The 144179-nt window shown below is 35.7% G+C and overlaps 3 protein-coding genes and 2 long non-coding RNA genes across 14 annotated transcripts; 2 read left to right on the top strand and 3 right to left on the bottom strand.

Annotated features, from left to right (window-relative positions):
- Positions 1-24899: 24899 nt before the first annotated feature.
- CUNH3orf38 (chromosome unknown C3orf38 homolog) lies at positions 24900-41269 on the bottom strand. Of its 2 annotated transcripts, none has more exons than XM_045902694.3 (3): positions 40973-41269; positions 37864-38102; positions 24900-36373 (listed from the first exon to the last, which is right to left on the bottom strand). In XM_045902694.3, exons 1-3 carry the CDS (start codon positions 41097-41099, stop codon positions 35696-35698), a joined length of 1044 nt encoding a protein of 347 aa, XP_045758650.1. In that variant the 5' UTR covers positions 41100-41269; the 3' UTR covers positions 24900-35695. The 2 variants fall into 2 exon arrangements, with proteins under 2 accessions (XP_045758650.1, XP_045758651.1); XM_045902695.3 differs by having other exon boundaries at positions 24900-36370.
- A 15-nt stretch (positions 41270-41284) lies between these two features.
- LOC129045361 (uncharacterized) lies at positions 41285-125507 on the top strand. Of its 6 annotated transcripts, none has more exons than XR_010407999.1 (4): positions 41285-41469; positions 49329-49410; positions 60915-61044; positions 125133-125507. It is a non-coding gene; the product is annotated as an uncharacterized LOC129045361 (long non-coding RNA). The 6 variants fall into 6 exon arrangements; XR_010407997.1 differs by lacking the exon at positions 125133-125507 and adding an exon at positions 100446-101474; XR_010407993.1 differs by lacking the exon at positions 125133-125507 and adding an exon at positions 62452-63007.
- On the bottom strand, positions 46360-130856 carry ZNF654 (zinc finger protein 654). Of its 2 annotated transcripts, XM_045902691.3 has the most exons (9): positions 130570-130854; positions 105144-105289; positions 82577-82658; positions 68477-68612; positions 65664-65866; positions 64676-64815; positions 55123-55264; positions 49359-51705; positions 46360-48762 (listed from the first exon to the last, which is right to left on the bottom strand). In XM_045902691.3, the coding sequence occupies exons 1-9, from the start codon at positions 130756-130758 to the stop codon at positions 48755-48757; spliced, it is 3393 nt and encodes a 1130-aa protein (XP_045758647.1). In that variant the 5' UTR covers positions 130759-130854; the 3' UTR covers positions 46360-48754. The 2 variants fall into 2 exon arrangements, with proteins under 2 accessions (XP_045758647.1, XP_045758646.1); XM_045902690.3 differs by having other exon boundaries at positions 46360-51705; positions 130570-130856.
- Positions 82714-100449, bottom strand: LOC135362791 (uncharacterized). Its single transcript, XR_010408000.1, has 2 exons — positions 96388-100449; positions 82714-93414 (listed from the first exon to the last, which is right to left on the bottom strand). It is a non-coding gene; the product is annotated as an uncharacterized LOC135362791 (long non-coding RNA).
- A 187-nt stretch (positions 130857-131043) lies between the features above and the next one.
- Positions 131044-137753, top strand: CGGBP1 (CGG triplet repeat binding protein 1). 3 transcript variants are annotated; one of them, XM_064580366.1, is made up of 3 exons: positions 131044-131160; positions 131868-132071; positions 134125-137753. In XM_064580366.1, the coding sequence occupies exon 3, from the start codon at positions 134144-134146 to the stop codon at positions 134645-134647; it is 504 nt and encodes a 167-aa protein (XP_064436436.1). In that variant the 5' UTR covers positions 131044-131160; positions 131868-132071; positions 134125-134143; the 3' UTR covers positions 134648-137753. The 3 variants fall into 3 exon arrangements, with proteins under 3 accessions (XP_064436436.1, XP_045758644.1, XP_045758645.1); XM_045902688.3 differs by having other exon boundaries at positions 131055-131261; XM_045902689.3 differs by lacking the exon at positions 131044-131160 and adding an exon at positions 131282-131702.
- Positions 137754-144179: the final 6426 nt, after the last annotated feature.

The raw sequence follows: 144179 nt of genomic DNA, 5'->3' as shown, positions 1-144179 counted from the left end.
GTAAACTCAGGTGCACTCCCTACACTTGCATTCATGTAATTCTCACTTGTGCAGAAAGTTGAGTGACATTGCTATAAAATGTTCACAAGATCAGTGATATTCAATTGTTTAGAAGCTTCATTATTTTCACATTTGGTCAATCTAAGGCTATATTGTAGCAATGGTTCTCAACTGGGGGCAAAATTTCCACAATATATTCCACAATATTTTCACTATGTGAAATTGAATTTTATTTGATAAGGATTTCATGTAGCATTCTAACTGAATGTAATTTTTAGGTTTTGGGAGGCTGTGATTGGAACCATGGTATGATCTAATATATCTAGATTGACAAGATAGATAATATCCTACCTTCTAGATACATCGAGGCTATCTATCTATCTATTATCTATCTATCTATCTATCTATCTATCTATCTATCTATCTTTTAGATAAATCTAGAAAATAAGTCTGTTAATATTATCATTTATTTGTGAAAAAAATTAAGTAGTCACAAGTCTTTAATTTTATAAATGCAAAATAAAAGAACTTCTTATTCAGCCCATGAAGGAGTAACTGCTATGAGATGTGAATTCTTGCCAGAAACAAAGAAAACACTATAAAAATATATAACTCTTTTCAGACATTGGACAATGGGCAGAAGAGAATTGTAAACCCTGAGAGGAGAGGAACCAATGTGAGTCCTAGATCTATGCCAAGATCAATGCCAGCTTTCTGCCTGCAGGCAATCTCCAAGTGCAGCACAGAGAGGGGAACACAAAATGTGTTAGTCTCATTGAGGTGAGAAAATAAAGACTAGTGTTCAAGGATGCTAAGAAACCTAGGATTTATATAAAGAAGAGGATGAAACAGAAGAAAGAGCTCCATAAACCTCCATAAGGGTTTCCTAAAGTCTTTGAATAAAGAACAATATGAGCCTTGTAAAGTGAAACCCCACAAAGCTACCCCCACAAAAAAAGACCTGAAGGAAAAGAATAATTACTGGATACCATAAGACAAAGCAGTTTTGACAGCTCATATAGGTGAGTATTATTCACTGAGGTTCCCACTAGCCAGAGTGAAGAAACCTTATTGTATATGCTAGGTGTTATGGACTGAATTGTGTCCTCCTAGTATTCATATGTTGAAGCCCTAAACCCCAGTGTGACTATATGTGGAGATAGGACCTTTAAGGAAATGATTAAGGTTAAATAAGATCATAAGGGCAGTTAAGGTTAAATAAAATCATAATGTTAAATTAGATCATAAGATCTAATCCAATAGGCCTGGTATCCTTCCACGTAAGAAGAGGAAGACACCCCAGGTCGCCTAGGTGGCTCAGTCGGTTAAGTGTCTGCCTTCAGCTCAGGTCATGATCCCAGGGTCCTGGGATCGAGTCTTGTGTTGGGCTCCCTGTGCTCCCCCTGCTTGTGCTCTCTCTCTCTGTCAAATAAATAAATAAAATCTTAAAAAAAAAAAAAAGAAGAGGAAGATACACCAAAGAGTTTAATCTCTCTCAGCTCATGCATAGAGAAAAGGCCATATGAGGACACAGTGCAAAGGTGTTCATATGCAAGCAAAGAGAGGTTTACCAGAAACCAACTCTGCCAGCATGTTGATCTTGAACTTCTAGGCTCCAAAACTGTGAGAAAATATATATCTGTTATTTAAGAGCCACCTAGTTTATGGTATTCTGTAATGACAGTCTGTAGAGTTCCCAGGAAAGACTACCCTTTATACTGCAAATGAACTAGTCCTAGAGAATAGCTAAATTTACCTACCCAAACATAATTTAAAAGCAAGCCTTGAATGGATCACTCTCATTTGTAAGTAATGTAAATGCCTTCCAGAACAAAGTATAGAACTTATTAAAGGAATTCAACAAAATCCACTCAACAATGAGAAATTTACAATGTCTAGCATCCAATCCAAACTTACTAGATGTGCCAAGAACAGGAAAATATAAACCTTAAATGTGGCAAAAATTAATCAATATAAAGTGACCAAGGAATGACAGAGATAATGGAATTAGTGAACAAAGACTATAAAATAGTCAAGATAAATATTGAAAATATGCTCAGATTTTAAATTTAATGATAAATACAATGAGGAAGGCATAAAAAATAATCCAATGAAACTTCCAGAAATGAACAATTCATTATCTGTCATGAAAATTTCACTGGGTGGGGTTGAGAGCAAACTAAATACTTCAGAGGGAAGAAAAGAAGTAAGCTGGAAGACACATAAACAGAAATTATAAATTGTCCAAAATAAAGCACAGAAAAAAATAAAATAAATTATCATAGCCCCATTGTCCTGTGGGACAATATCAAAAGCCTAACAAATATGTCTTGTGGAGTCTTGAAAAAAAAGGTGGGAGTATAGGGCAGAATAGAAAAAATCTTTGAAGAAATGACAGAAGAAATATTTCTAGACTCAATAAAAACTGTAAACTCATAAACTCAGAAAGCTTAACCAATCCCAAGCAAGATAAAAAAAAAAAAAACTACACTGAGAATGTCATAATTAAATTACTGCAAAGAAGTGATAAAAAGAAAATCTTAAAATTAGCCAGAGAGGGGAGGGGGAGTGAAGATAGATTATGTATGGAGGGCAAAGATAAGAATGACTTCAAACTTTCCATTGTCAGAAATAAGGGAAAGGACCATATCTTTAAAATGCAGACACATAAAGTTGAGTGGAAGGGAGGTGGGTGGGGGGATGGGGTAACTGGGTGATGGGCATTAAGGAGGGTACTTGATGTAATGAGCACTGGGTGTTATATGCAACTGATGCATCACTAAACTCTCTCTCTGAAACTAATAATATACTATATGTTAATTAACCTAATTTAAATAAATAAATAAATAAATAAAATGCAGACACAAAGCAAAAAGTCAACCTAGAATTGTGTACCCAGAGTAAATAGGTTTTAAAGCTGCAAATGAAAGTGAATTGAAGAACTTCTCAAAAAAATCTGAGAAAATTCATAGCTAACAGACCTAGACTAGAAAAAAAAAGATAAAGGAAGTTCTACAGGCAGAAGAAAAATGATATCAGATGAAAACTTGAATCTACATAAGGGAAAGAGCATCAAAAATGGTATGTGGACAAATACAAAAGAACTTCATTTCCAATTTAAGTTCTTTGTTTGAAATGTCACTTTAGGGGCACCTGGGTGGCTCAGTCAGTTAAGCATCTGACTCTTGATTTCGGCTCAGGTCATGATCTCAGGGTTGGGAGATTAAGACCCAAGTCAGGCTCCATGCTGGGCATGGGGCCTGCTTAAGATTTTCTTTCTCCCTCTCCTTCTGCCCCATCCCCCCTAAAAAAAATGTCACTTTAAAAACATTAATCAGATGAATCCCACCAAACTTGTATATTCTTTTTTTTTTTTAAGATTTTATTTATTTGAGAGAGAGAGAGGCCAGAGAGAGAGTACATGTTGAGGGCATGGGAGGGGAAGGGGGGTGGGGAGGGGCCAAAGCAGAAGCAGACTCCCCACTAAACAGGGTGCCTGATGCGGGCCTCAATCCCAGGACCCTGAGATCATGGCAGATGCTGAAGGCAGATATTTAATTGACTGAGCCACCCAGGCACCCCCAAACTTGTATACTCTTGACATACATTTCCCATGCATCCATTTCTGTAAGTATTCCTTCTGTCCTGAGGGTGGGTTACAAGTGGAGTCAACCTGAGAAAACTCCGTATCTTAATTTCATCCCTATAATTATTATCCACTCCTCATCATTCTGTTTCTTTTTCCTTTATTGTGCAGCTTTTCAGCTGGTCTGTGTGGACAATATCTAACTTATTAAAATAACTTATAACCAATTCTGATACATCTTCAACCACTTCAGCATGTACCAATCACTCTCCAACACGTACTGTGTAGAAATTTAGGTGCTGGAATTCTCAGAGAGTGCAAAAGAATGGTAAATAGTTTGCAATAGAGTAACGGAGCAAATTCATTTAATAGGGAAGAAGTAGGCTTCCTTAACTGCCTGCCAAAATATACTCAGGTCAACTTAAAGGATCTACTTGCCTTCAAATGATGTATTGTACACAATCTTTGAGATTCGTTTCCCTTTCCCTTTCTTTTCTTCTCTTTTTCTTTTCTTTTCTTTTCTTTCTTTTCTTTCTTTCTTTCTTTCTTTCTTTCTTTCTTTCTTTCTTTCTTTCTTTCTTTCTTTCTTTCTTTCTTTCTTTCTTTCTTTTCTTTTCTTTTCTTTTCTTTTTGGCTTTTTTCTCCCTGAATAATAAATTCAATGAGCATTGCTAAAATATAGTTTAGTAGTTTAATGATCCAATTTTTTTCAAATAAAGATAAATTCCTTTCAGCTATCAAATTACACAAACCCATTGCTGCCTGGAGAATTATGTTGCAATGTAAAAGTATAATATTGTCAGCAAAATCAAGATAATTTCAAAGGGATATTTTTTCTTACCCAAAAAGCTTAAACCTTAAACTTCAATTATCTCCTGTCAAAAGTATTTTCTGGCAAAAGAAATGTAAAAGAACAGAAGAAAAAATGAAAGCTAGTAAAAAAAATCCTTAAAAAATCTTAATTTTTAGTGTTGGAATTTACACAGTATAGCAGAAAGCAAAAAGCAAATCTTCTTGCTCTCTTGCAAATCCTCCAAAGGCTTCCCACAGAACACAGAATATAATGCACAGTCCTTGTCATTTCACTCACCTGAATGTTCTGGCCCCTGACTTGGCAGATCACCTCCTTCCATTCTCATTCCATCCTCCTCAACAAGCTCAAGCCCTATTAACCTAGTAACGTTGCTTTAGTTTGTTGACCTTGCCAAACTATTCTCCACCTTGACCTCCCCAAATGCTGTTCCCTCTACCTGGGAACACTTCCCACCTGGCTAACTTATCACCTCCCTCCTTCCTTTCTTCCATCTGCATTAGCTTACTTCATCATATTTTTTATTTTCCCTTCAGTACATTTATCTTGCAAGATAATATGTATTCATATATCTTTTAAATGTCACTGTATCCCAGTAAGTAGGTGTCAGGTCATTTTGCCTCTCTCTGCTTGTCCAGGAGGAGTGCCTGGCATGGAGCATAGAGCAGGCACTTGGTGTTGGTGGCCTGAAGGAACAGCTACATTGGCTCATGAATTCATGAATGGTTTTTTTTTGTTTTTTTTTTAAAGATTTTATTTATTCATGAGAGAGAGAGAGAGGCAGAGGGAGAAGCAGGCTCCCAAGGATCAGGGAGCCTGATGTGGGACTCGATCCCAGGACCCTAGGATCATGACCTGAGCCGAAGGCAGACGCTTAACCATCTGAGCCACCCAGGTGCCCCATGAATGGTTTTTACAACAGATTTCATTCTTACATGGAACCCGCAAACTGTGGTGGTATTTGCTATTATTTTACATGCTCTAATGGGTCTTTCAAGAGCACTACCTATATTGAAATTGGTTCGTTTAGCATTACATGGATTCCTAGTTGTAGTAAGGAGGATCAGTTAAAAGCATCTTATTACGTGTGAATCTTTAAGGGTACCAGATACACAGAAATTCTAATGTTCCCACCAAAAAGGTGGGCCACCACGCTTACAAACTTAGACTGGAAAATGGAAGCACTTGTTTATGATAAGATGCTCTAAAATGAAAAGGAAAATTCATTCAGGCAGTGGAAAGCCATGTTCCTATATGAGAACTCAGCATTTCTCTGGTATGGCAAGGTGATTCTGTGTTGCAACACCTCCACACTGTGGCCAGATCAAGAATAGCTTACTACTATGTGGGAGTGCCCGCCTTTCAGGTCTTAAGGAAGGGTGATGTACCCAAGTGTGCATTCAACACTAAATGGAACTAACTTGAATAGTTTCCGGAAAGTTAATCTTAGTCCAGAATTTTATAAGTATCCCTTAATCAGCATGGTTTAATGTCACATTGACACAGTTAACTGTGATTGCTTTCTAATGGTTCACTCCTCTCTTTCATGCTACACATGTCCCAAAGCAATTAAAAAACAAAACAAAACAAAACCTCAAATATATGATTTAGGAGGAAAACTAGAAATTACGCTATACCTTTCTCTATGTTAGTAGAAGTTCCTTTATTAATCATTACCCTTTTCCCCAAAATTTATCTAATATACAACAACCTGAGCTGCTAACCTGAGTTAAGCTTAAATTTTATGTTTTTTTTTTAAATTCTGTGCCATTACATTATTTAAGATATACTGTTTTCATATCTACTCATTTCAAAGTGCCTTTGTGTACCAGCCTCTCTTTCTAGTATTGAATGACAGTAAAAAATATTTCCCAAAGGAAGGAAAAAGGGAGAAAAATCTAGCTAAATTTCCCAATCCTCTTTGGTCAAGCCTTTTTGACAACAAAAAAATTTTTTTTTTTTTTTGGTTGAGTAAACCCTCAAAGCAACTGGCCCTTGATAATGTGTTTGACTGCTCTGTTAAAAAAAATATATTAATCTATAAAATGCCTCGATTGGCTTATCTGTTAGTAATTTTACCATGGAATCGAGAAAAGGCATTTTGTCAACTGATATCATTCATTTTTTCTTCATCCAACACCGACAACTTTCTATTTTAGATTCTGTAGAAGGCACAGCAAAGATTTTCCCCAAGTAGGTACTTCCTAGAAGAAAGGAACAGTCTTATCACCTCCTTTTGTTTTTTTCATTAGCTCCTAATATAGCTTGATGTCCATAGTGGACATCTAGTAATATTTAGAATGACTAAAATATGCAAGTAATTTTTTATCATTTTATTATGTCTTGGTCCTTGTAACTGCATAATTCTGAATCGTGTGTGATCTGTTAACATGCCATGTGACTCTTACCTAGTCTCCTAATTTTTCTGGGCTTTTCATTACTCATGTGTCAAATGATGGAGGTTAATTTTATCTAAGGCCTTTTCCACGTTTAAAATTCTATGATGACTCTGCATTTGAAAATAGTAATTGAACAAATATAAATTTTTAAACCAGATGCCAAATATTTAGGATTTACTATGATTTTTTTAGAGAAATACTTTAAGGAGAAAGCAATTGTTGAGTCTGTAAAGATATGAATTAGGCCATACAAATATTCTAGATAAAAGGCTTGAGAACATGGAGTTTCAAAATTATATTTTTGTATCTGAGGGATGGGATATGTCATGTGTTGATAGATTGGTTTGTTAAAAAGAAAAACAAACTAATTCCCTTAATTCAATGGATGTAACTAAAATAAGTGAACATAATAAGCATTATCACTGAAATCACTAAGACAAGCCATTTTTAAAACTTTAGGGCTTTGGAAGATGCCTCTGTCATTGGGAAAAATGAACCTAGACTGTTTCACTACACTTCATTTGTCCTGTAACTATTTCTGAAAACTATTGTTGGTAAATGCCCTGAAGATGAGAAAATCCCTAGAAGAGTGATAAATAGGAAGGAAAGTAAGAAATAATCAAAGAATTGGAACCAAATGTCAAAATCAATTAAAATAGCATTAGAAATTTTATGTGTTTAAAATTAAGTTATAATCAGAACTTCATTAGAGTTTTTTTCCTATACATAAATTTCCTTTTTTATTGAAGTACAGTTGACATACAAGGTTATATTAGTTTCAGATGTATGACATGGTGATTTGACGATTCTATACATTACACAATGTTCACCATGGTAAGTATAATTACCATCTGTCACCATACAAAGTTATTACAATACTATTGACTACATTCTCTATGCTGTACTTTTCATCCCTGTGACTTGTTCATTTTATAACTGGAAATTTGTGCCTCTTAGCCTCTTCACCTATTCTGCCCATACCCTTACCCTCCTCCTCTCTGGAAACGACCAATTTGTCCTGTGCATTTATGTTCCTGTTTTTGTTTGTTTGTTTTGTTTTTTAGATTCTACATGTAAGTGAAATCATATAGTATTTCTCTGATTTATTTCACTTAGCATAATATGCAGTAGGTCTATTCATGTTGTGAATGGCAAGATTTTATTTTTTTTTTTATGGCTGAGTAATATTCCATTGTATATATATACCACATCTTTATTCATTCATCTATCGATAGACACTTAGGTCGATTTAGTGTCCTGGCTATTGTAAATAATGCTGTGATAAACATAGGGGTGCCTGTTATCTTTTTGAATTGATGTTTTCATTTTCTTTAGGTAAATACCCAGCAGTGGAATTACTGGATCATATAATATTTCTATTTTTATTTTTTTTATTTTTTATTTTTTTAAAAGATTTTATTTATTTATTTGACAGAGAGAGACACAGCGAGAGAGGGAACACAAGCAGGGGGAGTGGGAGAGGGAGAAGCAGGCTCCCCGCAGAGCAGGGAGCCCGATGCGGGACTCGATCCCAGGACCCTGGGATCATGACCTGAGCTGAAGGCAGTCGCTTAACCAACTGAGCCACCCAGGTGCCCAATATTTCTATTTTTAATCTTTTGAGGAACTTCCATGCTTTTTTGGCTGTACCAATTTACGTTCCCACCAACAGTGCATAGGGTTCCCTTTTCTCCACATTCTCACCAACACTTGTTATTTCTTATCTTTTTGATACAAGCCATTCTGACAGGTGTGAGGTGATATCTCATTGAGGTTTTGATTTGCATTGATGATTAGTGAAGTTGAACACATTTTCATGTGTCTGTTGGCCAACTCTATGTCTTCTTCGGACAAATGTCTATTCAGTTCCTCTGCCCATTTTTAAATCAGAGTATTTGGGGCTTTTCTGGTGTGGAGTTGTAGGAGTTCTTTATATATTTTGGATATTAACTGCTTATCAGATATTCACAAATATCATCTCCCATTCAGTAGGTCGCCTTTTCATTTTGTTGATGGTTTCCTTCACCATGCAAAAGCTTTATAGTTTGGGGGTGCCTGGGTGGCTCAGTCGGTTAAGCATCTGCCTTCAGCTCAGGTCATGATCCTGGGGGTCCTGGGATCAAGCCCCACATTGGGTTCCTTGCTCAGCGGGGAGTCTGCTTCTCCCTCTCCCTCTGCCCCTCCCCCCACTTATGCTCTCTCTCTCTCATGCTCTCTCTCTCTCAAATAAAATCTTTTTTAAAAAGAGTTTTATAGTTTGATGTGGTCCCAATAGTTTATTTTTGCTTTTGTGTTTCCTTTGCAGGAGCATACCTAGTAAAAAGGCAGATGTCCAAGAGATTACTGCCTATGTTTTAGGAGCTTTACGGTTTCAGGTCTTATATTTAGGTCTTTAATTCATCATACTTTTGTATATGGAGTGAGAAAATGGTCCAGTTTCATTTCACTTGTACATAGCTGTCCAGTTTTTCCAACACCATTCATGGAAGAGACTATCTTTTCCCCATTGTATATTCTGCCTCCTTTGTCACAGATTAATTGACCATATAATTTTGGGTTTATCTGAACTTTCTATTATGTTCTATTGATCTATGTGACTATTTTTGTGTCAGTACCATACTGTATTGATTATTATAGCTTTGTAGTATAGCTTGAAATCTGGGATTGTGAGACCTCCAGTTTTGTTCTTCTTTTCTCAAGATTGCTTTGACCATTTGGTATCTTATGTGGTTCTATACAAATTTGGGATTATTTGTTCTAGTTCTGTAAAATATACTATTGGTATTTATCTTGATAGAGATTGCATTGAATCTATAGATGCTTTGGGTGATATATGAACATTTTAACAACATTAATTCTTCCAATCCATGAACTTGGTGTATCTTTCCATTTGTTTTTGTTGTCTTCAATTTCCTTCTTCAATGTACAGGTCTTTCACCTTGCTTAAACTTACTCCAGATACTTTATTCTTTTTTTTTTTTTTTGGTACTTTTTTTTAATGAAATTGTAGATATTGTTTTCTTAATTTCTCCTTCTGCTACTTTTTTATTAGTGTATAAAAACAGAACAGATTACTGTATATTAATTTTGTATCCTACAACTTTGCCAAATTCATTTATTAGTTCTAAGTTTTTTGGTGGAGTCCGTAGGGTTTTCTATATATGTTATCACGTCATCTGCAAATAGTGACAGTTTATCTCTTCCTTACTGATTTGTATGCTTTTTATTTCTTTGTCTCATCTGATTGCTATGAGTAGGACTTCAGCAGTATATTGAATAAAGGTGATGAGAGTGGACATCCTTGTTTTGTTCCTGATCTTAGAGGAATAACTTTCAGTTTTTCACCATTTATTTTTAAACGATTTTTAAGCAAATTGTTTTTAAACAACACATTACATTTGTAGTCATTTTTTAAATGCATTTTCTCAATAGACACAAGTGACCTTTGAATCATCTAATTCAGTTCTAGTTCCCTCACCACACTTCAACATGATACTGTGACCATCTACTTCTTTTATTAGCACTCATTACACAACTCTTCCTAGTTCTCTTCTAGCTCCTAAACATAGTCATTCCAGAAGATTGTTTCCACCAATACTTTCTTTGTTTCCTTTGGATAGAATCATAACTGCATGTCTTCTAATGTCATCATGGAGCAGATACATGCTTAGGGTGCTTAGCTGCCTTCTCAGTATCTCTATAGGAAATATATAAAATTCAATGTATTTAAAACTGAACTTTATTTTCAAAACCAGTACATTCTTCTGATATTTCTATTTCTATTCATGCCATAACAATACTTCCATCTAGCATCAAAAGATTGCAGTTATCTGTGAATCTTCCATGGCATCTCCACACCCCATGCTCCATCTGACTCTGAATCTCTTAATTCTCGTCTCAATATTCTTTTTCATACCCATCTTTTCTTTTCCACTTCAAGTGCCACTGTCATAGCTACAGGTACATCTCCATCATGTCTTGCCTGGAATATTGCAGTGGTCTCTTAAATATGCCTCACCTATCAGATTCATCATTTTTACATTCTCAGTCTTGATTTATTATGGGCCATTTTAGTATTTCTAAAGCACACACCAAATTTACAGTTCCCTGCTTAAAAGCTATAAATATCTTCCCATTGTATATGAACAAAATAGAAACTCTAATGGTCAAAGATTTTTCCTGAAGCATCCTAAGTTACATTTCCTTCTGGTGTCTGTTTCCATGTTCAAGTGGAATCAAGCCATCCTCAGTTATCTGAGTTTGCTCCCACTTTTAGGACAGAAGCTCTCAGTGTTATCCTCCTCTGTGGTGCCCTCTTCACTTCCATCTCTGACTTTCATCCCTTTGCTTCTTTGGCTAGCTTGTTACCTTCCTTGATTGCCTCCCATCAAAATTTTTAGTCCTTCAAAAAACACATATTTTTAAAATATTTCAAAATATAAGAAGGTATAGAGAGGAATGTAACAAATAAAAAACTAAAAACATGCTTGAAGACCTCAATGTACCCTTCCCAATGGAATTCTCCCTCTTTCACAGAGGTAATAGAGGTAATCATGACCATAATTTTGTTACTTTTCATTCATGTGCATTTTTTTCGAGATTTTATTTATTTATTTGAGAGCGAGAGAGCAGAGTGAGAGAGCAAGAGAGAGAGAGCACGAGCAGGGGCAGGCAGAGGGAGAAGCAGACCCCCCCGCTGAGCACGGATCCCAATGTGGGGCTCGATCCCAGGACCAGGGATCATGACGTGAGCCAAAGGCAGACCCTTAAGTGACTGAGCCACCCAGGTACCCTATTCGTGTGCATTCTTTATAATTTTTCTATATATGTTTGTAATTCTAAACAATATATAATATAGATTTCATTTTTCAAAATGTACTGAAATGATGTCATGCTGAATATCTTATCCTTTGACTTAAGAGTATTTGGGTGGAACATTTGCAATAACATGGTTGGAGTTAGAGAGTATGACACTAAGTGAAATAAGTCAGTCAGAAAAAGACAAATACCATATGATTTCACTCATAATGGAATTTAAGAAACAAAACAAACGAGTAAAGGGAAAAGAGAAAGAGAGAAATCAAGAAACAGGCTCTTAATTATAGAGAACAAACTGATGGTTACCAGAAAGGAGGGGGGTGGGATATGTAAATAGATGATGGGGATTAAGGAGTGCGCTTGTGATGAACACCGGGTGAGTTACAGAATTGTTGAATCACTATACTGTACACCTGAAATTAATATTATATGGTATGTGAACTAATTGGAATTAAAATAAAAACTTTTAAAAAATTTTTTTAAAAAAGTATTTGGATGAGGGTGCTCAATATTTAGCCTTGCTGATACATATAATCCTAATTAATTTATTTTTACTGATTCGAATATTCCATGATAATATACAATTTTTAATCTATTCTACATGGTGATAGACATTTAAATTGCTTCCACTTCTTTATACTATTACAAGTGATGTCACTAAAACCACTTCCTTATACCTATATTTGAATCTTTTCTGAATTTATGTATCTAGAAGTTAAATTACAGAGTAGTAGAATTTGTTCCAATATTTACTCCCAGCATTGTACCCATTGCTCCACATTCTCACTGAAACTTGGTATTTTCAGGGCTTTTTAATTTTTGTTAAGCTGAGAGATATGACTTGTTTCTTATTGTAGTTTTAATTTGTACTCTCCAGATTATATATGAACTTAAGTTTACTAGTCACTTGTCTTTCTTCTCCTAAAAATTGCCTATTCATCTATTTTACCAATTTTTTAATTAAATTGTCTCTTCCTTACATATATTTTAATATACATTTTTAAATTCTGTATGCTAGATTTAATCACTCTTATACTTTCAAATATCTTTGCTCAATTTTGTCTTTAATTTCATTTTTCTCTTAACTTCATGTTTCCCCTTCATTTTACTGTCTAAAAATTGTAAAATTAATTGATTTTAGTGGTCACCTTTAAAATTGTAACATACATGACTGCATAAATTCTAAAGTTAATATCTCTACCCTGCTCCTAAGCAATTAAAGAATTTTAAATGTCTTGTTGGCCATATTTCCAGAAAAGAAACTCTAAATAGTATTTGCTACTTCTTTTGTAGTTTCTACCTTAAACTTCCTAATAGTATGGTTATTTGATTACATAGTATCCAATAGATTGTAAATTCTTTTAGAATATATATATATCTCCCTCATTTTTTCTCCCCCATAGTGCCTTTGAAGAATGCTTGCATAAAGAAAATGTCCATAACACATGGCTGTTGAAGACTTATGGCTGGCTGTCCTATTTTTTCCAGGAGGACGACAAATCTGTAAGGTATCAAGCTTTGGGTGATATGAAAATAAAAGGGATTAAACAGATTAGGTTGCTGTCATTAAGATATTATTTATTCTAGTTACCTAGAGTAAAAGAAGTAGGAGAGTAGGATGCCATAGACTTCAAGGGAATTAAAGGTTCATGGAAATTTGTGAAAAGATATAATAAGAGGAAAAAAAACTCAACTTTTTTTAAAAATTACAGTTAAAATGGCCACTGATGACCTTGTGAGAGGAATTTTTGGTGGAATAGTTTGAACAGAAGACAACTTGTAGATTGAGAAGTAAATAGAAGATAAGGGAGAAAAGGAAACAGATACAGAATGGTTTCTAGAAGTTTGGGTGTGACAGGAAAGAAATAAGGAGGTGGAATTGACAATATCTAATAGCTTTATTTTTGGATATTGAACACATCGAGTTTAGTAATCAGCATCTTTTATGGAATTCTCTGAGCAGAGAAGATAATTTGAAGTTACTTATATGAATATTATATCTGGCTTACTTGCTGTTACCATGAAAGTCATGTCTTTTCATCTTTGCAGACTCCATATATCTAACACTGATAATGTTCTATTATGTATTTGATGAGGGAACCTAGCTAGGAGGACAGTGACCTCCCTCTTACCAAATATATTCTGAGAAATGTGAATGACAACCTGTATGAAATGCTGTAGAAGTAATTTCTGCATTACTTTTTAGGGTGGAATACATAATCTTTAAGATCTCTCCAAACTCTAAACCATATAATTATATGATGAAATGCATTATTTATATTCAATGGAATTTTAATTAAAAATGTTTAAATTACCAAGATAAATTTCTCACTGAAGTCACAAGTAGTAGAAAAACATAAACAAATATCTATTCATATGTAAATGCTAGACATAAATAATGTCATTAACTAAAGTCTATTTATATACTACAATTATTATATTAGAAATACAGGTTTCAAATTATTAAACCAAATCTTATAATCACTATAGTCACCACAGAGGATTTACTGCAGAAATAATCATCTTTCAATATCAGAAGCACTATATACCTGCATTACATACTGTTGAAAAATATATCCCACATTCACGGAACACAATAAAATTCATAGTGAAAACATAAAATAAATGTTATTGAATAAATCGACAATATTTACAAATGCCCACTTTGTGGTTCAAGGACGTGACTCTCTTTAAAGAACATAACAAGGATATTGCATTTCCCATGAAGCACAGAAAACATCTAGACCCGAGATGATGGTTGGATTTTACCTGTTTTTCTAATGCCAATTGATTAGGAATGGTGCCTGGAAAAATGTATTCAAGAATGTGTGACCTCCTTTGAGCTCAGTGGGAAAGAATGAGAAGATTGATTGCTAGTGTCTGTGATGGTTTGGTGGTGAAGGACAGAGGAGGAGCTGGGAATCAAGTATTTGCCATTGCTTTTTAGACCTTTAAACATTTACATTCTGCAAACCTTTTCCCCCCACCTCCACCATCTTGACTAGCTAGAAAATCGCTACTAGTTCTTATTTAAATTGCTAGCCATTCTTCCAGAATACATCCTCTTCCAGCCAAGGAATGCTTATTTTTGGTGGGCAAAATCACTTCTGTTCAGATTTGCGTCAGACAGTGTGGCATTCCAGAACTTCCTTCCACAAAGAGCCATAATCCATCATCAGTAGAATATTAATGAAGAGGTAATGCAAGGTCAACCCAGAAAATATTTATTTGGAAAAGAGAAACCAGAATAATGTGAATAACAACAGTGCCAAAAAGGAAAAAAAAAAGACAGAAAGAAAAAGAAAGAAAGAAAAAAGAAATGCTGATTCAGTGTCCCTTCCCCGTCTGGATCTAATGCTGCCCTCCTGAGTGGTGGCTAAAACTCTCCTTGCTGCAGTCATCAGCACAGCTGTTAACTCCAGGTGCTGGCATCCACCCCTCTACCCCCCTAGTCCTTGAACACTACCCCCTGCTGGCAGTGATGATCCCCCCATCACAATCATAGTCATTCTTCATGGTGGATCTATCAGTCAAAAGAGAACATGGGAAATCTGGTTCAGAAAGACATGGCACTTTATGAAAAGATTTACCACTGTGCTTCTTTAAATAAATAGATTCCTCTAGTGCACTCAACATCTTATTTTAGGGGCGCCTGGGTGGTTCAGTCGGTTAAGCATCTGCCTTCAGCTCAGGTCATGATCCCAGGGTCCTGGGATCGAGCCCCGCATCGGGCTCCTTGCCCACCGGGAAGCCTGCTTCTCCCTTTCCCTCTGGCTGCCGCTCCTTCTGCTTGTGCTCTCTCTCTCTGTCAAATAAATTAATAAAATCTTTTTTAAAAAATCTTCTTTTATTTACTAATCATACAAAATTCCCAGGAACTCACATTGATAAATGAGAAATCAGGCAATAAGGCAATTCTTAGATAATTGTAAAAGCAAGGCCAAGGCTTTCCAAATTAAGGTTGACTGATCCCTCAAGGCTCGTGAAGCTCTTTGTATTTAGGTAAATAGAACATCCTCTTTTGTAATTGTCCCATTGGGCCTGTGCTATGAATGTTCTCTCTTCACTTTCTTGTTTGGAGTCTAATCTGAGGATTTTGCTTTCTCTGCAGCCTCCTCAAATAGAAACCATTTCCTCTCTCACACTTCTCTTACCAGTCGGCATGAAGGTGACCATTCTTCCTCACTCCTTCCTGAAAATACTCGGCTCTGAATCTCCTGTCATCGGATGATGCCAACCAACACCATCCTTGCTGCAAGTATCGATAGGTCCTAGGTCACTTGGTTTCTTTAGGGATTTTAAATCCTAGTTCACAGTTATTTCACTAACATCGCTCCTGTGATTTCATAGATGATCACTTTGATAACCAAGAGCCTTGTTCTCTACTCTGGGGACTGGATCCCACCCTCCCTCCTCATCTGCTATGGGCTGAGGTGTGTCCCCCACAAATTCATATGCTGAAGCACTATCCCTAAGGTGATGGTGGTATTTGGAGATGAGTCATTTAGGAGGTTATAAGGTTTAGATGAGGTCATGAAGGTGCCGCCCCATGATGGGATGGGTGCCTTTATAAGAAGACACCAGAAAGCTTGCTTCTTCTCTTTCTCCACCCACATGCATCAAGGAAAGGCTGTGTGAGGACACAGCAAGAAGGTGGCCATCTGCCCTGACCCTGCTGGTACTTTAGTCTTGGACTTCCAGTTTCCAGAACTATGAGAAACAAATTTCTGCTGTAGGGTGCCTGGGTGGCTCAGTCGGTTAAGCGACTGCCTTCGGCTCAGGTCATGATCCTGGAGTCCCGGGATCGAGTCCCGCATCGGGCTCCCTGCTCGGCGGGGAGCCTGCTTCTGCCTCTGACCCTCCCCCCTCTCATGTGCTCTCTCTCTCTCTCTCATTCTCTCTCTCAAATAAAATCTTAAAAAAAAACAAAAAAAACAAATTTCTGCTGTTGAAGCCCCCTGAGCTGCAGTATTTTGTTATGGTGGCCGGAGCTAAGACATCATCCGCTCCCATCAGCATACTTTATTACCTAGGACTACATCCACTGCTTAATAACAATTTCGGGTATCCCATTTTCCAACTACTGCCTCTTATATTTCTAACTCACTCCCTTCAATGCTGTGATTCCCCAAATCCTTAGGCCTATAGTCCATAAATCCTACAGCCTTTTCACTGTCACACAAAGTTTGGTTTTTAGTCCCTTATTTCCTTCCTTGAAACTAATCGAATGTCCATTGTCTGTCACGATATAATCACTCTCTTGTGTAAATCAAGTCTCTTACCTTTCCCTTCACTGTACAGTTCTAGCAAAACCACAACCCCAATTAAATTCAACTCTATGAGCATACTCTTCACCTGCACTCAAGAAGAGGAACATGGAAGGAGTAAAGTACCACCATCTCTCACTTTGAATTTCTCTTCATGAACCTCAAGTGGGCATAAAATGTTACCAAGAAATTCTACTGCATTTCCCTAACCCGGGTATATTTCTGCTCTTCCAGGCAACAATCCCACATCTCTTCTTCCCTCTTTTCAAAGACCTAACACTGACTTCCCTCCTCACTCCCAACTGACGACCTTGCTTCCTATTTTAATAAAAGATAAATAAATGAATAAAAGCAATCAGAAAAGAATATCTTCATTCTCCCACTACCATGACACCCTGCCCATCCTTCCACACCTACACACTCGTACCTTCCTTCCTCTTGCTAGGACGCCAATAACCGCCATCTACGTAGCCCTGACTGGTCACTAGAAATTATTGTAAGCACTTTACATAAACCAACCCATGTAATCTCCATGACAACCCTATAAGCCAGGGACCATCGTTACCCTCATTTCACAAATGAGAGAGCCAAGGCAGAGAGAGGTAAAGCAACTCGGCCCCTGGTCACAAAGCCAGTGACTGGGCAAGCTTGTTCTCTCATGGCCTTCACTGTGTTGCTTCCCACGCTGCTGCATTTGTACGAATGAGTGGTTTGTGCTCCCATCTAAGACCGAGCCTACTCCTGTGCTACAGATCCCATCCCCACTTGCCTATTCGGGGACATCACACCAGGAGTTAACCCCAATCTCCTGATGGCCCCTAGATCATTACCAGAAGGAGAGAAATTTTCTCTCATCTTTAAAAACCCTCCCATGACCCCACATCACTCTCAAACTACTACCTCATGTCTGTGCTCCCTTTTAGACCATAATTCTTGTAAAAGACTGTTCATTGCTCCAATATCTTGCATTCTCTTTTGAACTCATACAATCCTGGCTCCTACCCCGTCACTAAGACTAAAAGTGGCCCTAGTCGATGACTTACCATTTAAACATTCGCTCACTCCTTCCTCCTTGAAACATTTCTTTAAGGGGCTTTAGAACATCACCCTCCTTTGGTTTTCCTAGCATTTAACTGGCCACTGTTTCTCTATTTCTCTTACTGACTCCTCATTTCTCTAACCTCTTAACATTGGAGGGACCCAGAAGCCAGCCCTCAGACTTCCTCAGGACCTAAGTTCATGCCCTGATGGTCTCAGCCATTATCATGGTACTAGATAACATCTTTATGCCAATGATTTCCAAATGTATACCTTTGGTTGGAGTCTGTTCCCCAAACACAGACCTTAGGCCTTCTTGACAGATTTCAGATGCTACTTGAGAAACTCAAGGGATATCATTATTTCATTGTCAACTGCAAACTTGGTATCTCCACGTAGATCTGTAATAAACAGCTCAAATTAGCACATCCAAACACAAACTCATAGTCTTTCTCCACATCACTCCTACCCCAGTTGTGCTCCTTTTGCAATTTCTTGCATCTTAATTCATTGTAACTGCATCCTTCCAGGTGCTCAGGCCAGAAACTCAGGAGCCACCGTTCTCTCTTCTCTTTGCCTTGCCATCAGGAAATTCTGTCAGCTCTCCCTTCCCACAAGATCTTGAATCTGACTGGTTCTTACAAGCCCCACTGCTACCGCCCTGGTTTAAGCTTCCATCTTCTCTCACCTGGTTTCCTGCAAAGAGCTTCCTAACTGGTCTCACTGCCTCTACCCACCCTTGTATCCCCGCTCTTTCTCATGGCCAGGATCCTTTCAAAAATCAGATCATACTACTCTGTTCAGGATCCTCCAATGGCTTCATATTGTAATTAGTGTATAAACCGTGGTTCTTATAATGAACTAGAAGGCCCTGGCTTTGTGCCCCCTGCTACTCTATTTTCCACTGCTCTGCCTCTCGCTCACTGATTCATTCTGGCTCTGTTGGTCTCTCTGATGTTCCTCAAACCTGCTAATCACATTTCCACTCAAGACTTTTATACTTGGTGTTCTCTCTACCCAGATAGCCCCATGGGTCACTCCTGCACCGCTTCCTACTCTGCTTAAATGTTGCCTTCTTGGGGAAGTTTTCCCCCACCATTCTAGACAAAAAAATAATTTATTTTTTAATAAGCTCTCCCTTTTACAGCTTACCTTTCTTGCCTGTTTTCTTTTTCTTTTTTTTCCAATAGCACTTACTACCATCTAATCTTCTTATAGTTTACATGTTTCTTCCTTTACTTTCCCTACTAGAATGTAAGCTTCATGAGGACAGAAATGTTTTTGTCTCTTTTGTTCACTGCTCTTTCATTCACCAAGAATAGCGCTTAGAAAAAAGTAGGCACAGAATAAATTTTTAGTGAATAAAATGATTTAATAGATGAGTAAGTTAACAACATTGCATTCCAGAGGTGATTTTGTGGTTGGTTGATTAATTTCACATTTGGAGTAGCATCTTTTGGGGGGGGGTTATTTATTTATTTTTTGAGGGGGGAGCACGAGCAGGAGGAGCCCATAGAGAGGGAGAGAGTCTCAAGCAGACTCCCCGTGGAGTCTGACTCAGGGCTCAATCTCATGACCCTGAGATCACGACCCAAGCCAAAACCAAGAGTCGGACGCTTCACCAACTGAGCCATCCAGGCGCCCCTGGAGTAGCATCTTATTATGCACATAATTCTGTATAACATTCTGGCATCAAATCATGTTTACGGACCCTGGAATAAAGTTCAGATTAAAAGATCTTTTAAAGTCATATTGGTATTATTAATAAAAATCAGAGTTAATGTTTTTTGTTCCTTTCTTTTCATTCCTAAGTCACTGCTGAGCAGGAGATACATGCTGCCTTATATATTTACCGTTGCTATAATCTTCTAACTTGCTTCTCTCCCTGAGTTATTAATACTGCATTCTAATCTACTTTACATATGGCTGCCAAATTAATCTTTATCTAAAGAGCAACATAACGATCATTCCCTGGCTCAGAAAATTGCTGTGGCATCTCAATGTCTGATGTAAAATTTCTCAAGCTGGCCCTAACTCACTTCTACGGACTCTTCTACTACTTCTACTTCATCACCCTGCACTCCCACCACTGAGCCTTTGTGGGCATCACCAGTCCTGCCTGTAAAGTTGCTCTTTATCAGAGACAGGCAAACTTTTTGAGTTAAAGATCAGGTAACAAGGGGCAGCTGGGAGGCTCAGTTAGTTAAGCGTCTGCCTTCGGCTCAGGTCATGAACCCAGGGCCCTCCCAGGCAGGGAGCCTGCTTCTCCCTCTCCTCCCGACTTATGCTCTCTCTTCCTATCTCTGTTGCTTTCTCTTTTTCTCTCTCAAATAAATAAATAAATTCTTTAAAAGAAAAAAAAAGATCAGGTAACAAATATTTTAGGCTTTGCAAGCGTAGGGGAAGAAAACCTTTCTTTCTAGGTACTTTTCTTTCTAGGTACTTTTGGTAGATAAACAGGAGAAAAACAAATTTAATTGTGTATGTATGAGAGCTCCATAAGAGAAGGAGACCCACATGGGTGCCTGGGTGGCTCAGTTGGTTAGGCGACTGCCTTCGGCTCAGGTCATGATCCTGGAGTCCCGGGATCGAGTCCCGCATCGGGCTCCCTGCTCGGCAGGGAGTCTGCTTCTCCCTCTGACCCTCCTCCCTCTCCTGCTCTCTGTCTCTCATTCTCTCTCTCTCAAATAAATAAATAAAATCTTAAAAAAAAAAAAAAAAAGAGAGAAGGAGTCCCACAGGCACTAAAGCAATTGAGGTTTATGCGCCATCCTGGGCTCAGGAGCAGGGGGTAGAGGTCTGAGACTTCAAAGGGGAAGAGCAAATGTTTGGTAAACAACTGTGTGCCCTGCTGTGCAGAGACAGTGGGACACAGGAGAAGAAGTTGATCTCTAGGCCCTGCAGAGTTTTCCCCCAGCTTACCACACATAGCCCAAATTCTTTATAGTTATCTCTGGTGACAGTTCTCTTCCTGGACCAGGGCTTCTGAGGTAGGGAAACTGAAGGACTCCATACAAACCTGCTTTTTCTCCTTTTCCTGCTTCTGTTCTTGCTAGGACCTGCATCCCCACCTTACACATGCCTTGTAGTATGTCTTACTGGTATAAGTCAAGGAGTTAATGATTTCTTTAGAGTCTTCCAGCACAGCACACTAGATAACATCGAAGGAAGGACTGGGTGAGAATGACCTGTCGAGGCCTTCCTGTGGGTATTCCAAACTAGTGGTGTTAGACATCTTGACGCCAAGACCCCTGGATCCAAGGAATAAGTGACTTATGGAAGACACCTGGACATGTGTCCTCGTTCTGACTGGTTCCTGGATACCCGAGAGGACACATACACCAGCCCACCATCCCCAATAAAAACCCCAGACCACAGGCAAGGACAAGACTCTCCTTTCCTTTCTGAGGCTCCCAGACGCTCTGTACCTGCACTCTCTCTATATCTTAAATAAACTCTGCTCTCATTCCTGCTAGCTTGCATTTGATTTCTATCCTGCACAGAGCCAAGGACCCCCTGTTGGTCCTCTGACCTGGCATGCCTACATCACTTCCAAGTTCTTTCAGGCACTGAAGGGGGAGGTAAAAATCTCTTCCTGAGTCTTTTGAGCCTTGGTGCACTTCAGCTCAATGTATACATGCTAAAGTGGGACATTTTGGGGTGGCTTGTTCTGAACCCCTTCACAGCCCATATGGTTTCTGTCATAACTACTCAACTCAGCCCTGGAGAGCAAGATCAGCTCTCTGTTTTGCACGGACCTAAGTCCTGCTCTTCGTTTATAGCTCAGGCTGTTCTGGGATCTGTGAATGCTTCCACACTGATGGTACCAACTGTGCTGTCTTCTCATTATTAAATTTTCTTGCTTACCTTAAAAAAAAAAAAAATTGGTCATAGTCCATACTTCTGTGTAATGTCAGTGCCCAGCACAATGTCATGCAGTAACAGACACTCAGCTTTGTTGCCTGTGGTCACTAACAATAATAATATTGATGAATGTTAGGCACATCACATTAAACCTTGCCACATAAGAACAATTTAGAACAACCTGCTGTATGTATGTAGCTTATTTCTTCAATCTTAAAATACTTCCTCATTTCCCCCACCCCACATATTCTTTATTTTAACATTTCTGACATTGGCTTTGTTTTCTTTACCTTTATATATCCATTGAATATGATGCGAATTTTTAGCACCAAAAAGTAATTGAATCAGTGGTGCAGCCTATAACCAATGGAATAATTTTAGAAAATATTATCACTTATCTAAAGCACAAATAAAAGTGATTTTCCTCCCATTTATGTGGTTCATGGAACTGAAGGCCAAGTTAAATGATATAAAGTCCTGCTTTTCAAACTAGTTTTGCTTACATATTCCGTAAAAGAATGTTTACAAACTATATGCCTTCACAAATGTTGAGTCAACACATCTGAAATATTTCATTATGTTATTAAATAGTTGAAAAGAAGTAATCTCAGGTGGGGGCATGGGGTGACTGGGTGATGGGCACTAGGAGGGCACATGATGTAATGAGCACTGGATGTTATATATAACTGATGAATTACTGAACTCTACATCTGAAATTAATGATGTATTATGTTGGCTAATAGAATTTAAATAAAAACACACAGAAGTAATCTCCATTTTTTAAAATAAAAGCATTAAATAACTTTAAAATGTGAGCAACTTCACTGAATTCTATACCCACAGATATCTAATTAAATATTTACAAACAAGCTCCTGTTTATAGTTAGAAATTTTACTTGTACTTCTCTGATTTGTACTTTATTCCAGTTGCCTCACAGAATTTTACCCCAATGTGATACATTTTGTGCTTAAAAGACTGATTGATCACTGTAAACACTTCTATGCGACAAAAATATGATCATAATTGTTTTTAAATTTCCCTACAATGTTTTAAGTGCTAACATTTCTTCTGGGTTGAATTACCATAAGTTTTAGTATTATAAAATTGATCAAAACAACACAACTAACTCACACATTTTACTGGAGACCCACAATTTAATGAGATGGGTTTACTGCTTGTATAAGTCAGAGTTCATCCTCAATTCTATTTTTTTTTTTAGCATATAAGCATGAGAAATCATGAATATATTAACAGAGAGGAATGAAATTATAGTATCAGCCAATATTTTGAACATATTCCTAAGTATGATTTGCACATTTTAGTGTATGTAAATTTTATATCAAAAGGAAAAAAATCAGATAGTGATTTATTGCCAACACTTATTCTTACTAAATGACCACATAAAAACTTAATTTGGTTTTCCTTTTAATTTTGTTGAAACCAAATAATTTTAGAGAAAGTTTAACAGCCACCTGACTTGCAAAACTTTTTGAAGTCTCTAGCATATTTACTTGTACAAAGTGTAAACAACATGCATATAGAGTGGCCACAGGTTTGAAACAAAGACCTTGGTGATGTAGGGCTGTTGATCAAATTTAAATAGCAAGTTTGTTGTTGCCATTGAATCAATCCAGAACTCTTTTTCAGGCTCAAAGGTGACAAGTAATGATATCAAACAAATGCTAGAGAGCATTAACAAAGTTTTTCAGATTCTTGGTTATAAAGATCTTACGGTCCACAATGAATCTGAGATTTGACATTTTTGATTACTCAGCTACCTCCGAGCAAACTGAAAACTGTCCAGCAGATCCTGAATTCCACAGTGCCTCCAGCTGGGTCTTTTCTTTCAACTTTTGCACCATCTGACTTACAAAACTTTTGTTGAAAAATCATTGTGGTGATTCCCTTTTCCTACACCTACTCCTTATGTGAATAATTCAAAATTCTCTGTGTTTAGTACCCAGAGGTTTTGATACCATAGGGCAGTGCAACATAATGAGGGTTCAGGAGGGCTGAGAAATAGATTTTACTCTTGTGAAGTGAAAGAATGGTAACTGTAAAAAAAAAAAAAAAAGTTGAAAAAAGGGAAGTGGTCTACTGCTCAGACCCAGAGCCACACTCAAGTTAGTGGAGAGAGGGCAGGAGATTGAGGATAAGGAAATAGATTGCCTTAAAAGTCTTCAAGCCAGCTTAAGTTTTTCTGAGTCTTCAGGTATGTTCAGAAGTACATGTTTTCCAGCTGGAAGTCCGCTAGTACAAAGCCGAGTCTATGACATAGACTCGAAGAAAAGCCTTAGCCACAAGATGTCACTAAAATTCCATGTTACACCTTAAGATGCTATTGCAAGCTTCTTTCCATCTAAAAAATTAGCAGCAGCATTTGAAATCTAAATAAAAGAAGGATAAAGTCTCTTTGATTCCTTAATTTTAAAAGAAAAAATGTGATGGGGAAAGAAAGGATGATGAAAGGCAAGGTAGTTTGGCCAATATTATCTCATGCTATCTGGGCCTTCACAAATTTGTTTCTAGCAAAATGCAACCCAATGAACATGTTTAAATGGAATTAACATTCAATAATTTAAAGTAGGTATTCGAAAATGGAACAACTTGTAAAAAACATTTTGTTAAAATCCTTGGAAAATACATTTTGTGAATAAAAAAACTTTATTAAAACAAATTTACCTTAGAAAATGAAATGTACCCAAAAAAAGGTACCTGTTCATTCATCCACGTAGTTCTAGGCAGCCTCTAAAATTTTTATAATTCAAGTTCACTTAGTCTTGAAGAAATTAGCTATTTCTTATTCAAAAGTGATAATTAAAAAAAGAGTGGTATATATTTATAGTACTATATTTTATGTATCTTGAGAACTTGTTTATTGGCATGCTACATTTATTATAGGTAAAAGTTAAAAACATCACTATGTAAAGTTAAGCAATTGGGACCAGAAGTATTTTAAAGGCACTTGTGTACAACTCTTGGGACTTTCCCTTATGCGCAAATCCAAGAACTTCAGAAGTTCCAGCTTTACAAAGACTAACCTATAAAATTAAGACATCACAGCAAGCCCACTGAATTTAAGTATAGAAATAAGACATATTTACCCATTTAATAATTATGATAATGAACAAAAGCTTTATTTTGGCCAGAAATAACAAAGAATATAAAAATCATTTGATGAAAATCTTGCCTCCCTCCAATATATTGTGCAAAAACATGTTCGTGCTCTACATGCTTCTGACAGACTGTCTACTGATAAATGACATGTCTTCTTGAAAATGTAATTTATAGAACGTGAACAAAAGAAAATAGTTTCAAGTTTTTTCACTCCAGTACTGAAAATGTTTCCAACTAAGACTTATTTGGGTGGAGAGTAAAAGGAGATAGTGGAATGATCTCTAACAAATTGCCAGAATACCAGGATTAGGAAAGGACAGAAAATAAGGGCATTGAATGGCTGCTAAAAATTAAAATCAAGGTGATGATATCAGTTAAATTGTTTGGGTGAAAAGGTGATTATTGCTTAAAAACAAAAAAACAGTAAAGTCAGATCAGCACAAACTTTGTGTACAATGTGTACTTTACATTTGTACACTCTGTAATAATGATATATATTCTAGCAGTTTTATTTTTTCCCACAATTCTGTTCTACATTCCTATGGTCATATAGAGAGGAAGCTTATCACTATTCTAGTATTCTAAGAATAGGTATGTGATTTAAAAAACTTGTTTTTCTTACTGATCCACATATAAAATTCTTTTTTAGTCATATACTATCACAATAATCTTCTCACCTAGAGCCGCCAAAAGAACAATCTACCTGTAGATGGTGTTAAAGGGGTTTCTCATCTGTCCTTTGCATTCAGCTCAGGAAAGTGTTCTTTCATGTTATGTTGCAGTATTTGGACATGGTTTTAAATATGTACCCAAACATGTTTCTGCAGTAAGCCAGGAATATAAGATTGTGGTGGGGGTGGGGATGAAGCTCTTCAGAACTGAGCCATTCACACAAGTTGTGTAATCTTAACATAATGTGAACTCCTTGCCATTATAATTCACATTATGAATCTGGAGGGATGTCTTTTCAAGACAGTGGGTAGACTGGTTGAAATGTCACTTAAGGAAGGCACCTAAAATCAAAGAAATGCGCTTTCCTGACATTAACAATATCTCAAAGAAATGTTTTTAATTTCTGTTCTTATCTCAAAACCTCATGTGAACACCTTTCCTCCACACAGGAAGTATCAGAAGAAAAAAGTTTTGCAACTTCCTGCTCAGTTTTTCATACAGTATTATAAAAACAGTATAGACTGAAGCATTAAAATTTGTAATCAGCATATTGATGGTTTACTGTTGATAACTAACTGCTCTCTTAAGAAAGTTGATTGGCTTTTTTACAACCCTTTTATTCACCTAACACCTTCATTGCTGCCCAAATAGCTAGTGTACATACCATCATTAAAGATTGTAATACATTCTGTCTAGTTCTCACCAAAGCTTATTGCCCAGTGTAATCTTGTTTTCCATATTGATGAATTTTCAGGGATGAATAGAACAAGAAGTTGCTAAGAACTTCTCACTCTTATATGTAACACACACATATGCCAAATGATTCAGACACTGCACATTAGTGGTTCTGTCTGCAAAATACGATATCCTCTAAACACATGATGGGAAGTTGCTCTTCCATGTTGTCCCTGAATTATGAGATTTTCTTTTTGACAGAATTTTTCCAATTGCTCGTTTTATAATCTCTGATTATATTTATTAATATGAGACTGTTTTTACCACTCAGCAACAACGCCTTTTTTAAAATTATTACTTCCTGTTATATTTGTTTGATATTTGAACCAAGACTCCAAGTTCAGACCCACAGGTAACGACAGTTCTACGGTTGTCAGAGGCTAGCGAGCATTATTTCCAAGGATTATGTCCAATGACACAATGCAGAAAATAAGTGGAAAATGGATATAATCATTAAGACAAGAGATGTTAAAATATGGCTTAGTGTCCAAGTAACAGATCTAAGGCAGGACTCTACTAACGGAAGGACTCTGGTGACAATCTAAAGTGAGCTGGCTTTCTGCCACAAGCACTGAGTGGGCTGTGTGTGCCAGGTGTCTGGGACAAAAACTTGCTTTCATTTTAAGAAATGCAACTCCGAATGATACTTCTGTAATTCTGAACTCTTCATCTTGAATGACAAATTTTAAACTGGGATGTTATTTTATACCTGTTCAGGAAAAATAAAATTACCCAAATTCATTTACCAGAGAAACCAATGCGCCTCAAAATAAATGACGTGAGACTTTTGATGGTGATGCAAATATTTCACTGGCCATGTACTATTAACCAGTGGTGAATGGACTGCAGGCCACATTTCATATTCATAATTGTCCTTCCTTGTATAGTTCAGCTGAAATTTTAAAAACATCATACTCACAGAATCTCTTGCATAACACATAGATTCTGATTCTGCATTCACATTATGACATTACAGTATTTGTTACTATTTTCATCACTTTTCAATGAGTCATTTTGTGAATCGGAGATAAAAGAGTACCAACCATAAAATGCAAATTTAACAAGCATTAAAATTCACAGGTAAGTACATTAGTAAAAATACACTGTTGACTTCATGTTGCCTGTGATAAACTGACCAACATAGTCTGTTATTACATATGCATCTAATGATTGTACACTAAGAACATAACACTATTAAAAACTAAATGAGATTTGGGGTGCCTGGGTGGCTCAGTCGTTAAGCATCTGCCTTCGGGTCAGGTTATGATCCCAAGGTCCTGGGATCGAGCCCCACATCTGGCTCCCTGCTCAGAGGGAAGCCTGCTTCTCCCTCTCCCACTCCCCCTGCTCGTGTTCCCTCTCTCGCTGTTTCTATCAAATAAATAAATAAAATATTAAAAAAAAAACTAAATGAGATTTTAATTTACCTATAAAACTTGCTAAATATGTGAACTATGTGCATAAGATTTCCAAAATATATGTGATATGGAAAAAAAAGTTTCAGTGCATTTTTTTTCCCCTGTGAAACTGCTAAACTAATTACCAAGGATCACCATCCTTTTGGGGCATTGTTCTAATCCAAAGGTTAGGGCTTTACCTACAATTCAGAATAAGGACCAAAAGAAGACAATGGTTAAAGCAGCAAGTAGGGCATCAATGAGAGAGCAGAGGGAAGCACTTTCTAATAAACTTTTATTACACAGTAAATGTTATTTGATGCAAGTTAAAGTGAGAAAAGCATTAAGAAACCAGAACAAATATTTTAAGTACCAAGTGTCTTCCATTAGGGTACCTGGTACATAGTAAGTGCTTTGTAGGTGGTTTACCAAATTAAGAGAAGACTGTTTAAGGGAAAACACTAATACATTATTTAAAATCAACTTTTTTCTCAGTCCTAAACTGTTGCTCTAGCTTAAGGTTGATTTAGAATTAAAATTATGGCTTATTCTATAATTATCTTAGTTCCTATGAGTTCAATTTTATGATTGTTCTACTACTAGTCCCAGCATTAAAGCCCCTGACATGCTTAACTTTTCTATTGCTATCTTGTTTCTGTACTCTAAGCTCGTTCTATTGCAAAGCTAATCTACTCCAATCAGTACAGTCAGTACAGCAAAACCTCCTGTCTTTGCTAAACAAGTATTTTCCATTAAACTTCCTAGAATAACTTTTAATAACCTTATGAGTACACCCACCCAGGGCCATGCTTCCTACAGAAAAATCCTATCCCAAATCTGCCACTCATCTCCAATGTCACTATTAAATGTATGTCAACTCCTATTACTCAGTCTCTTTGAAGGAATCATCTATCTAGTACTTGATTATTTTATTAACATCTAAATTTTTACTACAGGTTTTTGGCAGTCTATAATTTGGCCTTCTGTCAACCAATTGCACTTTTCAACTAAAACATGAAAATATATTTTGAACAAATGTAACAAAGCAAAAAAGTTTTACACAACAGTAGTTCAAACAACGTCAGAATTTCTAGTGATTAGAAAATGGGAAACAGGGGCGCCTGGGTGGCTTAGTCGTTAAGCGTCTGCCTTAGGCTTAGGTCATGATCCCAGGGTCCTGGGATCGAGCCCCGCCTCGGGCTCCCTGCTCAGTGGGAAGCCTGCTTCTCCCTCTCCCACTCCCCCTGCTTGTGTTCCCTCTCTCACTGCATCTCTCTCTGTCAAATAAATAAATAAAAGCTTAAAAAAAAAAATAGAAAATAGGAAACTATTTTAAAGGCTTCATACTTTTTTCTAGAAATGTGTAATATTTCATCCTCTTGTTTTTCCCTCTGTAAATAGAAATACATACACTACACACATATTTATAAATGTGTATTTGTTAAAAAAAAACAAAGAATAAAAAGTGTTTTTCAATGAGCATAATTTATAAGGAAGCAAAATAATTTCTTCAACTTCAATGAACTACAAATTCCTTTAAAATATTCTTGAGTTGCTAAGAAAGTGTACATTCACAAAACCATGTAACTTCAAAATAGCAGTTTAGAAATCATCAAATTGTTTATTTTTACATGTGAAGAAAATGAGAATTAGAGTTTAAATTCTTTCACTATAAGGTAGTAGCAGTAGTCACATTAGAAATGAAGTACAAGAAAAAAACAGGCTTTGTAGTTGAAAAATTAAATCATCCCTCCACCCACGCACCGCCCCCCTCCCCCCGCATGCAAAATAAAAACAGGAAAAAAATCCCCATAACAAAATTTTGTGAACTTCAGCACATTACTTAACTTTGGGGGCCTCAGTTTCTTCATCTTTTATAAAAGCATAATAAAACTTCAATAATTCTATCTAGCAGATTATTGTTGATTGTATTAGAGCTCATATATTAATATTCAGGAGGATAACTTTGGCTTTATTCATTAAACAAATATTTATGAGCACCTAATACATACACTAAGCATTGTCTTTAGCAGACAGGCAAAGGGCTAGGAATATAAAAGGCTCTGAAAAAGTATCATGTATTCCCTTATTTATATCTTTAATAAATATCAACTTGAATACCTAGTCTCTGTGCAAAGCAATGGAAAAAAATGAAAGCCAAACAGCTATAGTCTCTGCTCTCAGTTTAAAATCTAGTGGGGGAGATTAACAAATTAGTAAATTAATATTTAAAGTGCTAGGGCTGAAATAAACAGCTCTGATAAATATTAAAAATGGGATCCACTTACAGAGGGAAAACACTTAAGACAAATCCTAAAAGATAAAAATTAAGCAGCCATGCAAAAAGCTAGGAAAATTTTAGACAGATAATATACACAAAACACCTCAAGAGAAAAAATGCTTGACTTAAAGAAATTTCCAGTTTTTAAACCATTTCAATCATAGCCCTTTTGATTCTATATTATCAGACTGCAACAACAAAAAATTAAATTTCACTATTTTGTATATAGACCCACATTGACTTACATGGGGCTACATCCCAATAAACCCAACAGAAGTTGAAAATATCATTAGGTTGAAAATGCATTTAATAGGTTAGGACCTATTGAATACCTTATCTTTGCCTAGCCTACCTTAAATGTGTTCAGAACACTTATATTAGCCTACAGTAGGGCAAAATCATCTAATACAAAACCTATTTTATAATAAATAAGGTGTCAAATATTTCATGTAACTTACTGAATACTGTAATGAAAGTGAAAAACAGAATGAACATATGGATACCAAATGATTTTAAGTATACAGGTTGTTTACCCTTGTGACTACATGGCTGACTGGGACATGGGGCAACCTGCTGCTGAGCAGCACCGAGAAGACCAAAATTCAAAGTACCGTTTCTACTGGGACGCCTGGCTGGCACAGTCAGAGTATATGACTCCTGATCTTGGGGTCATGAGTTCAAGCCCTACGTGGGGTGTAGGGATTACTTAAAACAACAACAAGTATGGTTTCTACTGAATGCATTTCAATTTCATGCCTTTGTAAAGTTGAAAAATCCTAAATCGAACCACTGTTAAGTCAGCGACTGTCTATACTTGCCAATAAAAGCAGAAGGCTAAGTAAGCACAGGACAAATACTAAGACTACTTAATAGCAGATGCTGGCTGGACCAAACAATGCATGAAAACGAGTGAAATCAAACCTAGATGGTGATGAAAACCAGATTATAAAACCTGGACTTTAGGGGCGCCTGGGTGGCTCAGTCAGTTAAGTGGCTGCCTTCGGCTCGGGTCATGATCCCAGGGTCCTGGGATTGAGCCCCGCATCGAGCCCCGCATCGGGGTCCCTGCTCCACGGGGAAGCCTGCTTCTTCCTCTCCTATTCCCCCTGCTTGTGTTCCCTCTCTCGCTATGTCTCTGTCAAATAAATAAATAAAATCTTTAAAAAAAAAAAAAAAAAAGAACTGTCCAATCACTATATTATATATCTGAAACTAATGTAACACTGTATGTTAATTATACTACAATTAAAAAAAAAAATTCTTTTAGAAAAGAATCACCAGATCAAGTAATTTACCATCTACTTAGGGAGGCAGTAGTAACTTACATGTAACAATTTGAGAATTAAATAGAATACTAACCATCAGTATTTTAAGAGATGGAAAAGATTCACACAAACTTGTGAAACTAAGTACTTCAAGAAAAAAGGCTTTCCTAAGTAGTTAACTGATTTTAATTTTTGTTCAGAAAACATCAGATAAGTAACACAGTTGGCACTGTGCAGCAGGGGATTCTTTCAATTCTTAAATTCATTAATTCAAATGTAACTAATTTCATACTTGAAATTTAGGGTGTCTAAAAACTGAAGATGAAAACTGCTAGCCAAAGAACCCTCAGTAAATGACTCACTATGAAGGGCAATACTGGGCAGTACTAGGAATAGAAATTAGGAGGTACCAAATTCTAGGCCAGTGATTCTATTAACACTTCATGTCTAACACATTTCTGGAGTTTATGGTTTAATACATTGAAGTACATTCTATCTCACAGTAAATAATACTCCATTTTAATATTAATGTTTTACTGAAGGACTACTGGAAAAGGTTCAAACTAGAAAAAATAAAGCTAAAAAGAGTTAGTGCACTCTAATACAGTTCTGAAATATTTTCCTTCTAACTCTAAATGAAGTGGTCTGTCAAAATATCTTATATTCTGCATTGATACGATCAATATGGCACAGCCAGGGCCACACAGCTACTTAAAATTTCAATTAAGTGTTCTTTTTTCCTGACCCATACAAAAAGATATAACCATACCTAAAAAAAAAAGGGCCTAAAGCAGTTCTCACCATAAGACATCTAAACTAGGAAACTGAAACTTAACATAGGAAATTTAGGTAAATAACCTATTGATGTATTATTTTACCTTGTGCTTGATTCAGTGATTTAAATTGTAGATGCTGCATAAATATGCCAACTAAACTTGAAGAGAACCCAGATGCAGAAAGTCTTATTTCCCAGCACTTGCAGGTGTGCTATCTGCATTCAAACTTGAGTATATACAAATGTTATAAATAGGGTGGGAGTGAGGGGAGTGAGAGGGAATGGTGTGAGATCACATATACAAGCCCTTCAGAGGAAATGATCCTACGTTTAAAATCCTTCAAAAAAATTAGCAGTATACAATCATTACTAAATAAACATCTCAGGATAAAGTTTTTGTAAAGATCTAGAGTTTTTTTTTTTTAAGATTTTACTTGAGAGAGCAAGGGGGGTGCCGCAGGGGCAGAGGGGGAGGGAGAAAACAGGCTCCCTGCTGAGCAGGCAGACCAATGGGCTCATTTCCAGGGTCCTGGGATCATGACCTGAGGAGAAGGCAGATGCGTAACCGACTGAGCCACCCAGGCACCCTGAGAATTTTTTTGAATACTTTTTCTTTTCAGACTTTTCCCTCACATTTTCTCTAATGCATGTTATTGTTCATTAAATTTATCTTGCCAAAATAAAATGAATTTGGAATATTTTTGTTTCACTTAACAGTATTTCAGTAGGTTTTGTCTTAGTATCTGATGTCTTTTGAAAAACAAAATCTACAAATTAACAACTGTCATAAACGAATAGATTTCCTATCCTTTCATTCATAAGGAAGATTTAGTCCTCTAGCTTAGGGACTCCAGCAAGGGCACAAAATTTTCTAAAAATAATTTTAGTATCGAAAAGTAGTTTGGAGGAAATATAACTATTATGGCAGGATTTTAACATGAAGTATAAGGATCCTTATAGGAGTCACAGACGTGCTTTAGGGAAGTCCATAAGCTCACTGAAATAATGCAAAAATTGTAATACTATATGCAAACACATTCTTTTCTGGGAAGAGAACACAGCTCTCATTTTTCAAAAAATCCATGACCACTCCCCACAGCCCAAATTAAGAATCATGAAGAAAAAGCATCTAAATTTGTGAATATGGATACTAATAAAAACATTAGAGTATGGTTTTTGTTCATGTTTATCATCTACTTAGCCATAATAGCCATTTTGTTAAAACACAAAATCGCTGATTTTTTAAATTAAGCCACTATTCTTTAAACCCTTTTTTTTGGTGCTATTACAATTTCTTACAGGCACTGGGTAACTAGCTTCCTTTAGCTTAAGAAAACACAGGAACAAAGTTTTCCTGTGTTGGCCATTTGCAAGCTGATTTTATAAAACAGAGCTGGCTTTTTTTCTGTTATTTGGTATTTTAGTAAGACTCATGAAATTTGTTTTTGGCATTCTAGATACTAATAAAACATCCCAATGTAACTATTACTTAAAGGTATTTTTATTTTAATGAGAACAGATACTTCATGTATGCCCTTTTATTAGGCTATCGCACATCAGTCTACAGTAAATAAAGCCCAGTTGCCCCCCTGGTTTGACCATTCATTCAATCACTATGAATTATGTGTAGTGCTGTATTCTTTACTACTTGACTCCAACAACTTTAAAATACCAGTTGAGGGTGAAATGAAGAAAAAGAGACCTAAAGCTGGGGTCTCTGCCATTCCCTAACATATACAAAACAAAAGGATGGTAGCAAAAGAAGAGTTAATCTGCAGTGTGCTTCTGGACCTTCTCAAAGACCTGACCAAGCTCTAAACTTCGTGAATAAATTTCAATTCCTCCAGGTCTTCTTTCTCTGAACAGAAACATATACACTTCCCCTAAAGTGATTAGAGCCTTCCAGTTTATCCCATTCCGACCCTTGGGCTTTTTAAATTTAGTAAATTTTAAAAGAAGGTTAAATTTGTTAGCATGGAGCCTAAAAATTTCTGTGTATCTGTATGAAATTCAAACAAATGATCAAAAAAAACCCATCACTAGTAAGAACCAAAGACAAAATCTAGATGCAGAAAAGTCTTTTATACAGTATGTAAACTTCTTTTGCTCATACCTGAACCCATTTAGTTAAACATTAGGTCTTACTGTGTGGCCCAGCTGTAGGGATTCACAGTAAATAAAACATAGTTTCAATTCTCGAGAGAGTCTATCAGGAAGGTTTCAAATTTCTAACGCTGATTAAAAGAACATGCAAAGATTGCAGCCTTACTTGAGCATTACACAAATTCAAAAAGCCAATACTGAAGGTAGCCAGAGGCAATTTCTGCCCACCCTGAGCATCTGTAGTAATATTTCTGCAGTACTCATCATCAATAGCACAAAGGAAACAGATGGGAATAGTTTCTAATTTTATCCTTTACTCAGGATATTTATTGAGTACATGTTATAATGATACTCTATACTTAAAGGAGAAAATGATAACTTGCTTTAAATCTAAACAATATACTATTCTTATAGCAGACAGTAGGAATTTCCCTCCTTTATTAAGTTCTTATTTTAGGATGTATCAATTTGTACTCCTCATAAAAGGCATGGCATTAAAATACAAAAAAGATGAGTTTTTTCCTCCTGCTTCCAAAATTCTTGTTACCCTAGATGATCACGAGAAGAGTTAAAGGTAAAAAATTAACATGTACAACACATCATCACAACAATTCCCAGCTGAATTTTTTCCATATGGCATTTTTGTAAATTAAAATTACTAACTAAATCAAAGATCAGCAAGCAGTTGCCAAGTGATGAAGAATTTAAACCCTAAAGCAACTATGTAATTAATCTGGAACCTTAACTTTGTAATTCAAACCTAGTAAAACAATTTAGAGGTGAGAAATCCTAATAATTTTAATTTATGATGTGGGAGTATATCTATATTTGTATATAGATATGACCACATTATAAATTTGTGTGTGTTTTTTGGGGGTTTTTTTTGGTCACCTCTTCCAAGATCAAGAGGAAAATAGTAATTCATTTAAGTTAGAACTGGGCACACCTTTTAAAAAATTTCAACAGTATGTTTCCTTTATATGGTATTACAATAAATGTTCTATAAAACTTAGCTGAAGCCTTAGATAAGAATAAGGTCTGTTTTGAGAATAGCACTTATCAATGCCCACGAGTTCAGAAAATGTTGCAGATTTTAAGATACTTAGCTTGGACTACTATAGATAACTTTGAAAAATGTTCCTCATTTTAAAAAGGCAAAGTAAATTTTCCCCACCTGCTAAATTATTGGACTTTTTGCGTGAGAATGTCACTTAAGTTTTCTAAAACGGTAACTCTGAGTTTACATTAAACCTTTCCAACAGGAAAAGTACAGATATTAGCAGAATATTCACTAAGTAAAATGAAAATATTACCTGGTTTTCTAAGGCACACCATTAGTTATACCATCTAAAGTGGGATTTATTTGATGAACTGCATTAGCTCTCAGAACATTTGCTTCAACTCAGGTAGAAAGAGGCAAGTATTCACATAATATGTTCGTCTGTTATCAAGAAAGATATTTCAACTAAAATATGTCAATCCTCGCATCTGAAATCACTTAGACATTACTAATGTGGTATCTGGAAGAGTTTCTGTATAGAAGGTTTTTTAGGCTGACAAACATGTTCAGTGCTTTAGAGGGCTCGGTAAACTCAGTTCTCTTTTGTTCAACAATGCCTCATCTCCACTGCATAAAGCTTGGTCTCCAGTTCCACTATCCAATGCCTGCCTTACATTAAGCTGTACTTCGTTGGTACTGCATAAAGTAACAGTGTTATAAAAGGCATCTAGATCACAAGGTTCAAATGTAATAGCTGGTTTCATTAATGTTCCAGGAGCAAGAGAACCCTCTCCAATAATTCTTAGGTTGATAAACTTGATTTTCCACGTATTTTCCACAAAAGGGCAGCGTATGAGTCCAAAAATTTGTTCAAAAATGCCCAAACAAGTATTCCCTCGGTGGACAGTCCCAGCAACTCCAACCATAACCAGACCATGCGGAGAAGAAGCACATTTCAGTCCATGGGAATCTAGGTTGGGACTGAGAAAAAGATACTCTTCTTTCACTAGGGATAGCAGACGAAGGCTCACAATTTCTGCTCCACAGTAGTCTATCACATTTTGTTCAGAGGTGTTGTAATAAAACCTAAGCTTGACATCGTGCCAGAAGTGCTGTGGCCCCCATTCATCTTGAGGTGGTCCCAGAAAAGGATTCTGAGAATTAAGAAGTTCAAAGAACCAGTGACAAAATTCTTCTCCTAATCGACGAAAATCAACCTTTTCAGCTTTATCTTCTTTTTCCTGCTGATTAAGATAAATAAAATATAAAATATAACAAAGGTCAGTTCTCTTATCTTTTTTTCTACCTAGTCTGTTTTAGAGCTAAGTTTTCATATGCTGAGTATAGCAGAAGCTAAATAAACTACAAGTGAACTCACTGAACCCATCATGCACAAACTGTTTTTCCAAAAAGGGGAAAATCATTTTAGAATTTCCCACCTTAAACATCTGAAAATTCAGCTAAGAAATTAAGGTTTAACAAGGCCTCTCAAAATATCAGCATGAACAGTCAACAATGATTTACATAAGTATTTTCTCTTGTGTCAGTGGTTTCACAATGTCTGTCAAAACCTTCAAACTGATGCTTTAAATGGATATACTTCGTTGCATATAATCTACACTAAAATAAAGTTGGTAACAAATAAGAATTTTTTACTACCTTTAAACAGAGTTCTAATATGACTGAAATACATTACTTTTTATGATTGGGATTATTTTTATACTGTGATTTCTCTTTTTTACAAAGGGTAATGTTATTGCAAAAATATACCTGACAAGCTTGATTTTATTCATCTATGTGAATAGATGAGAATATTCCAGAGCACAGTACCTCATTTTGATGGTAAGAATCTTTTATTGACAGAGCACCCATGATTGAGTATGTCTGGCTCTGTGCTTGGGACTTATGGACTATTTCTTTCTATCCTCACAAGCCTAATTACACAGATACTATCATTATTATGCCTGCTTTATAGATAAAGTAAACAGGGCTCAGGAAAGTCAAGTTACTTGCTCAAGTTCACACCTAACACAGGGCAGGACCTATTTGAAGTCACATCTGTATGATTTCAGAGTCAACATTCTCTTTAGCATATTAAGAAAGCTCTTAGAAGATCCTTTCCTAATGTGAAAGCAAATTCCACTTACTGTAAAACCTCACAAATTCAAAGTATGTAGTTTAAAATTTGCAAATTCATGGAAGGGGCTTCTGGAGTGGGTGGCAAATTTCTATTTCCTGACCAGAGTGGTCATTACAAATGTTTTTGCTTTATGGACGTTTATTAAGCTATATATTTGATCTGAAAAAGGGGTTGTCTTTCTGTGCTGTGTTTAAAAAAAATAAAGTAAATAAAATTAAAAAAAATAAAATTTGCAAATTACCTAGAGTTCATACAGTCAATATTTAAATATTCACACAGTATCTAAAATGTCCAGTGGATACAAAGAAATAGGAACAGACAATGTCAGCTGGAAGAAATTATTACAAGAGGATTTTTCCTAGCTTAAAAAAAAAAAAATCAAATGTAAAAATTACTTAAGTTTCTCTCATAGAATTTTTACAATTTAATACCTTTACTGGTCTGCTTTACTGGTCTTCCTTTAGAATGCAAAGGATATGATGTGAAGCTAAATTATAAAAGCCAAAATATTAGCCATGTTCCCACAGATCTAGGATTATCTAAAGAGTTTAGACAGAACTATGATTTAGGGTATAAATATAAGATCTATTTTACCTGTTGAAATAGTCTAATGTCCTCTGTCTTAACTGGCTCAGGTGTTTCCTTCAATTTCAGATGTAACTGCTTTTTCCAGTAATCCTTTGCATGCTGAATAAGACTGTGCTTTTCAGTAGCTGGAGGTATAATAACCCCCTGTGTTGCCAAGTACTTAAATATGACTTCTCGGTGGACTTTCTTACGCTTCAAAAGTTCTTCTACACTTTGACTGTACAATAATATTGCACGAACGGCATCTAGAAGGAAATTATAAAGATTAGTAGAAAATCACAAGTCACTTATAAATCTGTCCAGGGTCAGCAGAAACCCTATCAAATGATATTTATAAATTCCTGTCATGACATTACTCCTTTTTCACGAGATGGTAATTTTTAAAAACCAGAAAGTGGGTTGTCACATTTTGGGTTTAAAAAATTTTTTCTTTATGCTTTAAACTTCCCTATCTAAACTTACTTACCTCTTCCTTTCACTTCTCATAAGATAGTAAAAGTTTTGCATTTTTTTTTAAAGAATGACATGTTTTAAGAAAAAAATCTGAGCCAGAGAAAAAAATTTTTTTCTAAGAAGGCCAATGGACCTAAATTCATTTATAATGCCTAACATAGGTAAAATTTCAGTTATTTTAGATGTGCAAGGACTTTTAAACTCCTTACTCTATAGACAATGAAAGTTGAGGATATATGAGGTATCAACAATCATGCTTCTAAGAAGTGGCAGAACTGAGACCTGTATTCTTTTTCTAATTTAAAAAAATGTTATATTAAACAGATCAAAGATTTTACATGTATAAAGAATACAGAATAGCAAAAAAATGAACTCCCATGTATACAAAACATAACTTAAGACTGAAAGGGCACAGTACCAGATACTATCATTATTATGCCTGCTTTATAGATAAAGTAAACAGGGCTCAGGAAAGTCAAGTTACTTGCTCAAGTTCACACCTAACACAGGGCAGGACCTATTTGAAGTCACATCTGTATGATTTCAGAGTCAACATTCTCTTTAGCATATTAAGAAAGCTCTTAGAAGATCCTTTCCTAATGTGAAAGCAAATTCCTCTTACTGTAAAACCTCACAAATTCAATATTTGTATTGAATACAAATTTGTATTGAATACAAATCAATACAATATTTGTATTGAATACTAGTATCTTTGAGGCCCTCATTTTAACCCTCCCTACTTAATACTATTCTCTCTCTCTACTCACCCACCTTAGAGGTAGCTGCTATCCTAAATGTTGTTTATCAATACCTTGCTTTTCTTTAAAATTGTACAGCATAACTATGAACTCCTAAACAATACAGTTTGGAATTTTTGGAACACACTATAAATCCAATCCATATATATACATACGTACACACACACACATACAGTCTTTCATATTCAGCTTTTCACTTAATGTCATTTCTGACATTAATCTGTGGATATATGTAGCTCTAGCTAATTTTTTGACTGTTAATTCATTTAACTGTACCACAGTAAATTATATGACTACATCACAAGGTTATCTATCCTTCTGTTCATAGATTTTTACTGGGTGTGTCCAATTACTAACACCATCACTTTGAACATTTTCATAAATGTCTCCCAGTGCACAGAGGGGCAAGCAGCATGAGGATCACCTGGGAGCTGAAGAAATGCTGAATTTCTGGGCTCACTCCAAAACTACTGAATCAGAATCTGCATTTTTCACAAGAGTCCTGAGGGATTGATTCACAAGCACATTCAAGCTTGAGAAGCTCAGGCCCAGAATATGAGCCCGGAAATAAGCAAATAATTCCACTTAGAGATGATGTCAAACTTGTTTTCCAAGGTTCTAATTTACACTCCTCCAATTGTCAAAGAGCTGCTTTGCGTGATCACCACGTTTAGTTTTTTGCCAATATGGCAGACAGGAAAACACTGTGTTTTGGTTTTCATTTCATTGCTTTTTAAAGAGATTATCTTTTCATAATAAACAAACAGAGATGACCTTTGCATATGCTTATTATTTTCTTCCTCTCTGAGAAACTATCTCTCCAAATCATTTAACATTTCTGTACTGGGAAGTTTCTTTTTATTTGCTTTTAGACCCACCATCAATTAAATCCAACATTTTTATCTATTACAATTTTAAACTCACACTCACAAGGACTGTTAGGTGGTGATTAGCATGTGAAATAGATAAATGCTTAAGAACTATATTAAGTCAAAAAAAAAAAGAACTATATTAAGTCTAAAACTATTTGCATTCTTAATTCTTAGGAATTTCTTCTTTCAATGTTTGAGGAAACATTTAAGTTTGAATTTTCAAATGAATGATTTTCTTAAATGGCAAAACGTAAATCCAATTTAAAACCAGAGAAATACAGATTATGCTTTCGTAGTTATTTAAGTCATACTAACATAGAAGTCTGGAGTTTTCACATTTTAAAGTAAGACTGTCCCGATGATATGCCAAGTGAAATACACACACAGGCTTCTTGATTACATTTTTATATGGAGTAGCTACAATCAATATTGATTGAATATTAATAACCCTTTAAATCTACTCTACAGAAATGTTCATTTGGCTCTGAAAGCAACATATTCCTACTACGCAAAACCATCTCAGAAAAAAATTAGATCCCAAAAGAGACATGGATTCAAACTATCTGCTCTTTTATTACAGTAGTTTTAACTACAAGGCTCAAGTGTTTATGATATCCTCCCAGAGGCCTGAAGAAGAAAACTTGAGTCAGCAGCTGACTCCCCAGATCAGCCGAAAACGAAAATGAAAAACACCCTGGAAATTCTGAAATCACTATTCACGTACTCTAAATTCTCGAAAAAAATAAGCATTTGCCCATACATCCAGCAGGTAAAGCCTGGAGGCAGCGCGGTTTCCAGGGCCACCACCTCTCCCGGGGATGTGGCGCTTCAGGGGCCTGAAGGCGCACGGCGGTTCCCAGGCCGGGAGGCAGCGGCGGCGGCCGGGACTCTCGAGAGTTCCGCCCCAGCACCGTCGGACCCCGTTGCGGGCCGAGGTCTCGCACCTCCTCTGCTCCCACGTTCTGGCAACCTGGGGCCCTAGTGAGGTCTTGGGAGGGGCGTCCGCCCCTGGGGAGAAAAGTCAGCACTTACCTTGCCGGTCCTCAGGCTGCACCAGGCGGTTGGTGATGGTGTCGCACAGGGCCATGATATCATCGTTGTCTAGTAGGCCGAGGAGGTTACGGCAGCCCTCCATCTCTGGGTAGCTGAGCCCCGACATCTCGACCCCCAAAAGGCGGGGGGAAGAGGACGACCTAGTAATGCCGTCCCTGCAGGCCCACCAGGCCGGCGCCTAGGCAACATACACCGGAAGTGCCTTTCTTGTTGTTCGCCGCCAAAGGGCCTCGGGTATTCCAAACCCCTGGGCGGAAGTGATTGCCAACAAGGTCAATCAGGAAATGCGGTGCTCCGACTTGTCGTTCCGGGCTGGACAGGACGGAGGGGAATCCAACGGATCACATTTTAGGAACTACCGCGTTTGCACCGAGAACAGCGATCTTCCACAAGGAACCTGGTTCCGGAAAGCGATGCCCTTTACTCTGAGGAGTCCAACCTCCAAAAATGCGCCTGGAAGGGCTGCGCAGGTGCAGGTGCGTGGAAAGCGGGTGGCGGTTCCTGCGCACGGCGAGCTCCCGTGATGCCGCGGGGCCGGCCAATGGAGGCGCCTGCTCCCCGCCCGTGGGCCTGACCCCCGGGAGCGCTTGAACGTCCTCTGCGGCCAGTTCTGAGTTGGGTGCACCTGTAGTTTGATGTTCTTAAATTACGTAGTACGGTGTTAAAATAATTTGGTTCTGTTTAGCAATAGACTATGAAAGGTTAAAAAAAAAAAAAGTCACCTATCACATGCCATGCCTTCTTGCTTTCATCTGTACCGGATCGGCTGTTGCTTGATTCCGGTCCTCGCCGGCTTGGTTTTAGACGATGCTGTATCGCGAGCAATTTAGGGCTGGGGACTCTGGAAGCCAGATTACCAGGGTTTTACTCCGCCACCATTCACTAACTGTGACCGTGGACATGCTTCTTAGCCTTTTTGTCCCTCAGTTTCCTATCTCGAAATGGACCTAGTAGAGTTAGCTACATCATAGGGTTGCAGAGGCGGGGGTGCGAGGCGGGGTGAAGGACAGTGCCTGGCACCTAGAAGGAACTCCGTGCATGTTAGCTGCTGCTGTTAGTGTGGCAGCAACTCGTATTCACCAATGGAAAAGTCATGCTGGGCTCGACCGAGAGCGATGAAGAATCAGGCTTAAACATCGTTACTTGCCTCTGGCCTCTTCCACATTTTAGGCATATTTTTGATTTGTTAACATTTAATTAGGGTATTGCCATTTTGTAGCCGAAATGTACATTTCTGCAGATTCAGGTGAGCAAATTTAACGTTTTAAAAAATATAACAGCTAAATGTCAGTTTTAAAATAAATTGTAAATGTAGCGTAGGCATTCAAAGCATGGTTACACTAATTTGCCAGTGGATATTATTTGGGGTATCATTTACTCAACAGATAAAAATCCTTCATTTTTCGGGGCGTCTAGGTGGCTCAGGTCATGATCCCAGGGTCCTGGGATCGAGCCCCGCATGGGGCTCCAGCCCCGCATCGCATCGGGCTCCCTGCTCAGAGGGAAGCCTGCTTCTCCCTCTCCCACTCCCCCTGCTTGTATTCCTTCTCTCGCTGTTTCTCTCTGTGTCCAATAAATAAATAAAATCTTTTTTTAAAAAATCCTTCATTTTTCATTAAGTATTAATGAGTATGTACTATGCTAGGTATTGAAGATTCAGAGAAATGACACAGACCCTCCTTTCAAGGATCTTTTGAGAGTGCTGCAAGGGCTGGCAAGTGCTCATCATGCTGGTGTGAGACCATATACAAGGCATACCCAACCTTTTCTTTCATTCATTTCTTCATTTAAAAAGGGGGGAAAAAGTATTTATTGAGCACCTATTTGCCAGACATTGTTCTTTGTGTTGGAACAAATACAGTTTCTTTGGAGCTTTCAGTCTAGTGGGAAGAAATAGACAGTAAACATATAAGAAACTATATACTATGCCAGGAAATGCTATGGAGAAAAATAAATCAAAAGGAGGGGGATGGAGCAGATGTTGCGTTTTTATACAGACTGTCAAGAGAGACTTCTCTAAGTAATATTGAAAGGAAGACCTGAGGAAAGTGAGTGAAGCACAGAAGAGTGTTGTAGGAAGAAACAATAGTAGAGGTTCCAAGGAAGAAGCAGAGTGCTTGGCAATGTAGGAAGGAGGCCAGAGCAGCGTGTTCAAGCAGGAGGCAGTGAGGTTAGAGTTGCAGTCAAGATTGATCTAGAGCAGGGTTTCTCAGTCGAGGCACTATTAACATTTTGGGCAGGATAATTCCTTGTTTGGGGGCTGTTCTATGCATTGTAGGATGTTTAACAGCATCCCTTGCCTCTACCCACTAGATGCCAGTAGCACCTCCTCCCCCAAGTTGTGGCTACCAAAAATATCTCCCAATTTACCAAGTGTCCCCGGGAGGCAGAATCATCCCCAGTTGAGAACCACTGATACAGAACCACCTGTCCAAAAGTACTTTGAGATAATGAAAGTGTTCTGTATCTGTGTTGTTCAGTATAGTAACCATGAGCCACATGTATCTGTTGAGCAGTTGTAATGTGGCTAGTACAATCAAGGAACCGACTTTTAAGTTTTATTTGAATTTTAGTTAAATTTTAATAGCCATATGTGGCTAGTGGCTACTGTATTGGATATTGCAGATCTAGAGCCTTGCAGGCCATTGTGAAGACTTTGGCTCTTTTATTCTGTTATTCTCTCAGTCTCTTACTCCAGACTAGTCACAGGGGTCCCCTTGCTATTTGTTCCTTAAACTTGCCTCTTGCTTTTATTTAGTTGAGAGAGGAGCAAGCAAGAGAGAGAGCACGAGTGGGGGTGGGGGGGAGGGGAGAGGGAGAGAGGCAGATTCCCCTCTGAGCAGGGAGCCCAAGAACAGGGGCTCCATCCCAGGACTCTAGGATCATGACCTGTGCCAAAGGCAGACACTTAACTGACTGAGCCACCCAGGCACCCCCCCAAAATTTAGAATTTCTAAGAGGTTCTTAGAGGGCACCTGGGTGGCTCAGTCGTTAAGTGTCTGCCTTCAGCTCAGGTCATGATCCCAGGGTCCTGGGATCAAGCCCCGCATCAGGCTCCATGCTCCGCGGGAGGCCTGCTTCTCCCTCTCCCACTCCCCCTGCTTGTGTTCCCTCTCTTGCTGTTTCTCTGTCAAATAAATAAAAATCTTTAAAAAAAAAAAAAAGTAGTTCTTAGGTGATGCTAATTTTGCTGCTCCAGGGACCACACTGTAAGAATCACTGCTAATAGAAGAAAGTGAAATATCAGCCACCTACTCCTACCAGACTTCATCCTTTGTCTCTGAAATCATTGATCCTCAGGCAGGTCTGTCTCTGTTTGGATATATTATAGCCACTCATGCTCTGTATTTGCAGGGAAAACTGCATGGTAGAATGAAAACTGTTTGGCATTATGGTTTTAGGAGGACACATCGTATTTTTCAATCCCACCTCTCCTGCGTGACTTCAGTCAAGTTATTTAATGTTTTTGAGCCTTGGTTTCTAAAACGCAGTGTTCCTATCTTTGAGTTTTAACAATTAGGGGTAACGTATATAAATTAGCTAGTATATAGTAATTTAGTAAAACAGGAGACATTTCTTCTCCAGTGTGTAGCACTCATAAATAAGGCATGAACCTCTCCCCTACTTTTAGTTTTAATTCCACATAATACTGGATTGCTGCTCCATTTGACATCTTCATATACAGCCAAAACTCCTGACCCTTTTATAAGTTGATTCTTGAAGCTGGTATGAAATTTTTATTAAGCTCTGAAAAGCAACCTCTTTTGTTTATCTTGGAAGCATACTTAGTAATATTGCTTTCCAGAATTCCTCAAGTCTCAGGAAAAAAAAAGTCTAGGTAACTCCAATACCTTTATCTAAATACCTCAGTACATTTAATAGTCTAAAATCATATGACCAAAAGCATAGACTGAGAATTCCAGATCTCAGCTCTAGAATGCTTGAATAACTTTCCCAGTGTTTTTCAAAGCATGTTTGCAGTATGTGCAAATCACTGGACATAGCACCGTCCTTTTATTTGCATTGCTATCATCGCATCCAACAGGGTCTTTTTCTACTTCAGCCCTCATTTTTTTCTAGTTGCAAGTTATAGCAAAGGATATAGGGTGTTTTCCTTTGTTAGTCAACCAAAAAAGTAGGAGCCCTCATGCCCAAGGACTCACTTTTAGCTACAGATTAATTGGTTTACATGTTTTCCCCCTGAAATGCTTTTTAGGAAGTCATTTTCATCAATATTTACACCTTATTTCAAAGTGACTTCCCAGTGGTTTTTTTTTTTTTTTTTGAGTTCCACCAGATGCTGTTCATCTTTTGAAGCTTTACCAACACACTTTCACTTAGAGAGTTGTGATATTTGTCTACCTACTAAGTTTGCAGAGGGTACCCAAAATAACTTCAATAACCAGCATTCTGTCAACTTGTAATTCCTGCATGTAGACGTTAGTTAAAATAATGTCTAAAATGTTTTATGTAAACTTCTAGGTTTTTCTATTTTAAAATGTTTTTAAAAATTAATCATTTGAATATGGTAATATTAACTGAAACAATTCATTCTCTTATGAGACATAACGGAAACTTTCTTATTTACTACATACCTTAAGCCTAATTCCTTTTGAAGCAGTGTGCTACATAAAACTGAACACTTCATTACCAACAAGGACAATGTTTTATTGAACAAGTCTATGTACAGTACAAAAAATTTCTTGAAATGAGACGCTATTGTTGAATTATTGCAGTTCAATGGCTCAGTTTTAATTTGTACTCTTATAAAATGCAAAGTAAAATAATTTAATGTTCAACAAGGAAGCACAAATTTCCTTTCTTGCTGAATCTGTAATATCTTTCACATATTAACAATTCCAAAATGCATATGCAGCATTTAGGCATTCTGAAAAGGTGTTTTACAGTACCAAATAAATTAAAAGATAAACACTATCATCCCTTTTAGGTTTTTCATCCATACAACAGTTTAAACCAAACATGAAAGGAGTATGGCTGAACCTTCAAGTGTGATTTGAAAAGAATCACAAGTTCAGTGTTATAAGTTATCTACTCATTATATAATCGGTGGTTTAAAAAAACGAATATGGCTAAAGCCCAAAGTACCAGTGTCCTTGTCCACGGAGATCCCTCTTTTCTGTAATATCTGAGCAGCAAAAATTCAGATTTGCTATTTTCTTGACCTTACTGAAATAGCAGAAAGTTTATAGTTAATGTTTTGAAGGAAATTTTTATTAAAAAGTAAGAACTGAAACTTGGTCCATGTAAGATAAGCATATCCTCAAAACAGAAGGAATAGAAAGTAAAAGAGAAGAATCTGAAGAATAAGAAAGCTTCCTTTTCTTCTGAATCCTAAATTAGAACTGTTGGAAGTTTATGCACCCCACTGAAGCAAAATGATAGAAGGTTATGCTTTATAAGACATAAATAATGAAATGTATACATACTTTCAATAGCAATTATTTGAGAAGTATATAAAGAGGTTTAGAACAGCATGGCCAAGTAGATTTTTATAAAACATTCCTTGATTTAATTATGTATAAACCGATTTGATCTAAGTGTTTCAGAAAGTTTTCCCTTAGCAACACAAAAGTAGAAATAAAACCTCAAAGACAAAATTAACAAGTGGAATATGCTTAAAACATCTTGGTACGAACCGCAGAATGAATGAAAATAATTTGCAGAGATGGATTTGTCAATAGATACAACTTATAAAAAAATAAAAAGTTAAAAAATGTGATAAAATGTTAAGTTGTAATTTTAAACTTCTGGAAAATGTACAAAGCAGAAATTATATTTCAAAAAAACTTCATTGTCCAAATGAACTAGTTTCCAAACAGACTCTTTATTACATGATGTATTTTATACTGAACTGAAATAGAACTCAGGTATTATATTTTCAGTATCAGGAAGTACAGAAGGTGTTTTTTTCTGTTTGTTTTTTTTTAGTTGACCCTAAGGGATTTAAAAATCTGATTGTTTACTTGTTATTTAAATGTAAATTCCACAGCCTAATGTAGGCTACACAAACAAAACAAAAACCTTAATTTGATTGAAACGGGCTTGTGACTATCAATTGCATAGTAGTGAATGAATAAATAAACTAATAAAATTGGGCTTTTTTTTTTTTTTTTGAGATCTTTCATGACCTAGAAATCCCGATTTAGTAAAGTCTGGATGCTACCTTGGAAGGAATGTCCCCTTCCTTAGTGACTTTTCAAGAAGCTTAATATCCAAAAATTTCTAATAGTAGAATCCAGTAAGATTATCTGCTTTGAACAAAAATGTATCAGTTGGAATAACTGGAATATTTGGTTGACCATGGTACATTAGTAGCTCCACCTTTTAAGAATTTGCCTTTGCATTTTTGTTCATTTTATCCCTGCTATAGATTAACACACTAACAGGTAAAAGAAGGTCTTTAAGCTTCCTCTTTTGGAGAATGTACAAGTGGAACATATCTGAGGGGTTATTTTAAAATGCATTTTGTGTTTTAACAATCCATTGCCTAATAAGTTAAAATCTTCCTTAGGAAAATTACTGGTTAACAAGGAAAATAAAAGCATCAATATATCTTGTGTTCCTGCTGTGCAAATTTTTGTGTAAATATTTCCTTTTATATATAAAAATTACTATTCAGACCAAATTCATAACTAATAAATAAGAAAGCATGAGTAGTAGTATGGCTTATTTTAGAATTAACTCTCCTAACTGAATAAAACCAATGAATTCTTGACCTGATTTTAGCTGACATTTTTTTTTTTTTACAGCCAGTTATTTTTATAGGACTGTACTTAGATAACTCACATTAATGTCTAAAAGGACCTTACCATGAATCATCAAGCAATGTCCTAACACTACTCTATATACAAATAGAAATATCCCAGTGTGCTTATACCATTATTCACATTGAGTTATTTGCAATTCAGTGTTTTCCTTCCATTAGATAGCCTTTATGGTCTTAGATTCCTCCCATCTCTCTCCAAAGTTACTGATGGAACTTCTTCTATTCAATGGACACTGCTGCCTTTAAATACAATTCACTCATATTACAAAAATGGAAAGTGTAAAGTTCTATTAAGAGCTTATTAGCAAAGTATTGTTTTGTTTTGTTTTTTAATTTCCAATGCTGGCATAACATTCATTGAACTCTGTCCTGTCTAATCCATCATCTTGGAAACAAGTTACAATCTTTTATGGATAGCATGGTGATAAATCAAGTTTTATTTTCACGTATCAGTTTCTAAATTATAATAAACCAAATAGCAATAGTTCTTTAAACCATGTTTGAAGAGAAGGGAGGACATAATCTGATTATGCATGACAAGAAAACAAATCTCATTTGTAGAATACTTCAAGTTGTTTATTGTAAACAATAAACCCCTCCCCTTTTTTTAATAATGGATTAACTTTTCCCTTTCTGTAAGGCCATAGCTGGTTTTTCTTTCTGACTGGTTGCCTGAACATGTTTCTCACATAAGTGAAACTGAACATGCTGCATTAAGTCATCAACTTTTTAAAGAAATGTGGTTTTCTGGATAACTGGTACTTTGGGAGTTTTGTAATAACCCTTTTGGAGTCTAAACCAGCACATCTCCTCTCTGAGTTCATTCTAGAAAATGTGCTTTGTCTTTATCTTTAGTAATCCAAGACCGCTTGAAAATTAAGGCCATCAGGAAAATAGCAAACTGATGATGTAATTTCTTGCAGTGCTTTTTTCGCACTACTGCTTGATCGACAGATCTTTCTGAAACATTTTTATCAGGCACCTGTAAAACAGAACATGTCTGTTAATTCAAATTTTATAGTTCAACTGAAATTCTAAGTCAGATTCCTGTTTATACTCTTACTCATTCAAAAAATATTGATATTAGTAGAAAGGCAAGATCTTCTTTTGCTCAATTTTGTCTTTCAATTATTTTCTGGTTCTTTTTCACTTCTGTTTCTGTAAAAGCAGCTCAACTTCACTTGATTTATATTCTGGCATGCAAATGAAAAACATGTCCATCACAATTACTTTGTTTCTGAAACTTTTATTACATAAAACTTGTAATGAAGAAATGCCTCAGACACAGTGAATGAGTATGATCAAAGAGTATGAAAAACTGTGTCCAAGTTCTGACTTCCACAAGTTCATAGGCTATACCTATACAAATTACTTAACTTTGTGAAATTTCAGCTGCTTGACCTATAAAACAGGAGTAGTAACATCACCTTAAATAGTGTCTATATGGATTAAAAGAAATAATGTATGGGTGGTGCTTTATTATCTGTGCTATACAAATGTTAACTTTCTTAACCTCATAAAGATCTGTGGCATTTTCTATTTCTACAGACAGACCTATTGAGAAGATAGAAGACTTACTTTCATCATCTGAATCAAATCCAAAGAGTGTCTGACATTTCTTTTGTGCAAGGTGAGCCTCAAGTGCTTCTGCATTACAGTAGGTGGTCAGGCATTTGCCACATCTTAATCTTTTCACGGATTTTTTACAAACGTTATCTTGATCAGAACAGGCATCTACTCTATCAGTCAGAAATTTTCTACGTTTTGGCATACTAAGGTACCGTTCATCAAGGTAACTGGGAGGCAGTGGTCTGACATATGGCTTTGTTAAAATTAAGCCATATGAAGTATGTTCACTCGTCAGATTTGGTTTGGAAGGTGCCTGAGATACTGGCAGGGTATTATGTTCTTGTGGTACAACACTAGGTAAAATGGAACCGTTTTCTGTCCTGATTCTATTTGCATCAGTTTTCAAAGCAGGATCTGACGAAACTAAAGGTGTCTGCTCTATTCCACTGTGTCCATTGACTAAATCACTAATACTACAATTATTTTCAGAATTTGGCTCTATGTCAGGCATCTTTTGGTCTGTCAAGCTTATATCAGAAACAGTGTCATCAGAATGTTCATTTCCATTCTGAACTAAACCATCTGTTTTCTTTTCCATACTTTCTGTACATGTCTTTGGTTCTGTGGAATCTTTCCTTGATTTGCTAGTAGAAACTGGCAGACTAATAGTTTGTTTCTCATTACTAGATGAGTCTTTCTCCTGATGATTAGGATTTGAGTCTGTAAGAACATCCCAAAGAATTGTTTCACTTGGTTGGGCAGATGATTCTGGTGTTTTACTTAAATAGTGCTGAGCCTCATGTTCATATAGCAGAGGAAGATCTTCAAAAAGCTCATGGCATTCTGGAAAACTACACTGAGCTTGAAATATCCTGTGACTTTTTGTGTGCTGAGCAAGCTGGAATGGCAACTTAAACGACTCATTGCAATTAAAATGCAAACAAAAGTACACATTTGGATAGCTGTGTCTATTAAGGTGATCTATAAAATGTTGAGAATCTTCAAATTGCCTCTGACAGAATTTGCATTTTCCTTTGCTCCACTTCATTACTGTTTGCCGCACGTTTAAGTCAGTTGGATGTACAGTCCTTGCGTGTTTATTTAGAAATCCAATTCTTTTAAATATCCTGACACAACCAAGAGCAGGGCACTTAAAGTTTCCTTCTTGATCTGTAGCATATATGTCTTTTGGATGGCACACAGTTCCATTGATTTTATGAAGTACTGAAGTTTCTTGATTCAGGTCATAATCGTCGTCTTCGTAATCACCTTCTTCATCCTCTTCCTCCTCGTAGTCATCCTCACATACAGGCAAAGGCTCTGAGACATTATTTAAAGAAGTATCAGGACTTCCATTTTCAATCATGTTTTCAATAACATCTTCCGATACACTTACGGGAATTTCAATGAATTCAGCCACATGTGCAGGGATGACTTCTTTGTTTCCATCACTGGAAGCAGTAATTGTCTCTATTTCCAAATCTTTATTACCAGAATTCCCATTTTCAAATGAAATGAAAGTATCAGAACAATTTATTTCTTCCAAAGCAGGGATTTCCTGATCCTCTTGTTGAGCTGCAGCAATTTGCTGTCTTTGTATTTTCTTAACATGATTCTTTAAATGCTTCTGCATAAGTCCTCTGTTTCTAAATTTCCTACCACATATTACACATGAAAAACTACCCTTTTTCTGATGAGCCTGGGCGTGCCTTACAATGTGACCACCTAGAAATTCCTTGTTACATAACATACACCGATGCCTTGGGACATTGTGATCTACTCTGGAAACATTAAGAGCCATAAGATTTTTCTTTGTATTAATGTGACCCTTAGGCTGCACTCTAGATATATCATCAGGATCAAGCTCTCCAGTGCTCTGATCTGTAAGAGAGTCCAGCCCTTCATCTAAACCTTGCTGTTCCACTGCCTTTTTTAGATTACCTGTAGAATTTTCCAGTGTACTTTCATTTAGAAATCTGACTGCTGATTTATCACTCAATAATGCTACACAGTTTTTCTTAATCATTACAAAGTTCCAGAATTCGGGATCAAAAAACAATCCCTTTTTCAAAATTGGAAGTAATTCAAAACGAACACGATTTTGAACACTACTTGTGCCTTCGTTATATTCCTCATCTGGACGTTTGTAAAGCTCTTCAACAGTATGATAAGCTTCCAAGGAGCGCTCAAGAAAAAATATTGAGAGTGCACAAATCCTGAGGATCTCCAAATCATTTGGCAAAAAATGTGCAATTGTTTTATAAATTAAACATTTAGTTTTGGGATCATCATGAAGATCGAGTTGTAGAGCACAACCACATATTTCAACACAAATTTGTAGGCCGTCTTCTTCAACCTGGAAAAGGAAAAATATTATTACTAAATACCTTTTAAAAAAAATACTATTATACTTTTATCGTTTTAAAATACAACTCTGGGACGTCTGGGTGGCTCAGTCAGTTAAGCGTCTGCCTTTGGCTCAGGTCATGTTCTCAGGGTCTTGGGATTGAGTCCCACATCAGGCTCCTTGCTCAGAGGGGAGCCTGCTTCTCCCTCTGTCTGCCGCTCCCCCTGCTTGTGCTCTCTCTCTTTCTCTCTGACAAATACATACATAAAATCTTTAAAACATAAATAAAATAAAATAAACTCTGAAATGAAAGCTGAATAAACACAGTATTCCAAATGTGCAGTTTTCTTCAACAGGTAGCCTTAACTCTTTTTTAATAATAAGTAAATCTTTCTTTTTTAACTTGAGAATAATCTGGAAGAGATAGCATTTTAGCTTCCAATTTATTTAATTTTCAAACTTGACAATTCCTAGTAACCATAATACAAAATGCCTCATAACCTTATGGTGATTAAGGTTTCTTACAAATCCAGCCCCATTTATTTTAGGTACCAATCTCACATTCTGAGGCAGAAGGTTAGAGTAAATGTATTTAAAGCATTTATCAATTTTAACATTTATCAATGTTAAAAAAGAACTATATATTTTTTAAAAAACTGCTTACAGAAACTCATAAATCTGCACTAAAAATATTACTTATTTAAGTAATATTATTTATCCAAGTAAGAGGAAAAGTGTGGCCCACATGAAGAAGGTGATTACAATCTTTCCAAATCTAATAAAAATCAGAATAATGAAACTACTTGAAAATTATTCAAGCTTTGAAACTTGTACTGATGACTCAAAGATAACTGCAGTTGGGAATTTATTGTCCACCCACCTTAACTCAAATGATAAATAGATTTGGAATGATATAAATGCTTGTTTGAATAGAAAAAGACACAATAATAATATGTCTTTAAAAGTGTGCGTGCGTGCGTGTGTGTGTGTGTGTGTGTGTGTGTGTACTGCCTGCATCTCGTATACTGTAGATGACAGGAAGGATCACTACCTTGCCAGCCTCATGGCTTCATCGTCCCTTACATGCTGTCTAACCCTACTTAATTACTTACAGTTCTACAAGCAGACCTTAATTTTGCACATCATAATCCCACTTTATCTAGCTAGTAAACTCCTATCTATTTCCTATTCATTCTTTGAGAATCAGTTTTACTCTGAAAGTTTTTCTCCCCATTCATTCTGGCCCTAGCCCTGGGGCAGAGATAAACACTCCCTATTCTTTCCACTGAGAATAGTTTATACTTATTTATAAAAAGCACACACATAATTGTTTTGTAACTGTGTATGCCCCTACCCCCTGACTTTGAATTCTTAAATCACAGGGACAGTATCTCATTTTTTGTATCCTCCTATCATAAGCAGAGAAGTTGGCATATAGTGGCCTTTGCAAATGTGAATGGGATCAGATCTATTCTACTGACTTTAACTTCCTCCTGTAAATCCATCATTTCAGCTTGGAATCCTTTTCTGAATTCCTATTTCTTATTTCTGATTATCTGTTACAATTAGTATTTCCACCTAGATTTTCCAGATATAGTGAATTCAAAATCCACTGCTTCAAAACAGAATTCCTTCTCTTTCTCCTAAGTTCTATCTATATCCTCTGTGTTAACTCATGAAATTATCATGTACCCAGTTGTCCAAGTCTAAAAATTTTAAGATCATCACAAAAGCTACTTTCTTAACTGAAATCCTTCAATAATTCCAGTATATTTATAGTGAAGTTCTAATTTTCAGTGCAGCATGCAAGCCCCTTAAGGATTTCCAACAACCACCCCCCACTCTGTAACTTCCTGCAGTCTCTTCAGTTAGCTTCATCTCCCACATACCTCCCCATATTTCTCCTACCCTATTAATGCCAACGGACAGTTGTGAGAAAAACAAGTAATATATATTGTGAGGCAAAAATGCTCTGTAAACTACAAAACCCTCTAGGTTAGTATTATCCTCCTCTATCATTCAAACCTAGCTTAAAGCATCTTCCTCTGTGAAACTTTTTCAGATATGCCATCTGTAATGTCTCATTCTTCTGAACAGCATTGTTTGTGCAGCTTTTCACAGTACTGGGGCACATAAATGATCTACTCCATCAGTAAAGATGTTTTTAGTAGAGTATAAATAGTTAAGCACATTTTTTTTTTTCTTAGTTAAGTACATTTTTAATATTTATTTCATCTTTGAATTTTCCTCATATACTCTCAGGTTGACTAGATGTGAAAATAAGAAAGCTTTATGTTAACTGTGTGAACTTCACCTATACTGTAAACTTTTTATAACAAAAATCCTTCAACTTGTGGTGCAAATAAGAATCCTATGTAAAAAGTACATATGGATACTTTTTTTTTTCTTTTTAAGTTTTACAGGTGATTCTGATGCACTTAAAATGTTGAAAAGGATTCTACAGCATAGTTTGTTTTTTTTTCCCTTTTTGAGGGGGGTAGAGGTTAACTTTGACAATGCATTTGAATACATTTCACTATTTAATAATGAAGGTATGAATGCAGTTAGTAAAATAAATAAGAAATTTATAAAACTCTCTGAATACAATGCTGCTAACTTTATATTATAGGGATATAATCACTACATGGTCATATATCTGATGAGTGACATGATGTGATAAATGCATAAATATATAAGAAAAATTAAAATATATTATTTAATGGATGCCTCCTGTATATTTAAAAGTAACCCACATAAAGATTCAGCTAAATGGAGCTACCTAAAGTGTAGGGTAGCTTTATCTTTCTTATCTTTGTATTCAAAGTTCTGTTAATATTTGAGGGGAAAACGTTAAAGGATCTGCAGGATCCCATCTCATGTCTATGTAAGACACTTATGTAGAACTGTACCCACTTTTAAGTGACCCATGAAAAACTTACTTCAGAACTATTTTTAAAAACAGGTAATGGATTTCACTATTACTTTAAATAAATACTCTAAAAATTTGTCCAGTTTCAAAAATGCCTCAAAATTCATTGTTCCTTTTTACCTGAACACCAGACTTAAAACTATGAACTATATTTTTCTGTGAAAGTGAGCAGTATTACCTATGGATATACAAAATTCATTTGCAAATAAGATTCTACAAACAGGAGTTAGGATAGTGTTAAATGTGACAAGCTTATTAAATTTTAAGTAACACCAAACTGGCAGTTTTTCTGTCTTTTTTCAGTAATTTTCACTTACGTATACCCTTAGTACCATGTTGGGAATTTGAGGTTGGTGGGGAGGGAAAGATAATATATGGAGAATGTGGCCTTAAAATCCTCCTTCCCTTCAAATAAATTTTATCATAAAAGGTTCAAGTTTTGGTGAACTGTCATTTAAACTTCATTTAAAATTAAGGGATAAAGATATCCTATTTACCTCATCTTTAATGATTTTCATGAAAGGAAATATGACTCTCACATTAGTTGCTGTTCTTAAGAGCTGGTAGCATTGATCTACAAAAACTTGTTTTGAAGGATTAGACTTAAGCTGAAGTTTACTCCATATGAAAATCAACTCCCTGTAAATGAGAAAAAAAAGAGAAATATCAAAAATACAGTTTATTCAAATACAGGTATTAGCTGTCTTTTGCTGATTCTTTAAGTACCCTGGCTGGGGTGTATACAAAGTGGGCGTAAATGGATATTATGTTAACCTCCAAGCTACTTCTGCTACCTGTGTGGGACTGACAGAAGCTGGAGAGAAAAGAGAGATCAGAAACTAATCTTACAGTGGTAAGGAATGAATTCCAATCATATGCTGACAAACCTAGGCACCTCTAGTACATGATAACAAATTCTAATCCCTATGTACCAATATTAATGATATTACTTTAAAAAAAAATAAACTGTGGTCTTTAATACCTACTTGTAAATTTAGAAATCAGTTTTGTATACTTTCTGCAAAGAAACATTTATTATTTTTTCATTTTCAATCTATTAAGATACCCAAAGTACTATAGATTAAAAGTGTAAGATATAGTATGGATTCTAAAATTTTATATTTAAGATCATCTGCTCATTCATTAGGATGGAGTACTTTTAAACAGACAAGCTATAGACCATTTAAAGTATTTCACAGGTAGATTCTCTTCTAAAATATGGCTAACGTTATTAGACAAGGGAGGAGCAGGGGCTTTTGAGACAAAGGAAATCATAAGATATAAATGATATATTTAGATATCATATGCTAGTAAATTATAACTCTTTAAAATGTGTCAAGTGACATAAAGCACCATAATCTAAAAAGTATTAAAATAATTGATGCATTTTTTTTTAAGTGACTGACTGAGTATGTACTTTGAGCCCAACACATACAGCTATTAAGTCTAAGGACAGCTTGACTACTATCATGAAGGTGCACATAGTCTACTTAGAGAGACAATACAGAAAACACAAAAGAGAAAATGATAGCAAGCAACATAGAAGAAATAAAACCAAAATTCTAATTCCATCTCCTTCTAGCTGTGTGTGGGTGTTCATAAGTTTCAATCCACAACCCCACTTTTTTTGCATACATAAAAGCTCACCAGGTTTCACACCTTGCTCCCAAATCTCTAGCTCTGACTTCTTTCCAATTTCTATGCCTGGATATTTCAATTTAGATTGCTGTCTACCACCAGAATCCACTCAGAATAAATAATACTCTTGCAAAACTGACTATCTTTTCCTAGGTCAGTCAGTGACACTAAACATACCTCAAACCTGTTTGGTTCTAATCCGTTTATTTCCCACAGCCTATGTATTTCAATTATATTTTTGCCCACAACCATACCATGCTTTCTCAGTACTACTACGTTAAGTCTTCTAATCTTACATATGTACTTCTACAGGGGTTGCTAAGCTGATCTGTTTCCAGACTTTCAAATCATTTCATTCAGTGTATTTCATATGTCACATAGTATTAATAGCAACAAAAACATGGGTTTTGGGGTCAGAAGGATAGGATTTTAATCCTGTGCACTCTTCAAGGCTAATCAGTTAATGTGCTTTGTTTATTCTCATTTTGTTTATGCTAATTTACTGTACTGGGAAAGTACCTCATTTCTAAGATGAGCTTATTATCAAGTACCTTCTTCATGAATGCCTTCATGAATACCCCAAACTAAAGTGATAACTACTTTAGAACAGATCTTATCCCTCTTGTTGATTTCATGCCTTTCATGTATTTCCTTGTTGATATTTTCTAATTTTGTAGGTCCTGTCCCCCCAACTATTACTACATTGTAAATCTCAGTGGCACATTATATAGGCAAAGTAGTGGCAAGAAGAACATGAGACTGGGAATAAGAGATTTCTCAATAGGTGTGATATTACCCAGTTCACACTGAGCCACCTTTCTCTGGAAGTAGCCCTACTACACAAGGTTGGAACACCAATGGCCATGTTTCCTATATGAACCTTCTCACCATCCTTAAAATATTAAGTCAGGGGTATAAAACTGACCCCAGTTAGGCCAGAGTCCCTGGAATGTTCTCAACTCTAAACTATGAAGGCTGGAGACTGTTCACATCCTTCTGATCTGCAACAGGAGAGAATGAAGTCAACTGGCAGAAAAGACAAATCAGTGTCCCTGGTAGCAGTTGTATTTGGGTACCTACTATATCCCTGCCCCCCTTTTTTTTGTCATACCCCAGTATTTTTTCCATGCCCAATACCTTTTCCCTAAACTAATTAGACATAGGGTGCTACCACTTGCAAACTGACTAGTATAAATCCCAACTCCATTTTGTTACTACCTATGTGGCTTTTCTCTTTTATCCAGTTTTCTTATACATAAAAAGAATTAAGAGAGGTAAGTGAAAACACCTAGGTGAAATGTCCAGTATATACCAATGTTTAATAAATCACTAATTTCCTATATTCTTTCCTTATCTTTACAGTCTTAATAGTACCAAGCAGTGAGATTTATTCAATAAATATTTGGTAGTTAATAAATTGGTAAAAGAAAAAAAAAATGTATTCCTAAATGCAAAGACATTTAGGAGGAGTCTCTTCAGGAAATATATTAAGGGAAATTGTAGACAGAATGATATAAAGATGATGGTGGACATTCTAAATAAGGGTTATTTTATGAACAAAGGGATGAGGTAGAAGGCAAGCAGATTAACTGTTTAAGAAGACATGCCATATCTCTGCAACAGATTTAAAGAGAAAAAAGTAAAAAATGATAGTTGGAAGTTATGGGAGAGTATTTCATTGCATTTAATTTTACACAGATGAACGTTTAACATATTAGAAATGTATATATTTATTCTCCAACTTGCTCCAAAAAAAAGTTGAGACTCTTAAGACTCCTTAGAATACAATATTATTATTATTATTCTTTTTTGAAGAGCAAGATCTTATTTCCCTTTGTTTCTCTTAATTCAGGATGAAACTTGGTGAACAAAATGTAATCTCAAGATCCTGATAAATTTACCAGAAAAGGGCTACCAATATGGATTTTAGCTTTCTAGCAAGCAAAGCAGAAATCTCAGGATATGGTTATGAAGCTCCATTTTGACTGAATTTACAAAGGGTTCTAAGGTTTTACTTACACAATGGATTTTGATTGTATAAACACCCTGAAAACCAGTGATAGTCGTCTTTGCTTATGTGCAAGCACTGTTTATGAAGCTTACATTTTCTTTTCAAACAGAGGGTCCTTCAGAAAACACAGCACCTATATGGTGTACAAACACATTTCCCAGGTAGCTAACGACTAATAAAATCATCAAGTTGCAGAGAGTGCAGGTCTATGTATAATAAGTAGTATTTAACAGCAGAGGCTCTGAGTCAGGCTGCCTGGGTATGAATCCTGGCTTCATTATTTACTAGTTGCATGGTTTAGGCATAATAGTATCTATCCCTTAAGATTATTGGAATAAATAAGAGAATGCATATACAAAGTATAGACTGTAGAAAGCACTCAGTAGATATTAGTAGCTGCTATTATTATTACTAGTAGTTGTTGTTAGCAATGGTTGAGAGAAATGGGGTTGGTAACTTGCTCCACTGGCTTCAGATAGAGCAAAACTGAACTGTGGATCAGGTTCTGTCCACAGAGAGGGGAGACGAGGTTAAGCTGGTTCATAAGGAAGGCCAAAATGAAATAGACAACACAGACCATATAGGCTGGAAAGAATCCTGCTCTTCAGTTACGGTGAAAATCAATATTGAGAAGCAAGAAAAAAGGATCCCAGCAATTCAGAAATATAGAGAGTTAGAAGAAATAAAAGAGCAGGCAATCAGAACTCCGCCTACCCAGAAGGAAGGACAAAGAACAGTTAGGCAGCTGGGAGTTGCATACCCAGCTTCTATTCTTAGAGGGTGCCAGTAGCTGGGGGCAGGAAAGATAGGCACTCTTCTATTTTTAAGGTCCCTCCCTAAAGAGTTAAATGGTTAGCCAAAAGAAGAAAATAGAATGTCTTCTTGGTCTTTTTGTTTGTTTGTTTATACTTGAGATTCCAATTTACTTATGAGTATATTAAAATGAAAAGGCTAAGATATCCTGTTTAAATAGCTTAATATAGCTGAAGTCAGAACATTCCTTTCCTCCTTTCCCCATAGGAAAAGATCTACTATAATAGTCATGACTATATCCTAACTACATTATCAAGAAATGGTAATACTTTAGGGGCACCTGGGTGGCTCAGTCGGTTAAGCACCCAACTCTTGATTTTGGCCCAGGTCATGATTTCAGGGTTGTGAGATTGAGGCATGGGTTGGTGTGGAGCCTGCTTGAGATTCTCTCTCTCCCTCTCCTCTGCCCCTCCCACGTCCCCCCACTCTTAAAAAAAAAAAAAAAAAAGAAAGAAAGAAATGATAATATTTTAAAAACTATTTAAACTTGTATGTCTTACCACTGTTTCCTGATCCCCTCTATTTGAAATTCCAATTTACACGGTAAACTTTTTAATACAGATTTGCATAATCTAACTAAAAGTATACTCCCTTAGAAGCCCACTAGTTTCTAGACCCAGCTCTGCTACTAATTTAGCTATTTGACTATATCTCTGAGTCTGAAGATTTTAATCTCTAAAATCTGAAGATTTTAATCTCTTAAAAATCATTAAATCCATCTTCAAGCTGCTGTTTTAAATATTTAAGAATTTAGGTCCAAGATGGCAACATAGGGAGGCCCTGAACTCAGCTTCTCCAGGGATACACCAAATCTATAACCATTTATAGAGTAGTTCCTCCTGAAGAACTAAGGACTGACTGAACAACTTCTACACAACAAAAGATAGGAAGACCACATAGAGAACAGCAAGAAAGATGGAGACACGGTAATGAAGGGAACCCCCACTCCCAACACTGTGCACTGCAGTGGGAGGGGTAGTACTGAGGGTCTGCAAGCAGATTCATCTGTCCTGAGGCATGCACACACACCCACACACACACCCACGCGCGGACATACACACACACACACACACACACACAAAGCTGCAGTTTAAAAGGGCAACTAGAATATAAGGAATCTGGCCCTAGAACTCTGCCAAATGTCAGGGACACTGCTGGAACTCTCATTCTAAGTCAGTGGGGCTGTCAAGCACCACAGTTTACATTCCCCATCCACCTTGACAGCATGGACAGGAGCATGGTCCGGGCACTGTACTGCCTCAGTGATCCCTGGTCCTCTACCCATACCAGTCCCAACTGTCCCACTGGCAGCCCCTGTGTAGTGCCCACCAGGACACCTGTAGTCAGTGTTCACTATAGCTCCAGACTACCTGACAAGGTAACACAGGCACAAAGCACCCTGAAATACTCCAGGCCCACACCGCTTCAGCTCCAGACAACTTGCCAGAGTACCCCTGGAGCAGAGCATCCCAGGGCACCATAGTCCATACCTGCTTCTGCTCCGCCTGCCCCATGAGGGCAACCCCCTACACAGCGTATCCCAGGACACCCCAGCCTGTACCCACTTTACCATCTGCTGTCACCCTCAACACAGGAGAGCCCTGGGACCACCCTGCACCCACTTCAGCTTCAGCTGTTCTGTGCCAGTGTACCTTCTGTGCAGAGAACCCCAGCACCACCCTAGCCTACATCCACTTCAGCTCCGGCCTTCCCACCAGCGTGGCCCCAGTACACAGTGGGCCAGCCACAGCTTGAGCCAGCTAGCCAAAGTCACCAGGCACACACAGTTTACACAGGAGATGACCATACACAAGATCATTCTTTCAGGTGCGGAAGCAGCTGTTCCACCTAATTCATAGAAACAAAAACAGAAAGTCAAGCAAATGAGGAGACAGAGGAATATGCTCCAAATGAAAGAACAAGGAAAAAACCTCAGAAAAAGAACTAAATGAAACAGGTAAGTGATCCACCTGATAAAAAGTTCAAAGTGGATGAACTCAGTGAGAATTTCATTAAAGATATAGAAAATATAAAAAAGAACCACCAGAGTTGACAAGTGCAAAAACTGAAGTGAAAAATACATTAAAGGGAACCAACAGATGAGTGAATGCAGAACTGATCAGCGGTCTGAAAGGGTAATGGAAAGCACCCAAGCTGAACAGCAAAAAGAAAAAAGAATTGTAAAAAATGAGGATGGGTTAAGGGATTTCTTAGATAACACCAAGCAAACAAACATTTACATTATAGGGGTCCTAGAAGGTGGAGAGAGAGAGAGAAAGGGGCAGAGAACTTACATGAAGAAATAATAGCTGACAACATCCAGGTTTAGGAGGCACAGAGAGTTTGAAACAAGATGAACCCACAGAGGTCCACACCACTACACATAATAATTAAAATGTCGAAGAGGAAAGATAAAAAAGTACAGTTCCTTACCCAGAACTATGCAATTAAAAGCTCTGAGAGTAGGCATGAAAACCTGCATTAACAAGCCCTGTGTGTGACTGAATTAATGCTTACTAAAGTTTTTAAAGAGCTACTTGATACTAGAATGACAGATTTTAAATTCCTTAAGGTTGCTTAATGCATGTAACAATTTATAATTGTGTGTGTAAATGGCGGGGTTGAGGAGCGATGGATGGGGTTAGAAGAGTGCTAAAGTATGACAGACCTAACAGTCTGGGAACTAGTTATGAAAATGACAGTTTTCTTGAGGTAGAGAGTGTGGCTATCAGGACAGTACAGAGAAGATATATGAACAAGCACTGGTGACTGAAATGTCTTTTTTATGGTGCTTGGTGGCTGTGGTTCACTACTTAAGTCCCCCTGGGAAATAAACCCTGTTATGGTGATAGTTTTCAAAAACTATTACCAGAAATAAACTAGACTGAAGCATATAATGTAAAACGTGTTTAAATTTGACTGATTCCTAAAGGATAAAAATTGCTGTTTTTAGTAGTGTGGTATCCTTTTAAAGCCCAAATATATCTTGACTCACTATTCTGGATAATTTTTATCACTACCAATCACTCAAACCAACATATAACTTTAACTTAAGCTGTAACCACCAGGTTAAACAATTTTAAAAAACTAGCAGTTTATTTTATTTCTTATATTTCTTATCTTCAGGGACATTAGTCGTGGAATTTCTCTCTTCAGAAAAATAAACTTTAAATATAGACAATATATAGTGAAGGCTTTCTACTCTATTAAAACTTCCCACTGATGTTAAGTTTATCTATTAAAGAGAAAGTTTGTGAAAAATACATATTTCAGAATTTAAAATTCAAAAGTATTGATTAAAAAATGCCTATACCTGGGGTGCCTGGGTGGCTCAGTAAGGGTCTGACTCTTGATTTTGGCTCAGGTCATGATCTCAGGGGTTGTGGGAAGAAAACTACAAAACTAATGAATGAAATCAAAGAACTAAATAAATGGAGAAATATTCCATGTTTCCATGGATAGGAAAACAATGGTGTCATGACGTCAGTTCTTCCCAACTTGATCTACAAATTCAATGCAATCCCAATCAAAACCCCACGAGGTTATTTTATGGATATCAACAAACTGATTCTAAGGTTTATATTGAGGCAAAAGACCCAGAATAGCCAACAGAATATTGAAGAACAAAGCTGGAAGACTGATGAGACCCCACTTTGAAACATATTTATAAAGCTAAAGTAATAAAGACAATGTTGTATTGGTGAAAAGACAAATATATCAAGAGGACAGAACAGAGAGCCCAGAAATAGACCCACATAAATATAGTCAACTGATCTTTGATAAAGGAGCCAAGGCAATACAATGGAGTAAAGACAGTCTCATCAACAAATGGTGCTGGAACAACTGGACATCCGCATGCAAAAAAAAAAAATTGAATCTAGATACACACTTTATACCTTTCACAAAGATTAACTCAAAATGGATCACAGACCTAATCATAAAATGCAAAACTATAAAACTCCTAGAAGATAACATAGGAGAACACCTAGATGATCCTGGATATGGTGATGTCTTTTTAGAACACCATAATCATGATCCATGAAAGAAATAATTGATAAGCTAGACTTTGTTTAAAAATTAAAAACTCTGCTCTGTGAAAGACAGTATCAAGAGAATTAAAAGACAAACCACAGATTGGGAGAAAATATTTGTAAAAGACACATCTGATAAAGGGCTACTATACATAATATACAAAGACCTTTCAAAACTCAAAAAGAAAACTAATAATCTGATTTAAAATGGGCCAAAAAACTTAACCAACACCTCACCAAAGAAGATATAAAAACAAGCATATGAAAAGATGCTCCACATCATACGTTGTCAGGGAAATGCAAATTAGAACAGGATACCACTACACACCTATTAGAATGGCCAAATTATGAACACTGACAACAGCAAATGCTGGTGAGGATGAACAACAAGAACTCTCATACATTGCTGGTGGGAATAAAAAACGGTACAGCCACTTTGGAAGACAAGTTTGGCAGTTTCTTACAAAACTAAACCTACTCTTACCATACATTTCAGTAATCGTGCTCCTTGGTATTTACCCAAAGGATCTGAAAACTTATGTCCACCCAAAAACCTGCACAAGGATGTTCATAGCAGCGTTATTCGTAGTTGCCAAAACTTGGAAGCAACCAAGATGTCCTTCAGTAGTTGAATGTATAAACTGGTACATCCAGACAATGGAATATTATTCAACACTAAAAAGAAATGAGCTATCAAGCTACAAAAAGACATGGTGGAACCTTAAATGTATATTACTAAGTGAAAAAAAGCCAATTTGAAAAGGCTATACACTGTATATACAATATACAATATTGTATATATACAACACACTGTATATATACAATATACAATATTGTATAATTCCAACTATATAATATTGTGGAAAAGGCAAAACAATGACAATAGTAAAAAGGTCAGTAGTTTCCAGAGGTGAGGGAGAGGAGAGGGAGATAAGAAATGAATAGGTGGAGCACAGAGGACTTTTGGGGTAGTGAAAATACTCTGTATAATTACAAGGATGTATTTCATTATACATTTATCCAAACCCATAGATTATATAACACCAATGGTGAACCCTAGGATAAACTATGGACTTTGGGTGGTTATGATATACCACTTAGGTTCATCCTTGGTTTAAAAAAAAAAAAAAAAAATTACCATTCTGTTGAGTAATGTTTTTTGTTTTGTTTTTGAGTACTGCTGATAATGGGGGAAGCTATGCATGTATGGGGATGGGGATATAATGGGAAATGTCTGTACTTCCCTCTCAATCTTGCTGTAAACCTAAAACGGCTCTAAAAAATAAAGTCTTAAAAAACTAACACTCCACATTTAATTTAAAATACAATTGTTTCATTATAATACATACTTTAAACATTTACACTGTCAATTACTGGTACATGGTCATTGACTTTTTTACATCTTACAACTTACTGTTGTTTCTTGCACAATAAATTTTTAAAAAGCGATTTAACATTTTCACATAACTTTTTGAAAAACAAAGTCCAGACTCTGCTGACCAATTCTCCTTCTGTTCCCCATCTTATCATTTCAGTTTCTGTATTGGGAACACTTACCAGATACAGTACATATCTCCATTCTGGAGCTGTGGAATAAGAAAGGATTCACAGAGTTGCAGGGCTAACATAGTCTTGCCTTCTTTTTCAGTGTTACAGATGATATCAATTCCACTCTTACAATCAGTTTTCAATAAATGCTATAAAAGGAAAAGAAAAATCAGTCCATATCATTAAAAATACCTAAAAAGCTAATTCCATTAGGGCACCTGGGTGGCTCAGATGGTTAAGCGTCTGCCTTCAGCTCAGGTCATGATCCCAGGGTCCTGGGATCGAGTCCCGCATCGGGCTCTCTGCTCCTTGGGAGCCTGCTTCTCCCTCTGCCTCTCTCTCTCTGTCTCTCATGAATAAATAAATAAAATCTTTAAAAAAAAAAAAAAAAAGCTAATTCCATTAAATGTGTAGAGTTAACATTCAGGAAAAAAATTAGATTTCTGGTTTTCTTCTACAAAGACAATGATGAATTATACAGAAATATTTCCATAGTTTCACTATATAAAACCTACAGTTTTATGACTACTTTTAATCTCATTAATGTCCACACCTTGTAGATAAATAGGTTCTACTAGGAAAAGATTAATTCTTTCATCTTAAAAAAAAAGCAAAATAACAAACATGAGCATTTAATTTCTTAGTATTTTATTTAAAAGGCAAAATACTTTATACAAATGTATTTTAAAAAGTGCTGAATAATTAATTGAAATTTTTATTTAAAATGCTTCTCAGTTTTTATTTAACCTCTTATCTGTCACAAGAAGCTCAAGATGAATAATGCTATTGATGACTTTTGTTAATTTCATCATTTGTTAGTATCAGATTGTCTAATTGAACAGGAGCTTAAAGAATGATGCCAATGAGAACACATCTAGATAATGTAATCTTAAAACTTTTGGTGTTACAGTAAAAGGAATTTTACAAGAATGGGCAACTTTTTTTTATTTTTGGTAAGGTTAAAATAGTAATAGGCAAACATAATCTTAAACAATACCTCCCGGAATAGCTGATCTTCTACAGGTGACATAAACAGACATGTGAAGAGCGCTTGATGGAAGTACAAGTCCTTGCTGATTTCTGGGTGATTTATACAAGATTTAATAAGAGCCATTGCTTCAGGTATGCGTTCACAAGCAATTAGGTATCTGGCACGCAGTTCAAAGAACAGTGGATTTTCAGAACTTAAATATTTGTTCACTATATTAAAAAGAAAACAGACTCTTATTACTCTTAAGAAAAGATTCTCAAAGTTGTTTGAAACTTTACCACTAAACATGTGGTACACCTAAAGAGATTAAGTAGTTATTAAATAGCATTTTCCTTAGTAGGAGTTTATTTGTGCAAAGAATACTCAGTTATATGATTGGAAAAATGGAAATAAGAGCAACACCAAGACAGTGCTCAAGAATTATTGATTTCTTTTCAGTCTAAAAAGTGAAAAATAATTTAAAAAGAAAATAAAATGAAATATTCTCTTTTCAGTTCACTAATATGGTAAAATGTTTCAGATAACATGGGGTCTGGAATTTCTATGTACTTTATTTCTTTACTGCCCAATCTTTTCATTACTATAGGATTAAAAAAGCTGACTCCTAATTTGTCATTAAAACCACACTGATTTAAATTATAGAGAAAAGTAATATGAATTAATGAAAACATAATATATTTTATTACTTTTTAACAAAAAATTAAGTTGAAAGTAGTGCCAAATAGGATTGCTTATTAATATATGCTCATGTGTCACTAAGAATAATTACTAATTAATACATGTTTTTACACAATTTAAAAATATATAAATACCTTTTATCTACATAAGTTTATTTAGACCTAACAACAACCTATGACAGGTATCATAGTACTTCTTTCACAGATCACAAAACTGAGTCTCAGAGAGGTCAAATGACTTGCCCAAGGACAAAGAGGAGTAAGTGGTAGAACACGAACAGGGACCCATATTTCAAATCCAAATTGTTTTTATTAGTTGTGTATGTTTAATCAGTAGCTCCTAAAATGCCTACGAGTGATGTTTTATTTGGGCTTCAACATTTGCCTTGCAGTTCTGTTTACTGTATACGATAAGCAGACAGTGATTTGTATAGTTAATACAAAGATAAACTTCAGACTGGTCTTTACCCTAAAAGTCACCAACTAGAGGAGAGTCATCCATATTAATCAGACTCTAGAGCAGCTTTTCCCAAAGTGAGGTATGCTAGTGGAATACGAAAGGAGTATGTACATAAGGACTAGAAAGAGAGAGAGAGAGAGAGATGCCATCAGCCCTCATACCAACCAACAACAGATTTGTTCTAGCTCCTAGTCAGAGAAGCTTCAAAGCTCCCCTAAAAAAGTCCAAACTTTCTTCTCCTCTGTTCTCACTCCTTTTGAAACTCTTTGTCTCACTCCTGTCTGCTCTGGCCACACTCCCCAGTCTCCTCATAGTTTTCTTCAGTTTGTCACCCTTGCCTTCCCTATATGGACTCTTAATACTTTTCCTCAATGATCCAACTCTTTCTCTTCAGTTCCAACTTCCTCCCTCTTCAGTTTTTATTCCTTTCTGAAACCCTCACATCAATTTCCAGTCTCCTTTGTATCCCCTGGGTGTTTACCACTAAACCACTGTGATATATACCGTAGCCTTCTCATCCTATCACTTTGCACTACTTCTCCTGGTCTTCTCTATTTCTTCATCTTCTCTCACATCTCTGTCACAGTCCTCCACATTTGTATCTGGGGTTGGCTTACTCTTAAGGTGGAGAAGCACAGCCCCTTCTCCACTCAGCTCTAACCAAAGCCCACCCGCAACCCTTAACCTGAGACAAATGGAAAGATCCTAATCTGCTCAGCATAATATGTGGTATGAAGTATCCTCACCAGACCAAGGTCTGAATGGTTCCAAGGCTAGAAGTCTTGTCTTTTCCCTCTGGCCATCTTATAATTGCACTTCATGGGCTCTCCATGCTTTCAAATGTTTTTCATACTTTTTTGCTTATACTACTGCTGAATTTACATTCTAAGTTTAATGATCCAAAATGTTCTGGGGCTCAGGAATAATAGGGCAAATATTTTTAAAAAGAATTAACTAGAAGTAATTGACAGAGCCTTTTGCCTCAAAAGGAAATTTTGGCCCACAGGAAACACTGTGGATCTAGGTTGAAGAGGAAGTAATGTCAAAGAAGTACACAGGGCATTAAGGGGAACGTCTATTAATGGATGAAGTTTGGGAAATACTGCTCCAGAGTATTTGGAATTGAAATTTACTTATTCATTCGACTAGTCACTCATTCATTTAACACATTCATCATGTGGTCATTCATTCAGTTAACAAATACTTATATTGAGCACCTACTCTGTCCTAGGCACTGGGCTGGGTATAGGATATGCAGTAGTGGTGATAAAAACTGGCAGAGTTCCAGCCCTCACAGAGTTTCCTGTATAAGGGAGATTCCATGTGCTTAAGCAGGGCATTTTTTTTAAGGGTGTTTGTTCCTACTTAAATAGATTTTTAAAACATAACAAGTGGCGAAAACAAACTCTCTGTAAGTAACGTCTGGATAGTAAAAGTGTTAACACTCTGAATTCCCATTAGAATAAATGGGAAATTACTGGAAATAAATGTACCTAGTCTGATGTCAAAAGTCATTCTTGGGCCAGGTTAGTATAACAATTTAAACACACTTCATGTGAAAATACATTACTCTTATTCAGTATTAGAAGATAAAGAAAAATCACTATTACTGCTCTAATTAGAAATGAAATTGCGCTTGCTTCTCACAAATGTTGGTTTTGATTTTGAGTCTCCTGAAGTACCTATCTCCTGAGATGCTGGCTGGGCTTTAAGGACAGCTTGCAACACTGGATCTTCCCATGGGCCACCATCTCTAATGATTCGAGTCACCAGTTCCAGATTCACATTTCCATATCTGCGGAGGTGATTCTGGCATTCCTAGGAGAGAAAAATCATTTTGGCTTTGTGAATTTAAAGGGGTTAAAAACTAAACTTGATCATCCTTGTCAATAAAATGACTGGTGGTCAATGAGGCAGCTATTAAATTATAAAAGAGAAAGGGTTGCTACAGTAACCTAAGTAGGGTGTCAAAACCCCATCAGTACACAAATAGGCTTTAATGCCAAAGGTTACAGAGTTTTTACATAATTGGACTTAGAAAATCCAATTATAATAGGGATGAAGTGTAACCCAAGGGAAAAACTTAAGGGATGCATCATTTCTAGGAAAAGAACCAGGTTGCAAAACCTAAAGGAAAAACTTACAGGATGCATCATTTCTAGGAAAAGAACCAGGTTGCAAAAATGTAAAACTTAAATGTTGAGTTAAATTTATTTGAGGGCTCATAAAACTTCTGTTAACAATGGCAAGCAAGAGCCTGACTATAAAAAGGAGGTAGAGGGGGTCCCTGTGCAATACAGACAGTGGTTGGCAGATAGACACAGGTCCCTTGCTCTGATCCCAAATGTATACTCTTGGGTTATGCTGGAAGGCTGGAAGATGGAAATTCTATTACATTTTATTGTGTTAGCAGATTTGTAGTCTTGGGATGAAGAAATGGCAGACTGAAGGAATGAATCCAACCTATAATACGAAAACTTTGCATTCGTTTTAAGATAAAGATGTACTGATAAGTTGGGCATTAACTGATAATTTGTCTATGCATTTTCTGGGATTTTTTTTTTTAAATGTTTGAAATGTTTTTTAGAGAATCTGTTATATTAGACTCGTGATAGTAATATGAATTATGTAACAAGTTGTTTGTAAACAAATCTTAATATTCAGGAGAACTTGGCCGGCTGAATTTAAAAATATTATTTATTCGATTTAGATTTATAAAATTTAATTGTTTGATTATGCTTTTTTAATTCATTATACACCTTGGTTGTTGTTTTGAAAATGATTCCATGAATTTAATTCAATAATTTTAAAAGATTAACTGAAGGCCTAGTGAAGAGTATGACTAGATATATTTTTTTAAATGCATACACTGAGCTTACAGCCTTAAGAAAAAAATAAGATATTGAAATTGTCAATCTTAAAAATTTGAATAAATTGCACATCAATTAAAAACAACTGCCAAAATTTTTGTGCTCAAAAAATCCCTCAGACATTAAAAACATAGTAACAGTTGCAAAGCAAAGCTTCAGTATAAAACAATACATTATTACAAACCTTACTTATGACATAAATCATCAGGCTACATATTCAAAGTGGCAATAAAAACTTTGCTTTTATATGTCATGTTCTTTCATCATCTGAATGTTAAAAGTGGTTATCGGTATGCCACTTTTTATTCCTTGTTTAAACTACATAAAAAGCGGTTTTATTTGTTTTGTAAGAGAACAAGGCAGTAGAAGTATCAAGTTTTAAGATAAAGAATCATTTAGTCAAAGAAGTCAAAGGATCATTAAGTCATAACATGAAAATAATATCTTCTAAAAGTTAGAGTATTCCCAAATTAAAATGAGCAAGCAAGCAAACAAACAAAAACTATATAAGTAATGGGCAAGTTACTTAACCTCTCTGTGCTCCTTCAGTTAACTCATCTGCAGAATAGATACTAAAAACACCTACTTCACAGGATTGTTGTGAGGTTTAAATATACAGTATTGAAAAGTGCTTAGTACAGTGCCTGGCACATAGTAAGCACTTAATATTTCTTCTAGTATTTTTTAACAATTTGGATAAGTAAGTTTATCTTAGCATACCCAAATGCCTTAGCATAAAATTAATTTCTACATTTCCATGTGTCAGCATGTTATAGCATTCATAAAAATAAGGTATAAAGTTTTTGATCAGCCATGATACGTTTTAAACACATGGAACATAGTAACAATCTGTGGTAACAAATTATGATTTAAAACAATCATCAATTTCAAACCTAAAGGTAAACAAACTTCTAAATTACTCTAGACACACATACCGCTACCCCTAAAATTCAACTACTGTAAGCTGGCTTTTGGTCCAATAAAAGCACAAAAGATAAGGTGAGCTGGTTGCTAGCCCCTGAATCACTGGTGAGCTTTAGCTTTGCTTCTGAGCTCTTGGACAACCCATCTTTCTAGCTGTCTTACAGTAGGTAAGGTACCAATCATACAGCCATTAGCATTGTGGGACCTATAACTGGACTTAGGCCTAAGTCAAGATATGGTGCAATAGGTCTATTGCTAATTTCCTAAATATGGCTGAAAAGTAAAAAATACTTGGAGGTCTTGTTAAAAAACAGATTCGCAGGCACCAATTCAAACATACTAAATCAAAATTTCTAGAGGAAAGCCCTGATAAACTGTGTATTTAATAACCCCCACCCCACAGTCAACTTTGGCATACTTTTTAATTGTACCTTCTACATTTAGAGTGTACTTTCATAAATGCTAATACTAGAAATTATATACCTGTACTCCTATCAACCCTTCTATTAAAAATTAGTCAATTAGCTTAAGTTCATTTTTCTAAGATAAAGATTATAAGGTAGAGTTTTGTTTTTTTGTGTATGTGCACTTCTTGAATCAAGTGCACCATATTTTGGAGACCACTTTTATGGGAAATAGCTCTGGACAGGAAATAGAGATGAAATGAAGATTTCATTTTGGTCTATTTAAAAACACAAGGGATGAAAGAGAACAAATCTGTCTGTAAGTATCTTTTGGCTCCCCACTCCTATGGATGATATGCAATTTAAAAGCCTTGAAAGTGAAAAAGGAAGCACTTAAACCACTGTAGAATTCACAACTTATCTTTCCTATATATACATATTATATATTTTTTAGAATGTTTACTTAATTAAAAACTTGGACCTATATATTAACTTAATCTTTTATTAAGTCATCTGTCTACTATAGTTGATACCCACCACACTGTGCTAAACATAATTCCCTCAGAAATTTCCATTCAACCTTGTGTTTTTGGCAAAGGTAGAGAGAAAACACAACTCCTTCCCTCACTCTTCTTTCAGAATCTATTGTGGTATGGGCTTAATGTTTTGTTCAGAAGAATTTTCTTCCCTGAACCTGTTGCCTCTTTAGAACTGGCACCTATAACATGTCTGCAAAACTGCAGACCAGTTTTCTGGCCATTCTATATACTTCTTTGGCAGCTTATAGAATGAAATTTTTTTTTTTAAGATTTTATTTATTTATTTGACAGAGAGAGACACAGCGAGAGAGGGAACACAAGCAGGGGCAGTGGGAGAAGGAGAAGAAGCAGGCTTCCCACCGAGCAGGGAGCCCAATGTGGGGCTCAATCCCAGGACCCTGGGACCATGACCTGAGCCAAAGACAGACACTTAACAACTGAGCCACCCAGGCGCCCCATATTTTTTTATTTTTAATAGCATAAAATTCTTAATGCCCCAACTTCATATTTAAGGACCTCTGGATGTACCTTCCTAACTCATTCACCTATTGTACAGGAATCCTTTCCTCCAACCTCATCTCTTCCATGTCTCTTAGATTCATCATGTACTGTCTTGCTTACGCTTTTCTCATTATTACTCTCTTTCTCCTTCAACTTCCTATAAACCTATCTAAACCTTCCCATAAACCATTCTAAATCCTTTCCTATCTTTTCATAGTCCTACTTTTCCCTGAGAAACCTCTACTAGCTACCTCAATCCATAATAAACTTAATTCCTTCTCCTGCAGTACTGAAAATGAGTACCAGTCTACTCTTCTGGTATTTATCATATAAGAGGAGGCCTTGTATTAAGGGTTGACATCTTACTTCTTAGGTAATTAAAAGCTTCTTCAAACAGAGCCAAGAAAGGAAAGGTATACCAGAGAAGATAAATTCTCAATAATTAACTTTTTAATTAAAATAGGGTTTTATGGAAATCCATGTAATCAGAAGCACTATGCAGTGTCTGTCTTATTTTGAATGAAATGCAGGTTCCACAGTAAAATTATAGAATACCATGTCAAATTCATTCATAAAACAAGCTATTATAGCAAATCAAATTAAAAATATTTTAAAAAGGTCTTCAATGTGGTCAATGTCTAGAAACAGAGCTTTTAAAATACAGTAAAATCTTCTTAACAATACTTTGAAATAAGATATGATCATATCTTTTATTTATCACACTTTCTCATTCGTTATCTTATGGCAAAGCATTTCAAAAAGTTGTAAAATATAAAGATGTTACATAGTTTTCTTTTAAAAAAAGACAACATCACACATTTGCTGTTCTTTTCTATGGTAAGTTCCTAAAGAATATTTACCTAATGTTTTTTAAAAAATAAGCATTCTGAGTTTGTCCATATAAAGAAAACAGTATAACAGTGAAAAGGTTACTGCTTTTCAAAAGAAAGTTCTTATGGAGAAAATGATTTAAAATGAATGTTTGGAAGTGTTTGCATTTTTACATGTTTGCTGTTGCCAAAAATCAGCATGTCACCTATAATGTTTGTATCTGTGCCCTTAAAAAAATTAAATTAGAACTTTTTTATTGAAAAACCTTTCAACTGCAGCATTTTAATAGGTTTTCAATTCATATGTTAAAAATGGTTAGTATCAAGAAAACACTGCTTTCAGTAACAATAGAAATTTAGTGGTCAAATTTCAGCAACTCTAAATTTGGTGGAAGGAATTTAAAACTGAGTATCACAGTTTAGAAGATTTTTCATTTGGATCTACCAAAGGTGTCTTTTTCACCTATGACAGCTATTAAAACCAAGTATCAAAGTAACCTGAACCTAAAATCAGACTATGAATTACTATATGACCAAGTGTTAAAATTTTTCAAAATAAAACATACTCAGTCACACTGCTGTCATTAGTCCTTACACTGTTAAAACATTTTACTTTTATCTTTTTAAAATTTTTTTATGTTTTATAATGTATATATTAGTACATGCACATAAATAACAAATATATGTGTATTGATATGTATGTATTTTTTTAAAACATGAATGGTTGTCCTATCAGAAGTAGAGATTCCTGTTTTTAGGTATTATTTGTTTTTACACTGGGTTTGGAATCAAATATAAAACTCACCGTCTTCTATTGATCCCAATATTACGTCAACTTTATTATTTGACGTGCTTCTTCCTGTTATTTCTACTGTTTACACTCTAGTGTAGGCCTTCATCTGCTATCATTTAGATAACCACATTAATTTCTTCTTCCTCTCTCTCCCAGTAAGTCTTTGGAAGGCCTCAAAATGTTAGATCACAAAGCATTTTATTAATAGCAGTATAAATAAAACATTTCTTTAGGGGCCCATGGCTGGCTCAGCTGGAAGAGCATGTAACCCTTGATCTCAGGGTCATGAGTTCAAGCCCTTCTTGGGTCTAGAGATTACTTAAATAAAACTTAAAAAAAAATTTCTTTAAACCTATTGTTTTGACATCTACATTACTGCAAACACGTGATTATATCAATTCATAGAATAGATTAAGTGTAATACTGGTTGAAGGTAAGACTTAGGCCCTTGTCCTACTTCTATAAACCTCAACTCCATCGGAGCTTAATTTTCTGATCTGTAAAATAAGGGATTATTGGATTAAACAATTATCTCAAAATTATAAAAATCCATGAATGCCTATTAATTACATAAATTTGATTTTTAAAAATAACTAGTATCATGTACTTAGTGAGCTATTTAAGATGCCTCATTTGGGGACTTTAGAAAAAAATGGCTATTTAAATGTAAGCAATTGTTCCCTGTTTAATAAACATGACTATATTTTTATACATTTTAAAAATCTTAAGTAGTAAATGTAAATGTTACTTAAATTAGCAATTGGAGTTTTATCTGAAGGGGAAGTCAATCATAAGTACAGCAAAACCTTCAACTGAGAGCATAACCAAATTTCAGAATCGGTGACCACCATGCTAATGAAAGCACAACCCTACCAGTAACATTTTTAAATTGGTAAGGAAATAACATGGCCAACAGAGAAGTGCTATTGTTATGATTCTAACCTATAAGACAGACCCTGACGCAGAATTAAGGTGTGTGCTAGATTTACTTGAATACAGGTTCCCATACAAAGAAATAAATATAAAATCTGATTCAGCGCAAGGAGCAATAGAGTTAGTCAAGACAACAGGTCACAGTACTGGCAATGCTACAAATTGGGCAAGTTAATCTCCAATAAATATTATTGAATGGACGAATGAATGAATTTCCATGTCCTCGGTTTCATCATGTATTAAAGTTAGACTGGATTTAATGACCTTTACAGTGCTTTACAGCTAAATTTTCTATGATCTAGTATATTATCTGGGAAAACATAAACTACTTCAAGCACTAATATGCTCATAATTCTAGTTATTAGGACACTATAGAATCATCTTTCAGTGATCAACGAATGCCTCAATGACCCTGATGCGCTTTCAGAGCTATTTGCAAAGTATTAATCTTACCATTGATTCTGAAGGCACTTCCATGCCTGCTCCTGACAACACAAAATTGTAAGATGCTCAGAATATAAGATCTTTGTTTATATTGGATACTGTGGTATGAATAACTATCAATGCGCAATGTTTAGTACCTGCTTTTGAGATGACTGCCATTCCATGTGTCAGGGTATACTGGCCTTTCCTGAGATACACAACTTATTGATGCTGACAGCCTTATCTTTTGGAGGCTCGTCTTGGTCCCTTGAGCTTAACTGTCTCAAGTTTATTAATTATATTATGCTTGAAATAACTCTGGCTCTTAAATCTCTTCAAAGTGATTACAGAACTTCAACAGTTGAGGTAAAATATTTCCTTCTCAGATTTTTAAAAAAAGTAATAGAGAAAGTGAAAACATTCCTGAGGTGGTAATATACAAGAATTATTAATAGGAGTAACAAGTTCAGACATATAAATGACAGTGAAAAAATATCAAAGCTTTACCCATTTCAACCTAAGATTTATCTAAGGAATACAATTTTTATAAAATGATTTCAGAATCTGAAATTTTAATTTTAACATCAGTCTTTTTCATTCCCAATGCTAAATATGTGGCATACTTGTTGAGCATGTTTCTTTCATAGATAGTGAAATCTCTTCCCTTATACCTTTTTCACAATTAAGCAGACTTCAATTTCTCTTTTTTCTACACGCTGCCAAAGTAGAATCCACAAATAAATATTCAGTGGTTTTATCCCCTGAATGCATTTGTTGATCTGTCCCCCATCTCACTGTACAGTAGTAACGAGTGGTCCATGAAGTAAATTTCAGAAAATGTACCTCACTGTTTCTTGTTTTTTAGAGTTCAGCAATGATTATACATCTCTAAGAGAGATTTTTTTTTTTTAAAGAAAGAAATGCCTATGGACTTATTTATCCTTCATTTGTGTTGGCAAACATACCAATACTAGGGGCTAAGACTACTAAGTGCTGGAGACACAGGGATGAAAGTAGCTTCTGCCCATGAGCTCTAACAGCATAGCTGGAGAGGCTTATCAAGCCACAGACAGAACACAGAGGGATTAGTGTTTCAGTAACAGTAGAAAAGCTTGTGGTGGGGCGAGTGGGGTGGCATCATATGCAGTCAAAATGGAATTAAGCAGAGACAAGAGCGAACTTCTATTAGAGAAAAAAAGAATATGTGAACACAAATTTTGAAACTGCTCCTCAAAATTTCTTATTATTATTAAGTTGGTATTATCATATTCTCTAAAAGCATTTTAACCAGTACTACAAAGGTGGTTTGAATACCAAGATTAGGATTTTACCAAATTAAGTCTTTAGGCAGCTTACTGCAAGTAGTCTAGGAAGGGAACACAGTCCAGAAGGTTTTAGTAGAAAGTAGGTTCTTCATATTAGGGGTGCCTGGGTGGCTCAGTCGGTTAAGTGTCCAACTCTTTATTTTAGCTCAGGTCATGATCTCAGAGTAGTGAGATCGAGCCCCGCCACTGGGCTCCACGCTCAGTGTTCAGCGGGGAGTCTGCTTGAGATTCTCTCTCTCCCTCTCCCTCTGTTCCTCTCCCCCATGTGCACTCTCTCTCACACACGCACTCTCTCTCTCAAATAAAATAAATAAATCTTTTAAATCATATTAGCTAAAAATAAAATCTGGGAGGTATGCTGGGTTATAATGCCACTAACTTCCATTAGGGAAAATCAACATTTGCCCCAGTGAAATAGGATGGGCATAACAATTTAAATTCCTCTCTTGTGGCTGGTTCTTTTACTTTTGATTCTTTTTGCTCTTCTTTTACGATGCTATCGCAATAAAATAGTGTTGGGCCTCCTCCTGTTTGGGAGGTTGTATCCCCTATCTTCTCCCATCTGCTTCTCCCAATTATCTAAAGAAGGACAAGCAGATTGAAAAATAGGGTAGAGTCTCAGGAAAGAAAGTAGTTTAACTAAGACCTACTTCTATTCTGAACAAAAAAGATCTTTGTGACTTATACATTGACCCCAAGGGATGAAGACAGAATTTTCACTGAGGTCAGGGCAGGCTTACTAAAACAACTGCAGAGCTCTAGCAGTAAGGCTTTTAGATTATTGATTAGCATTTTGCTGACTACTCCAGGGTCTTTTTTTCCCCCCCTAAATTGGGGCTGGGGAGGCTTTATAACATCTATTTTTCTCTTGATTTATAAAAGTAATACATGTTCTTGGTTTAAAAAAAAAAAAAAAGGCAAGAAAGATACAAATATAGACCCATCAATCTAACCATCCCTGGGCATTAGTACTTGGATGTTCCAAAGATATTTAAAACTCTGTCTAGAATGGAAGTTATCTTCTTTCTATATCCTGTTCTTCCCCCTATAATCACTGCTCTTCACCCTATAATCACTGCTCACTTAGTGAATGGCACTACTGTATATGGTTACATCAGCTTAAATGCCCCCCAAATATACCTGATTCTTCCCTATCTTCCTTACCTCCATCCAATCAATACCATAATCTGAGATTTTAGTTCCATATTATTATGTGTGGGCTTGTATTTTCTTTTCCCAGAATCATTTCTAACATTAAAGAATTTTCATTACAGCCATATTAATAACAGTCTAATTTTTACTTGTTTCCTCATATCAGTCCTATTTTTTAATTCTATAACAACTCTATTTGCAAATTCTTTGTTTTGACCATTTCTAAATCAGCTGGCATACTTCTGGTTTTTTTTTCTGATAAAAGACTTATAGTTGCTTTGTTTTTCTAGTATTTGGACTATTTCTTTCTGTTGCCCTCTCTCATAAACTATAGGGCTTGGCAGCTATATTATGAAATAACATTTTTTTCCCTTAAAAAACCCCACAGACATTATTTATTTATTCTGGTATTTGTTACAGTGGAGAAGTTCACTTCCAGCCTGATTTTATTTTTACCTTTGTGAGAATCCTGTTTTACATGAGTCCTGCATTGGTAGGAACTTTCCTTTATCCTGAAAATTGAAGACTACAATAAGATATGGCGGCATATTAACTATGAAAATACTATGTAACAATAAGATATGGCTGCATGTAACTATTGAAAATACATTTTTAGAGATCTGTTTCCTTCACTGATTTTTTTCTGGAGCTAATCTGCTATTGATCACCTACTTTTAATTTAGTAGTTTCATCTCTATACAATATTTTAACTCCATACATTCTCTGGGATGGTCCCTTCTTTACAATTTCACTTCCAATTTCATGGAGGATACCCTGAACTCAACCACAGAAAGAACAAAACTGATCCTTTTTTTTTTTTTTTTAACTGTCTTACCTTAACCATGTAACTGATGGTAACTGGCATTAATCTCTTTATTCATCTTTACCTAGAATATCTAGAAAGAAAGCTGTTTTACTAATGGATAAATAAGTCTCTCTGACTCCTTTAAGCTCAACCAAGACAGAAGGGAAAAGGTTCTAAGTGTACTTTGTTAGATCAATGGCCCATGAGGCAGTAAAGAGGAAGCTACAGTGGGAGACAGCCACACCTCTTTGCAAAACTTTCTAACCTCTGGGTATTGGGGCAGGCTGCATTTAGTTTGGGTCATACTCTCATTTTCTCAATGGAAGGAATGCTTTCATGAAGAGCCATACATCCCATTTTTAATACTGATAGCTTAGTCATATCAGTATTCCTGTTCTGTGGGCTTGGAGGCACACCTGGTGCATTTTCAAGAAACACCAACAAGAATGAGATTGGCCATACACCTAATGCCCCACCATCTGGAATTTTTTCCAGTCCCCACCGTTACAAGCTGATAGGGGTAGGGGGCATTACTGGATAGCATTTGGAAGGCCTTCCCTCTCTTTCCCCTATTTAATCACATTCCGTTAATCAAGTATTGTTTGGCCTATCACTTGAGATGGATTCATCCCTGAGGGCGTGATATAGATCCTGATCCTAGTTTCCAACATTCATAAGGAATTTTGTTCTCTTGTTATTTTTATCATTTCATTGGGAATCTAAATTTAATTACATTAATGGGTTTTGGAGACCCAGTGTATGAATTCAATCACAAGGCTATGGAAAGCTTACCAATGAACAGATTAAAAATAATAATGAGGTAGGCCCATCATATAAGAAATGTGTCGTCATCTTTTTTGAGGTAAAGAAAAATTATCGAAAGACAAAAATTAAGAAAGCAAGCTTTTAGAAGCCAGCAAACAGAACATCTGGCTCGAAGAATGAAATTTCCTCTCAGAATAAGGTAGAGGAAAAATTACAGTCAATAACAAGATTTAAAATTTCTACTTGAGCAGCTCAGATTTTAGGAGATCAGAAATTCATTGAAGAAAAGAGTAACTTAAGAATAAACTTAAGGGCCAGGTTTTGGTCTTACTGTGAAAACAGAAATCCAGGTAGGAGAACTTCAGAGCCCACACGCCGAAAGGAGGGATAATTAACTCAAATCCAGCAAAGAAAGTTAATCCCTTGTTAACTCAAATTGTGGTCCAGGGACAAGCACCATAGCCATCACTTCTGAGCTTGATAGAAATGTAGACTCTCAGGCCCCCACCCCAGAACTACTGAATCAATATCTGCATTTTAACAAGATTTCCAGGTACATTAAAGTATGAGCAACATTAATTTCATCCTACTTATGGTAGAGGAGAAAGGGCAAGATCTTAAGCTGGTACAAATCTTTATGAAAGATGAATAGTAATGAACCACTTGGGGAAACAGGGTTTGCATTAGAAAATATAAAAACATTCCAAAAAGTGACATTGGGATTATCACTGGACTATCAAAGATAAGTCAAAAGCCTGGGGAATTTACAAAGCTTAGCAAATGCAAGAGTTTAGGGAAGTGTACATGATGGACTACATGTTGGCCCTTTGTGGGTCCCTAAGGGCACAGGCCTGAAAGCACCAAATAGCAGCAGCTCAGTTCAGAAAATGGAGGATGAAAGGTGGTGAAATCTCTCCTAGGAGGCAGGAGTTAGAGGCTTGAGAAAATTCAGAGTAGGAAGAAAGAAGTTGGAAGTAGGAAGAAGCCATAGCAACAAAAGTGGCAGAAGTGGCAGAGAGATTTTAAAAACAAAAGAGAACAAAAGGAGGGTTGGGCTTTAGAAATTGAGCAGAAGATAGTAAAGGGTACAAAACCAAGAACTCTTCCCTGAGGAATTATTTTGAAAACTGAATGGAAACCCTGCTCAAAAAAAAAAAAAAAAAAGAAAAAAGAAATTTTTATCCCTTCACAGATGTTATGATTTCACACATTTAAAACATAATTCAAATATCGTCTCTCATCTACTCTACAAACACTTCAGCGGTTCCCATTATCAGTGCTCAGTTAACATCTTCATGAGGCATTTCCTGACTATCTCATTTAAAACTGAAATTTCTTTCCCCAATACCACCAGGCCAGCACTCCCTAGCTCCTTGGCCTGCTTCATTTTCCTGTGAGTCATTTGTCACTTTCTAAAATACTCTTAAATTTACAAAGATTTGATTTATTGTCTTTCTGTCTTTTTACTAGAATTAAATTCCACAATAGGAGGGTTCTTTTGGTTTTGCTTACTACTGTTTTTGCCAGAGCTTAGTGCCTAGCATATACTGGAGACTTAATAAATATTTGCCTAGTAAAAATTCAAAAATGGAATGCCAGGAACACAAGTGTCAAAGAAAAATGTAATGGAAAATTACAAAGTTTTCTGAATATAGATTTTAATTAGAGTGTAAGCTCCATAATGGGGCACCTGGCTGGTTCAGTTGGAAAAGCATAGGACTCTTGATCTCGGGGTCATGAGTTCAAGCCCCACAAAGGGTGTAGAGATTACTAATAAATAAATAAATAAGTAAACTTAAAAAAAAATGTAAGCAAGTAGAATGTTTAATATAATATACCTAGTTTTACTGATTCTAAGGCATTTTTTTCCTATTTTTACAACTCTAAAATCAGAGTATGTTTTATAGTCAACGCTATCTTAGAATCCAAGCCAGCCTGGTAATGATCACAATGTAGTTGTCATTCTGTATCCATGGACATTCGAAGAGACAGCATGAAAACTTGCACAAAGGTATATTGGTGACTCCGAATAAAATCCAAGAGACTAGCAGAGCACTCTTTTAACTTGTGGGAGGCAAATGGTATGGGGAGGGCACAGGGCAATTAATGTAATTTAACAATACTCTGAAGCAGGAGTCAAAAGCTGGTGGGTTAAACAGAACCATAAAACCAGTTTAAGCTTTGGGCGCCTGGGTGGCTCAGTCGTTAAACGTCTGCCTTCGGCTCAGGTCATGATCCCAGGGTCCTGGGATCGAGTCCCACATTAGGCTCCCTGTTTCCTGGGAGGAAGCAGGAAGCCTGTTTCTCCCTCTCCCACTCCCCCTGCTTGTGTTCCTGCTCTCGCTATCTCTGTCTCTGTCAAATAAATAAATCTTTAAAGAAAAAAAAAAAAAGCTTAAGCTTTTAAAAGCCCAGTGCCAATGGCTTTTAGTTCTTTTATCAACTATTTTAGGAAATGCTACATTTTGATGCCACTGAAGACAAAATGGTATAGAAAAACAGACAGTGACTGAGTGGAAAAACAAATCTAGAGTCAGATTCTAAATGTGAACAAGTTCTAGATATATCTTAGCCAATTAAGTCTGCTTCTAATTTTCCTATGTCTATGTATGCACCAGAGTGAGAAATCATAAAAATGTATTTTAATTCAGTCTAAAAGATCTCTTTCAATAAATACAAAATAAAAATTCCAGATGAGAGAGAGCAATGCATGACGTTTCTGTTACTATGCTGATCTCCTTCCTTAAGATGGACAGCAACACTCCTGGTTGACCATAAGCCTCTCTTAATAACACATAATAGGAATAAATGTAAGATGTCTGAACACTTTACCCCTAGAGGGAGCTCAAAGTACATCTTCCTTTATTCCACCCTAGAGAATAATGATGAGATGACAAGGACATATTAGTGAGCCACAGTACTAGGTACTGCTTCCCAAGCAAATGGTAAAAAGATCAAATGATCAAATGTTCTTGCGTCTACAGATCTTTGGATCTTTGTCATTCCCTTCTGGATTTACTTTCTCCTCTCATATAGCACGTGCCAAAAAAAAAAAAAAAAAATTGCTTCCTATCTGGGGAAGGCTATTGAGAAAATAAATGAGAAAATCAGGATATAGCCAAGGGGAAAAAGTGACATGGGACAGACAGCCTGCTTTTGGGCTAGGCAAGAAGAGTCCTTCTTGAGTTCTACATGGGGCTTTGAAACCAAAGCCTATCGCAATAAAAAGTGTGAGTATATGTGCAAGATGTGCTTAGGAATCTACAAGGGTGGTAGCAGCAAGCTCTGGTCTAGCAAATGTGGAACTGGAATGTTAATTTGAACTGCTTTTAGTAATATAGCTAAAAGTTAATTTTAAGAACCTTATTTTTCTGCTAGTAAAATATATAGGATCCTAACCATTGCCATCTTAGTAAATATAAAAACCTAAAAGCAATAAACAATCAATATATCATTTTTAGGGGGAGAATAAGGCATGTGTTAAATGTAGACAAAATGTGAAGGAGTAAACTGTTTACCTGGAATGATCCAAGAATATCCTTTAAGGGCTCTTCATAAAACTCATCTCTTCCAAAGAACAGCAGCAACTCAAAGAAGCTCCTAGAAAGAATAAGTGAATAACTTTCATTGCTTCTTTAATTTTTTTTTGCCCCAATTTAAAATATTCTCAAGAGATAAAAACTATGTAATATCAGATATTTAGTTTTAAAATGGCCAGATTTTAATCATTACATTGATCATTTAAGATTCATGTTACGTTTTCAGTAAAATTTTAATAGAAGTGTCTTCAAAGAAAATACAAAGAAATATACTGAAGTTCTAGTCTACGGCCATACCACCCTGAAGCGCCCGATCTCGTCTGAAGTTCTAGAACTATAGAATGAACAATTACATTACTCATGCCTACCAGTGTTCACAATGCAAAAAAAACCCAAACAAACAAGCAAACAAACAAAAAAAACGCAGTGGTATACCAGGTGGCAAAAATTTTGTTACATGTGTCAAGATGATTTAAAATGGGTCCAGCTTCACCCTTGTAAAATGGGCCCCTTAGAAAATTCAATAACTAATTTTCTTCAGATGGATATAAAGGATGGATAAAATTAACATAAAAGTATAAGAAAATTAGAGAGTCACTGTGAAACTCTCAGCCAACATTTATGTTATAGTAGTATCACCAATTAGGTATCTAATAAACGATACATGGGTTCTCAAACTCTGGGCTTACCTTGATTTTCCCACTCATGACAGACAGCCCAAAAGTCTGTGGTTCCTTTTTAAATAATTGTTTTTGGAAAATATTGTAACTAAATACTTTATGTGTCTTTATAAATTCATAATTTCATATAGGAAGAAATAGGACTTATTTCCTAATCATGAGCATGAAAAACTATGAAAATTATTTAATATTACTTAGCAGTCCTAAAGTAGAGCAAATGACAAATACCACAGAATCTTTAGATTTTAATTCACCTACAAGATCCTCAACTAGGAATACCCAAAGTTGTATTTTTTAATCATTTTTTGCCTTTAATCCAAATTAATCTCTAAGAATGAAGTTTTTAGAATGCAAACATAACTATGAGACTATGTAGTTTAAAAAAAATTATATAAAAGACCCAAGTATTACACAATAATTAAATACTTCTAAATAACCATGCCCCATAACGTATTTTATAAAACTTTAATTACTTAAAGTAGTTAAAAACAATTTTTAAATGTCAACAGACCAAAATATATAAAAGTAATCAAAGAAAATGATACATAAAGAATCTTTGTTGATTTCCTTAATTAAAAAGCTTAAACATTTTTTTTTTTTTTTAAAGTAGGATCCACCCTGGGCGTGGAGCCCAATGCAGGGCTTGAACTCATGACCCTGAGATCAAGACCTGAGCTAAGATCAAGAGTCATACACAACCCAATGAGCCACCCAGACACCCCTGAAGAAAAAGTTAACAACCTGGTAAAACACTGGAAGAGGACTATCCCACAGAAAAGAAACACAAGTGAATTTTTTTTCAAATATGAAAAGATGTTCTACTTTACTCAAAGAAGTAAAAATTTATGAAGATGAAATACCTTTCCTATCATATTTATGATAGGAATGAAAATGCTGACGGCTCTGATGTAGAGAAATAAGCTCTGGTATCTTGTTGGAGGTATGGTAAGAGGTACTACCTCTTTTAAAGGGCAACACAGTAATAGTCATCAGAAAATTTACAATATGCACATAATCATTTGACTTAGCAATTCCACTTATAGAACTAAATCAGCCAAATATACACACATTAGCTCAAAGACTATATAGGGATATGCATCCACAAATGATTTGTAACAGCAAAAGAACAGAAACATACTAAATGTCTACCACAGGGGGCTGGGAAAATGAATTACAATACACCTATACAATGAAATATAATACAAATGTTAATGAGAATATTAGAATACACTTAAATCTATATGAATAGAAGAGGGGAAAATTCCAAGATATACTGTTAAGAAAAGATGCAGAAATATATTAACTACATTATCATTTGTGTGAAGGGAGGGAGGGGATAGAGGGCACATGAATACCAATGCATATTGTCAAAGTATCTAGAGGGATATGCAACAAACTGGTAAAAGCAGTCGACTCCACGTAAGTAAAACAGAATTTGGGGGCCAGAAATGTAAAGAATTGTCATTATTAACCCTTTTGCAATTATTTATTTTACTATTGATGAATATGAAAAAAGCCCCATCAATGTACCCCTGGAATCTTCTCTATCCCTATACCATTAATTCACATCTACATCATCTTTAAATTTCTAATAGACCTTTCCTATGCTATTCCACACTCACTCACTCATAAGTACATGTTTGATATAGCTGCCGCCATTGTTATCATCCTAAAACACAGAATGATTTGACTTAACAGACTTTACAAACTGCTGTTTGGATTGTACCATCTAAAAGCAAAGACATTCAGAGGACACACTTATTTTGTATGGATAAAATATTTTTTAAAAATATTTTAGTTGCTAATACTTAAAAACTTTGCTACTTCAGACTAAATCTAGATTTCCCTGAGCTCCTATGAAACAGGAACCCCTATAACACAGGGTTTGCATCTCTCTATGACAAAATAAGCTGAGCAGCTACTACCTTTAGACAGAACATGAACCTCCTTTCCAATTTGCCAGTCTCTGTCCACCTCTCCAACATACTAGCTGCTTAACTGATTTTTTTACTAACATTCCCTTCCCATTCTATGTAGATATTTGAGATCATTAATCTATAGCAGGAAATACAAATTCCTTATCTTGATATAAAAACTTTTATGTCTGATTCAAAACTATATTTACACACATAACTTTTATCAGAAATTTTATGCTCTCCAATCACAGCTTCTCCCCATTTCCTTAACTCATATGCTCTTATGGTCTTTGGATCTATTTTGCTTCCTCAAGACCTATTTACACAATTTTACATAGGAATCTGGTCTAAAATTCCCTTCCTTCTCTCCAAATATATAGCTGATTCTGTACTATCATAATATTGTACTTTACGTATATATTATAACCTATTGAAACAGCGGCATTAAGTTTGCACTAAGTAGAAGGGAAAGGGATTGCATCATTATGTTGAGTAGATAGTATTGACTGGTAGGGCAATTAACTGTATTAAAAGAGGGAGAGAGATAGCAAAGGTTTTTAGTAGAAATAAAATGTTCTATGGAGTATATTTAGATCTGAGTATGCAGACGCATGTGACCCTGTACAAAAAAATCCAACAAAATATGCAGAATTATATAATGTCTGAATTATGTGAAAATGAAAGGGGAGCCAACATAACAAAAGATAGAGATCTGTGCAGACCCCACTATCGGCTACCTCAATAACAAGGCCCAACTCCATGATAATGACATTAAAATGTTAAAACTACATGCAAAGTAAGAGTAAATAAAAACAAAAGAGTAAATAAAAACAAATCTAGCTAGCTCTGTCTTAGGGTTTCAGGGAAGTAAACAAGTATTTATGTGGTAGTGAAATCACTAGGGGAAAAATCTAGATTATTTATAGAAGTAGAAACTTCAGGCTCCAAACCTGTTGTATTTCCTATTGACTGGTATAAAGGATCAACTAAATGTTTAGAGATCAAGTTACCTAGCCCTCATGGAAGAAAACTCTATGATGGAGGGTGAGTCCAGACTAGAACAAAGTAGGACCCCCAAAATATATGTAGCAATCTAGAGCAGGGCTGGCAGACTACTATCCACAGGCTAAATCTGACCCAATGATAGCCTGTTGAATAATGCATGATAAGAATAGTTAGCCATATTTAAATTGTTAAAAGAAGAAGAAGAAGAGAAGAAAAACCTGGAATAACTTTTCGTGACAGGTAAAAATGATCTGAAATTCAAATATCCTGTCAATAAATGAGGTATTATAAGAAAACAACCATACCCATCCATTTACATATTGGCTATGGCTGCTTGCACACTACAATGACAGAACTGAGTAGTGGTAACAGAAACCTTAAGAGCTAAGCCTGAAATATTTACTGTCTGGCCCTTTACTCACCCATGGTCTACAGCCACAGTGTTTGGGTTTCAATCTCAGCTCCACCACTTTCTTGATATGTAACCCTGGGCAAGTCACTTAATAGCTCTATGCCTCAGTTTATTTGTTTATAAAACAGAAATAATAACTACCTTTTGTAAAGCACTTAGAACAATCAATCCCTGGTTGTGCTACTGATGCTTGCTAATAATAAAAGTACTGTTAATTTTTATTATTAACATTGCCATCAAAGTTCCTCCTTCAATAATCTAAGAGGAAACACAGATCTTCATAGATTTGTTTTTCTCTGCTGTGTACTGTCAATTTTGTTGAAACATAAGACATCAATTTTTCTTCACTTACATTATGAAGCTTTTTAAGATATCTGACTAAATTCATCAAAGGGTTTCTAAAAATTTATTAGTGTATGTTTATATCAGTTTTTAATTTTGAATATGTTTAATATAATGTTTAATGTTTGTATAATGTATATTTAATACAATATTTAATATTACCAGTCGATATACTAATCAATTTATAATTAACCTTAGTCCAAGTTATGAGTTAACTAAAGTTCATTTACATAAATTGAAATATTTATTCAAAATAGAATTACTTAAAATGACTTCTATAAAAACAAATTATTTATAGTGGGACATATACATGATAAATAGCATGCCTTTGAATTTAAAAAATTATACATTATATAATCATACTTACTTGACTTGCATCAATCAGTATATTGCTATGAGTTATGCAAGTTTAAATAAGTAGAGTACTGGTACAGTCCCTATTTATGAAACAAACTACACACCACCATCAGGATTCTTGGAAGTCAGACTATATTTTCTCATCTATTACAAATGGTAATAAAGTATCAGACTTCCTTAAAATAAGACACACATAGTAGATTGTTTGGTAGTTACAACGAGAATTACTATTCTTTTTTGGGGTCTCTGTAGCATATAGGTAATTTTCACCCTGAAATACAAGAATGTGAATTTGTGTATTTATCCACCATAGGAAAATTCCACTGAAGTATGATGCTTATTAACTATCCAAATGCAAGAAATCCACTTACTAATATAGAATACAACAGAGAAAGACAAACAGAAAACACAAGCAAGAACTGGAGATACAGGGAATGGAGTGTACATGTCTAAGATGTCTAATTATACTTGCACAAAAAAAAAAAGAGAGAGAGAGAGAGAGATGAGGTAAAGACAAAAACAAGGTAAGACTTTTTCATAATTGATGAAAAATACCAACCCTCAGATCTAGGAAGCCCAGGAAACCCCATTAAGGATTAATAAAAATAAGTCTAAACCTAGCTAATCACAGTAAACTATAAAACATCAAATACAAAAAAAAAAAAAACAATGTATAAACAACCACAGAAAAATAGAAACTGTTTTCAAATAGATAGGAAATTAAATTAGCAAGAAGGATCTAAGATGCAAATTAGTGAATATATAGGCTACAAATTTTGACACCCTTCATGAAGAAATAATCTCATCTGGGCTTTAAAATACAGCAAAAACACATGACATAAATAGCATTTAAGTTGGAAGGAGAAATTTTAGGATTATTATTCCAGTGTCCTTAGACTGGAGGAAGGTAATTTAAAATTTACATACAAATAAAAGTACTTGCAAGTTTTTGTGGAGGTAGGAGAGTTGATTATCTAGAAAGCTGAATATCTAGAAAAACCATGAAACAGAGTAATGAAAAGGAGCAAGCCAATATTAAAACATTTTGTAAAGCCTCTATAATTGAACCACCATTGTATTGGCAGATGAAAAAATAGCCTAATGAAATGAAAAATCCAAAAATAGACCAACTGATGTGAAAAGTGCATATATGACAAAAGCAGCATCTCAAATCAGTAGGGAAAAAGTTGACTTCTTTGTATTGGATAGTCAAATGTTATAAGACAAAACTGATTCACTCTAGGTTCCAAACAAGAAAAAATTCAAAGTGTATCAAAAACTTAAATATAAAAAATTAGACATTACAAATATCAGAAAAAAATCCCATATAACCTGGTTATAGACAAATCATTTTTCTTTAAATCATTCTTAACTATGATTCAAGATGCAAGAGCAATAGAGGAATACTGACAAATTTTAATTACATTTTAAAATGTCTAAAAATACGAACAAAATAAGCAAAATCAAAAGATGAATGAAAAAATAATGGTTTGTAAGGATATGCAAAAAGATGTTCAACTTCACTCACAATAAGAAAAATATAAATTAAGGGGCGCCCGGATGGCTCAGTTGGTTAAGCATCCGACTCTTGGTTTTGGCTCAGCTCATGATCTCAGGGTTGTGAGATGGAGCCCCATGTCAGGCTCTGCTCAGCGTGGAGTCTGCTTGTCCCTCTCCCTCTGTTCCTCCCTCCATTCTTGCTCTCTTGCTCTCTCAAATAAATAAAAAATCTTAAAAAAAAAAAAGAAAGGAAAATACATATTAAAAATACAAATTAAAACTACATTGAAGGGTGTCTGGGTGGTACAGTTGGTTGAGCATCCAACTCTTGATTTTGGCTCAGGTCCTGATCTCAGGGTCATAAGATGGGGCCCTGCATCGGGCTCTGCACTCAGCATGGAGTTTGCTAAGAATTCTCTCTCCCTCCCTCTCTGCCCCTCCTGCTTGTGCTCTCTTTCTCTCTAAAATAAATAAATAAATCTTTTTTTAAAAAATACACTAAAATGCCATTACTCCTCTGTTAGATTAGCAAAAAAATCAAAAGTCTGATAACACAAAATTGGTAAAGTTGAATGTAAACAAGGACTAATTTTGTGGGTGAGAATGCAAGATGGTATGAGCTGTTATAAAGAAAACTTTGGCCTACTTAGCAAAATTACATATCTATTCATTCTTTGATTCTAGGAACCCACCCTAAAAATCTACTGGCAAAAACAAAAAAATGCATGCAAAAGGATATTAATCATAGCACTATTTATATAGGAAAATAATAGAAACAATCCAAATATATATCATTAGCAGATATGACGGAATAAATTGGCACATCTACACAATAGAATACTATGAGGTATAAACAGGGACTTGGACTAAATCTTTATCTCCAAAGAGTACTCTCTAAGATATAATATTAAGAAAAAAAAAAGTGTGTATCTGTTTACATAAAAAGGGCATAGGGGTATGGTTATATATGTTAGTGGATCTTGTTTTTCTATCCAACTAACCAACTTTTGTCTTTTTTAATAGGTTTAGACCATTTACATGTAATATAATTTTTGATGTGCTTAGATTAAAACCTATTCTCTTAATAGCTGTTTTCTATTTGTTCTATCTTGTTCACTATTGCATTTGACCTCTTCTTCCACCTATTTTTGGATTAAGTAACTTTATAATTCCATTTTATCTCCACTTGGGCTTAATATATCCACCTCTGTATTCAATGTTTTTAGTGATTACCCTAGAATTTACAATATATATCTTTAACAAATCCCAGCATGCCTTCAAATACTATGCTGCTTTAGGTATAAGAATCTTTGTGCTATTCTTGTCATTCATTTTCATTTTAAATATGGTATAAACCAACAGTGCTTCACTACAATTCTTGTTGTAATCTCGGCATTTAGAAAATATGACCCATAGGCTGGCTTGCCAGTTTTTGTAAAAGTTTTATTGAGACACAGCTACATGCATTCATTTGTGTATTGTCTATGGCTGCCTTGGTGCTACAAGAGCAGAGTTGAGTAGTTACAACACCCTACAGTCTGCAGGTCTAAAAAAACCTGGCCCTTTAAAACAGTATTTGCCAACTTCTGCTTTAGGCAGTTATGTTTCACAGTGATTAAAAACAAGAAAATTCTATTTTATATTTATCTTCAGTTTTTATCATTACCAGCTCTCTTCATTTCTTTGAGTAGATTTTCTGTCTGGCATCATATTAGAATGGTATCTTTTGTAGTCCACATCTTCTGGGAATGAGTAATTTCAGCTTCTGATTCCCTGAAAACATCTTTAATTTCCTTCCGGTTGGAGAGTTATTACTTTTTTTTTTTCTTTCAGCACTTTAAAGATGTCACTTCACTGTGTTCTGACTGGCATAGTTTCTGAGATGTCTGCTGTATTTCTGTAATCTTCTAAATTAGGTAATGCCTTACTCTGGTGGCCTTTAAGATTTCCTCTCTGATTTTCAGAGTTTGAATGTGATGGATCTAGGTGATCTAGGTGGTAGGTCAGGGTGTATATGTTTGAAATTATCCTGCTCCTGAGTTTCCTGGATCTGTGGTTGGATGTCTTTCTTTATAGTTGGAAAACTCATGGCCATCACTTTAGCAGTATTTCTTCAGCCTCATTTTTCTTCTCCTTCTAGGATTCTAGTAGACGTATATTATACAGTTTCATATTTCCCTAAAGCTCTTTTTTAAGTGCTCTGTTTTTTCTTCTCTTTTTCTCTTTTTACTTTTAGTCTGGGTAATTTCTATTGACTTATATTCAAGTTCGTTCATTCTTTCTTCAACTGTGTCAACTCTACTGATATGCCCACCAAAGGCATTCATCATCTATTACTGTGTTTTCCATTTCCAGCATTTCCATTTGAATTCTTTCTTAAAGTGTCCCATCTCTCTGCTAAAATCCCCAATGTTTAACCATGTTATCAACCTTTTCCACTAAAGCATTTATACCTGAATTTAGTTCTTCTAATTGATTTTCTCTTGATAGTGTCAATAATTTGTAGCTGAAAGCTGGATTTCATGATATACAACAGCATAGACTGATGTTAATAGTATTTATACCAGGGGATAGACATGCCTTTTCTTCCATTAGACCTTTATTATGGAAATTTAAGTAAATCTAGTCATGAATTAAGTGGGTTTGAGTTATGTTGTTGCTATCATGACCTTCAGTGTACCACCAGTTTCAAATTCCTTTACTGTTTTTTTAAAGATTTTATTTATTTGACAGAGAGAGAGAGAGAGCACAAGCAGGGAGGGAGCAGCAGAGAGGGAGAAGCTGGCTCTCCACTGAGCAGGGAGCCTGACACAGGGCTTGATCCCAGGACCCTGGGATCATGACCTGAGCTGAAGGCAGACGCTTAACTGACTGAGCCACCAAGGTGCCCCTCCTCTACTGTTATATTTAGGGTGGAGGCTGGGTTGCCAGATATTTTAGGTTTGGGAGGTCATGAGATCAAGCCCCGAGTCTGGCTCCATGGTTGACAGAGAGTCTGCTTTAGATTCTTTTTCTCCCTCTCCTTCTGCCCCTCCCTCTGCGTGCTTGCTCTCTCTCTCTCTCTCAAATAAATCTTAGGGCACCTGGGTGGCTCAGTTGGTTAAGCGACTGCCTTCAGCTCAGGTCATGATCCCAGGGCCCTGGGATGGAGTCCCACATCGGGCTCCCTGCTCGACAGGGGGCCTGTTTCTCCCTCTCCCACTGCTTGTGCTCCCTGTTCTCTCTTTGCCAAATAAATAAATAAAATCTTTAAAAATAAATTAAATAAATAATAAAATAAATAAATCTTTAAAAATACAAAGACTATTCTTAGCTTGGAAACCATATTAAAGGGGGGGGGGGCATGGGCAGCATTTGACCCATGGGCCATAGTTTGCCAACTCCTAAGAATAACCACGTTAAGAAAGATATAAACGACCCAAATAAAACTTTTATACATCAAAAAATACAATATCTGAGATGAAAAATACATTACATGGGATTAATGTCAAATCAGATACTGCAGAAGATAACATCAATGAAAACAAGAGAGAGCATTATTAAAATAAAACACACCAAAAGAAAAGAAAGGAACTGATAAAAATGAACAGAACCATCAGTAAACTGTGGGTCATTTGTGGATTCTCTTCAAGTGTCATCCCTTAAGAAAACATAATGATGCTTTCTAAAATAATTTTTGAGGGTGCTTGGCTGGCTCAGTCAGTAGAGCATGCAATTCTTGATCTTAGGATTGTGGTTTGAGCCCCACATTGGATATAAAGATTACTCAAAAATAAAAATCTTTTTATTTTTATAAAATTTCCCAAATTTGGTTAAAATTGTAAGTCCAAAGACCCAAGAAGCTTAAGATCAAGAAACATAAAGGAAACTACACAAGGCAAATTACAATCAAATTTCTTAAAACCAGGAATAAACTTCAAAAGATACCAATAAGAAAATGAAGAGAGGCTAGAGTGGAAGTATTTACTAATCACTTATCTGATACTGAATGTATAAACAGAATATATAAAAAAAAGTCCTACAATTCAATAACGCAAACAATCCAACAATGAGCAGAAGATTTGAATAGATACATTACCAAAAGAAGACATGCAAAAAAAAAAAAAAAGAAGAAGACATGCTATAGCAAGTATACAAAAAGATGGTTGCCATCAACAGCACTGAGGAAATGCATATTAAAGCCAAAATGAGATACCACCACATAACTACTAGAATGGCTATTATAAAAAAGACAAATAATATAAAAAATGTTAGTGATGTGGAGAAACTAACACCCCCCCCCCCCGACAGCTGGTTAGAACTTCAAATGGTATAGTTACTTTGGACACAGTTTGGCAGTTCTGTGTTGAACAAATGTTAAACATAACATATAACATCCATTCCTAGGTAGCTACTCAAGAGAAATAAAAACATTTGTCCATACAAGACTTAATAATACACAAACGTTCGGGGCGCCTGGGTGGCTCAGTCGTTAAGCGTCTGCCTTCGGCTCAGGTCATGATCCCGGGGTCCTGGGATCGAGCCCCACATCGGGCTCCCTGCTCCGCGGGAAGCCTGTTTCTCCCTCTCCCCCTGCTTGTGATCCTGCTCTCACTGTGTCTCTCTCTGTCAAATAAATAAATAAAATCTTAAAAAAAAAAATAATACACAAACGTTCAAAGCCAAAAATTGGAAACAATCCAAATATCCATTAATTGCTGAATGCATAAACAAAATGTACTATATCCATATAATGGAATACTATTCAGAACAAAAAGGAATGAGCTCCTGGTAAGTGTTACAACATGGATGAACCTCAAAAACATTATTTTAATTAAAAGAAATCATATCTAAAAGCCTATATATTGTGTTATATATTGTTTGTATGGAATGTCCAGAAATAACAACTCTATTGAGATAGAAAATAGATCAGGGGTTGCCTTGGGCTGAGGAGGGACTGGGGATTGGCTGTAAATGAGCATGAGGGAGCTTTTCGGTGTGATGAAAATGTAAACTGGATTGTGATGATAGCTGCACAACTCTACACACTTACTAAAAATTATCAAAGTATACACCTGCAAAGCACAAATAATACAAAATTTTTACCTCAATAAAGCTGTAAATTAAAAAAAAAACAAACCTAGAAGTGGGTAAGGAGTGGGGATGTACAGAGAAAACAAAATTGATATGCTGATAAATGTTGAAGCTGGTGATGGATAGGGCAGTTCATTATAATATTCCTTCTACTTTTGAATAGGTTTGACAACTGTCATAATTAAAAAAATTTTTAAACACAAGTATTGACAAAGGTATAGGGAAACAGGTACTCTTACACTGCTGGCAGCAAATGAAACAGTTGACAAAATCAAAAGACAGCCTACAGAATGGGAGAAGATATTTACAAATGTCTTATCAGATAGAGGGCTAGTATCCAAAATCTAGAAAGAACTTATTAAACTCAACACCCTTTCTCTAACTTCTTTCACTTAGGAAAATGCCTTCAAGGTCCACCATGTTGTCACAAATAATGTGATACCTTCTTTTTTGTGATATATATATATGAGATATATACACATTTTATGTGAGAGGGATGTATCATATTTTCTTTACCCATTTATCCATCGATGGGTGCTGAGGTTCTTTCCATGTCTTAGCTATTGTAAATAATACTATAATAAACATAGGAGTAACAGTATCTTTGCAAGATAATGGTTTTGTTTTCTTTGGATAAATACCCAGAAGAATTATTGGATTGTATAATAGTTCTACTTTCAATTCTTTGAGGGTACTCCACACCTTTTTTCATAGTGGCTGCAACAATTTACATTCCCACCAACAGGGCACAAGGTTTCCATTTTCTCACATCCTTGCCAACACATTTTTTCCTGTATTTTTGATACTAGCCATTCTAACAGGTGTGAGGTGGTAACTCACTGTGATTTGATTTGCATTTCCCTGATTATTAGTGATGAGCACCTCTTCATATACCTGTTGGCCAAATGCATATCTTATTTGGGAAAATGTCCATTCAGATCTTCTGACCATTTTTTAATTAGATTGGGTTTTTACTATTGAGTTACAGGAGTTCTTTGTATCTTTGGGATATTAACCACCTCATCAGATGTATGATTTGCAAACATTTTCTCCCATCTAGTAGGCTGCTTTTCATTTTGTTGATGGTTTCCTTTGCTGTGCACAAGCTTTTTAGTTTGATGTAAGCCCCCTTGTTTATTGTGCTTTTGATGCCTTTGCTTTGGGTGTCAAATCCAAAAATTTCACTGCCAAGACTAACGTCAAGGACCTTATCACCTATGTTTTCTTCTGGGAGTTTTATGGTTTCAAGTCTTAAGTTCAAGTCTTCAACCCATTTTGAGTTGATTTTTGTGTATGGTGTAAGACATGGTCTAGTTCCATTCCTTTGCATGTGGCTATCCAGTTTTCCCAGCACCATTTACTAAAGAGACGGTCCATTCCCCAATATATATTCTTGACTCCTTTGATATAAATTAACTGACCACATATGCGTCAATTTATTTTTGGGCTCTCTGTTCTGTTATGTTAATCTATGTGTCTGTTTCTATGCTAATACCATACTGTTTTGATTCCTACAACCTTGTAACATAGTTTGAATTCAGGTCATATGATGCCTCCAGCTTTGTTCTTCCTTTGTTACATTCAAATCGTAGGAATTATTTGTTCTATTTCTGTGAAAAATGCCAATGGATTTTTGATAGAGACTCCACTGAATCTGTAGATTGCTTTGGGTGGTACGAACATTTTAACAACATTAATTCTTCCAATCCATGAGTATGGAATATCTTTCCATTTATTTGTGTCTTCTTCAATTTCTTTTCATTAGTGCCACATAGTTTTCAGTGTACAGGTCTTTCACTTCCTTGATGAAATTTATTTCTAGATATTTTATTTTTTGATACAGTTGTAAATAGGACTGTTTTCATTTCTCTGTCAGTTCACTATTAGTACACAGAAATGCAACATTTTTGTACACTGATTTTGCATCTTGCAAATTTATTAACTTTTTTTTATTAGTTCTAACAGTTTTCTTCATAGTTTCCTATGCATAATATCACATCATCTGCCAACAGAGACAGTTTTACTTCTTTTCTGATTTGGATGACTTTTTTTTTTTTTTTTTTTTGCATGATTGCTTTGGCAAAGACTTCCACTACTATGTGAATGAAAGTGGCAAGAATGGGCATCCTTGTCTTATTAAAGGGAAAACGTTCAGCTTTTCACCACTGAGTATGAGTTAGCTATGGGCTTGTGATATATGTGGCCTTTATGATGTTGATGTATGTTCCCTTATACCCACTTCGTTGAGAGTTTTTATCATAAATGGATATTCAATTTTCTTAAATGATTTTCTGCATCTATTGAGAGAATCATAATGATTTTTACCCTTTATTTTATTAATGCACTATATCACATTGATTTGTGAATGCTTGAACCATCCTTGCATCCCCTGGGGGAAAAAACCCCACTTAATCATGGTGTGTGATCCTTTTAATAGGCTGCTGTATTCAGTTTGCTGATATTTTGTTGACTATTTTTGTAACTATGCTCCTCAGGGATACTGACCTGTAATTTTTCTTTTATTGTGGTATCCCTTTCTGGTTTTGGTATCCAGGTAATGCTGGCCTTGTAAAATGAGTTTGGAAGTGTTCCCACCTCTTCAGTTTTTTGAAGGAGTTTGATATTAATTCTTTTTTGAATATTGGATGGAATTCACCAGTGAAGTCGTCTGGTCCTGGACTTTTGTTTGTTGGGAGGTTTCTGATTACTGATTCAATCTCCTTTCTAGTAATTAGTCTGTTCAGATTTCTATTTCTTCATGATGCAGTCTGGTAGATCATGCGCTTCTAGGAATTTATCCGTTTCTTCTAGGTTGTCAAATTTGTTGGTGTGTAACTGTTCACAGTAGTCTCTTATCCTTTGTATTTCTGGTATTACTTGTCTATCTTCTCTTTCATTTCTGATTTTGAGTCTTCTTTTTTTGTTGATGAATCTAGATAAAGGCTTCTCAATTTTGCTTCTCTTTTCAAAGAATCAGCTCTTAGTTTCATCGATCTTTTCTTTTGGTTAGTCTCTCATTTCCATTCTGATCTTTGTTATTTATTTCCTTCTATCAACTTTGGGCTTCATTTGTTCTTTTTTTCCTAGTTCCTTGCAATGTACAGTTAGGTTATTTATTTGAGCTCTTTCTTGCTTCCTAAAGTAGGCATTTATCTTTATGAACTTCCCTTTTAGCACTGCTTTTGCTGCATCCTGTAAGTTTGGTATGTTGTACATATATCTATTTTCATTTGTCTCAAGGTATTTTTTGGTTTCTCTTTGACTTCTTTTTTGACCCATTTGTTCAATAGATTGCTGTTTAATCTTCACATATTGGTAGTTTTTCCAGTTTTCTTCTTGTAATTGATTTGTTTTTATACCTCTGTGGTCAGAAAAGATGCTTAATACAATTTCATTCTTCTTAAACATATTAAGACCTTTTTGTGGCCTAATAAATGATCTATCCTGTGCACATGAAAAGAAGGTATATTCTGTTTCTTTTGGATAGAATATTCTGTATATGTCTGTTTAGTCCGTCAGGTCTAATGTGTTGTTTAAAGCCAATGTTTCCTTATTTTTTATCTGCATGATCTAACCATTGATGAAAGTGGGATATTAAAGTTTCCTACCATTATTATATTACTGTCTATTTGTCCCTTTAGATCTCTTAATATTTGCTTTTATGTAATTTAGGTGCATCTAAGAGAATGTTTTTAAGATTTCTGTATAAGGAGCAATGGGCAAAACTCTGTCATCTTTTCAACAATTCAGAAGCATTTCTTTTTCTTTCTTCTTCTTGTTTTATTCCACAGTGAAAGCTGACAGTATGATGTTGTGGTCCAGTTCTACAAACCAAAGCTATTAGGAGGAAGGGAGGAAAAGTTAAAAGGTTCAAATCTGTAGTTTTTCAGGAATCTGGTTTAGCCCAAAATAAAGACATTCAAATTCAGAAAAATTCAAACATGTATTTACACAATTCATAATGACTCTATACATCTTCTAAAGAATAATCTTCCTAAAAGCAGTGAAAATAGTAATAGCTTTTAGTCTACTGCTTTTTCACTCTAGTTTTTGTGTATCTCCACTGACCAAGAATTATCAAGCCTTCCTTCAATTATATTAGAAAAGCAGTAAATACCATTTTATAAAACTATGCATGTATATACCTCTAGGTTCTGATATATATCAACATGGATGGGAATAGAGTATGTCATCACCTGATCACTTTTCATCTCTGTCAACACAAATATACCACTTAATAATCCCTCTCTATCTCTTTGCCAATAAAATGACTATTAAATGCCAATAAAATGAAGTCTCAATTGCTTCACCCCAAAATTAACAAATGGAACAATAAAGGCCAAAATTATAAGGAAAAAAATTCTAAGCATTACTAGCACCAAATGAAATGCTGAGTTTCTAAATATAGCCAGTATAAACAAATGCATGCAGGTTTGTCTAATGTTGACTTTAGCTACAACAAATCCTGAAAACAAAATATTCTAATTTAATGGTAAAGAAAAACAAAGCAATGCGGAGAGAATTTAATATGGGAATTAAATTAAGATCACCAATTGCCTCAAAAAGGAAATCATTTCTTTTTTTAAATTAATTAATTAAGGTTTAAGTAGGCTCCATGCCCAATGTGGGGCTTGAACTCATGACCCTGAGACTGAGTCACATCCTCTACCAACTGAGCCAGCCAGGCGCTCCAGAAATCATTTCTTTAAAGAGAGAAAACAAAGAAATAGCAGGCTAGACAGCCTAGATTTCTCTGTAAAATAAATGAGATCACCTGCCACAAATGATTAGTAAAGATAATAGATATAAAATTGGAGAAGGTTTTGAATAAGTGTTGGTCAAAAAATTAAAAAATCAAGAAGCAGTAAGTGCTACATGTTGCAGAGAAAGGACATACAGATTGGGGCCATAAGACATACACCTTTAGTGGGGCCTGGCCCCACCCCCAAAACAGCCCTTTATAATTATCCTTTCTTCCTTTAATTTGTAAGCTATTTCCTAAGTTAGTTGAAGCCTAGACCTAAGTTATAAATACAACCAAATAAAACTTGGTTGAATAGAAGTTAGGTACAAAATATGTTTAAAATGTAATTCCATTTAGCAACATAGTCAGAAAGGGTTACTGATCTATCATTACATGTGTGGCCTAACACATGAATGTCTAACCAATCTAAATAAGACACTGATTATACCCATTTAATTCCATGAAAGAGACGGCCTTTTGGTCTTTTCTTCTAGGCAATTTGGCATATTAGGGTATACATTTTTAGTATTTGCCACTACACATAATAAATACTACTAGCTGAACTAGTTCCCTCCCCAGTGGATCATATAGATCTTTGTGGACCTTAAACGGCTGCCAGGCAAATAGGTACTGTCCATCATGGAACCCTGTGTGGAATGCTAAAATCTATGAACATTTACTTTCTGTTGGGCTAAAGGTGGCTGGAAAGGCAACATTAAAGTTTGCTTTTATTTTATATAAAACTGGTGAAGTCTAAGTTCTCTGCCTAAAGATCCACTTAATTTCAGGGTGTTTGGCTCTGTAAAACAGAAATCAGTGTTTAACCAATCTAAAACAAGAAAACAATAGGAAACAAAACAAAACAAAACAAAAAACACTTAACTCAGACTTGCAAAAGTCCCCTACACTTCTCAGGCCTAAGTTTTCTTATCTATAGAAGAGATTTAACCTGAAGTCCTTTTTAGTGAAAATACATACATACATATACACACAGCTAAATCTTCATTTCTTTAGAAAATACACTTACTAAACGAATCAACCTAGGTAAAATCATAATTAGTCAATTTAAGACAATTCTCTACATGACTATATTCACTGCCACAAAATTAAAAAAAAAAACAAACAAACTCAAGTATGAATAAAAACAGAATCCACCTTCCTTCCCTGTAAAGAAGACTTTCACAAAACTGTAGTTTTTGTAGTCTCCCAGTCTATAGAAGGCACATCTTCACATATGTATAATTTACAAGATGGAACAGGCTTTTATGAAGGTGGACATATGGACCAGATAATACTGCCACAGAATAAAGTAACTTATATGTTTAACATATATTATATATATATATATATATATATACATACTTATATATATATTTATATAAAACAAAATCTCATAGATATTACTTAACTCTTTAGCTCACCTATAATTTTTTAGTATGTCAAGTGAGTAAGAAACGTTAAGTACATGATATGGACCACAAACAAGAATTCAACAAACAGATATGAATTATAATGAAATCCATTAATATCCTGACATCCTATCCAGTCACCTTGCACATTCTATTTGCCATCCCTGGGAGGCTCTTCTGCTCCTTCATCTAAATAACTGTTATCATTCATTCAGAGCTCAGCTCAAGTGTTAGCTCACCAGCAAATTTTCCCTGACCTCCCAGACCAAGTCCCCTGTTATACTCTCTCATGGTACCCTGTAATTCTTTCATAATTATAATTACATAATACTGTGACTGCTTATTTAATATGTTTTAGCTTTGTAAGATCTTTGAGAACAAGGACTTATCTCTCTTATTTTCTATTTTAGCCTAGAACCAAGCACAAGAGATTCACTGAATGAATGAATGAATGAATGAATGATTATGGAATTAGAAGAATTTTCTGGTTTATATTTTTATTAAAATAAACTGAACACTGTTAAAGACTCTTTAGTCTTTTAATAGTATCACCATGTTGCTATTTCCTCATTTTTCTTCTGGTATTAAAAATACAATTAACTTTTCTGTTAAAGTAAACTCAAATAATGCAGGAAGTTTTCCTTATAAGAAACATTACTCTTTGACAAACCACTAAGATAGTTTACTTTCTTTTGCCTAACACTGTGCAAAAATTTGCTTCTGCTTAATACATTATTTTTTTCATTAGCAGTAGTAAAAAAGATAGCAAGCAATGAAACGGAAACTAACAAATGAGTTAAATTAAAAAAAAAAAAAGTACTTCTGAAAACCTTAAAAGTATTTCCCATTATAACACGAATGTTAACAAAGATTATATAGGTGAAAGGTGGGGGAAAAATCCAAACAGGCACTGAAACAAGAATAATACTTTTTGCTTACAAATAATGTTATTTCTTTTGATACTTATTTTCTTTTCCTCAGAAATCAGTAGAAAATAACTAAAACTGTTTCAGTAGTTTTCAAAATGACACATAAAATTATTCTTTGTAGTGGACATCTGTTATGTTTGTTTACCTAGCAGCTCTCTTTCACACTCCCTCATTTGCTTCTTGAGGGAACTTGCTTACGCCTCCAACATTTCTATGGTTCTGATTGGCCTGTAAATGTAGTATCCTCGTTCCCCCAGCCATGGGGTGAGCTGATCATCAGACTGAGCCAAAATTCTTACTATACTCTCCTAAACACAGCTATTAGTCAAAGCAGGAGGCACATAAGTTGGCTGGGCTCAAGTTCCCAAAAATATTTTGAGGATTACAAATGGGTGGGGGGAGGTTCTTCTCCCTTGGTTAATAAACTAAGCTTAATTGCAGAACTGTCAGGAGCCCTGAGTGAATGAAGACAAAAAAGGGAAGACAGAAAGGGGGAGAACAGTTCTAGATGATATTTTATTCTCTGGATTCAGAAAATCCTGAAACTAGTTCTAGTCCTTGCTTTTCCATGGTGTAGTCATCTAATAAATCCCCCTACACCCTTCTTTTTTTGCTTAAGCTAGCTTGAGTACGTTTGTCAATTATAATCAGAAAGTCCTAATACATCTTCCATATTCATTTGGGCATCATAAAAAAAAATAAATAAAAGAAATATACATTTTTAAATAATATAATTTTCTTTACACTGCATTGCTCTTACAAATCTATAAGGTTATATTCTAAACTCTTTCCTCCTACAATTTTTTTTTCAGCTTCACTGGGGTATAATTGACAAACAGAAATTATATATATTTAAGGTATACAACTTGATGTTTTGAAATACATATACACAGTGAAATTATCACCATAATCAAGCTAGTTAACATATCCATCACCTCACACAGTTCTCATATAATTTTAAATATCTACAAATAAACTTTTAAAGAAACACAATGTACATGTACTCTTTTAAATTTTATATACATACATAAAGCAAAAAAACCATATACTTCATATATATGAAATTAATACACCTTCAAGATTTAAAAATGCTAACTGTACAGAAAGAATTCAGTCTTCTCTCTCACTAGTCCAATGCTCTAGAATTAACAACTTTCAAAATTTTTAATAGCTGTTGATAATAAGCTTTGTCAGTATTTCTTTATTTACCAATTTTAAATATTACCTCTTGATTTTCTGCTGTGGGAGAAGAGAATTTAATTCCTCACACAACCAATTCCACATTCCCATTAGTTATTAGTTCTTCTATTATTGATCTTTATAACTTTACTTACACATTTATTTATGGTTTCATGTACTACTGATACTCCATTTTGTAAAGTAAGAATCGAAGGATATTTTTTAGTGCCCTTATTCTTCACTTTCAACTTGTAACTTCCATCAAATAATCTTATATTGAATGGTTAATAATTTCCTTCTGTTCTGTAACTGTAATTATTTTTGTACTCTATAAAGTTTAAAGTCAGTAAACATCATTTACATTAAGAAAACTAAGTCATTAAGCGTCTGCCTTTAGCTCAGGTCATGATCCCAGGATCCTAGGATCGAGCCCCACATCGGGCTCCCTGCTCAGCGGGAAGCCTGCTTCTCCCTCTCCCACTCCCTCTGCTTGTGTTCCCTCTCTTGCTGTGTCTTTCTCTGTTAAATAAATAAAATCTTTAAAAAAAAAAAAAAAAGAAATCTATGTAAATAACACTCAGTACATATTGAAGTAGTCTGCTATAATTCTGTGTTTTTTCCTGTTCAGATTATTTTTAATTTTCCTGGAGTATCTAATTCCCTTTTTATTTTCTTGCCTTTTTTTTTTTTATCACTACCTTAAATGGTTCTAAATTCTCAAGATTACTCTCAAATCTCCAGTTTTACTGAATATTACCTATTCAAGGTGATCTATGAGACCTACTACTCAACAGTGATCCTAGGACTTCTCTTTCCTCTATCTCAAGTAAAAAAACCACTATTTTCTAGATCCACTGTCATTTTCTGGAATACATTCTCTAATAACTTCCTAAAAGAAAGGGTATGTCGACAAGTCAATCTTCTACATCCTTATATACATGGAAATGTTCTTTCTAACTCTCACACTTCACTTACAGTTTGGATGAGTATAAAATCCTACATTGAAAATAATTTCTCCTCAAATTTTTCAAGACAATGATTCATTATAGTCTACCACCCATTGTTAGTTGTATGAGTTGTATGAAGACTGATACCAACTTGATGTTTGTTCCTTTGTAGGTAACCTAGTTTTTCCTCTCTACAAGATGTTCAAATCTGTTTTTTCATTCTTGGTATTTTGAAATCACAAATGGTGTAATTAACAGAGTATCTCTTATATTTACTGTCCTAAGCACTTCTTGAGTTCTTTCAGTCTGGAAGTTCATGACTTTCAGTTCTGGAAAATTCTTTTATTTTTTCTTTAAAATTTTCCTCCAATATATTTTCTTTAAGTTCTTTTTCTGGAACTCCAACTACTTAGATAATGAACCTCCTGCATAAAGGCACCATATCATTTTTTTTTTTCCTCTGACACATTCCTTCTCTTTGGTACTGTTTTACATCCTGGATTATTTCTCCAACTTTACCCTCCAAATTTCCTCCTACAGAACTTTAAATTTTAACCATCATTAGATTTCCTTAATTTAAACAGACTCATTTTTGGTATCTCATTATTCCATTCACACAGCATGATATGTTGATGTTTTGATGTTACACATATCATCTTAACTCTCTCTGAAAACATACATTATAGATTTTATATTTTTCTTTATTTTTTATTTTCTTTCGAAGTTTTTGTTTTTCACTGTATTCTTTTCATGTTGAAGGCATTCCTCAACTGTCTGAGGATTCCTGAATCCTCATTAATATTTAAGAATAAGGCCATAAACAGATTAATTGGGAGCTCTATGAGCATGTCTAGACTTTGGTGACTGACAAGTTTTTCTTTAGGGTAATTAAGTGATTACCTAGTTGTCTCAAAGAGGAAACTTTAACTTCCAGAATGCAAAGGTCATTACTCCAAAGTCATTTAATTCTTTAGAGGGGGGGGAAAAAAGTAGCAACTCTGTTTCCCTACCCCAACTTGGCCCTAAGGTTTGGTGACTGGCCGGAATGGAAAAACTGCAATTAACTCCTTTATCTGCATTCTCCCAAAGTATCTCATTCCCTACTCTCTATTTCACACCTTGCATATTCAAATTCTACACCTCTCTAGGATTCTGGGGGAGGGGGGCAAGACAAGCTAGACCTTCTATAAGGCAGAAGGTAATTCTGTTTTAACTGCTACAGTTTTTTAAAATGTTTTACCAATAATCAAGTATACACACATACATAAAAATAAATATATGAAACAAGAATGTCACTAAATAGTACTGATCCTACAAGACATTCTCTGGTATTTTCTCTTGTATTTTCTAATGTTGATAAATGATTTTACAACGTGTTACTGTGATGTGTGATCTGAGGTGCACACATGCGCAAAACAGAAAATGAAGTTGTGACTTGTTTCTGTCATGAACACTCTTCTCTGTTCTCTCCCCTAGAAAATTTTTGAAATCTTTCATTCACTGATGGCTCATCTCTACTTTCTTTTCACTGTATTTCTCTCTTTTACATCTTTACTATCACTTTAGTAGGATCTGCCGGAGCAAAAAGAATAAACACAAGTGCTCAGGTTTGTGATCTTTAACTTGAATTCCTCTACAAGTATTTTTAAAAACCAGGAGTTTCCTAAGCTCTTTCTGGCCTGATTTAAGGTCCCTCTGCTAACTATGATGGCCTCAATTGCTGTATTTGGGGACTTACCATTAGTGCTAGGGAATTAAAAAAGCAAAGTGATGGCAGTGACCATAAGAATCTATGCAAAAATTCCAATTAACTCTAAAACTAAGAGTAAAATTATGGCTATATGTTCAAAGTTAAACCTAAATACTTATTGAAGAAATGGAAATTTCTTTTCTTTTCTTTCTTTCTTTTTTTTTTTTACAGTGCAGGGTTTTGGAAATTTCTTTTTGAGGGAAGACTTTAGGAAAGGCTACTTCCACAGAGAAAATAATCAAAACCCAATTCTCAGATATGTCAAGAAAAATAATACTTTTATAAGAAGTAAAGCGTACTTACAAAGCAAGGCTACTCAAAACATACTGTACGTGCTCACATTCATCTGGGAATGATGCACTGGCTGATGTAAAACAGCAAAGTGCAGTCTGAAGAACCTGAAGCTGTGGCAAAGGGACCTGCCATCTTCCAGCATAATCTTCAACCACCTGATAGAGAAATAATCCAGAAAGTACATTATTATAGAAAATGTTCTCAACATCTTGAGTTTAAAAATTATGATGAAACTACTAGATAAATTAAAGCATTAGTTCAGCATGAATACAAATGATTTAGGGGGAAAAAGATTATTGTTTATTTTCATAGTGTACATCTGAAAATAAAATTAACTAATTATCTTTGAAAATGTGGAAAAGAAATATAGTATACGAATAATTATACTGTCCAACTGCCAAATCTTTAATAAACTCTAACAAATGTCCTTCACCTCCCATATCCAGCCTTTGTCAAAACATCAATTATCAAAGATTAAAATAGCTAGACAGTAGAATGTAGTAATAAAGAAAATTAGAAATGAACATGATCATTACTATTACTATTTATTAAAGACTAAATTCTAAGCATTCTGGCACCAATGGGTATTAAAAAGATATAGTGGCATGATGCTCCGATTATAAAAGTTTAAGCTGTACAATAAGATGGAGAAGAGTCCAGAATATATTTAGTCTTGGCTCTGTCACTTTACTAGCTTTATGAATTTGGATAGGTCATCTTCCTTCTCTATGCATTAGTTTGCTCATTATAAAGTAGAGATAATAACACTTATCTTGCAGGTTTACTGTGAAGCTAAATTAGGATAATTTATGAGAAAGCATTTTAAGAACTATCAATTGCTATATAATGTTAATTATGATTTCTCATATATAAGACTGCTATACTAAAACAATGTATTATATTTTTAAAATACATCAGATAATACAGGTTGGCAAACTATGGCCTGCAGGCCAAATGTGGCCTGCCACCTGTTTTTGTATGACCCACAAGCTAAGAATGGATGTTACATTTTTAAATGGTTGAAAAAAATACTTTGTGATGTCTAAAAATCATATGAAATTCAAATTTCAATGTCCATAGAGCTTTACTGGAACATAACCAGATTCATCCATTTACATACTCTCTATGGCTACTTTCCTGCTAAAACAACCAGTTATACAGTTACGACAGAAATCATATGGCTCACAAAGCCTAAAATATTTTTTTTTAAAGATTTTATTTATTTATTTGACAGAGAGAGACACAGAGAGAGAGGGAACACAAGCAGGGGGAGTGGGAGAGGGAGAAGCAGGCTTCCCGCGGAGCAGGGAGCCTGATGCGGGGCTCGATCCCAGGACCTGGAATCATGACCTGAGCCGAAGGCAGACGCTTAACGACTGAGCCACCCAGGCGCCCCACAAAGCCTAGAATATTTAATATCTGCCCCACTACAGAGAAAGTTTGCCAACTCTGTTTTAAAAGCTGGAAAAAACAGAACAGAGTACAAAAGCCAAGAACACTCAGAGCTCAAGGACTTTTCACACTCATCACTTCCTCTTAGGAGACAATTTTCCATGGGTCTCTTGTATTTCTACAGTTTTTCAAAAAAGGGCCCAACTGCCTTCATCTTTTCAAAGATATTCATAGGCAACAGCCTTGAAAAATAGAGATGATGTCTCCCTCCACAGCAGTGAGCCTGTTTACTATTTAGCATAATTACAATGTCATCTCTCTCTGGAGCAAGAGCCAGGCAGACACACTTGTAGACCATTATAAAAGATTAGGGTTTCCTAAGCTTGGGGCTCCTCAGCTATGATGAAAACTCACTGCGAGTGCAGGATCCACCTATGCCACTTACATCACCTTTATGAGCATTGAGGGGCAAGGGGAACCACCATGAGCATGAAGCTCATGCTGCTTGCTGTGCCATGAGTAATAAAGTCCATTATCTCTGACCCAGGAGTTTCATGTTTTCTGCCAGTATCCATGAAACTGTGGCAGGCTAACTTAGATAAAATCTTACACCCTTCATGGTTCTCTGACAATTCCAAATTGCACTACCAGAAAGTTAACTGGGAAGTAAAAATTACTACTATGATGACCCCAAATAGGACACACTTTTCTAAACTACCAAAGGCAAAAAAAAAAAAAAAAAAAAAAAAAGTTGGATAAACTGTGGTTACCCGCCTTTAAATTTTCTCTTCACAAGAGTGTTTGACCAGTTTTATTAACCTCTTTTTGGCCACCATAACCCATTCCGATGCCACATTAAATATAGGTACCTGAGCGTCTCATATTTTCCTGTCCTCCATCCCAAACAGTTTGCCCTAATCCTTATCTACTTATAACCTTATTCACTTCCTATTTATGGGATGAGTTTATCTCCTTAAAAGAGAAACTTTCTATTTTCTCGGCTTCTATTCTTATTATAGCTTCCCTCATTCAGCAAGATTCTGCTACTAATATACTGCCTGATCTAGATGAGCCCAAACCTAACACAATAAAAGTCCTTGTGGGCAACACCTCCAATAGGTTTGTTAGAATACTTATGAAGGGACAGAAACAAAATTACTGAAATTTACTATCATTCTTATACTGTTCAATATCATGTGAGACACTGCTAATGCAATGTAACATTAACCTAACACTTTAAGACTTACTATCACACTATTTCTCTTTTAAATATTTTCCTTAAAACATGTGAAATTGTACATTACATTTCCCTTTTATTGGAAATTTTTCTCCTGTGCTATCATAAGCACTCAGCTAATGAAAGTGGACAACATAACATCATAATCTGAAAGTGCTCTACCAGACCAAAGTACAGCAAGCAACACCTCTTCCATTTTTCTTTTTCTTTTGCATTCTAATAAGTCACAGTCTCAACATAATGGCCAGAATAATGTTGAAGCTGCTGCAAACAAAGGAAAAGTATTTACCTGAATCTTTAAAATCAACCATTGCTACACTTCTAAATTCTTCAAGAAAGTGGTCTAAGAAACAGGATCAAGATCAATAGTCCATTAGAGACTGGTAAAAACTTTTTTTTTTCATTTTGAAGAGCATAACAAAAATACTGCAGTGCAATTTACTGTAATTTATAGAAACTATATGAATACTGCTGAAAGAAGTTAAAGCTAAAGCCAAAGCATGCCGTGATATAAGGGGAGTTCAAAAGAAGGGCAGAGCTACTGCCAAAGAAAGATGCTGGAATTGTGCAATGATCCTGCAGCACTTTCTCAGCACTCCCATTTACAGGAGCATATATCCTGATCTAAAAGGGATTTAGTATATGCCATATACTGCCATATCTTAATTTACCAAGGCAAATTATTGTGAGAATGAGCACAGATTCATTCTCTGGCAAAATTGTCAAAAGACAGACTTATTGTAAACCCATTCAGTTAAAATTACATTCATTATTTAAGAACATTAAGATACATCATCCAATCACTATGGACGAAAAAGTGTCCCCCTATAATTCATATGCAATCGATGCTCTGAATGAATTTGCTAACTTTCTAAATACCTAAATTTTCCCCACTGCCTTCAGTATGATTATGTTATTCATTTGTAACATAGCTACTATATATATAAATAATCCCCTAGCTCTGTCTACTGAGAGGGCGTAAGAGCAGTAACACCCCAGTAGCAATATATACACTTAGGGACCAAATCTTGGTTTCTAAACACTGTTCTCCAAAAAAGAAACGTGGACTCCTCAAGGCCTCCTCCAGCAGGCCTAAAGCAGGGAAAACACAAGATGAGACTAGAACATTTTGTGGTGCCAGAAAGTAATGAAATGCTGAAAAAATGATGGGGTATAAAAACACAGGAGCCAACCTGAAGGAGCGCCTAAGTGCTAAAGTTGGAACAATTTAAGCAACAAAATAAACGATAGTATTAGACTTTAATCCATAGAACAAGATACATATCCAGGAGTCCACAGTGATACAAATAATCAGATAAATAAATGTTAGAGATGAGGGCGCCTGGGTGGCTCAGTTGGTTAAGCGACTGCCTTCGGCTCAGGTCATGATCCTGGAGTCCCGGGATCGAGTCCCGCATCGGGCTCCCTGCTCGGCGGGGAGCCTGCTTCTCCCTCTGACCCTCCCCCCTCTCATGTGCTCTCTGTCTCTCTCATTCTCTCTGTCTCAAATAAATAAATAAAATCTTTAAAAAAAAAAAAAAAGATTCTCTAAAAAAAAATAAATAAATAAATGTTAGAGATGAGATAGCACTTCCTCACAGTAAAATCCCAATTAAACACAGAAGAAAAGAGAGATAATAGAGAATCAGCATTAGGCAAATACACAGTAATGAATGCTGCAGACAAGATCCATAGATCAATGCTAGTATTTGTGGGTAAAAGTTTGAGGCAAGGGCATTGGGCGGCTCAGTCGGTTAAGCAGCTGCCTTTGGCTCAGGTCATGATCCCAGAGTCTTGGGATGGAGCCCCACATGGGGCTCCCTGCTTCTCCCTCTCCCTCTGCTCCTCCCCCAGGCTCATGTGCTCTCTCGTTCTCGCTCACTCTCTATAATAAATAAAATCTTAAAAAAAAGTTTGAGGCAATGCAGGATTTGCAGTCTCAAATTATCTCCCCCAAGACATTTATCAACTAAAAATAAAAAGATAGTAACTTAAGAGAGTGTAGAAACCCCACAGACACAAACTTAACCAAATCATCAAAGTAAATATCACCAGTAATACAACATATCATTATCATAAATCTCTTCATATAGCATACCAAGAAAGAAACAATGGCATTTTTGTGGTACTTTTGCCAAAAATGTCTAACCTCATTCCAATCATGAAAAATCATCAGACAAACACAAACTGAGGGATGTTTTACAAAAAAACTAATCAGTATTCTTCAAATGTGTCAAGGTCATGAAAGATAAGAAAAAACTGAAGAACTGTTACACACTGGAAGAGACTAAGGGTAAATAACAACTAAACACAATGTGAGATCCAGAAATAACATCCTGGAATAGAAAAATTATCAGTGGAAAAATGGTTAAATTTCTAATAAGGTCTGTAACTTAGTGATTATTACACCAATATTACTTTTCTGTTCCTGATAATTACACTATTATTTTCAATAAGTATAAAATAAGTTCAGCTTTTAAAACTTTAAAAAGTTTTTTCTGTTTTCACCTTTTCCCTCAAATTTCAATATTCTAATTTATTTTCTAGAGGCTATTTTATAACATAAGTACAATTATACATTTACTTTCCCTACTTTGTTACCTAACTACACATCAAGATTTACCCTTGCCTATGGGTATTTTTTTAGGGTCAGATGGAAAAATAGGTAGATTGGCAGCACTGTAGAAAGAGTATAGGTTTTAGAATCACATAGACCTGGCTTTGTCATTTATTAGCTGTGTAAACTTAGTAAAATTATTATACTTCTCAGTCTAAGTTTCCTATAAAATGAATTTAGTATCACCTTAATCACAGGGTGATGAGAGAAGTCAGATAATGTATTAAAATTTAGGATAATTCCTGGCACATACCAGTACACTCTAAGAAAATAGCAAAGCTAAGCTAACTTTTCGACTATTTCATTGCATCAATGTTAACTGATTAATTATAGGTTTCCAAGTATGATGAATTACAACAAATTTTATGCACTTTAAGCAAGCAGACAGGCCACTCCCAAATAAAATCTAGTCAAAAGCTACTGCTGAGTTTCAACTATTTAGTTCAATACTCATTGACAAAGAGATGCATATCCTAGATATAGCAATACAAATAAAATGCTTCATTCCTGAACAGATACCTGAGGATTCTTTTTTATTTTTTACCAGTTTTCCATTGAGAATAAAAAAGATAAAGAAAAGTTCTATTCAAAAAGTTCTATTCTAAACAAAACTGTCATTTGACTTTTTCTATCAGGATAATCCCGTAAAGAAAATCTAAAATTAACGTCATATTTTAAAAACCCACCAAAATGGTTTAGAAATAGATCCTAATAAGTTAAAAGTTGTTTGGAATCTACAAAGGACATAATCTTCAGTAACAGACAACCTAAAACCCAGTTCTTTTGGGTGCTCAATTAAGCACACTGTTTATTCAGCTCACCACTCCTTAAATAGGTATTTCTGCAACATTAAGATCTTAAATAGTGAAATGTGATTAAGAATCAACTGTTTACAAAACGGAAAATGGAGTAAGCACCTCTAAATCTTAATGTCCCATACAATCTTTTTTTTAAGATTTATTTGAGAGAGAGAGAGAGAGAGAGAGAGAGTGTGTGTGTGTGTGTGTGTGTGTGTACGTGCATATGGGAGATAGGGGCAGAGGGAAAGGGGGAGAGAGAATCTCAAGCAGACTCCACGCTGAGCACTGAGCCCAATGTGGGGCCCAATCTCAGAACCCAGAGATCATGACCTGAACTGAAATCAAGAGTCAGATGCTCAACCAACTGAGCACCCCTTAATATTCCACACAATCTTACTATTAAAAGGAATCTTCATGATTAGCTAGTCAAAGCTACAAACCAAAGCAAGAATATTCCATTACAATATCACTCCCAGAAGGCTCTCATCTCCTTCTTGAGTTTTCCGCTTCCATATCATATGAGACAAGCCAGAGTCCTCCATGTGGTTGCCTGAATATCTGCTTAAAGACCCAACTTTCCAAAAAAAAAAAAAATAAGACCCAACTTTTATGTTGACCCAAAGAAGAAATAGGCTCATTTTAAATATTCTAGACAAATTTTGATCCCTGTCAATTTTTCATTTGATTCCAAACTCACTAGGAAGAATAATATACTGAATGCTCCCTCATAATAAACATTAAAACTGTCAAATAAACAAGTGAACCCCAAAATATACGCACACACAAATGTATATGAATATCAAACAGAATGTAGGATGCCAGTGGTATACACAGATGTGTGTGCACATAATGACTTAACTAGCTTGGGCTAAGCAGAGCTCTGCATCTGACTTCAATTCAGCATGACCTAGCCAGAGACAGTATTGCAGGTATGGCTAAGGCCCTGATTTTATTATTGCTTTTTTTTAAATGTCCTTTAGTCATATAGGGGTTTTAGACATTAATAGGTGAAAATGAAAAAGAATGAAATCTTACTATCTGCAATGACATGGATGGAGCTAGAGAGTATAATGCCAAGCAAAATCAGTCAGAGAAAGATAAATACCATATGATTTCATTCATATGTAGAATTTAAGAAACAAAAAAAATGCACAAAGGGAAAAAAGAGAGAGAGAAAAAAAATCAAGGAACAGACTATTATAAAGAACAAACTGATGGTTACCAAAGGGCTGGAAGGATGGGTTAAATAGGCGATGGGGATTAAAGCATGCACTTGCTGTGATGAGCACCAGGTGAGGTATGGAACTGTCAAATCACATATATTGTACATCTGAAACTAAAATAACTAATGTAACACTGTATGTTAAAAAAATGGAAAATTCTTAATTTGATAAAAACTGAAAAATAAATAGTTAGTCCTAGATCAGCTGAACTAAACTCTGTCCCTCTCCCTCTTAATTTTGTTCTCAAAGAACGGCTCTTAGATTCATGTGACTTGTCCAAAGGCTTCTAAACTCAGTGTTACAACATGGTCTCGAGTAGCTTCTGGAATTTATAAGCTCATAAATCTCATCAAGGCTGTAGATGTGAAGATTTTATCTGAGTTCAACAAAGATGGCCAGTAGATTTTATCAAGTGAACAGATGAAGAAGAGTAAGATTCCTTATTATATAGGACATAAATCACTTTTTTAGGCTGGGACAGAAAAAAAAATTCAATGGAATTATTACAAATTCAGAGGCCAAAAGAGAAACTTAAAAGGTCCATGCATTAAACACTAACTTTAGGTACCAGATTTGCTCAGTCTCAAGAACTAAATTTGTTTAAAAATGATACACTTATAATTAAAATAACAGTGGGAGAGTTAAAAAATAAAAGGAGGTCATGTTGATAAAGATGGAAGAGAGGTACTACCTTAAGAATAAGTTTACCCTTAGAATTAAGGACAGATAGGGGCACCTGGGTGGCTCAGTTGGGTAAGCAGTCTGACTCTTGATTTCTGCTCAGGTCATGATCTCAGAGTTATGAGACTGAGCCCCGCGTTAGGCTCTGTGCTCAGTGGAGAGTCTGTTTGAGATTCTCTCCCTCCCCTTGTCCCTCTGCCCCTCCCCCTGCTCCCCCTCTCTCTTTCTCAAATAAATAAAACTTTAAAAAAAAAAAAAGAAGACTAGACAGATTGGAAAAAGGAAAAAGGAAATACATATATATCAGAACTACGTGCTCTTAAAAGTGGAATTAAGGGGAAAAGGTATTTTAGTTGTTCCTCATTAGAAAGGAAGGGTGACTAGTTCCAAAGGTACGTAACAGAGGAATGGTAGGTAACCCTGGATGGAAATCTCAGAATGAACCAGACTAGAAATCCAACTATGGTAAGATGTTCTTTTAAAGAAATAGAAAGTCCATAATAAGAGCAAGTGAAAAACCACATCTTGAAGACCATTATATAAGGTAACATAAAATCTGTACAGATTTGAAGCTTAAAAAAAAAAAAAAAAAAAAAGCTGAGAGATTACCTTAAAATACCAGAAGCATTTCATGGACATTTCAAATTACTCATTATTATGGAGGGTAATGTATGGTATGGCATGGTGCCACAATGGAAAGTGCACGAGGAACTCAAAGTTAGGCATCAGAGAGTGAATAAGTAAAACAACACTGAAGAAAAAATAAGAGGTCAGTCTTATTGGACTGGGTAGAGTAATAAATTTTTGCCCTACTGATCTTCTGAATTCTTTAAAAAGTTAAGACACAAAAGAAATTGGGAGTTAAATAATTCTCTTTCGGAGAAGTGAAAAGAGCTACCCCCAATCAGAGAAAGTCTGAGGTTAAGCTGATAAAATTTTCTTTAAGTCAGGGAGATGAGAGTGGGCAAAATCTGTTTAATAATGAATGCTTTTTAATGAGCTCAGAATTCCTTGACTTTCATCTATGACATTATGGGAAATCTTACAAGAGGTAAATTGTAGAACATTCAAACCTGGGCCCAAAGGCAAAGAGAAAGGAAAAGAAAGACAAGAGAAGCCAACTTAAAAACAGGCTAAAATGTAAACAAAAACAAAAACCAGCTATGTTTATCTGAAATAGCATAACCTACTATTGCTGAAAGGAATGTGACAAAAAGGAATGTTTACACTACCAATGAAGTAGAACAAATGATGCATGGCCCAGAACAGTTAAAGCAGAGTAAAGAAAAGGTCTAGAGGAACAAGTGGCAAAAGAGATATTGTCTTCACTGGGCTCCTTCAAGCACAGACATCAGAAACATCAAAGCAGCTTCATTTCTGGTACCTGTTTATGGTTATTATCCAAATAATACAAATAGGGGCACAACAGGAGTTCTTTTATGGTTTTAGCTCAACAGGCCTAAGAATTTCAGGAAAGATGGCAATAGCCAAGGTAGCACAGGACTAAAAATGTCCTGGCACAAGGTTGGGGACAAAGAAATCCAGAGATAAGGATAGGACACTGGGGCTTTGGAAACTGCAGGGCTGGAGTCTTGTGGAGATCGTGCCTTGAACTTTACACACTATAAGTAAGTGATACACTATTTTCAAGAGATGGTATAGAAGCTGTGCCACTAAACAGAATGCACACTTATTACAGCACAGGAATACCAGGACTACACAGAAGAAATGGAAATTAAAAGTTTTTAATATGAAAAAAATCTAAAGGAGAAAACATCAAACACATTCTAGTGCCCTGGGCTGCCTTCCACAGAAATCTGCAAGTCAGAAATTCAGATACACTTTCAAGGAAGTAGAAATGTTCAGATTAAGTGCTCCCACTGCCCCCTAAGATATGGTAAACATACAGTGGCACAATCAATCACTTGATGAATTTTCCCAGTAAAACTTAGGTACACGTTCTAGACTCTGGCAGTTGGCACAACTGACTGGCACCCTAGTGAGGTTGAAACCAAAAATGACTTGATATCCTGTTTTATGTGCACCCATCTTCCCTGTGATATCACTAAAGTCTACTGGCAAAAGTAATGCGAATCAACTGGACTATGTACTAAGTTGAAGGAATTACTGTTCTAATTTTAATGGGTATTGGACTGGGTAAAGTAATAAATTTTTGCCCTACTGACCTTCTGGATTCTTTAAAAAGTTAAGACACAAAAGAAATTGGGAGTTAAATAATTCTCTTTTGGAGAAGTGAAAAGAGCTACCCCCAATCAGAGAAAGACAACCCAAGCTACAGCTCTTAAAAAATCCCCACCTCTAACCATAGGGGCACCTGAAAGACCCACTGGCTCCAATTAAGCAAAATTCTGGAAGGAAGAATTTGGGATCTTACCCTCTTTGGATTCTTTGTGAACCTGATGATGGGAGACAAATCATTTCATCTAATTTATTAGATGTGTTGACATTTGGTCCCCTGTCCCCAAATTAAAACCTGAAAGGAAATGTTAAACTTGAAAACAATCACAGGTAAGTTAACTCTCAAACACAGAAGGCTCTTCTTTTAAAAAGCCTTTACTCCAAATACTAAAGTATTACTAAAAAGAGAAAAGAAATTATGAGTTCTGTATTTCAATAAACTTTATCATCGGTTACCTGAAAATGCCTTGTTCTTAAATGGAAATGCATATCCTCAACATTAAAAAAAGTCCATTCTGCCTAGCGATTAACAATTTCTTTTCCTTTTTTTTTTAGAATGCACTCTCTTCAAACCCAGTAGTCAAACTGTACTGTTCATTCAGATCCCTTAATTTTTCCTTCTACCATTTACCATTAATGCTACCACCATATTCCTAGACATTTCAACTAGAAACCCAATGCAAATTCATAAAATTCTTTGTTCCTGTCTCCACATTTAACCAGATGCTAAATACTTTATTTCCATATTTCCTGAAATTGTTCCTGTCTCTCCATTTTCATTGCCACTATCCAGTCAGTCCTTCAATCACTCCTTTTCCAAAATACTCCAATAGCTTCCTTTTGACTAGGCTTTCATTCATTACTTATCAAGTCTGTTTTAAAACAATATTTTAAGATTAATAATGGTACTGTTGTGCCTTTAAACCTAAAATTCAAATTCCTAAGCAAAGATCTAGACCAACCCATGTTTTCCAATCTTAATATGTACCAATACTTTTCTGAATATATGTTCTAGTCCAGTGGTTCTCAAACTTTAGTATGCATCAGAATCATCTGGAGGCTTGTGAAAAACACAGACTGCTGGGCCCCAGCCCAAGTTTCAAGATTCCATAGGTCTGGGGTGCGGCCGAGAATTTGCATTGCTAATAGTGTTCACATTCTATTGCAGGTCTGGGGAATCACACTTTTAAGAACCACAGCCCTACACAATTAACTACCCCCATTCATAAATACATCATATCATTTACCTTTCACAAATTATCTGCTCTATTTATAATTTCCTCCTACTCATACCACTTCCTTTCTCATGTCTACATTTTAATACTAACAATTTTTTAAGACTCAATTTAAATGTTATCTCGTCCACTAAAACTTTCTCAAATTACGACTATTAGAAATAGTCTCTCCAGTATACATTGTGTTAGTGGGACTAGCCACTATTTCACTGTTTTACGTTTATATTTACTCATTCATTTATTCTAAGCTTATTGAGTGCTTACTGTGTACCAAAGTACCCTAATGCTTTCATTTTTAGTGGAAGGAAAATTGGTACACAAATATATGTTAGATAGTGTTAAGTACCTTGAAAAACAAAACACAAGGTAAACAGAAAAGAGAATGCTAGAGATGTGATGCTACTTTATACTTTATGTGGGATGTTCAAGGAAGGCTTCCATCTCTCTTATAAAAGGATATTTGAGCCGGGTCCTAGAGCAAACCATATAGAAATCCAAATGAAAAGTGTTTCTGGCAGACAAAACAAAAGCCAAGTGCAAAGGCTAAGGGCAGGGGCACAGAAGTTGAAGGAAGGGCAAAAATGCTAGTGCAGCTGAAGGTAATTAGTGGAGGCAAAGAGTACTATAAGACTAATCAAAGAGATAGACAAGAGCCTTATCATGAAGCACTATAGTCCACTGTAAGAATTCTGGCTTTGATTCTGAGAAAGAAAAGCATGGAAGGTTTAGAAGAGATCTCACATGTCTTTAAAAGGATCACTTTGGCTGTATGGAGAATAAACAGAAAAACTGAAAGCAGAGAGATAAAATAATCCAGGGAAAAGATAACTGTGGTTTGGATCAAGGTCATAACAGTGCATGCAGTAGTCAGTTACGTCTTTTCTCTCTTACCAGATGATTCAGTTCCTTGAAGACAGAAATTGTGACTTTTTCCTCCTTAAATCCTCTATAATCATTAAAATGAAGCTTTTCACATAGTTTACAGCCAATTTTTTTTCTTTTAGGAATACTTTCTACAACACTTTTATGGTACTTTATGTATCTAGAGCTATGCCTAAAATAATTAAGGATAATTCAAGTGATATTAAGAAAAAGTTAAGTTATATACTGTTGGACAGACATATGTAGCATTTTAAGAGCACCTATTAAGTTATGAGCATTTAATACTTGAAGGTAACTTCAAAGTATAAAAGAGAGAACAAAGAATCTCAAGAGCTTAAGAACAAAATGACTTCAGTTAATATAGCAAATTAAGAAACTATAAATATGGGCGCCTGGGTGGCTCAGTTGGTTAAGCGACTGCCTTCGGCTCAGGTCATGATCCCAGGGTCCTGGGATTGAGTCCCACATCGGGCTCCTGGCTCAGTGGGGAGCTTCTCCCTCTGACCCTCTCCTCTCTCATGCTGTTTCTCTCTCGCTTGCTCTCTAATAAATAAATAAATAAAATCTTAAAAAAAAAAAAGAAACTATAAATACAATAATTTTTTTCATAAAATCAAGAAGTTAAGGAGTTGCGTATTAAGAGTTAAGTGCCAAGGGAAGTCCATATCCACTCTAAGTATATAAACACAGGATGACACATAGGAAATCAAAATAATAAAAGGATAAATGAATTTTAAGATTCTCACAACTTATTTCTACCTATTTTTTTTACAACTTTCTCCTCTCTAGATCAGAAGTTATATATGCTCACTGTAGTAAATTTGGATTATATATGAAAACAAAATCATCCATCATTGTACTTGCCCAAATATAACCACTGTTAACATCTTGCTATATTTCCTTTTTCAAGCTGTGTGACTTGGGGTTAGTTGCTTAACCTCTCTGAGTCTCAGCTGCACTATTCATAAAATGAAGATAAAAATAGTATCTATCTCACAGGGTTGTTGCAAAGAATAAATGAGAATCTAGGACAGGGGCTGACATACTTTTTCTTAAAGAGCCAAAAAGCAGCTTATGGACCATTACATCCTTTATCCCAACTACTCAACCCTGACTTTGTATCATGAAAGCAGCCACAGAAAATGTAAAAATGAATGTGCATACTCCAATAAAGTTTTATTTATAAAAACAGGCAATACTGCTTATGTCACAATGGCTTACAGTAAAGGTTCATAACTTTTGGTGTGTTTGGAATGTTGTTGGGTTGTGTTTTTTTAGCAAGTTTTGAAATTCTTCCTCTTTTTTTTTAAGATTTTATTTATTTATTCATGAGAGCCAGAGAGAGAGGCAGAGGCAGAGGCAGAGGGAGAAGCAGGCGCCCCACTGAGCAGGGAGCCCGATGTGGAACTCGATCTCAGGACTCCGGGATCATGACTTGAGCCGAAGGCAGAGATGCTTAACCATCTGAGCCACCCAGGTGCCTAAGTTTTGAAATTCTTAAAGAGAATCTGACAAAAACAAAAACAGACCAAAAAAACCTCAGACCTACTCAACAAGGAAATGGCAAATACAACTTTTTGCAAATAATTTCAGAGAGTTCACAGACTCTGAAGCATACGAATGGCTCCTATATTATACCATCAAAAAATCCGATTTCTAATAAAGTGGCTCATGTGACTTATCTTCACACTTTCCTTCTCTAAAATCCACATGTGAGCACAGTTAGACTACACCAGCCTACATTCAAACTATATAATCCTGCTACCAATTTTCCACCTCAATTTTTTTGTATTATTAGATTTTCCTAAGTCATTACATAGTCATTGAACACATCATTTCTTAAGGCTAAGTAATAGTTTATGAGGGTTGAGAAGTTTTCAACTATTTTAGATGTTCTGGTTGCTTTTCCATTTTCAACTTATTCCTTTCATTAATTAAAATTAATGTTATGATGAATAGCTTTCTATCCAAATTTACACTTCCTCAAAAGTTAATGCTTTAAGGAAAATTACTAAACCAAAAAGTAAAAACTATTTTTAATGTTTGTCATATATTTTGATGAATAGTGGTCCAGAAAGGTTGTGGTGATTTTTACTCTCACCAGCTGAAAATGAGCTATCCATTTCACTACACCCTCCTGAGCATGGAATATAAATTTAGACTTTTCTTTTACCTGAGAGATCTTTAGGCAAGAGTTTTTCAAAGCATGGTAAAAGGATAATTAAGTCGAAAAACGCATATCCACTATACCCTGGATTAGTAAGAATTCCACATCTATGCAAGGTTCTATCTAAGTAATATGGAAAGAAACTTTAAAAATTAATCATTTAAGATAAATATCTAAAACATATCCCATACTCTCCTGCCTTCAAAACACAGTAACATAAAATAACTTCTACTAGTTTGCAATCATCACAACTCTTGCATTTTAAAAATAAACACTACAATGAGCCACTGCTTCTGAGAGAAGTATATCCCATTTAGGTGGGTTGATAGAAAAAAAAATAAGAGGGAATTTCTGATAGCTTAAGTTTGATTTTTTTTCTCTCTTTTACATTCATGAACATCTTTAGTTTCTGCTGCCTTGAGTCTTTTTTAATCACTATTTCTACTCCGTCCACAACTGCTTTATCAAATACATATTCACAAATGCTACAATAGATACCAAATTTATATTCCTAGGTACAGTATAATGTATGTGTATACTGAAATGGCTAAGTACACACAAAGGCTCTTGACAGTCAGGCTGGCCAGATTCCAATCCAACAATCACATACTAGCTACAGAGCCTCAGTCAAGCCATTTACTCTCTTGGTCTTAGTTTCCTGATCTATAAAACAGAAACAGTGGCACATAACCTGTAGGGTAATGGATTAAGTGATAAAACACATGAAAGAACTTATTGCAGCACCTGATACTTGGAAAACACTCAAAATATGACTTATATATACATATATAGAACATTCCAAAAAAATAAACCTTTCAGATATTAAAAATATAAAATACACACATCTAATCAGTTACAATAGTGATTAGTGAGTATTTAGAACATTTCAATTTCAAAATAGACAATGGTTAGTTTTAGTAAACTCCAGTTACAGAAATATATATTAATAAACTGGGTATACATTTTATTGAAACATTATATATACCCACTTATATACATATACATATTCTCATTGTATATAGAGCAATGTTGTGCACCTATTAATATCTATAGTAGTCCCCCCTTATCTTCAGGGGATACATCCAAGTCCTCCAGTGGATACCTGAAACCACAGATAGTACCAAACCCTATATATACTATGTTTCTTCCTATACATATCTATAATGAAGTTTATTTTATAAGCCAGGCACAAAAAGGGGTTAACAATAATAACTAATTATAACACAGAACAATTATAACAATTTCCTAAAACAAAAGTTATGAGAATGTGGTATCTCTCTCTCTCAAAAATACCTTATTGTACTGTGCTCACCCTTCTAATGATGATGTGAGACGATAAAATGCCTACATCATGAAATGAAGTGAGATGAATGACATAGGCAATGTGACATAGTGTTAGGCCACTACTGACCTTTTGACAGTATGTCAAAAGGAGGATCATCTGCTTCTGGACCACAGATGACCTCAGGTAACTGAAATCGCAGAAAACGAAACCGTGGACAAAGGGGCTACTGTACTGACATAACCGCTTCTCTTACCTTCTCTCTTTCCTCCTTTCACTTCTCTGTACCATGTTTTACCACAAATGGAGCCAAAAAATAAGCTTGTGCCCTTCTTTCTCAAAGTTAATTAACTGATCAATTACAACATAACATAATTAATTATCTAATCATATAACTAATCATGTCTTTACCTATGCAGATAAACACTCCTGAACAAAAGTACAGACTAGCGGTCACTCTACATTCATTATCAGCAAATTCAAATGGTTCTGTAGGTCAATTCAATCAACCTCTCTAAGAAGCTACCATTTTAGATCTCCATTTACCTTCAATCTCCAACCAGCGTCATGTACTCTCAACAGATGAACTTTCCTGTTACCCCAAAGCTCCTATATAAAGCAACCCCTACATTTGCGCTTTGAATCTTAACCTTCCTTCCTTTTTTGGCATCCTATATTATAGATTATCCCTTCTTTCTTTTGTAGATTTACGTCATCCGTTCAAATGAATCATTTTCATCAGATTTTAAACATGCCAAATTCTCACCGCTCTATTTTTTTAAATACTCACCTTTAATCCACAAGCTCTCCAGCTTCTACCCATATCATTTCCTCTCCTTTATAAGTTATCTATACTTACTGTCTCTCTTTCTTTGCCTCTCACTCCTCAAACTACTCCAGTCTGACTCCTGCTCCCATCACTACATCAAAACAGCTCTGCTTAAAGTCACCAAAGACCTCTCCATGTTAATTCAATGGTTGGATCTCAATAGTTTTCAATGTCAAGTATCATTCACTCCATCCTGAAACATTCTCTTCCATTGACTTCTATGACACCATAGTTACTTGGTATTCTCCAACCTCTTTAACTAATCCTTCTCAGATTTCATTTGAAGACTCAATCTTTTCTACCAGGAAATTTAACTATGGAGTTGCTAAAGTTTCATTTCTAAGTCCTGCTTCTTTTCCCATTCCATATTATCTCCCTATGTTAGCTTATTCATACACACGGCTTCAAATACCATCCATCCACACGGCTAGGATGACCAGACCTCACTTCTACACTCTGGATTCTGTAAATCCAGCTATCTTCAAGATCTCTCCTTGGCCGAGGAAAGGCATCTTAAATTTAACATGTTCAAACTAAACCAAAAAATCTCAGCAGACTTCAACTTGCCCAAGAATCCAAAAATAGGCAAGCCTCTTATTAGGCCCTATTTTTACAGTATTGTATACCTATTCTTCATAGAACTTATCAAAGTTATAACTGTACACAAAAACAAGGACAATGTTTGCTTACTACTAAATACCCAGTGCCTTATATAACTGACAAGCTTCAACTATAATATCAATGTCTTTTTTTCCTACTGCCTAGATGGAAAACCTTTCAGCTATTTTCATATTCACTTCTGCTTTGAAGAGTTGAGTGTACCCAGTGCTTGGTACAGAGTGTCAGTGTACTAGACTTTAGGATCTTATGTAACAAATTATACAGACAGAACTCCTCTCATGTTGAGTTCGCCACCAGTATTCCACCATGACTCTAACCAGGTGACACTGATTGGGCCTCATACTAGGAACAGACCCATAGTGAATACAGTATACTGCTGAAATAATGAGCTGACCTGTCAGAGAAATAGGGAGCTAAGAAATCAATGTGAGATATACTATATGTAAGCTAAAGGTTACCTATCTAGAATTAGATTTATTGGAAATTATGAAACTTAAAAATAATCTCTAATTTAGACTAGGTACTACTATAAATGATTTACAATGTAATGAGAATTAATATTTAGCTAAGTAAATTACCTTAGATTTTAAATGTTCCACTATCCTTACCATTAGATATTAATATACATTTAAAATGGTATACCAATTAACCATATTTAACTGATCTTATTTAAGTTTTCAAATAACTTACCAGACACCGATTTTACCATAGCTTTCTTAAATTTCATTTAAAGTTCTTTTTTCTGCTTTTGTTTGTAATTGCTAAGGTATAGTTTAGTACTTTTTGGCAGAAAAATCAAGATTCAGTGCCAACAATAATAGTACAACTGGTGCCTCACTTCTGTTTGGCAGAACTGCAAAATGATGGTATCATTAAAATACTTAAAAGCAATGAACTTCACTTAAAAATATTTTCTGCTACAATTTTATCTACAAAATTAAAATTGAGATTGATTTTTTTTTAAGCTAGTATGATGGGTGGTTATTAGAAAGCAATATGGACATATTTTTAATGCAAGATTGTGTATAAAGAAGTTATTTAAATTTAGGGTTTCATTGGTTAAACTGAAATGACCTTTATAAGTTCACTTAACCAATTCATTTTTTAAAAATTTACATATTCTTAGGAAACAAGGAGTTAACATTTTATCATACTCAAGTAATCTGGCATTTACTGCATTTATTCACAGAAAATAAGATAGGAAGGTAGGAAGAGTAAAAAATAAAATGTTTTTTATACTTTATTTTTCCTCTGATTAGAAAGGTAGTTGGTTTAATCCAGAAAATATAAAAAAATTAATAAGTGTAAAGAAAATAATCAAATTCAGCTATAAACTTATCACTAAGAAGTTATCCACTATTAACAGTTTGGTATATTTCTTTTCAGTCTTTTTTATTTACAAAAATTACCTGCTTCCTGTTTCTTTTCAGTAGATATTATACCATGAACAGTTTTCCATATGAACAAATATTTAAAAATATGACTGTTAGGAGAACATAGTATTCTACTATATGTAACAACTCCCCTAACTTTGGTCATTAAGGTTGTTTTCAAGGATTTGCTATCACAAATAATGTCATAAGGAACAATCAGTACCATTTAATTCTGAAAGTCAACCTAAAATGCATTAAACAACACCAACAAAGCATTTAGCTCCCCAAATATAGCCATCAAGATCTAGGGTTCATTTTATTTTGTTTTTCCTAATTATAATAAATTAATGTCTTTCCATGGAAATCACCTTTTATGAACAGTGGAAATGTGCCAAATGTGTCAAATTTTGAAAACGATTTTTAAAAAGCTAAAATTTTAATTTGCAATTTAGTAATAAAAATTATTTTGCCAGAAGGAACAAAGTAAATCTGTGTGATGAAATTATTTCTAGCTCTGAATATTCACTACAGAGTACATCAAGAAGTAGGATATTCTTTATCAAAAGTAAATAAATCACTCTGAATTAGTTTCAGTTCTTTTCCTTTTCATCATCTTTCATGTCTATTATTCTTTATTGAGCTGAAAAACTAATCTAAGACTTCTAGTTAAATGTGGCAGACTGAACACACATTTATTTCTGCTCCCACTTGAAAACGCCACTGAAATAACAGTAAAAATATTTTTGTTTTAAAAGACCTAAACCCACAAGGAGGAAAACAGTGAAAAGAGAGAGATGACAACATTCAGATAGCTATTATTTAGAAAGGGGGGAGAATTTGGGAACAAGTTAATTTGTACTGAAGAACACCAGAAAATCTCAGGAATCTGAAACACCACATATCTCCAAAAGTGGAGGTGAGAGTGAGAAACAGATCTGTTCAAAGTCTCCCCTAGATCCCTTCAACTCCTAGATCAATGGAAACTCTGGATTCTCTGAAGAGGCTGAACTGTAAGAGACTCAGAAATGACAGGGCAGTGAAGGAAGGGGTTAGAAGGAAGGGAAGCAATATAGAGGAAAGCAAGGAGGGGTGGTAAAATCAAAGTGTACATACTGAACAGTGAGTAGTAAGGTACTCCCTACTTCCTCCATCAACTAGGCTAACTGATCATATCTATAACGAGAAAAAAAAAATTATAAACATAGAGGTAAAAATCATAAGCGCTATAAGAGTTGCAAGTGATTGCCTCCAGGGAATATGTCGGTTAAGAATGGGACAGAGCATGACTGCTGCTTTTTATGATAAGCTGTTGGGGGGATAAAAAGAAAAAAACTGGTTGCCTCTCTAACATCTCTTCTTGCTTTCTTCTCCCTTACTAGCAGAATCACAGACATGTGTTTATCAGGAAAAATAATACAAAAAAAAAACCAATACAAAAAAGTCCTAACATTGTTTTTCAGATGGGGATAGCTAACAAGATGGAAATGGAAGTCACTGAGTAGGATTTGGGCAATATATGTTTGGCTTACCCCAGACACACCCTGTTCCTGCTACTTACAACTCCCGATGTGATGGCTGGAACTCCAGAAACTATCTTGAGTCATGAGGCAAACTTGAGATAAGACAAGGATGACTGATAAGAAAAAGCAAATGATGGTACTATGATGATAAAGCCACCATATCATTCCAATACTACTCATTCAAGACTTTTCACAATAAAAATAAATGTATGCAACTGTTTAAGCTCTTTAAGTCAGGTCTCTATTAGAAGCAAAATGCAATTCCTGATATTTAAGTCCTGTAGGATATTTTAAAAGAAATACATATGAAACATTTATAAAAATTCAAATAAATTAAAAAATAATTCCAATTAATAGCAAGAATTGTTAATAATGTACTCTTATACCCTAAGAAACTACTCAAAGAACTATAAACACTATGTAAATTCTATATTAAGACTATAAAATAAAGACTATATTTTCCAAAAACAATTAAATTTTAATTTCTCTAGGGGCACCTGGCTGGCTCAGTTGGAAGAGCATGTAATCCTTGATCTCAGCGTCATGAGTTCAAGCCCCATGTTGGGTGTAGAGATTACTTAAATAAATAAAACTCAAAAAAAAAAAAAAAGCTTAAATTTTAATTTCTCTCAAGTAAGAGACATTAGCATGTATTTTAAAAAATACATGTTTGCCATTTGTATCAGTATTACAGACATAAAGTATCCACTGAGTTCCAAAGTAAGGGTATAGTGGGGTTTCTCAACTTTGGCACTATTGGTATTTTGGGCCAGATAATTCTTTGTTGTTGGGACTGCCCTGTGCATGTTCAACAGCCTTCCTGGCCTCTACCCACAATATGCCAATAGCAACCCCCCAATGAAGACAATCAAAAATATCTCCAGACTGGGGCGCCTGGGTGGCTCAGTTGGTTAAGCGACTGCCTTCGGCTCAGGTCATGATCCTGGAGTTCCGGGATCGAGTCCCGCATCGGGCTCCCTGCTCAGCGGGGAGTCTGCTTCTCCCTCTGACCCTCCCCCCTCTCATGCTCTCTCTATCTCATTCTCTCAAATAAATAAATAAAATCTTTAAAAAAAAAAAAAAAATCTCCAGACTTACTGAAGGTCCCCTGAAAGAAACAAAATCTCTGAGAAATGTAGTTGTTTTTGCACATCATTTAGTACTTCATCAGGGTCTTCTATTAAATAACAGAATTTTATTTATTTTTTATTTTTTTATTTTATTAATTTTATTATTTTTTTAAATTTTTTTTTTAAAGATTTTATTTATCCATTCATGAGAGACAGAGAGAGAGATGCAGAGGAAGAGGGAGAAGCAGGCTCCCTGTGGAGCAGGGAGCCCAATGCAGGACTCGATCCCAGGACCCTGGGATCATGACCTGAGCCAAAGGCAGACGCTTAACCAACTGAGCCACCCAGGCATCCCTAAATAACAGAATTTTAGAAATGTAACATACCTAAATTTTCTGTAAATTTTATTATGGGATAAAAACTATAAGTGACCTACAGATTAGATTATCTCTAGTGTGCGTCTTAAACCTTCAGAGGATTTCACACAACAGAAATATTAATAGCTTCTATCTATTTAATCTTACCTATGTGCTAGGTATAGTACTAAGCACTTCAGGTTCATTCTCTCCTTTTCTACTCATGACATCCTTATGGGATGGCTATTAACTATATTGTAGTAAAAAACAATTTAAAATCTATTTTAATCAACATATCAAAATATTTCCAGAAATACTTATCACTCACTATATTCTTTCTGACACTAAACTAAGACAAAGTACCTTAACTTGCTAGCATACAATTTATTATGAAAACATTTCAATATACCTAGCAGCAAGGTAAGTTGAATTATTACAACCTTGAAGTATTGGACAAATAGTTCACAGTACCAAAGAAGTCAGAGAAATAATAATTATCTATTCCTTGAAATATTTTTTATACTGTGGCATAATGAAAGAGTACTTTTAAAATTTTTCATCCATGATTCCCTGAGTACTTCCAGTAACTACTTTTCCCTTTTACACAACTTGCCAGAAAAAGTTCATTTTATAATTATTTGAGGATTTTTTTTTTTAAGATTTTATTTACTTATTTGACAGAGAGAGAGCACAAGCAGGGGGAGCAGCAGTGGCAGAGGGAGAAGCCGAGCAGGGAGCCTGATGTGGGGCTCGGTCATGACCTGAGCCAAAAGCAGACACTTAAGCGACTGAGCCACCAAGGCTCCCCTAATTATTTGAGGATTTATTTGTAATTTCAATCTGCCTTTCAGTAGAAATTGAAGGCTGGGTTCAAATCCCAGCTTGCCCACCTACTGAAACTGAAGACAAGTTAACTTTTTCAGGCCTCAACTTCAATTATGTAACTTGCATAATAAGACCAATTTGAAGGCCTTAATAGTTAGTAAGTAGGCCCTCAATAAAAATTATTTTTCCCCCTCCTTTCCTCCTTGAAGCAAATGAAATGTCAGTTAAGGGCCAATTCTATTTAAGCATTTGTTCAGAGTCTACTAATAAGAGCCAAGGGAGGATGTAACAGAAGCAGTTAGTCCAACATTAGACCATGTAACCAACACTTTCAATCTCTCAAATTCATCATCTCAAAAATTAGCTGAAACCTCAGGGGCTATTCCCTTAGTTTAAGATTTTTATAATTACTGGTATTGCTTCTCAAATAGAAAAGTATATCATCAAAGTATTGAGTGTAGGCATAATTTATTACGTACATTACCTACTGTCTTCTGTTTTACTTTTCCTTGTGGTAAAAGACACAAGAAGCTCTCTTCAAGTGTTCCTTCCTCTTTCCCTTCACCCACACAACTAACTGCCAAGAAATTTTGATTCATATTTCTTTCTAAAACGAAGATAAATAGGAGTCTTTCAACACCACAAGGCTCTGTGTATAATTCATATATTTGGTTAACTGTCACACACCCAAGTGTATATTATCCATTTTATAGATAACCCATGATTAAGTAATTTACTAATGAATATACATTACTTAATATTATTCTTAGTAAATATCAGGAAACCAAATGCTTAAAAAGAAACAATCTTTGGGAATTAGTTTATGAGCCAATGCTTCCCTTACTGGCAAATAAAACAGAACTACTATACTAGAATTATATTAAACAATGGATAAAATTCAACTTAATAAAGATAATCCTTTATTCCATCTTAAAGTTTTAATACAAAAAAGAACTTCACAAAGCTCACCTGCAAGGTAGAACTAGGACAGGAACCCTAAGAACAGATCTACTGGTAATCTAGAGTACTATAAAATATGTAATGAGGTTTCAGGTAAAAGTTGGTAACATGAAAGTATGTCAGTATAACTTAACTCATAACTTAGCAATATAAAATAAAAGTTCGTTAAGTATTTCCTGTTTAGTTTGTTTTCTTGGATATTTAGGAGGTAGTGGAGTTTTACAGAATCATCAACTTCATTTGTTCTTAAAATAATTTACTGTCAGTGTTCAGATGCTGTATTTCACAAGCTAAATTTACTCATTTGTTCTTAAAACTGATTTCAAGATATAGAAGAGTAGTTAAAAGTTCTACAAAAATGTTCTGGCCCTCAAAATTTCAAATTCTACAGCAGTTAACTGAAATTATACTGATTACTTGATTACTGATCAAATAAATTAACAAAGCTAAATGTAACCAAAACCAAGTTGCTCATTAATGATATAAAAAGCAAAACATAGAAAAAATGAAAACATTTTCTGCCATTGACTATATTAAAGAAATCAACTGTAACCTTATTTTCAGAAATTTAAAATTACCGTAGATACAAAGTCTACCTATAACATGGTTTCTACATATAAAACATAGTTAGAAGATAAGTACTATAAAGACACTGAATCACTAAATCCAGTGAATGCCAATACCAAAAAAAAAAAATTTTTTTTTTTTCATGAAAGTCACTTAACAGAGAGCAATGCCAAAGAAAACTGACACACTTTATACCAGGACAATTTCCACCTTCAAACCAACTTATCTATGGAAGTGGGAGGAGGGAGCTAAAAAACAATTTATTTAACCTAAAGTGTTAAAAACTTACCTGAAAATGTCAACTCCATCCTTTTTCTTTCAATGCTTGCAAAGGCATAAAATCAAATTTGAGGAAACACAATGCTCACTTCTTGTTAACTTTATTCCTACTTGTTACCACAATGAAATTAATAGCTAAGTTCAATTAATATGTAAAAGATTCAAATCCTTTACATATTCTCTCATTTAATTACTCTCCCTATTTGGCAGAAGAGGAAACAAAGGCACAAAGAGATTAAGTAACTTGTAGGTTACTTAGGTTACAAGGTAACACAGCTAGCAAGTGGTGGAGCCATGATTTGAACCCTATACATCCAAGATAACAAACAAATAAAGAAACGGAGTGTTAAAAAAAAAAAAAATCCAAAACAGTTCTCAAAACAAGAGTGTTGTGAATGAGAACGAAATGTTTAAACTATAAATACATGTAGATGTGAATGTAAATACACAAATTTTACCCCTAGACAAGTACTTTGTTGCCCTAATTGATTATGGTCAAACACTTTAAACTACATCAAATCGTAGTGGCAGACGACCAAGTAAATAATTTACCGTCACCGTTCGGACACTGTATTTCACAGTCTACATAAAACACTGTAATTTAAAACATGGAAGGGGGTGGTGAGGTAACAGAGCAATAGTTTAAGGAAAACTACTTTCTCCATCAGCAGTCCATTAGAAAAGACAGTACGTGTGTCGAGGAACCAGGGTATGAAAAGGAAAGATGACAATCACACTGCCTTAACCCCACCTCCCAAAAAAGTAACTGGAGAACTGGCCCACTGGGATCTCATGAGGGGATGACAGGAGACCCTAGCAGAGGGGGAGGGGTGGCGATGACAGGAGAGGGGGCGGTAGAGAGAGGGCATGCCACCCATCTCCGAAAAGGGGGAGAATACCGGGGAGCAAGGGGCGGAGAAGGGAAGGCAGGAAATGTTGCCAGAGATTCCAAATGAGGTGAGAAGAAACAGGGTAGGAAACCCAAGAAGGCGGGACCCTCGGGCAGAAAGGGGTCTGTTTGGAGGAGAGGAGGCATGTCATACACAGCCTTCCTGCCAGCTGACCCTCCTTCCCTGCAGCCCCTCCACCCCTGACAAACTCTCACTTTCTCAGCAACCCTAAACCCGCGGGTCATCCCAGTCCCGCTCCCTGCCCCCCACCCCAAGCGGGATAGGTGGAGAAGGGAGCTTCACTCTCTCTCCTTGTTGGGCTGGGGGAGCGAACACCGGACACAGCCCTGATTCGAGAACGAGAAGGCCAGGAGACGCAGGGAGGCCCAAGACCCGGGTGACAAGTCCGGGAGGCCGACGGACGCCTCACCTGACAGAAGCGTCGGCAGTAATCCCGACTGCTGATCCCAAAGCCGCCGACACCGCAGCTGCCGCCGCCAGCGCCACCTCTGCCGTCGCCCGCAGCTCTAAACCCAACAGGGCCTGGCGGGGACTCCACAATGGCCACGAGCTCTTCTCCGAGGCGTTCGGCCTCTTGATCGCTCTCTTCCTCCGCCATGAGGCTCTCGCCGCCCAGCGCGTACCAGCCCCTACGCCGCCGCCGCTGTAGCTGCCTCGGCTAACCTCCTCCTCCTCTAGTTCCCTCCCCCTTCCCTCCGCCCCAGCCGGACAGGGGCCTCTCGGCTGGCTCTACTTCCGGCTCCGCCCACCCACGCCCCCAGTTTTCATTGGAGAAGTCTAGCCGCCAATCATACACATGCCCACCCTTCCACTCCAATTGGCCAAATCAGCCGTCTGTTTGATAGACTCGCGGTCTGTTGGTCAATGCTGCTCGGCGGTTGCTGGGGACCGCCTACGAGCTTTGCCGTAGGCGGCGCAAGAGGACGGGGCGCGGCGGGGGACACGGCGGCCGCCGCGGGGCTCGATCGGGCAACGGCGACGACGGCGGCGGCGGCGACGGGTCTTCCTCCTCCCTCATCCCCTTGCTTCTTTTTTTCTTCCTCCTCCTTTCCCTTCCGACTGGGTCTCGTCCACTTCCCCTAACGGCGGCCCGATCCTACGGTACCGAGGAGCTAGGGAGGCCGAGGGTGGGCCCGGCCGTTGGTGCGGGCTTTGGGCCCGGGGCCTTCCGTCCTGAAGCGGGAGCCGGGGGCGGGGCCGGGGCGCCGTTGTCGGCGGGAGGAAGAGGGAGGAGACGGGAAGCCTGACAGCAGACGCCTCCGCCAGGCGCCTGCCGCCTCCTCCCCTGAGACTGCCGCCAACTCTGCTGTCGAGTTCCCGGGCCCACGGCCGGCAGCTGGGTCTCGGCCCTGCCCAGCTAGCGGGGCAGGGGTTGTGGGGCGCCAGCGTGCTGAGCTTGACGCGGGAGGAGGGAGTCTAGACGCCGGGAACGTCCCGCGCCCCGCCTTTCCCTCCCCCTCCCGAACCCTGGGGCCTGGGGCGCGCGAGGAGGTGCAAAGCGGGGCGGACAACTGAGAAAGGACTGGGTTGAGGAGTGTGGAGGTAAACGTTGGGATCCGGATTTGCAGTGTGGAGTTAACCTAAAGGGAGCGGTTTTAAAGACACCTCCGTGGTGGCTGTGTCGTTCTTGTTAGTCTTTTTATCTTCCCTTCGTTCCCTCCCCCTCCCCCATTTTTTCTTTCCATTTTTTTTTTTCATGTTTTACAGTAAAGGCATGACTTCCCGGCACCGCAGGGAAAATAGGGTGCAAGCCCAGAAACTATTTCCCCATCACCACTTGTTGAAAAACTGATTTGAAGGCATCTCCGGGTTTGAACAAACGAAAGTGCCAGGATTTCAAGCGTCTTTGGTTTTGCGCTGGAGACCCTTCACTACTAAGTATCAAGACGAAAAAAACTGGAAAGTGATCGGGTAAACACTTAAACTTGAAAACTTCTGAGTTTTATTTCAGTAAGATCTAGTAGATAATTTGCTGCTTCGCTTTTGTTGGCTAATTCCTGCTCTTAACTTTTTAACTTCCTCGTTTAAAATATCTTTACCTTCTGTTGAAAACACTTTTGTTATTCGGGTCTCTGTAAAGTCGAGCATCCTCTACTGGGTGGATATTTGCCTCTACAGTAACACAAACAGATTTTTTTTTTTTTTTTTGGAAAGTTACAAGACATTGGAATGTTTAGGCCTTTCACATTAGCACAAACGATTGAGCATTTTACGCTTCAGGGAATAATGAACATGTTTATTGTTTTAAAGCTTGAAATCCAAATATTTAAAGACAGAAGACTTTCACAGCGAAAGATTTAGGTATTCCTGGGCACAGATATTTAATGTTTTTCATAACTAGCTTAGAACAAAATCACAGTTTTGACTGATTTTCTATAGGAGTAAAAAATACGTACCATTGACTTAAAGTACCAACATGTGTAATGGAATTCATTGCTAACTGTTTTGGGGCAGGAATCCTGTCTGTCTTGTCTGCCATTGAAAACCTATAGCCTAATACAGTATTTGGCACATGAGAGTCAAGCATTGAACAGTTTGTTAATGGAAAGAAAATAGAATCAAATGTATTAAAATCTAAACTTTATCATACTTTGCACAATTTCTGTGAAACGTTAAGTCTGTTTCTCAGTTTATGTCCACAGGTGTCTAACACATTGGCAATTTAGAGTTCTTTTGAGAAAGATTTTCTATAACCCAATTATGAATTCTCTAGTATGGGTTAAGAGAATACTCCATTATTGCTGATTACACTTCTAAAGCATTGTTGTTGAGAATGTACTTAGGAATTTTTCTCTAACGTATTTATAGAGAACAGAATTCCATCTTGAATTGTATCAAATTCATTTTAATTTCTTATATATAAGCTAATGTCAGAGCTTGGCCCAAAGGCATGGCTCCAGAGAACAAATGGTTGTCACTGACAACATTTGTTCAGTATCTCCAGTTTTTAGTGTCCATAATGTAATGTCATGATTTTGGCAAAGATCATAAAAATTTGTTACTAGGGTAAATTGAGAAATTATTAAGCTGCTTCTGAGTTAAATACTTGGAAAAATAGTAAAGATAATCATTTACTTATTCCATCAACAAATTGTGATTGAGCACTTATATTTACTAGGCACTGTGTTAACTTCTTAGATTTGTTCTAACTTACTAGTTAATAAGTGAAATAAATAATTAACAAACGTATTAGTCTTTAATGGAAAAAAGAGGGGGAAAGTGTTAGAAAAAGCACTTTGCATATCTTGATTATCACGCTCTAGAAAACTCAGTGGAGGAATGTATGCATTAAAAAAGCACTTTGCATATCTTGATTATCACGCTCTAGAAAACTCAGTGGAGGAATATATGCATTAAAAAATGACCAACTTTGAGCTCTGTATCTTGGCTTTAACATTTAATGTCATTGTTGCTGCTGTTAATTGCAGTTGGTCTGTTCTTTTTCAGTTTTTGCTTTTTTTCTTCTCAGAACAAATATTCATATAGAATTAGGCCAGTTTAGTGGCCCACCTGTTTGAACAAACTTTGTACACAATTGCCTACAATTGTGTTCCTAAAATCAGTTGTCCCAGAACTGTGAAGGTAAAAGAAGCTCTTTTAAACTTCAGTACACATCTAAATTGAATGAGAGTAACATAATTAATACCCTAAATATTGACATCAGATTAGGTTTTCCTAAAAGATAGTGACATCTGGGTTAGTTGGAGTTCTTTTTTCATAGTTCTAATTTATTTGAATTTCATCAAATTCAAGGAATGGACCCAGTTGTTACTAGTAACTTGCTCTGGTTTTGCCTTTCCTTACACGTTTCAGGTAAGACTTAATGGACACACAGTCTGTTAATTTAAATTAAGTTTTCTGAAGTCTTTAAGTCTTGAAATGTTTATACCTGCTTTTTATTGTTAATTACTTCCCGAATGAGCTGTTGTTGTAACAGTTATTTTTGTTCCTCTTGTCTTGAAAGAACCTTATTCAGAGTCAGAATGGAAAGATTTGTAGTGACAGCACCACCTGCCCGAAACCGTTCTAAGACTGCTTTGTATGTGACTCCCCTGGATCGAGTCACTGAGTTTGGAGGTGAGCTGCACGAAGATGGAGGAAAACTCTTCTGCACTTCTTGCAATGTGGTTCTGAATCATGTTCGCAAGTCTGCCATTAGTGACCACCTTAAGTCGAAGACTCATACCAAGAGGAAGGCAGAATTTGAAGAGCAGAATGTGAGAAAGAAGCAGAGGCCCCTAACTGCATCCCTTCAGTGCAACAGTACTGCGCAAACAGAGAAAGTCAGTGTTATCCAGGACTTTGTGAAAATGTGCCTGGAAGCCAACATCCCACTTGAGAAGGCTGATCATCCAGCAGTCCGTGCTTTCCTGTCTCGCCATGTGAAGAATGGAGGCTCCATACCTAAGTCAGACCAGCTGAGGAGAGCTTATCTTCCTGATGGATATGAAAATGAGAATCAACTCCTCAACTCACAAGATTGTTGACAAGGAGGTTACCACCATTGTGATCAAGATAAATGTGGAGTATTAAAGTTATGTGTTGATTGTGTGGTTCATTTTTATATTTATTTCATTTAAAATCATGTGATGCAGAATAGTTTTGCAATGTGTATATAGTTGCAGGCAAAACAAACAAACAAACAAACAAAAAAACCTCACTGCAAAACTTGTTAATTTTAGTCACCAATGGTGTAAAGCAAAACTTAGGGTTTAGAGTATGCTAGGATACCTGAAACCTGATGGTTATCTTTAAAATTGATGGTTTTTCTCCTGAAATGTTTGTGCATGGAAGAACTGCCCTGCTTTTTTACCCTGTTGCCATATATGATTATTCCTTGTGAGATTACTTAATTACTTGGATTGAACACTAGCCTAGGAAATTGAAGCTGCTGCCAGGCAACACCACTCACAGTAACTTAAAGGAATTATTTCTGATTAGAGGATCCTCTTCAAAAAGGAAGGGATGGTGGGAAATTGTTCTTATATCTTCAGATCCCTCAAAGAAATGACTGTCTTTATTTCAAACTATGCGTGTATATGATGTAGTTACCTTATCTATCATTCAGTTCCTCACTTTTTTCACCCTTTTTAAAAAGGCTTAATGTATTTAGTAGCAGCTTCAAGTGACCAAAAGACTAAAATCTTTCAGTGTCAGTGCCAAAAGCCATGGGGAATTTTGCAGTGACATGATTTTAGTCTCTTACTATAAACAAATTTTTGAACCATAACTTTCATTTCCAGCATCCCCTTGAATTTGCAAGCTTTTTTTTTTTTTTTTTAATGTCTTGATGTTAAAAGATTTCAAGATTGGCATTTTAATTTAAACACGTTTTATGATTGAGTTTCCTGTTTTTACAGAAAACTAGTAATTAGTTTTTGGCTGACAGATCAGATAATAAGGAAATTATATACATTAATTTTTCCATATGATTTGTAAGACTTTAGGTAAATAGACTAGAAACAAGTTTACTTATTTTCACTTTTATGTGCTTTGCCTCTGGTGGTACAAGGTTTTTAAACATGGATGGTAAACAATTGTCTAGAAAGACTGGCAAGATTTTTGTAGTGGAGATGTGGCAGTATCCTGCATAACTGTTTGGGTGAGGAAATAATCAGTTCTGTTAAAGGTCAACCATGTTCAGGAAATGATCTCTATGTGAACCTCACTATCCTGTAATGTCATCGAAGTAGCTTAGCCCAGTTATGTCCTCTCCATTGGAGACCCAAATTATATTTTTTAAAAACTGAACAGCTGAAGACTTGGACTAGAGCTTTAAAAAAGAATCTTAAATTCCTTGAAAACATTCAAGTTTAAAATACTTATAAAATATATTTCTATTACAAAGCACTGACATGAATGCCCTATGTGACTTGGAATTTTCTTTGAGGTCATTTTACCACAAATCTTCATTAAAAAAAAAAAAAAAGCCAAAGTGAATAAGAAAAGGTTCTATTTTTCAGAAACAGCTTCCCATGTCTAAGTTTCTTTCATAGACTTAAGTTCCTAGTTCAGGTTGTTAAAATGCCCATCTGATTTTTAGATTTTAAGTGGGTTTTTGTTTTGTTTTCATTTTAAAATAAGCCTGCCACCAAAAAAAAAAAATTTCTTGTTAAAATTTGAACTATGAGTTTTTCTCATGTTTAGTTATGTAAACTAGTACAATAAATGCCTGGAGTAGTGCTGTCATTGCTAAAGCACATACATGAGAACAGCAGCAAAACCAAAATGTACTTTGCTTTTACTTCCCCTAGTAAAGAATCTGCAGGCAACCATGTTTAATTTGAATTATCTAAGATGGTAGAAGATCTAAGAAGCTAGGAAAATAATTGAGTTTTATAGCATTTTCAGAATACAAAAATAAGGTTAGATATACAATCATTCTAATTTTTCAAAATTCCATGTGATTCAGACTGCTCCCTATTTCAATATTAATTTGCACTAACAGCAAACATGTAGTGGCAGAACAGCTTTGAGTAGCCCTAAGCAGTAAACTGGATGATGTTGCACAAGAAAAGTCAATAATTGACATTTGTGTTTCTAGTACTTATTACTGATTTGATGATCATTTAGGTCCCATATGTCTTAATGTATTTCTCCAGGCTCCTAACTATTCCCACATACACTTTATCTAGGGGCATAATCCATCCTCCTGTTAGGATTATATCATGTCCTTAGAAGCATTTTCCATCCTGTGTGGAGGTTTAATATGTTTGTTTACTGATTATGAAACTTTTTGTTCCCTGAAACTGGTTAACTTTGTCTCATAGTCAATTGATAAGGCAGAATGATTGTTTTAGCCTGCTCAAACTGGTACAAATCCGTGAAACCATGGTTGGCATATGTTGGATAACAAATGAAAATGTCTAAGGCGTATGCTGCTGTGGAGGTGTAGTGGACGTGTGTACAGAAGCTTTCGATCTTAACTATATAGTGTTAGTGTGATGCTATACTATTGGAAAAATAGCAGTTTTTTCTATTTTATAAGTTGTATGCATAAACATAAGATTTGTAATGTTTCATTTATAAACTGCCTTCTTCAACACATGCTTACCTGTTAATAGTGTTTTCTTGAAGTATGGTGGTATGTCTTCCAGAACTTCACTATATGCTTACAGTAAATAGTTACTAGCTTGTTGAAATGTTAAATTCCTTGTTTTGTTTTGTTTTGTTTTATTCTGTGGGGCATATAGCAAACCTGAAGGACATTGTAATCATTTCTTACAGGGTGAAAATTTAGAAAGATTGTGTATGAGAGCCTAAATAGTTATTTTACTCATTATCATCGTTTTTTTTTTTAAACAAATGCTACTTCCAGTTAATGCATTTGGCCCTACTGAATTTTGGGGGACCAGAAAACTTTGAAGAAAAAGCTCTGCATCTTACAATTGTAACCAATTAAGTATCCGCTTGGGATTGTTCTGAAGTATTCATTGCTTAAAAACTATTGTAAGTAACAGTTGGCAAGATCTCCAAGCAGAAAGTTCCATGTTAAAACTTTTGCCTGAAAGAATTTGTATGTGAATGTTAATGGAAAACACATTTAAACAAAATAAAATTTAAAGTGGCCCAAAACGAAAGCCACAAACATTTTGTCATTTGGTGCTTAGTCTTTGTGAGGGCTCTCTGTGGTTTGACTTGCCCCAGCTGCCAGATCACCTTAAAACATATTCATTAAATAGAAGATTCATCCTATAATTTCACTGAAAATCTTAACCTAAAATATAAATTGCTTTAGTTTCTGGTCAGCACTGATTAACTTGTGAATAGTGAAGTGGCTGTCCTAAACCATTTATCTCAATCCATACTACCCTAGACTTCTAAGGTAAATACAATTCTTACCTAGTGGTATTCTACTTGTATCCACAATACTGTATTCATTAAAATTTTACTATGTTTATTTTTGTATTCCCGTGCTTACTTTTTTTTTGCTCACGCATGTATCCTTAGTAAAAATGTGTCACGTTTAAAGTTTTGTCTCTGTGACTTTTAGAAATAAATTTCAAAAAGAAATTGTTTCAGAAGTTTTGAAAGCATTTTGTGAGTCAGTAACATCTATATATTTTTTAATTATTTATTTATTTTAAGTAATCTCTGCACCCAACGTGAGGCTCAAACTCATGATCCCAAGATCAAGAGTCACATGCTCTACCAACTGAGCCAGCCAAGCACCCTGTATTTTATTTTTTTAAGTAACATATTTTGTAGTTCCAAAATAGCAACAGAATTTTACTAATTAGAGTTTTATTTTTCTCCTACTTATATCTCTATAGGATTATTAGCCCTTATGGCCAATGTAAAAAGCATATATTTTGTCAAATCAGATACACATCATGGCTACAAATAGCTCTTTTCCTTAAAAATTACATAGGTAATAGTTAAATTAACCTAACAAGCACTTTTAATTGGAAACATTTTAATTTTCTACTTCTAGAAATATTTATGAAAGACAAGGGCCTAATTTGCACTTCATATGTTTTATTGGGTTTTTCAAAGATTTGCTATATTCTTACCACTGGGGGTAAAAAAAAAATGCAAAAAAGTTGAAAATTGTCTTGCCTTTTAGTAGTTTCACATAGTTTTGAGGGCATATGTTTCTCCTATTCACTTCTGTCTGACAAAAAATAGTTTATAAAGTATATTTCCTGGGATCAAAATGGTAGAAAGGACCTTAAAAAATCAGTCAATACTTCTGCTTCCAGTTTAATATCAACAAACCATGAAAGATCTGTCTTCACTTTTCCTAAAGAATCTTATCAAAACTTTTATCAAATGTAAACCAATTGAATATATGTGCCTCTGGGTCTCATGACAGTTCCTGTATTTTTTTCTATGTATAAGTCGAGTTGTATTATGTACCTGTAATAAAGTATGTCATCACGCAAAGATGCTCCTGGGATCAGAGTAACTAACCTAGCCCTGTGAAAGCTAAAACTAGGTGGTAGAATAGGACTACTTGTGATCTGATGCATTTGATAATGTAGGGCATGATTTCCATCTGACTACCTCTCAGTATGTTACTTGATTTCAATTGTTTTATATGCATACTATATGCATACAGTCAATGTCTCTTACCTCTCTCATTTATTTTTTTATTTTTTTTATTTTTTTTTTAAAGATTTTATTTATTTATTTGAGACAGAGAGAATGAGAGACAGAGAGCATGAGAGGGAGGAGGGTCAGAGGGAGAAGCAGACTCCCCGCCGAGCAGGGAGCCCGATGCGGGACTCGATCCCGGGACTCCAGGACCATGACCTGAGCCGAAGGCAGTCGCTTAACCAACTGAGCCACCCAGGCGCCCCCCTCTCTCGTTTAAATGTTGGAATCAGATCATTTAAAAGCCTATGTCCTCAAGTTCTTGGTTAAATTTGAATAATACGCAATCAACTAGTATTTATTGAGTCCCTATCCTATACCTAATACTACCCTAGCTACTGGGGACACATCAGAGAAAATAAATTTATGCCTTCAAGCAGCATACATTCTAGTGATAATACAGTATCATAATTCATTGTCATAACACTGTGATGGGGCGGAGGGGACATATTGTTGTCTTTTCTAAGCAGCTCCTTTAAGCATTTGTCATAAGACTAGTTAGCCAAACTGTCATCACTGGTTTTGTTTTGATTCTCAAAGTCTTATTTTGTACAAGAAGAGCAGTAAAAACTGAAAATTTGTGTACTAAATGGTCTGCATATCCTTTGAAAATCTGGCAATTTTTGTAATCCACAAAATACATATTTTCAGATTAAAATCTATTAAGCAATGGAATTGACCAATTTAAAGACCAGTAAAATACAAACCTGCCACACATTGTAATGCAATGTGCATGGTAAATTAAGAGGTCCGTTGAATATTGGATATCGATAATCAGTGGAATTAGTTAATCCAATGCCCTGCCTGGGCTGGTATATATATTAGATGACAGATTCTCCAAACTTTTCTTTTTAATCATCAAATGAATCAATGTGTAATGGAGGACATTGTTTTTATATTCATTTTTCCTCTCTGAATTTTTTCTTATGTTGCTCATATAGTACCTATTCAATAATAATAATTTTAGGTATCCTTTTTAATCAAGCAAATTCTACTTTTATGAATATATCCTATGGAACAAAATAATCCATATGTAAAGGTATATGAAAAGGAAGTTAATTTTAACATTATAATAGTAAACAACTGCAAATACTACGAATGTCCAGCAATAGGGGAATGGTCCAAAAATCATGACACATCCATATTACAGAGCTATTCAAGTGACCTAAAAGTATGGATCAGAAGAGATATCCACAATATTAACTAAAAATTATAAAGTGTGTTTTCTCACTTCTGAGAAAAAAAAAAAACACTGTTGTAGAAGTGCACTATGTATGAGTTGATCGGCACGCACCATATGCCGAGATTACTGACGTGGTGGTACTGAATGCAGTGAGAGAGAATACTTGCTTTTTGTACATCCCTGTGTATTGACTTATTTACAACAAGCAAAGTTATCTTTGTCACCCACATATATGTGTGTAGAAATATGAAGTAGACTTTTATTGAAACCTGCAAACACAGTAGTTACATCCAACTGTAGAGAATAGCAATATCACATGATTCATTTACACTATTAATGAGAATATTGAATAAATATTTTAAAACATCTTTTTTGTTTAATTCTTTAAAATTTACTTTCATAACATTTAGTTGCACATTTACAAAGTTAAGCCATCTTTCTTTTTCCCAAGTTATTCATTACTAAGTACGTACTGGGGAGTTAATTTCAAAGCTACAACTTTAAACCCCTGTATTCTTCTTCTATAAATAGCCTAAACTTTCTGTTGTTCACAGAAGTTGTATACATTACTCCGCTGTGTTTCAATAATGCCTATAATAAATTTAATCACTGCTCAAACCCCATGAATGTGTTCCAAAATCTGTCAGTTAATGGGAATAAGAGGAATGTCATAATATATCATCAGGTAGTTCTTTATAACTTAAAATGTCTGTGAGACGCTTTAATTTTCTATTTCAGAAAACCAGCACTAAATCAGGATTGAAACTCCATGTCTGGTAATTGTCATTTAACTCTATTCCTCTCCATGGAGGTAACTATTCTGGAATCCACAGTCTTTTGAAAACTCTTTCTAGCGGGGGATTGCCTAGCACCCCCTTGCTTAGTGGCACAACAGTAATTTCTTTACTATGCAGTATCACGGTGACATAGGACAATCAAGGTGCAATCTTCCTATATACCAATGGCCATCTGTTCTTAATCTTTCTGTCTTATCAGATTTCCGTCTTTCTTCTCTAATGCTTCTTCATCTCTTCCTCTTGTAGATTCTGAATGCTGCACCGTTGGCTAATACAAAATATTATCAACTTGCTTACATCACAAGAGTCTTAAGTAGGAAATTCAGGTCTACAATCCATGTAGTTATTAATCCACATTTTTAGGTATCCCCATAAGATGGAGCAGATTTTTGTAATTCAAATTGCAAATACTGGGGCACCTGGCTGGCTCACTTGGTAGAGCATGTGACTCTTGTTCTCAGGGTCGTGAGTACAAGCCCCATGTTGGGTGGAGATTATAAATAAATAAACTTTAAAAAATGGTTAAGGGTGCCTGGGTGGCTCAGTCGTTAAGCGTCTGCCTTCGGCTCAGGTCATGATCCCAGGGTCCTGGGATCGAGTCCCCTCGGGCTCCCTCCTCAGGGGGGAAACCTGCTTCTCCCTCTCCCACTCCCGCTGCTTGTGTTCCTGCTCTCACTATCTCTGTCTCTGTCAAGTAAATAAATAAAATCTTTAAAAAAAAAAAAATAATAAATAAATAAATAAATAAATAAATAAATAAATAAAAAATAAAAAATGGTTAAAATAGTAAATTAAAAAAAAAATTGCAAATATTGCCAGAACGCTGCAACCAGTATCCGCATGGAGTTATACATAAACATGACTAGATTCTACATTTCTATAGGTTTTACAATAAAATTCTCTGCCTTTGCAATTAACCTTAAACTCATTAGGTGTATGTAAATGTGCCCATCACGTTGACTTTTGTGTTTGTTAACTTGTGTCAACAATGAAGCTAATAATATATATATCCGATCAACCTAATTGTTTTCTTAGAGCTGTAGGTAGAGTACCAATCATCATATCACATCTGGGAAAGACATAACATTTACAATTATGTTTTTAAATTATGATCAGCATATTTTGGTATTTTCTTTGCTTCTGTATTCTTTTTTTTTTATTTGTTATTTTCTTCAAAATAACGCATACATATAGATTTAAAACTCCAATAATGTAAATGATTTATAATCAGTAATCCCTGCTTCACCCTCTCACCCTTGCATATTCTTCACTTCTCCCATCACCTGCCTTGAACTTGTTTACCTGTTTCTTCTTCTACTTTCAATATAATATGCTTATGCTACAATTTTGATTTATCAATTTTAGGCATGATGCTTAAAAATGAACATTTTGTTGTTTTCCACTATCATCATTCCACACTTTCTCTCAGCATAGGATTTTTATGTAGTTAAAATTAACAAAAAAAAGTTTCCATTTTTATGCCCATGTAAATGACTGTTCACCACTGAACCGAATAGTGTACTGTGATTATTTCCTTTCTCAAACAATTTTTTTATTTTTAAAAAATTTTTCATTTTATATCATTTTTCCTTTTGCTTATGTTCCCTTTTTTCCCAAATGCACCAAGAGATATGGCAAATACTCATATACTTATTTAGAGCAGATACCTTTATAATGCAAACATATGTCAAATAAACTATTAATCCTATTTATTTTCCCAGAGAACTTTCTTCTCAGCCTTGTTTCCCCCGCTCAAATTTGAATCTGCTTTTTTTTTTTAAGATTTTATTTATTTATTTAATTGACAGAGAGAGAGAGAGAGACAGTGAGAGAGGGAACACAAGTAGGTGGAGTGGGAGAGGGAGAGAAGCAGGCTTCCCGTGGAGCAGGGAGCCCAATGAGGGGCTCGATGCAGGGCTTGATGCAGGGCTCAATCGCAGGACCCTGGGATCATGACCTGAGCCGAAGGCAGTTGCTTAGGCAACTGAGCCACCCAGGCGTCCCTGAATTTACTTTTTTTTTTTTTAGGTCCAAAACAGTGGTCATCCTGAAATGTCTCTTTGCTTTGCTGCTTGTCTGGCTAGATTCTTCCTTTCTTGTAGTCCACACCTATGCTTTGCATAATCCATTACTTGGCTTAAGCATGATGATCCAAAAGATTCCCAAGAAAGAATGTATAGAAGATTTATTTCTTGATATGTTGTGTGACTAAAAATAACTTCATCATTGCCTCACAATTAAAATTTTGGCCAAGAAGATTGAAAATAATTTTCTTTGATAATTTGAAGTCATTGCTTCCTTGTCTTTTATTAGTAAGTCTAGAGCTTTTTTCAAACTTGTTTCTTAGTTTATAAGGTGGTTTTATGTTATTTTTAGATTGTAAATACTTATTTCCAGAAAAGCAGTGAAGAGACATCCCAGGATGACTACTCTATTGGACCTGGAAAAACACAGGTTGAGAGTAGAGCAAGAGGAAAAAGGGTTGAGAAGGAAGGTCTCCAGGGAAATAAATGGAATATATGTATAATTCACATATAATTCATGTATATGTATTTTCATATATTCATACATATGTTTCATTGTATACACTTCATATTATATTTTTATTATTTCTTTGATAATCTACTCTCCTTCATTTATTCTACCCTGTTTTTGATTTCTAAGACCTCTTTCTTTTTTTTGTAAACCTTTCCTTTTCATCGCATCCCATTATAAATTTATGATTGCAGGGGATCCTCCTAGCTGGTTCAGTCGGTAGAGCATATGACTCTTGATCTCAGGGTCATGCATTTGAATCCCATATTAGGGTAGAGTTTACTTTAAAAAAAAAAAAAAGATAAATTTATGATTGCAGTATTTTATCCCTCTGTGATAATTTTTTTAAAAAGCTTTCTTCTGATCCTGCATTGTGTCTGTTTCCTCCAGGCCTTTCTATTTCTGACT

The sequence above is a fragment of the Mirounga angustirostris genome, unplaced genomic scaffold (genome assembly GCF_029215605.1).
Source record: "Mirounga angustirostris isolate CCGP_5_RB_7025 unplaced genomic scaffold, mMirAng1.0.hap1 SCAF_1, whole genome shotgun sequence".
NCBI lineage: Eukaryota > Metazoa > Chordata > Mammalia > Carnivora > Phocidae > Mirounga > Mirounga angustirostris.
This window is presented reverse-complemented; position numbering and strand designations above follow the sequence as displayed.

Bases quoted from the DNA above. Each gene is read 5' to 3' on its own strand.
- CGGBP1 (XM_064580366.1), top strand. From the start codon at position 134,144: ATGGAAAGATTTGTAGTGACAGCACCACCTGCCCGAAACCGTTCTAAG.
- CUNH3orf38 (XM_045902694.3), bottom strand. From the start codon at position 41,099: ATGTCGGGGCTCAGCTACCCAGAGATGGAGGGCTGCCGTAACCTCCTC. The intron at 38,103-40,972 runs GTAAGTGCTGAC...ATTTCCTTCTAG, and splicing joins GCAGCCTGAGGACCGGCAAG to ATGCCGTTCGTGCAATATTA. The intron at 36,374-37,863 runs GTAAAATAGATC...TATCTTAATCAG, and splicing joins ACATTAGACTATTTCAACAG to CAGGAAAAAGAAGATAAAGC.
- ZNF654 (XM_045902690.3), bottom strand. From the start codon at position 130,758: ATGGCGGAGGAAGAGAGCGATCAAGAGGCCGAACGCCTCGGAGAAGAG. The intron at 82,659-105,143 runs GTAAGTACGCTT...TATTCTTTCTAG, and splicing joins GTTTTGAGTAGCCTTGCTTT to GAGCTTCTTTGAGTTGCTGC. The intron at 64,816-65,663 runs GTATTGTTTAAG...TTCCTTTTATAG, and splicing joins AAGATCAGCTATTCCGGGAG to CATTTATTGAAAACTGATTG.